Source organism: Gracilinanus agilis, chromosome 1 (assembly GCF_016433145.1).
Source record: "Gracilinanus agilis isolate LMUSP501 chromosome 1, AgileGrace, whole genome shotgun sequence".
NCBI lineage: Eukaryota > Metazoa > Chordata > Mammalia > Didelphimorphia > Didelphidae > Gracilinanus > Gracilinanus agilis.
The window spans coordinates 589,502,225-589,614,938 of record NC_058130.1 but is presented as its reverse complement, the minus strand read 5'-3'; the positions used below and the strand labels follow the sequence as shown (position 1 = coordinate 589,614,938).

At 38.3% G+C, this 112,714-nt stretch overlaps 1 protein-coding gene across 1 annotated transcript; it reads left to right on the top strand.

Annotated features, from left to right (window-relative positions):
* The first annotated feature begins 37,849 nt into the window (after positions 1 to 37,849).
* On the top strand, positions 37,850 to 107,085 carry SCGN (secretagogin, EF-hand calcium binding protein). The gene is made up of 11 exons (XM_044658121.1): positions 37,850 to 37,931; positions 38,954 to 39,024; positions 61,239 to 61,331; positions 72,048 to 72,137; positions 74,838 to 74,894; positions 77,025 to 77,102; positions 93,962 to 94,017; positions 95,180 to 95,225; positions 97,256 to 97,315; positions 100,152 to 100,220; positions 106,957 to 107,085. The coding sequence occupies exons 1-11, from the start codon at positions 37,850 to 37,852 to the stop codon at positions 107,083 to 107,085; spliced, it is 831 nt and encodes a 276-aa protein (XP_044514056.1).
* The last annotated feature ends 5,629 nt before the right edge of the window (positions 107,086 to 112,714 follow it).

Sequence of the window (112,714 nt, the reverse complement as noted above, 5' to 3'; positions counted from 1 at the left end):
GAAGGAAGGAAGGAAGGAAGGAAGGAAGGAAGGAAGGAAGGAAGGAAGGAAGGAAGGAAGGAAGGAAGGAAGGAAGGAAGGAAGGAAGGAAGCTGGAATTGAGTCTCTATCAATCAGTCAACAAGAATTTAATAAATGCTTAGTGTCCTAACAGTGAATTAATCACTGTAGATACAAAGAAAGGCAAAAACAGTTCCTGCCTACAAGGGGTTGGCTTTCTAATGGAGGAGACCATATGTAAATAACTAGGAACATAGAAGGGATAAACAGGATACATGAGGGTAATCTGAAAAGGGAAGGCATTACCAGCTGAGGGAGTCAGGAAAAGCTTCCTATGGAAGGTGAGTAGGGTTTTTAAAAAATAATTAATTTTTTCAGTTACACATAGGAATAATTTTTGACAATTGTTTTCTGACATTTTATGATTCAGATTTTTTTTCTCTTCCCCATCTCTTCCAGGTGACAAATAGTCAGATATAGTTTATACCAGTGCTTCCATGTAATACGTATATCCATATTGCTCATGCCATGACAGAAGACACATATCACACATATGTAGGAGATAGTATGTTTTGATCAACAGATTTCTTTGGCTATAGATAGCATTTTTCATTATGAGTCCCTTGTGGATATCTTGGAAACTTAATTAGTTGAAAATGAAAATAGTTGATCATCATTACCACATCATTACTGTTACTGTATTCATTGTTCTCCTGGTTCCGTTCCTTTCACTTAGCACCAGTTCCCATATGTCCAGGTTTTTCTGAATTCATCATGTTCATCATTTCTTATGGCTTAATAGTATTCCATAACAACCACATACCACAACTGGTTCATCCATTCCTCTCAGTTTCCAATTCTTTGCCACTAAAAAATTTTGGAACAAGTAGGTCCTTTTCCTTTATCTCTGATTTCTTTGGGATGCAAACCCAGTAGTAGTATTGGTGGGTCAAAATGTATGCATAGTTTTATGGTCCTTTGATCATGGTTCCATAATGCAGAATAGTTATATCAGTTGACAATTCTACCATCAGTGTATTAGTGTCCCAATTTTACCACATCCTCTCCAAGATTTATCATTTTCATTTTTGGTCATGTTGCCAAATAGGTGTGATGTGATATCTCAGAATTATTTTAATTTGTATTTCTCTGATTAATAGTGATTTGGAGCATTTTTTCACATAACAATGGAATTTTAATTTTTTCCTCTGAAAACTGACTATTCATATCCTTTCACCATTTTTCAATTAGAAATTGCCTTGTATTCTTATAAATTTGGTTCATTTCTCTATGAATTTGAAAAATGAGGCCTTTGCAGAGATACTTGCTATAAAATTTTTTCCAAGGTTAGTGGGATTTAAACTGAGTCCTAAAGGAAATAAAAAAAAAAAAAACAAGAGGTGGTAATGAGGAGGCAGAGCATTCCAAGCATGGGGGAAACCCAATGCAAAGGTACAGAGATAAAAGATGGATCATTCAGTGATTTTAAGATCTTCTCTGCCCCCAAACCATGGTTGCCATTTTGCTTTCTAAGGTAAATAGCAAATTGCATGAGTATTCAAAAAGGATTAGCATCTCTGATGTGAGAGTTTGGTGAACACTTTTTAGGGCTGCTCATCCACCTGGCACTCAACTCTCACCTGTGGCTCCAAGAAGTTATACCATGTACAGTGGCCACACCCTTGTAAACCATCACTGAAGAAAGACTAAACCAAGTTGAGGTGAGCCCATCTAATGTCTACCCCAGACATAGGAACACTTCCCCTGGCAAAATGGGTGGATGAGAACAATTTGTTCCAGTAGCCATGAAAGTCCCTGAAGAAGATGCTGTGGAGAGCTGAGAGCTTGGTTAGACATCCAAGATGACAAAGTCATCCACTGCAACCTCAGCCATCACCTATCATCCTGATTTTTGTTTTGGCACTGAACTTTGATCATTCTGGTAAAGAGTGTAATGCTGATGACTTTGTGTAACTCTGCCCCACTTAAATCATTTTCAGGCACAAGTCATCTCCTTGTAATACCATTATTCCTTTTCAAAAAATAAAGGACAAACAACAAGAATAAGAAAATAGTAGTTCCAGGAAAACTGAAAAAAAAAAAAGTTTTTGCTGGTTGCCATCGAGTCAGTTTGTGAAAATCATCTGGAGCCTCTCTGAAAGGTGCACAGTGGAGACACATCATTTATGCATTTAATTCAAACAAATTCAACTATTAGGGACTGAGAAAGAATGAATGATTAATTAAATAAGTGAGGAGGAAGGAGGGAAGAAAAAATAAAATCATTTGATGGTGAAAATTTCATCTGTCATGTGAGATGGAAGTGGTCATGAACTGAGAACTATGACTCTACCCTCTCAGGATCCCTAAGTATAATATGCACCTACAGCTAGGGAGAAGTAGTGAGAGGAGGAAAAAGTAACAGCATGATCCTAGGGAAATGGATTACATCTAATCCTAGCTTTTAATGCAGGGGTTCTTAACTTGGAGCTAATCTATTTTTTTTTTTATATTTTCACACCTGTATTTTGATATGATTGACTTCCTTTGTAATCTTATATATTTTGTGCATTACTGACATTATTCTGAAGAGTATATAGGCCAACAGATTGCCAAAGGGGTCCACAACACAAAAAAAGGTTAAGAACCTCTATTTTGTAACCAATTTTTATGCCAAAGTTACAGATCTGGCTTGCCAACTACATTGTTCTAATATTCCAGACACTCTCATTTTTGTCTAGGTCAAAGGATATGAATAAGCAGTTGTCAAATTAAGAGATTAAAACTATCCATAGTCATTAAAATGCTCCATTATTGATTAGAGAAGTGCAAATTAAAACAACTCTGAGATACCACATCACACTTATCAGATTGGCTAACGTGACCAAAAAATAGAAAATGATAAATGTTGAAGGACATATGGGAAAATTGGGACACTAATACACTGTTGGTAGAACTGTGAACTGAAAGCAATGTTGCATATTCTAGAACCTACACTAAACCTCATGTAAGATTTGACACTACTCTATACTAACAACATATGCCAGATATTTCCTATCCCATATAGAGGGATGCATACTTGTGCCTAGAGAGCTTCACTTTATCAGGCAATGTCTATACATGAAAAGGGGAATTTTGTGTCTCTTGAAGTTATGGAATACTTCAAATCAAAGTGTCCACCATCTTCTTGGATTTTTAAAAGTAAGGAGAGTTAGAGTATATGTTTTTGAGCCCCCAGCTGCTACCTAATGAAACTTTGGGAATCTTGGAAGTCCATTTATTCCTCACTTATTAAATCATCTAATACAAAGAAGATTGAAACCAAAAAGTGTCCCACACTCTAGCTACTTTTTCCTTGAAAAGGAAGAGGCATTAGGGGCAGCTAGGTAGCCTAGTAGATAGAGTGCCAGACTTGGGAGGACCTGGGTTCAAATCTGGCCTCAAATACTTCCTAATTTATGTGACCCTACACAAGTTACTTAACCCCAATTGCCTAGCCCTTGCCACTCTTCTGTCTTAGAATGGATACCAAGACAGAAGGTAAAGATTTCAAAAAGAGGCAGCATAGCTTTGGCTTGAAGTAGTGGTGAGGATCCAAGATTCTAGGGTTGCTGTCTTCAGGAACTTGCAAGGGAGTAGTAGGTCTGAAATCAGGATTCAGGAAACAAAGGAAGCTAACAAAATAGGCATTTCCTTTAGAATACATAAAACCAGTTTATGGACTGAAATTGGCCCATACATGATGAACTACATTTGCTCAAGACCAAGCATTCTAAACCTTACTTACCAACATGCACTCATACATCCACTGACACTGGCCTCCTGACTGTTCCACAAACAAGACAGTCCATCTCTTGGCTCCAGGCATTCTCTCTGGCTTGGACTGTTCTCCCTCCTCCACTCTTGACTATCAAATACCCAGCTTCCTTTAAATCCCAACTAAAATCCTACCTTCTACAAGAAGTCTTCCTAAATTCCTCTTAATTCTAGTGCCTTCCTTCTGTTAATTATTTCTTATTTATCCCATATCCAGCTTAAATTGTATTTATTTGTTTGTTATCTCTTCCATTAGATTGTAAGCTCCTTGAGGGCAAGGACTGTCTTTTGCTTCTTCTTGTATCCCTAGCATTGAGTACAGTACCTGGCACATATGTAACAATAAAGAGAGCCAATAACCAATGTTTGATAGAGTGGAAGACAGAGAGAGAGTCTATGAGGTGACTCTCTCCTCCAGTTTTCCCCTGTTGCCAAATATACTCTGGGAGACTTCGAGGGCATGTCACCCCACCCTGAAACTGGGTGACCTGGATGGTCATGCCACCCTACAGAAGTTGGGGGCAAGGCTTCCCTATAAGACGAGGTATGTGGTACCCCAATCCGATCCCAAATAAGGACAGGGTTCACACAAACCTCCCCCAATCAGTTAAATTCACAGCAGGTGGTCCAGCTACATGATGGAGGCAGCCAGACCAAGCTGTAGTTCCCCTCCCCCTTGTAGTCTTTCAGGCACTCTGGAACACCATCTGACTGATGAATGGCTTTAATTATTTGCAATTCGTGGAATCCGGAAAGGAGTGAAAGGCAGAGGGATTTGGGGGTGCCCTCTTCACTATACCTATGGGGTCCATCACTTAGGTGGAAAACCCAATGGTTCCCACTTCTAAGTTTCTCCCCTCACCTCTTCTCCTTCTCCTTCTATTTCTATTTCTATCCTTTCCTATAATTGTAAGTTTTGACTGAAAGGGGATCTCTCAGCAAGGTTGGTTAATGGGTGAAGGAGACTAAGAGATTACTCCCAAAATGGAGTCCAAAAACTTTGCTGTCCCAATGATTGAAGTCTTGATGGTTAAGATGCGATGAATGGCTTTGACCAGGGAATCAGGGTTTCAATTTCCAGAGAAAGATCCTCAGGAAGCCCTCAGGACTGGATCTGAGCTGCAATGTCCTCCTCCTCTCTCCTAGTCCTCCACCCAAAGACCTCTCCTCCTCTCCTCTCCCAGAGAAATACCCAGAATTCTCTCTGGTCTCAACTGTCACCAACTGTCAGCAACTCTCTGCAACTCCTTCTCTGGCTCCTTTAATCTCATCCCCCTTGCACACAAATCCCATCCTTACACATAGTATGCACTTAGTTAATTGATTCATTCTCTTAGGGAAAAAACTTAACCAAAGTTTTATTTACCTTGACACTAGTCTTTCCATTTGAGGCTTCAGATCATGGTCCTTATCCATTGTGTTCCAGCCAGGTCCTGCTACCTTTTGGCCAAGGGACCACAAAGCATATGATTTAATTCCATAGCAAATGGGTTTCATGATAACTCCAAAATAATGAATAATCATAGATTTCAGAGGCCATGAAATCAATAATCCTCCTGCTAACCCATTTCAGAGAAAAGGGGATAACTGCCCCATTGCCAGTCCAGAAATATAGATGATAACACATTCTACCTAAATACCAGTGAAGCAATTGGCACTTTACCTCAAAGAAATGCTATCTGTTACCATCATCTACTATTTCAGAAGGAAAATAATAACACATTTTTTTCTTCCAGGAAATAGGAGTTGATAATGATGACCCAGAAGTACTGGCCCAGAAAGTTTCTGTATCAGAAACCTGGACCCCCTGATAGAAAAAGGAACAAAGGAACAATTGAACAATTGGACTTAACAGACTTCTCTACTAGCAGCAATGCAAGGATCCAGAGCAATGCTGAGGGACTTATGAGAAAGAAAACTAGCCACATTTAGAGGAAGAACTATGAGAGTAGAAACACAGAAGAAAAACAACTGCTGATGGTGATATTATTGGGAATTGTTGTGAGGAAGATTAGGTTCATCTAGCAGGCTGGAGCTGGAGAATTCCATAATGGAATGAAGAAGGAGAAAGAGTGTGTGTGTGCCCTGAGAGAGAGACTCCATTAGTGGTGGGCAAACTGTTGCCAGCCCAGGGAGATCTCAGACCCTGCTTCCTGATTTCCTTGGGATCTTGCGTGGAGGTGGATTTCCAGCAACAACAGAACAGCACCAAGAAGAAGAGAAGTTTGGGATCTGGTGGACAGTTTCTCAAGCACACTCTTTCTTCTTGGATATCTTGGACCACCTAGGATTTTGGCATCCAGTGAGCATCTTTGGAAAATTGTGAGAGCCCTCAAAGCCACCCCTCTGATCCATAGCTGTACTGTTCAAGGCTGGCTGGTACCAGGCTTGAATCAGCTTCCCAGAGACGGCTCTGCTCCTTGGGCCCTGCCTGCTGGATCACTTAGATTAGAGAAGAATAAGTCTTCCCCTTGCCCTGTGGTTTTGCCCTTTAGATTTTAAGTATAGAAATCCCTTTCCCACCTTTTAGTTAAACATAATTAAAGCTGTTAACCCCTTTTACCTTGCCTTCTTGTTTCTAGACTCTGGCCTAGGGAGAGCAGGGTGACAGTTAAGACCAACTTCCATTCCTGTGATAAATCCAGTGAACTCCTTATCCTGGTCCAGTCTCTCCTACAACCCAGTGTGTGTACCCACAACTATTTAGATTATATTTTAACATCCCTGGTGCCCTCCATTACCTATATTTTCTACAGAATGTAGACACTAAACGATAACTCTAGTCCAACTATCAAAAATAATGGAATTAGGTCTTAATCAATGATACATGTAACAACTCAGTGGAATTGTGCATCGACTATGGGGGGTGGGGTGTTTGTGGGAGAGGGAAAGAACATGAAACATGTAACTATGGGAAAATATTTTTAAAAAAAGTACTGCTGTGCAGAATCAGGAGAACATTACATATAGTGACTGAAACATTTTAGGATGATCAAATATAACTGACTGCTACTAATAGTAATGCAATGATCCAGGACACTTCCGAAGGACTTATGAGAAGGAATGCTATCCACATCAAGAGAAAAAACTAGTTGTGGGACTAGAAATCCAGAAGAAAACATGATTTGTCACTTGTTTATATGGGTATATGATTTGGGGTTTTGATTATTAAAAGATTACTCGATTACAAAAATGAATAATATGGAAATAGGTTTGGGGTGATAATACATGTATAACCCAGTGGAATTTCTTGACAGCTCTGGGAAGGGGGAGAGAAAAGGGGACAACAAGAATCATGTAACCATGGAAAATTTTTAAATAAAATGTAAAATTATAATGGAAAGGAAGGAAGGAAGAAGGAAAGAGAAAGAAAGAATGAATGAAAGGAAGGAAAGAAGGAAGGAAGGAAGAAAGGAAGGAAGGAAGGAAGGGAGAGAAAGAAAGAAACTGCTTTTGGTGGGTTTAGAATTTCCTGGTGGGGTGAGGGGTAGGGTGTTGGAGAAGGGTATAGGGATGGGGCAGAGAACTGGAAAAGTAATGCTCTTTTACAGAAGGTGCCATTAATCTTGCTGTCTCTTCTCTCTGCCAGACTATAAATCTTAAAATAAATGTCCTGCAGGTAGAGGGTTGCTGGCAGGACATGAAGGGTAACTGGCTGTTCAACAGAAGGTATTACCCTCAATCCACTGAGCCACCCAGCTGCCCCATTGGCTTTTTTTAATGTATAATCACCCTCATTTAATGCAATCTCCACTGGGTGAAAGACACTGAGAATTCAAAGAAAGATCTTCTTAAGGCAGTATGATAATTTCTACTAAGCTTGTATTTGAGTAGGCCACATCTATTATTTAAAAGCAAATGATCAAAACAATTACTTTTAAATAGATCGCATCTATTATGTTTTTAAATAATCAAAACTTGAACAATAAACTTCGCGACTCCCCTTGAATTGGGCAGCTATGTAGTACATTAGAATTAGGAAGACTCATCTTCATGAATTCAAATCCAGCCTCAGACTCATACCACTTGTGTGACACTGAACAAGTCACTTAATCCTGTTTACCTCTATTTCTTCATCTGTAAAATGAGCTGGAGAAAGAAATGGCGAGCTACTTCAATATCTTTGCCAAGAAAATCTCAAAAGGGGTTACAGAGAATAGGACACAACTGAAAACAGTTGAAAAAAATGCAGAAGAACTCATTTTGAATAGAATGTCAACTTTTTCTTCTTATTATCTTTTCCCTCCAGCATTCTGTAGTACACTTTTAGCTTCTTTTCCCATAGTGTTTTCAACTAAACAGCCTTCCATGGACTGCAAAACAATCCAGTTTTTATCACTTCCTCAGCTTCAGAGAAGTATGCATCCATTTCATTTGCCAATCTGTTTACTTGCAGGCAGCAGACTTGTCCATCCCACCTTTATCCTTGTCTGGTAATCTCTCAGCCCCAGGATTATGTTGGTTCCAACCCCAGGTCCTAGAGTATAGAGGAAATAATGTTGCTATCCCATGGATGTTACGATCACCTTATAGGGCCTCTCTGAGAGTCTTACTACTTGACTTCCAGGTGGGAAAAATTCAATAGAATAACAGCATATCCACTATGGAATAGCCAGTGGTTGATTTAGTCATTGGAGGATGAAACTAAGAGCCTTCTAGAGTCTCAAGTCTCAAATGTCTCTAGCAAGCAAAATAGTATAAGAACTAATAGCAGGACAAGTAGCCTAATAATCTCAGCCTGTATAGCAGTGACCTAAGAGATGAGTCCACGACTTGACTGGTTGCCCCTTGAGTAACCAACACAGTGGGGAGAAAGGGAGTGGCAGGGCACTATCCCACCTGGAGGTGCTACCCAGTAACCTGGAGTTATCTGGGATTTCATTCTCTGCAACATTCAAGGGGTCCCACTAACCTGAACATTCCTACCTATTATTTCAGTGGGGCAATGGGAAGAAGAAAGGGGAAGGCAAGACAGAAGGTAACAGAAAGGGAATGGGTAGAGAGAAAAGGCAAGGGCTTATTTATTGCCCATCCAGAAGCTGGAATACAAAAAGGCATGTGTTGCAAGGGCACAGCTCCATGTTGGCTAAAGATGAGCAGATGCTGATAGGCATTCTAAACCAATTTGGTTTCCAGAATGAAAAGCTAAGGAAAGGGGGCAGCTAGCTGGTTCAATGGATCAAGAGCCAGGTTTAAATATGGGAGGTCCTGGGTTCACATCTGATCTTGGACTCTTCCTAGCTGTGTGACCCAAGGCAAGACACTTAATTGCCTATCCCTTAGTGTTCTTCTGCCTTAGAACCAATACACAGTACTGATTCTAAGACAGAAAGTAAGGGTTTAAAAAAAAAGCTTAGGAAAGAGGGTTTGCTGACTGCCTGACAGTACCCCATCCCCATCCTCTTTCCACATTGTGGATCATTCTAGAAGCAAGCAGGAAGTCAAGTGGGTTGGAGCCAAGGAGCAGCCTGTTCCCTGGCTGATCTCTGGGCTCCCTCCTGCAAAGCATTCAGAGAGGGAGGAAACAGCTGGTGGCTATCCTTCTGCCAGGGATACTAAAAATTGTATTAAGGGAAAAGGTACTATTTGTGCCCTGGAAATGATGAGATTCCAGGCAGAACCAGCTGAAACTTGCTTAGGATTAAAACTTTTGGTTTTCATTCTTAGTAAAAACCACAAATGCAAAATGCCACTATTGTGAGACTTCCAGAAGGGAACTGGAACTGGGCCTGTGGCCAGTACCCTCTCCCAGAAAGTAGATATTATATGTAACTAATGCATTTGGGGACTGCAGGCCTCAGGTGCCCAACCCCAGGAGAGTTTCTGGCTTGCCCTACAGTCTATGTGGCATCCTTCTACTGAGACAACTTTCTCAAATCCATTTGCCTCACCTCTGTCTTAGTCCCAGAAACCTCAAACCAAGCACACTAAGCAACGGTCAATCACGTTTCTGCCTGACCCATCTCTCCTAATTAGCTGTGAGAGTCAAGTCCTGCAGAGCCCGGTGAAAAGAGACAGAGGCAACAGGATGCTTACATTATCTAAATTATATTCCTGAAAAATGAATAGGAAATGACTTATCCCAGGGAATTTGAATCCCCTTCTGTTGTTATGTTTCCTGAGCTGTTTCCTATTCTACTGCAGCTTGGGGGATCCTTGAAGATTTCCTCCTTTATGTTGGGGGTGGGGAACCCAATTCTAAATAGTGTATGTTACGGGGAGGTATCACAGCATAGTGGCCATAGAGTCCTAAAAACCTGGATTCAAATCCAGCTTCTGCTATTTACAGGCTATGTGACTCTGGACAAGTCACTTAAATTCTTAGTGCCCTAGGACACTCAAAGTCTCTTAAGTTTCAGAATAGATGCTGATCTGAGTGGAGTGTAATTCCTTACTGGGAAGTTCTCTATATCTATGAAAACAGAGATTCTGAACAACCACAAAGACAGTCGAATTTTCAAGAATTTATCTTATTCAGGTCATGACTCAAATTAAAGGCCAATATAGATTTTATACAAAATATAAGCTGTAGGGGCAGCTAGTTAGTAGCACAGTGGATAGAGTACCAGGTCTGGAGTCAGGAAGACTTGGGTTCAAATGTGACTTAAGATACTTCCTAGCTGTATGGCCCTGGACAAGTCACTTAATCCCATTTGCCTAGTACTTGCCCTTCTGTCTTACATCTGGTACTAAGACAGAAAGTAAGAGGTTTGGTGTTTTTTTTTTTAATGTATAAATTGTATTCATTGTATTATGGGAGGATCAGTAAGGGATAGGGGACATAGTGTACAGAGGGAATAAGAAACTGTTGATGCACTGGCTACAGTGCTTTCTAACTATATGATCATGGGTAAGTCACTCAAACTGGCCAATTTCTCTCTCTATTAGGTGTCTAATTCGCTCAATAGAGAAATGGTGGTAAACCCATTTAATAACTGTAGAAAAATTTGGTTTCCTCTTGTAGAAGAATTGGCCCAAACTTCACAGATCTCTAGTGTTCAAAGAAAGAACACCCACACCACATTATCACAGGCCTTGGTGAGTAGAGGCCCAGACCAGGGACTTCCCAAACTTCAGTAGTCCCTTGGGGGATTCAAACTTGCAGCTTCCTTAATTCCAATGACTGAGTCCCTAGTCTCCCAACTTGAAAATTCCCTTCCTCTACTACCTCCCAATATTCTCTCTAACAGTCTGAACCCTTGCATCCCTTTCTCTATCATTAACAAGGTTTCTTTCATCACAAATTCCTTTTTATACTTTCTTTTTTCTTTCACAGGAACCACACTGAATCCTAGACCATCCCCATCAGTACTAGTTGCCCCTACTCCCATGTCCCCTGACACATTAGGCTAAGCAGTGGTTCCCAAACTTTTTTGGCCTATTGCCCCCTTTCCAGGAAAAATATTACTTAGCCCCCTGAAAATTAATTTTTTTAATTTTAATAGCAATTATTAAGAAAGATAAATGCACCTGTGGCCATCACCACTCTCTTGGATCACTGCAGCACCCACCAGGGGGCAGTAGCACCCACTTTGGGAATCACTGGGCTAGAGGAAAGAGTTGGCATGCCCCTTCCAGACCTTGTCATCATTACTTTTCAACTTCTTCACTGACATTCACTTTATCCATTTATTTAACCTGGGTCAGAGCCTTGTTCCTAAAATCTCCTCCCCTTTATGGTTCCCTTTCTCCTTTTTTTTTCAAGAAAATCCATTTTTGGCTTGAAGTCTTTCCATTACAGCCCTTGCCCTCAGCCCTTACTTTCTGTCTTACTCCATATTCCCTCAAAAATTCTGACCTCCCCTTTTGTCAACTTCTTTAACTCCCATGACTTAAATCTTCTGGCTCCCATCGGCATTCAGAGGGATTTTCCCCATCACCCATCACTGCTCCACCTCTATGATTCTGAACTCTGAAATCTCTCTTTTTGATCATAATCTCATGTTCTTCCCTTTCTCCTCCCTCATATCTAGTCACTTACATATCTTCTCCATTTATCTTTTCACCTCACCAAAATTTCTATCCTTCCATCTTTTCTTGTTTTTCTCAGTCACTCTGTCCTCTGATCCTGTCTTCTCTTTTAGTCCCTTACAGTCTTTACCTGGTTCACCATTCAAAAAAATATTTTCCTCAGTTCTTGCCTTTTTTGCCCTCTTCTCTCACCATTGTTCATACCTTGTCAATTTTCAGCCTGGATTACACTCACCATCCACCTTGTCTGCTGCTGAATGCCAAAGGATTTAAGAAGCATATCATTGTGATGACTGATGAACTACAGATTCATGTTATCTAATTTCAACTATGCTATCAGAGCTACATGGAAAGCCTTTTATTCATTCTTGATTTGCTGTTTCATCTGAGAGTCTTTCAAATCACTTTTCTCTTCAAGCCCAATGCCACTCTCAACCATTTATCTATTTTACTGACAAAACTGAGCCATATCCATCAAACTTCCCTACTCTACAAACTACATTCTCACCATTCGTATTCTTTTCTCTTGTCCCTGAGGCCTTCTCCTGACCAGGGTCAATCCTTCTATCTCCTACCTTCTTTGGGAGCTCTCCACATTGCTTACTCCCTTTTTCACTCACACCTTTGACCTCTTTTATTTTCTAGATTTAGCCTCAAACATACTTGGATCTATCTGATCCTTTGAAAACCCACCTTCCTTTGATCCTACAATATCTCTATAGAGAATTTCTTATAACTTTCCTTCCTTTCCCTGCCAAAATCCTAGAATCATTTACACTCAATGACTCCCCTCCTTCCCAACCCCTTCCCTCATACCTTATTTCCAATCAAGTACTATTATAAAAAAGTAAGTAATCTGAGTGGATCTTGAACGCAATTTGGGTGTGAGGAAGGATAAAGTGGATATTAGGTGATTATAAGATGATTGGAGGAGGAATGAAGGTACAGGAAGATATATAGGAGATAAGGGAAATGAGGTACATAGGAGAGGGCAGCTCAAACAGGTTTATTCCCAGAGGCTTGAGACAGAGGATACAGGGAGGAAATTAGGGCCAGTAAGAAATGTTTAGGTTTGGTTGGAGGGTTTCTCTTGTTAGTTTCTAAAGTCTCTTGAGGGAGGAGTCAAGAGGGCTCCTCCCTGCCAGTCAAACTGATGGCTGGAGGAAGTCTCTGGTAAGTACTTCCTGCCAAGATGGATGCCCCCAGTTCTCTCAAGAAATAAAAAGAAAATGATTCCTTCCTTCTTTAGCCCTTGCCTCAATCTTTGATACAAAGATTCACCAGAGGCTTTGAGTAGGTAACAAGGGGATTTATTAATCTATTAGGTTAGTCAGAGGGAAAGAGGTTCAGGGTTTCTATCTGCTGCTAGGGAGAGGGGTGATGGTGAGGATGGGTCGCGGAGCGGTTTAGACTGAGAGAGCCTGCTCCCAGTTGGGAGATTTGACTGCCCTTTAAGTAAAGTCCTTATTAAATCACTAAAACTAGGGGTAACTTATATGAGAATACTCTACTTGTCTATAGAAACTAAAACCCACAATGTTCAATCACCAAGCCCTCCCTTCCACCCGGGACCCACAGGAAATTCAGAGGAAGGGGAGGGATATGGATGTTGAGATCAGGGAGAGGTTCAGAGAAATGAGATAGGTTTAAATTTCCCCAAGACAAGATAAGCACAGGCCAAAGCCAAAGTAATTAGGTCAAAGCCAAGCCAAAAGGCCTAAGCCAACAGGCTAAGCAAAAGCAAAAGCCTCCAGCCACAGTGAAAGCCAGAAGACAAAAGCCCCGTCAGTTGGAACTTCACCTCTATTTATAGCTTCAAGTGTTACCTGACTTTCTGAAGATTCTAAGATGTTTAACTGACTTTTTGTGACTTTTAGAAATTATAGAAGCACGGGCAGCTGGGTAGCTCAGTGGATTGAGAGTCAGGCCTAGAGACGGGAGGTCCTAGGTTCAAATCTGGCCTCAGACACTTCCCAGCTGTGTGACTCTGGGCAAGTCACTTGATCCCCATTGCCCACCCTTACCACTCTTCCACCTAGGAGCCAATACACAGAACTTAAGGGTTTAAAAAAAAAAAAAGAAATTACAGAAGCAAAAAGTTTCTGTTAGCCACCTCACATTACAGTGCCCACACTTGTTGATTCTACCCTCACAATCTTTCTCTTATCTGTTTCTTCAGTCCATCCACACAGATGCCACTCTTTCTTTTTCACAGCCTCATCACCTCTCACTTAGAATGCTGTACTAATGAATTAAACTATTAGCCATTGAACTCAGTGCTCTTATTATATCCTGCCTCACTGCAACTCTTCCCCATGTTTTAATGTACTTCTTGTCTCCATGTCTCAGAATTTTTGTCTGTCTTCCTTCAAGGTTCAACTCAGGTGCCCCTTCTCCAAGAATCCTTTCTTTATAGATATATCCTGAAAGGGGATGGGCAAGTTCCCATATCAGAGGTACTAGTTCTTCCTGCATACTCTAAATACTCTTGTCATGTAATAAGAGCTATATAAATGTCAATTACTTTGTAGCAGTAATAATAGTGGTAGTAGTGGTGGTGGAAGTGGTAGTAGTAGTAGTAGTAAAGCATTTAGTATGATGTCTGTCATACAGTATCTTCTTAGACATTTATTAACTATGTAGGCCTTGGAAACTCTTAACCTCTATTTCTTCAAATATAAAATGGGGACAATATTTTATAGGTAATCATAGATTATATTTATGTTATATTTATATACATATCTTTTTCAGTTACATGTAGAAACAATTTTTGATAATTGTTTTCTGACATTTTAGGATTCAGATTTTCTCCCCCCTCCCTTACTTAATCCCTACCCCCAGGCATCAATAGTCAGATATAGGCTATACCAGTGCTTTCCTGCAATATATATTTTCATATTGCTCATGCCATGACAAAAGACACATATCACACAAACAATAAAAAACTCGTACAGGAAATAAAGAGGAAGATGGCATGCTTTGATCTGCAATCAGACTCCAATAGTTCCTTCTTTGGTGCTAGTAATATTTTTCATCATGGATCCTTGGGAATATCTTAGGAACTTGTTTGGCTGATAATAGTTTAAATCTTCACAATTGATCATCATATAATATTTCTCTTGCTGTATACGTTGTTCCCCTGGTTCTGCTCATTTCACTTTTCATCAGTTCATATAAGTCTCTGGAAGTCTTTCTTGATTTTTTTTTTCCTTCCTTCAACTATTACTCATGGAATAGATGCTTTAGACTCACTTTTTCAGTCAGGGAGAACACTTAGCCTGCAATGGAGTCTGTGAATATTCCAGACTCCCATTATACTTTTACTATGCTTATTCAAATGCATATTGAATCCTTCCAGAAAGAATGTGAAGTCTTTGAGAGCAAGAGGAAGCTTGTTTTTGTCTTTGTGTGCCAAGGTCTAGCGAGGTGTCTTGCAAAAACCCAGAATCTACCTCCACAATATCTCATGATTGTCCCCATTCACATGGTCACAACTCTTAATTCAAGCCTCATCATCTGTCACCTGCTCCTTTGCAGTTGTCTCCTAATTACTCTTCCTGCTTTCAATATTTCCCCTATTTTATTCATCCTCCACATTGCTCTGTAACTGCTTAGGAAATTAGGTGGAGCAGTGGATAAAGCACTGAGCAGGGGGACAGGAAGACCTGAGTTTAAATTTAATCTTGGACATTTATTGGCTATGTAGTTCTGGGCAACTCTTAAATTCTATTTTACCTTAATTTCTTCAACTGTTAAATGGGATAATGATGCAATTGTCTCCCCAGGTTGCTATGAGAATTAAATGAGATAATTATGAAGTGTTTGGCACAGTGCCTGGCACGGAATTGTTCATCTTCTGTTTTTGAAAAGAACCAATAACATAAAAGGGCGATGTCTTGACTTATACATGAAATGAGTTTAAGTGAATTAGAGTTGCACAAAATCATTAGCATCACTCTCTCTTCTGCAGTCATGGAAGTCCTATGGCAAGACAAAACCAGGATGATTGTGGATGGCCCAGGAAACAATAGATGACCTTGATATCTTCAATGTCTGGCCAAGCTATAAACTCTCCACAAAGTCTGCTTCAGCCATCTTTATGACCATTGGAACATCTCATTCACTTATTCTACCAGGGATAGATATCTTCCTAATTCATCAGTGGGTTTGAGGGCTGTCAGTTACCCTCAACTTTATCCTAACTGCTGAGATAATTTTACTAGGGTGTGGCTACTGTGGATGCTACAGCTACTTGGAGCCAAAAATGAGAGTTGAGTGAAAGGTAGACACCAAAAGTGGAGGAACAGTCCTGAAAAGGGCTGGACAAGCCCTCATACCAGAGGTGCTAGTCCTTCCTACATACCCTATAGACCCCTGGCATGTGGTAAAAGCTATATAAATATTAGTTACTTAGTAGCAATAATAGTATTAGTAGTAATGGTAATGGTGGTGGTAGTATTAGTAGTAGTAGTAGTAGTAGTAGTAGTAGTAGCAGCAGCAGTAGCAGCAGTAGGAGCAGTAACAGTAGTAACAGCAGCAGCAGTAGTAGTAGTAGCAGTAGTAGTAATAGCAGTAGTAGTAGTAGTAGCAGTAGTAGTAGTAACCTCATGTGGCCAACTGTTCCTTTCTCAAGCCTCCATACCTAACCAGTGCTTACACCATCTTGCACTCTCCTAGCCACATTTCCCAACTCTCTGGGCAACTGCACTACAGATATGCCTCTTCTCACCATGGTTGCAGGGCTAAAAAGAGCCAGCTGCACTGCACACCAGCACACTCTCCTAGCCACCTCCTCTCTCCTTAATTCAGAGCAAAAGAGGCCTCCTGCCTTTCCTGACCCCAAACTTACATCTTCCATGACATCATTTTTTCTGAGTCCCTCTGACTTGGTGGACTTGACCTTAGTCTGTACCAGAGACCAGGAGTCACTGGGGACAAAAGGCAAGTATCTTCCTGGTACCAGGGAGCAGGAGGCTTCTGGCATCCTCCCAAAAAATGCAGGATCCCCCTTGTACACATAGGCCCCAGTCCTTGTTCTTAATTCAATCAAAGGGTGGCATTGAATTACAACCTCAGAGAATGGGGGTTCAGATTGGTGTCAAATTCTCACACTTGGCTTCCTTCAAGTCCAAGCTAAGATCTGACCTTCTATGAAAAGCCTTTCTTGAGCCCCTTAATGCTAGTTCCTTCACTCTATTGATTATTTCTGTATGTCATTTGTACACAGCTGTTTGCATGTTGCTCCCCTTTAGCCTATGAGCCTCTTGAGGGCAAGGAATATCTTTTTACCTTTCTTTGTATCTCTGAGATTTAGCATAGTGCCTGAAAGATAACAGGCAATTAATAAATTATTATTAACTCATTGGTAAACAGATACCTTTCTGGGTCTCACCCAGCTGCTAGTACCTTCTCCTCTAAAGATACCTTCCATCTACTGTGTAAGTATTCTAGATATAAAAATTGTCTTTCCCATTAGTCTGTAAGTCCCTCTGGGCAGGCACTGGTTTTACTTCTGTAAGGATGGGGCACATCTCACCTCATAGACTCTCTCTCTCTCTCCTTCTATCATAACATTTGGGTACTGGCTCTTTATTATTATATACTTCTCCCCAGTTCCTATGAGCACATCAAGATGGAACCCCATGATGTCACTGGTCCTCTTCAAAAACAAAGGATGCACAACAAGGACAGTTTAGTGGCAAAGTGTCTGATATGTAGTAATTGCTTAATAAATTGCTAGTTTATTGATCAGTTTACATTGAGCCCCTTCTCTGTTGCTAATCACCTCCTTTCTCAGTTCTTCCCCAAGGTCCCTCACACTAACACCCTCATTTTCTTCCTCCAGAGAGGGAAAGAGAACTGAGCTGAGCTGATCTGGGCCACTAGCTGCTTCAGCAATAGGAGGCAGAGGCAGGAGGGAGTAGGAGTTGGGAGGAAGGGATGGATTCAAGACAGGAAAATACAATTAATGATGTGACCCATGGCTAACAAGAGTCTCACAAACATGGAAAGCCAGCAGAGCATGGTGGGGGAAATGACTTAATTCAACAAATACTTTTAAAGTAGCTATGCTATGCAAAGACAATATCCTAGGCCAGAAGACATGGGTTCAACCCAGCTCTCCTATATATTTTCCTGTGTCATTTTGGGCAATGTTCCACAAACTCTTCAGACCTTGCATTCCTTATTGATAAAACATAAAGACCAGGGTATATGAGCCCTAAGATCCCTTCTGGCTCTAAATAATATAAAGAAATATTAATAATAACTAATAATATAAAAACATCATTCTATTAATAATAAGTAATGGTATAATTAGTCTATTAATAACTAATAGCTTTATAGTAACAACTAAAATATAAAAACATATTAACAAGAACCAATAATATTGTTATATTAATAACTAATAGTATTATAACATTATTATATTAACAATGATTAATGGTATTGTAATAACATTCTATTAATAATATTGTTATAGTAATAACTAAAATATTATAACAATATTATATTAATAATAAATAATATCATTGTTTCATTGTTATATTAATAACTAGTAGTATTATAATAACACTATAACATTAATGGTATTATAATAACATCATTCTGTTAATAATACCATTATTATAGAAATAACTAGAATATTATAATGCTATCATATTAATAACTAATAATGTTAAATTGTTATATTAATAATAACTAACCATAAGTAATAACAACAATTGCTTGGATTTACACAATGCTTCCCATATGTTATATCATTAGATCCTTACCAAAACCAGTGAATTAAGTTCTATTATTGTAGAGATTTAAGCTGGATACTTTGTGTCAATCAATCCTTCCTCCCAGAGGAGGTTCCATCCTGAGACAACTGTTTTAAACATAGATTTTTCTGAACTAACCTAATCTCTTTATGCCTCAGGGGGGAAAAAAGTATGCCCCTCTCACCCACACACACTTTTTTTTCTCCACACAAACACATTTTAAATTCAGCAGAAATAAGAAAAGAGAGGAGAGCTTGGAAGGATGATCATGTTAAATAGATTGGTTCTGACTGGAAAGGGCAAGAGGAAGAGCCTTCCATCTAGGCAAATTCAATTTCATCTCATCAAAAAGAGGCCTAAAGTTAACTCTCCAGTCACTCCCAAAAGGCAGAGACAAAGCAAGACCCTACAGTGTGAATCTTGCCTCAGCTCATGTAAATGGAAAAGTTCACAGGTTAGGGCAGAAGGAACCAGTAAAGAGAGTGAGTATATAGGAAAAATCATTGAATTGTCTAATTTTAGAACTGAAAAGGACTATAAAGATAAGGTAGTCCAAGAGTTCTTAACCTTTTTTGTGTGTGTCATGAATCCCTTTGCCAGGCTCGTAAATGCTATAGATCCCTTCTCAGAATAATATTTCTAGATGGTGTAAGAGTTAAATTAAAGTTGAATACTTCAAGTATTATTTTTATAAAGTTTATTATCTGACAAAATAGAACCACGTGACTAGGTTTTTTACCTGCTCAAATGCCCACTCCACCAAAGCCACTAATAGAAAGGAAAAAAGAGGGCTAGACATGGAACTCCACCCAATTTATCTCCTGTCTATATCAGCACATAAGGACAGGAAGTAAATGGGGTCCTGGGAATCATAGTTTTTTACTGGGGATCGTACTATCGTAGTATCCCAGGTAACAGATTCCAATGTCACAATGTATAGAATATATGTGTTTACAAAGGAAACTATTTTTAAATCCAGTTATCAAAAGGTTAAAAAAAAATCCCACAACTTCATAGACCTCAGATGAAGAACCCCAGATCTAGTCAAAACCTCTCATTTAACAAAGGAGAAAATTCAGGTTGGAGATGTTTAACATAGCAGAGTCAGGATTCTATTTCCTGACTCCCTAGTGCAGGACACTTTTCACTTGATAATATAATAGTAAACTCAAAAGGCTAATTATTTTTATCAGTTAGATGACATATCATTAGACGAGAACTTATTGAGTACTCACTTAACCCTGTTTACCCCAGTTTCCTCTTCTGTAAAATGAGCTGGAGAAGGAAATGGCAAACTACTCCAGTATTTTTGCCAAGAAAACCCAACTGGGGTCACAAAGAGTCAAACACAACTAAAACATTTGAGAACAATGGTGTAATGGGGTAGGGTAATGGACTTGGAATCAGGAACACCTGTGTTCAAATCCTGCATCAGACATTTACCAGCTACATAACCTCACTTAATCTCTCCGTGCCTTAGTTTCTTTATCTACAAAATGAGAGAATTAGACTGAATGACTGCTAAGGTCGTCTTTCCAGTTTAAAATCTAATAATTTCTCCCCTATCTCTCTGTTCTTTACATGCCTTTTTTATCCATCAATTGTTTTATTACTCTAATCCTTGTGGGGTTTTTTTTTCATTTCTTAAACTAATCTTCTTTGAAAATATCTCATTTGAACTTTATAAAAACTTAATAAGGTAGGTAGAGCAAGTATGATTATCTCCATTTTACCAACAAGGAAACTGAGATAGTGACTTGCCTAAAATCATATAGCTAGTAAGTGAGAAGTCAAGAAACCAAGTCTACTAATGCAGTCCGTCTAGTCAGTGCTGGAGACTTGATTTGGGCATGGGAGGAGATCATAGAAGAAACCGCAGAGACCATCCAGTCTAATCCCTTTATTCTACAGATGAGGAAGGAATAAATGGGTGAGCAGGGAGGTCCTAGGGTATCTCATAGAGACTTTATTCTTAAAAATAGCATGGCCTCCTCTGTCAAGGAAAAGTGTGACAATGGCCTCATTGGGTCACTTGCCCTAATTCCTTTCTTGAGCTAAAAATTTTTAGGTAATCATTTTAGTTGAGATTCTTGTTAAGATATAGTTTGGCAGTTTCCTTCCTACTCTGATTCCTACTTCTGGGATTCTAAGTTCAAACTTTTTCACCATTTGCTTTTCAGTAAGGCTAATGAAACCCTGAGTGTTATGAGAAGGGGGATATTGGGTGAGGACTCTTCCCAGAACCAGAGAAATGACAGTTCCCAGAGCAATCAAGAGCTACAGATTCCCAGAGCATCTAAGCTGGTAAAAGCCCTGAGAGTTACTTTAATATCAGTCACATGCAGTGAAAGAGAGATTGCTGTATTCAACCTCTCTACTCCAGAGGCTATAAATGGAAAAGCTAAAGCAGTGGCAAATACTTTTAACTCCAGCTCTATTTAACTCCAACTGGTGACAATCAAACCCCAACCAGTGGTCCTTCTACCACTTTGCAGTTTCAAACATAATTGTGCTTCCCCCTTGCTGGCCTCCAGACACCAGGAGCTCAACAATACTATAATTCAGTCTAACATGTTCCCTAAAGTTCTTTAATGGAGTTCCACTATAGAGCATCTGTAGAAAGGACCATTAAGGCTCTCTCCCACCCTACTTAAAAAAAAAAAAGCTACATTGTTCCCTCTCACCATTTTGATTGCTTTAACTCATCACACATATGTGGGAAAATTGGTTGTGTGAGTCACATCAGATCCCTAGTCATAAGTGGCCTGATCTTGATGAGTTCCAAAGTCCATTCTAACTCTGAAATGCAAGGGTTCTATAGTTAAAGTTGGCTAGGGAGCAGCCTTGTATTATAACTGGGTAAAGAGCTCAGCTCAGCTCAAATACCACCTCCTAAATGAGATCTCTCCTGATAACCACCTGTACTTTCATGTGATGCATATCACTATATTGCTTATGTCATGATGGAAGACACATATTACACAAACAATATCCTTCTTTGGCTGTGGATAGCATTTTCATGAGTCACTTGTGGTTATTTTGGAGAATTGCTTTACTGATAAAGGTTTAGTCCTTCATATCATATATTTGATCATCATATATTTCTTTTATGGTATATACTGTTCCCCTGGTTCTGCTCATTTCACTTTGTATCCATTCATATAAGTCTTTAGAGGTGTTTTTTAAATTCATCTGGTTCATCATTCCTTATGACACAATAGTATACCATTACAACTATTCAACCATTCCCCAAGTGATGCACAATCCCATAGTTTCTAATTCTTTGCCACTACAAAAGAACTGCTAAAAATATTTTGATATAGATAGCTCCTTTTCCCTTATTTTTATCTCTTTGGTGTACAGACCCAATAATGGCATTGCTGGGTCAAAGGGTATAAATAGTTTGTGGCCCTTTGAGCCTGGATACATATTGCTTTCCAGAATGATTACATCAGTTCACAGTTCCACCAAGAGTGTATTAGTGTCCCAATTTTCCCACATACTCTCCAACATTTATCATTTTCCTATTTGGTCATGTTAACCAATCTGGTACATGTGAGGTGGTATCTTAGGGTTGTTTTAATTTTAATTTCTCTAATCCATAGTGATTTGAAGCATATTTTCATATGACTATGGATACTTTTAATTTCTTCCTCTGAGAACTGCCTGTTCATAACCCTCGACCATTTCTCAATTGGAGAATTCTTTTAATTCTTAATAAATTTAATCCAGTTCTCAGAATATTTGAGAAATGCAGCTTTTGTCAGAGATACTTGCCACAAAAATTTTCCCCAAGTTTGTTTTTTCCCTTTTAACCTTGGTTGCATTGGTTTTATTTGTGCAAAATCTTTTAAATGTAATTAATCAAAATTCTCTCTTTAATCTTGTTTGGTCATAAATTCTTCCCTTATCCATAAGTCTGACAGGTAAATTTTTCCATGTTCCCCTAATTTGTTTATGGCATCACCCTTTATTTCTAGATCAAGTTTATATTTTGACTTTATCCTGGGGTATTGTGTGAAATGTTGGTCCATCTCTGCCATACTGCTTTCCAGTTTTCCCAGCAGCCTTTGTCTAATAGTGAATTCTTTTCCCCAAAGCTTGGATCTTTGGGTTTATCAAAAACTAAGTTGCTATAGAAATTAACTACCATGTATTGATTATTCAATCTATTCCACTGATCCACCATTCTATTTATTAGATAATATTAAGTTGTTTTGATGATTACCACTTTATAGTACAGTTTGATATTTGGTACAGCCAGTCCTCCTTCCTTCATATTTTTTTTAATTAATTCCCTTAGTAGTCTTGGTCTTTTGTTCTTCCAGATGAACTTTGTTATTTTTTTCACTTCTATGAAATAATTTTGGGGTAATTTGATTGGCATGGCACTGAATAGGTAAATTAATTTGGGTCAGATTGTCATATTCACGATATTGATTCAGTCGATCCATGAAGAATTAATGTATTTCCAATTGCTAAGATCTGACTTTATTTGTGTGAAGAGGGTTTTGTAATTGTGTTCACACAGTTAATGAGTTTGTTTTGGTAAGTATATTCCCAGTAATTTTATATTGTTTACAGTTATTTTGAATGGAATTTCTTACTCTTGGATTTTTTTGGTGGTAAATAGAAATGCTCACGATTTATGTGGGCTTATTTTGCATCCTGAAACTTTGCTGAAATTTTCAATTATTTCCATTAGTTTTTTGTTGATTCTTTAGGATTCTCTAGACATGCCATAATTTCACCTATAAAGAGTAATAACATTTTTTCTTCATTGCCTATTCTAATTCCTTCAATTTCTTTATCAGATTTTATTGCTATAGCAAGTACAATATGAAATAAAAGTGATGAAAACGGGCATCCTTGTTTTACACCTGATCTTCCTGGAAATGTAATTAGCCCTGATGTGAGGAAGATTAGTTAGTAATTAAGTATTAAGGTTGACCTAGCAGGAAGGCTGGAGCATTCCAGGATGGAATGAAGGGGCAGGAAGTGTGTGTGCCCTGAGAGAGAGACTCCATTAGGGGTTGGCAAACTTTTACCTTGCCTGTTAGATTCAAAGCCTCTGGCCTAGAGAGAGCTGGGTGACAGTTAAGACCAACTGCCATTCCTGTGTTACTCCAGTGAACTCTGGTCTCACTATCCTGGTCCAGTCTCTCCTACAACCCAGTGTGTGTACCCACAATCATTTAGATTTATTCTGGTGTCTCCATTATCTTTTCCACAGCCCAATACAGATAATACTTGCAGATAGGTTTAGATAGATGCTATTTATCATACTGAGGAAAGTTCCATTTATTCTAAAGTTTTCTAATGTTTTTGTAATGAAGGGTATTGTATTTTGTCAAATCCTTTTTCTGCATTGAAAAAAAATTATGCTTGCTTGTAAGTTTTATTTACAACTATTTGGTACTGACACACAATTTTAATATGGTCAATTATGTCAATGGTTTTCCAGTTGTCAAACCAGCTCTGCATTCCTGGTACAAAAAACACCTGATCATGATGTATGGTTCTTTTGATATGATGTTGTAAACTCCTTGCTATTATTTTATTTAAAATTTTTGCATCAAATGTTCATTAGAGAGATTGGTCTATAGTTGTCTTTATCTGTTTGAACTCTTCCTGGTTTAGGTATCAACACCATATCTGTGTCATAAAAAAGAGTTTGGAAGGCTTCCCTCTTTCATGATTTTTCTAGTTTATGTAGTACTGAAATTAGTTGTTCTTTGAAAATTTGGTAGAAATTACTTGTGACCCCTTTGTCCCTGAGGCCTTTTTCTTAGGAATTTCTTTGATGGTTTGTTAAATTTCTTTTTCTGTGATGGGGTTGTTTAAGTATTCTTTTTCCTCTTTTGTTCATCTGGGGAATTTATATTTTTTCAAGTATTCACCTATTTCACTTAGATTGTCAGATTTATTGGCATATAGTTGGGTAAAATGATTACCAATACTTGCTTTCATTTCTCCTTCATTGATAATGATTTCATCTTTTTCATTTTTGATACTGGTAATTTGGTTTTCTTCATTTTTTTTTAACCCTTACCTTCTGTCTTCGAATCAATACTATATATTGGTTCCAAGGCAGAAGAGTAGTAAGGGTTAGGCAATGGAGGTCAAGTGACTTGCCCAGTGTCACACAGTTAGGAAGTGTCTGAGGCCAGATTTGAACCTAGGACCTCCTATCTCTAGGCCTGGCTCTCAATCCACTGAGCTACCCAGCTGCCCCCTCAGAATAATGTTTTTTAAAGGCATAAAATAAAATGCACAGGATTTTAAAGAGAAACCAATTATATTGAAGTAGTTATCAAAATAAATTAGAAAAATGCATGTGTCCCCTGAAATCTATGCATGGATCCCAGCTTAATAATCCCTCCCCCCACATACACCTCGATGCAGATGGCATTGTAAGATATAACACAAATAGCTATGACAGAAAGTAGAAAGTAATAATACTAAAAGAGAGCTACAAACAAGGGATTTTGGAAGTTCTAGTAAGGCAAAGATTTCTTTAGTCTGAGAAAGTTTTCATGGCCAATGAAGCCTTAGATGGTAAGAATTGGTGCTTAAAGGAGGAGAATTTCAAGAAGCAATGTGAGCAAAGCCATGGAAGGAGGAAAACATCATGTATGGTTGGGGAAGCAGTCCAGCTTTGCTAGAGCATATTGAGTCATATTCTTTTGGGACCTTGCCTCAGATCTGAAAGAGACCTAAGACCTTTCCTGATCCTTTTCCCTTCCACCCATCTGGCAGTGTTTTCCTTCCCCCAAATTACCTTGAATTGATTTTGTATTTGCTTTTTTACACACATATATGTACATGTTGCCCCCTCTCAATAGAATATAAACACCTTGAAAACATCAGGGACTATTTTATTTTTATTTTTGTATTCTTAGCACCTAACATAGTGCCAGGCACATTATGAGTGGAAGTTTGTTTGCACATGAAATGTTTTATTGCTCTTTAAAAGGGTTCAGGGAGGCAGCTGAGTGGCCCAGGGGATTGAGAACCAGGCCTAGAGATGGGAGGTCCTAGGTTCAAATCTGGCCACAGACACTTCCCAGCTATGTGACCCTGGGCAAGTCACTTGACACCCATTGCCTACCCCTTACCACTCTTCTGCCTTGGAAGCAGAAGCACTTACACAATACTCAGTATACAATGAGCATTTAATAAATACTTTTTTCATTCATTTATTTGTTAGGAAATGGGAACAGGAAAAGCGATCGGGAATTGAGGGAGAACAAAGAGAGAATGGATTAAGAAGACCAAGGGAGATGACAGTATCACAGAAGAAGAGCTGTTTAACACTATCAAGTGCTATAGAAAAATCAAGTGTGATAAAGACCAAGAAAAGGCCATTGGATTTGTGAGTGAGAGGCCACTGCTGACCTTTGAACAGTTTTCATAGAGTCATGAGGACAGTGGTCAAATAGGAAGGAATTGAGAAGAGTGGGGAAGTGGGCTCTGGAGGAAAGAGTCAAGGAATTTGAAGGGAAGAGAAAGCCGAGAGACTAGCATTGTGGAGTTTTCTTCCAAGGTCAAGGGATGTTTGCATCAAGAACAACGTAAGCATTTTTGGAAGGAAAATAGAAGAGAGGAATAGATTGATGATGCAAGTAAGAGAAGGCATATTCTCTCTCTTTTTTAAACCCTTACATTCTGTCTTAGAATCAATACTAAATAACAGTTCCAAGGCAGATAAGGTAAGGCCTTGGCAATTAGCATTAAGTGACATACCTAAGGTCAAAGAGCTAGAAAGTGCCTGAAGCCAGATTTGACCCCTGAACCTCTCATCTCCAGGCCTGATACTCTATGCCAGGGGTCGGCAACATATGGCTCTCGAGCCATATCTGGCTCTTTTGAGGGCCAGATATGGCTCTTTCTGCAGGAGCCATAAAGTCAATTTTTTTTCAGGTGCTGTTACAGGAGCGCACACTGTGATCACTGTACAGCTCTCACAAAATTACATTTTATTTTTTTTAATTTATTTATTTTTTTAATTTTAAACCCTTAACTTCTGTGTATTGACTTATAGGTGGAAGATTGGTAAGGGTAGGCAATGGGGGTCAAGTGACTTGCCCAGGGTCACACAGCTGGGAAGTGTCTGAGGCCGGATTTGAACCTAGGACCTCCTGTCTCTAGGCCTGGCTCTCAATCCACTGAGCTACCCAGCTGCCCCCTACAAAATTACATTTTAAAAAATGTGGTGTTTATGGCTCTCATGGCCAAAAAGGTTGCCGACCCCTGCTCTATGCCCTGAGCCACTTAGCTACCTCTGGCATGATCTTTTTAATGAGGAACTCTTCTGAGCACAGGTACCTCCATACGAATATAAGACACACCAGATCATGTCAGTCATTTGCTCTGTGGAGCTCAGATTCTAGCTCCCAGGCAACTTTTATGGTATTTTTCCTTTAATATATCAACAGATTTTGGATTTCTATGATGCAAGTATTCCCTTCAGTGGTATGCTTTGCAATCCATTCCTAACTTCTCATCCTATTCTTTTTTTGTCCTTATCTTCCTATGAATCCTAAGATGAGGGTTGGCCCCACCTTCTAGAGTCCTTCCTCTTGGGCTTTTGACTTATTGTAGATAGTATCAAAGAACTTGGACTACCCATCTGTTCTCCTCCACTCTTGCTATATGACTGATATATGGAAGTAAATAATCATTCATGTTATCATCTTGTGCCACTCTCCAAAGCATTTCCTCCTCTGGAATTTGTCGGGAAAACAAACCACTCCCTTTAAACATCCAGGATGTCTGCTTTTAGGATTGGGTGGATGAGTTTATAGGTTTCATTGGATCATCAGTTTAAAATCCCAAGGAACTTTAAACACCATCTAGCCAGAGTTTCTTAACTTTTCTTTGTGTTATGGATCCCTTTGGCAGTCTGCTAAAGCCCATAGAGCTCTTCTCAGAATAAATAAATTAAAATATCTAGGATCACCAAAGACACCAAATTTATAGAAATAGTCATTGATATTTTAAATAAATTGTGCTCATGAACCCCATGTTAAGAATCCTTGACTAGGCTCCTTTCTTTACTTTATAGATGAGAAAACTGAGTCCCACAAACTGAAGGGACTTGTTTAAGGCCAAAAAGGCATTTAGTACCCGAACGAAGATCCAAATATGTAATCCAGCCTTCTTCCCATTATACCCTGATGCCTTTTAATCATACTGGTTTTTTCTCTCACCTGAAGATGAGTTCTTATCTTTTCAGGTATAAGCTGCTCAGAAGCAAATCCCCATCCTGGGCTCAACAAAGAGAGTTTGTGGAAGTGAGTGACTAAAATGCAACAAAGCATAATAAAGAAAAACATCATTCTGATACATTAATCTTTCTAAAAGCAGAGAAGATCAAAAATAAGGCCACCAACACAGGGCTAAGACATGCTCTCATGAAGAATAATTTAATTAAGCAGCTTCAATCAGCTTATATTCATTTTTAATATCTCTTTATTGCTTTCTATCTTCTGCATCTGCATCTAATCCCATTAAATATTAATTAATTGAATAACAATGTATGAGAACAAGTAATCAAGAATCAAAGTGTGGGCAAAATAAAAAATCCCCAGTTGCACTTTGCCAAAGAGAGTTTACACATGCCTTCAGCATCCTGGAATGTGTCCAGATGTTCCTGAGGATGTGAAATCATATTATCTCATTTGATTTTGAAGCTATATAATAACCTCGGTCATCCTCATTATCGCCCTATGTGGAGCAGGTGCCCGTATAATCTACCCTATAAAAAAGGGATCCCAAAACACCCAACTTTCTTAAAGGAGGGAATTTAGATGCTGATCCTTCTTCAATAGGAATTATAAGTGCCTGACCTTCAGGGTAATAAAGTTAAGGTTGCCCTACTTTTAAGGGGAAAAGAAATGTAGTTGACTTCCCCCACTCCTTTTATTGAGGGGGATTAGCATAATCCGACCCTGTTACATTAAGTATAAATACTGGTCTGCTGATAAATTCAGAGTGTCAGACAATACTGTGGATGTCTGAAGACCACTGACTTATGTGATTTGTACATTCACAATAAAATCAGTTTTGACTAGATTATTCCCAGAATTTTTCTTTTACATTATTTATTTGATCAAAGAAATATTAGATCTGTAAAAGATTTTAGAAATGCTATAGTCTCAGGTATAGCTACAGGTACAGATGATGCTACCAAGACCCAGAAAAGTAATGACTTGCTCAAGGTCACTCATGTAGCTGGTGACAGATCCAGAACTCAAACTCAGGTCTTGTGCTCATAAATCAGTGTTATATAAAGACTGCTCTTTCCAAAATCACCAGAAATCTCTTAACTTCTGGATTTTATGGCCTTTCATCAATCCTCCTAACTACTTGTCATCTCCTTCCTTTATAATCTTTTCTCTCTGATATTGAGTGGAGATTTATGCCTCCCACAGTTTATAATTCCTACTTCCAGGAAACAACTCCAAAATTCTTGAGTGGCTATATTCTTTGATGGTTCCTCAGATTTGTACAATGGATTTTCTACAGTCCCCCATCAAGGAGACCTAACAAATCCTAGATAATCCCCAAGTAGGGGGGTTCCTGGGTTCCATGTCAATTTGAAACTTCTCTAGAATATCCCAAGATATATCTATCAGACTTTCTTCAATTCTGATCCCCTAAAACCTGGCAGATCTTAGTCCCATACCACTCTCCTTCCTTCTGTAGAGTCCCTAGGATCCTCGAAGCTACCTTATAGACCAAGAGCAGAAGCCAGAATTCCCAGCACTTAAAGTGGACCATCTAAGTAATTACTGAAGAAAAGGCCCTTAACAAAGCTATATCTGGCCAACTGCCAACAATAGTACAAGAATGACTTTGTAGCAGTCAGTGTCTCCTGCTGCCAGTCACATTCATGTGGTCAGGATAAAACCATGTGGGGCCGAGGAAGGGCAGCCAGGTGGCATAGTGGATGGAGTGCCAAGCCTAGAAATGAGAGGTCCTGGGCTCAATTCTGGCCACAGACTCTGCCTAGCTGTATGATTCTGAGCAAGTAACTTAACCCCAACTGCCTAGCCCTTACCACCCTTCTGCCTTAGAATTGTTATCAATTCTAAGGCTGAAAGTAAGGATTAAAAAATAAGAAGTTGGGGAGGGGAGAATTATGGGAACTGGGAAATGCAGACAGAGGAGCCTGAGAAGATGAAATGAGTAGCATAAACTGCTTACCTGAAAAAAGCATGGGCACTGGTGCCATGCTGTCTAGTAATTCATTCATTTCATGATTTGTTGCTTTTCCCAAAGAGAATAATCTGTTTCTCTGGTATATTTAGGAGGAAATACATCATAGTTTTCACTGTTGTCATATTGTATGTAGATTAACATGGTAGCACTAGGAGAGGGAATAAGTTCACATGATTTCTATGCAGCTAGGTTAATCATAGGGAACAAGAAAATAACAACTTTATTTCATTCTCAGATTTGGTCAACTCACCTTTCCTTCTGTTTTCTATATATTCTTTGCTTTAATATCTTCACCCATCATTCAATAGTGTTTTCCTTCATCATCAAGGTGGTGCCATTCACATTCAATTCAAGTCAACAAATATTTATTGAGTATTTGCTGTGTGCCAGGCACTGAACATATAAGGTAGCTGAAGTTTTCCTTAATTATAATAACTGAAATTTATATGACATATTAATGTTTTAAAGAACTTTATAGATATTATTTCATTTGATGTTCAGTTGTTCTTCAATCATGTCTGACTATAATCTCATTTGGAATTTTCTTGGCAAAGATACTGGAGTGATTTGCCATTTCCTTCTCCAGCTCATTTTATAGATGAGGAAACTGAGGCAAACAGGAATAAATGATCACATAGCTAGAAAGTGTCTGAGGCCAAATTTGAACTCAAAGATGGGTCTTGCTGTCTTCAGACCTGATGCTCTATCCACAGTACTACCTACCTGCCCCGGGAAAGGATAGTTACTCTCAACTATTTGAAGGGCTATTTTGTTAGAAGAAGAAGCATTTATCTTCTGTTGCCCCACAGATAAAAAGTAGGCTGTAGGAGTAGAGTCAAAACAACCAAGTTCAAATGTGGCTTCAGATAGTTTGTAGTTGTGTGACACTGGCCAAGTCACTTAACCTGTTTGCCTCAGTTCCTCATCTGTTAAATGCGAATAATAATAATACCTACTTCCTAGGGTTGTTATGAGAATCAGATGAGATAATTCTAAAGAATGTAGCATAGTGTCAAGCACAAAGTGCCATATACATGTTATCTATTGTTATTATTATTAATCCTAAAAGAGAGTTAACAAGTAAAGTTATCTAAAAGATAGAGGGCTCTGTAGAGATATAGGGATTCACAAGCAAAAGCTAAGTAACCATTTGCTGAGTTCTAAAAAAGGGATTTTTGCCCTGATTGGGAGGGTAGCTTCCCTTCCAACTATTCACTTAGGACTCTCTCTACAAGGGAAGTCCATCTTAGCCCAAGAGGTTCACTTTCTTTCCTAGGTGGGCCAAGTCTTCAGGTATAACTACAGATACTAAATAAATATGCCTGTGAAGCAGAAAAGGAAATATCATTTCTGGGCCCAGCCATCAGTTCTTTACAGGGACAAGAGGAAAAGCACTTGGCTCCTTTTGCACAGGAAATGTCAGTCCCACTGCTGTCCACAGAACATCTTGAAATCCCTCCCAGTAAATATTGACTAACCTCATCTCCTTCCTCAAAAAGCAAACATCTGAACAGGCACTTAAGCCCATATGAACTCTGCATTCTATTTAACTTGGGGCAGTAGGGGAGAGGGGAATCCAGGTAAGGGACAAAAACTCTGTTTGCTTTATTTCCTGGAAGATGTCTTGGGTAAGGACTCTTCATAAAGGCCTGGTCAGATTCCTATTAGAAGACTGATTTTTTTTCTTGGAAGAACCTTGTCAGCCAGGCCTGATCCATTGAAAATCTATGCTTAAAGAAAAAATACCTCACCCTGATCTTTAAAAGAAATAGAAAACTTAAACTTCTCCTTCAGGAACTACCATATTCTACTCTGCCTTTCCATAAAATCTTCTTCAATTTAATGAATATTTTTGGGGGCAGCTCAGTGGCTCAGTGGATTGAGAGCCAGGCCTAGACAGGAAATCCTGGGTTCAAATATGGTCTCAGACACTTCCCGGCTGTGTGACCCTGGGCAAGTCACTTAACCCCCATTGCCTACCCCTTACCACTCTTCTGTCTTGGAACAAATACATAGTATTGATTCTAAGATGAAAGGTAAGGGTTTAAAAAATTAATGAATATTTTAAAATAAAAAACCATAAATGATAAATAAACTAATTTTAACAACTGCTCATTGAACACCTATTATGTGCCCAACTCTATGCTCTGTGTAGCAGAACACTGTACACGATATATATAAGAACCCACACAGGCAAGTGAGAATAAGCCAAGCCTTGAATCTACTTGCTCTACACAGAGCAGCAGCAAAGAGTTCATGAGACCAGAAAAGTTGGGGAAGTTCAGCTTCCTATAATAAACTAGACATTGTAGGACTAAACTTCTTGGGAATGAGGCATAAAGGACCCTTTTTTGAAAAAACTCCATCAAGGATGAATTTAAATGTAGAAAAGCAATTGGCTCAAATCACAAACTAGGGAAGAGTACCGTTTCCTGCTGGTGGTTTAGTGGATAAAATGCCATCAGGAAAACCTGAGTTCAACTCTGGCTTTGGACATTTACTTAGCTGCGTGGCTCTGGGCTGGTCACTTAATTTTATTTGCCTCAATTTCCTCATTTGTCAAATGAGCTAGAGAAGGAAATGGTAAACCACTCCAGCATCTGCTGAAAAAACCCCAAATGAGGTAGGGAAGAGTAGGACACAACTAAAACACTGCTTCTTGCTTCCTGGGTGACCTTAGTCAAGTCATAACATCCTTGGGTCCCAGTTTCTTCATTTGTAAAATGAAGAGTTTGGAGTAAATCTGTGGTTCCTAACCATTATTGTATCATGATCTGGCGAAACCTATGACCTCCTTTTCAGAATTATATATCTGAATCTGAAGGCAGTTTGAAACATACTATTTTTCACTTTATTTTTTTAAGTGTCTGTATTTTCTTTTACAATGTAACTAATAGAGAAATATGTTTTTCATGACCACACATGTATAATCTATATAAAATTACTTGCCATCTGAGGAAGAAGGAAGGGAAAGGGTGGGAGAGAATTTAAAATTCAAATTTTTTAATGCCCAAAAAGCATTTCTTACATGTAATTAGGGAAAATATTGTCTTTTTAAAAAGAATATTTTTCACCAATGATTGCGCCTTTTTATTTATGTTGACATTTCCCTTTTTGGATGTTTTAAATCATCCTATAATGTCTACAAAAACCTGCACAAAAACATTCTACATAAAACTTTATAGGAATTTTTAGGTACAAAGATCCTGAAAACACACACAAACCACCTCTAAGTTTGGGTATATACCTTTTATCTACAGACAACTATAAGTTCTAAACTTTCTCATTTTTTAAAAAATGGGAAACTCCAACTCTGTAGTAATAATTATTTGTTGAATGCTAGCAGTAGTAATTACAATTATGATTCAACCTCTGCTCACTGGATTTCCAAACTCCCTTTGGCATGTATGCTGTAAACACAGGAAAAAAATAATCAATGTGTATATAATATTTTAATACATTTCTTCTTATGAGTCTCATGGAAATCCTAGAATATAGTTCCTTCAGATCTTATTATCTCCATTTTCTAGGCAAGGAAACCAAGACTGTGAGAGATGAAAGAACTTGCCCACGGTCACACAATTAAATGTCAAAAGTAGAATTTTAATCTAGGCCTTCAAAGATAAGAAGGTCACTTTTAGAGCTATTAATGCAAATCCCTGCAACAATATACAAGATTACAAAGAATGTTATAACTTTTTGTCATTATCCATTCATTCGACCCACATTTATTAATCAGGCCATTCTACACTCCAAACACCCTAGTCTACTTTTTTATCCCCTGAATCATAAGTTCCCATAGTTTTGAGTTTTACTGCCTCTGTTTTATAAATTAAAAATCCTTTAAATCATTTTCTAATTTGATCCTTACAACAATCCAGTAAGGTAGATGCTATTACTTCCCTTGTTTTACAGATAAGGAAACAGATGTCAAGGGATCTCACAGATAATAAAGTACAATTTGAATTTGGGTCTTCCTGATTCCAAGTCTAATGCTCTGGCCACTTTAGCACACTGATCCCTCAAGTTCTATCCACATTATTCCCTTTGTCTAGAATTCCCTCTTTCACTCTCTTACTTGCTGAGCCCTTATTCATTCTTTAATCCTCTCTTAAATGTCACCTTACACATGAAGCCTTCTCTGATTTTACCTGATTATTAACAACCTTCCCATTTAGATATTATATATCAATTTCCCTTACATCTTTCTAATGTACCTGTAAAGCAATGTCTGTGTTCCCATCTTATTCTCCATCCCCATGATGGATTGTGAGCTCCCTGAAGCCAGAGATCATATCTTATCTAAATTTCATATCTTCCCCAGAGCCTAAAACAGTATATTGCACACTATCTGAATTTAATCAATTTTTGTTGAATAACTAGGAGTTTCTAGGAAAAGAAAAAATAAACTTCTGAGTAAATAAACCTCTATCTGAGCTCTTTTTTATGTGTTCCTATGTAACCCAGGAACAATTACAAGCTTACTATGTATAATCTTCAAGGGAGAAGTATATGAATATTTTAGATAATAAGAATTCTTGCCCTAGTCCAAATTTTGCTGCTATTAAGCCATGTGACTCCCTGGACTTGGGTTCAGTTTCCTCATCTAGAAAAATGAGGGTTTAGTACTCTTTGACCTTATGGACCATTCTAACTCTAACAGATTAAAGCTTTTGTAGGATTACCTTGGTTCTAGCTTTTGGTACAGTACCTTGCATATAATAGACATATAATAGTAAACAGTTGTTTAGTTGAATAATGCCTTAAGTTGAACCCATTCATTAAATGTGGAGTTTGTCAGGCCAGCCCTCCCAGGTACAATTTCAGAAGATTTTTGTTTGCTTGAAGAACTACAAGAATAACACTTCATTAGTTGAAGATTGATTGTCATGAACAGAAGTTTTTTCAGCTAATTAAGTAGTCAAGTTCCCCTCTACCAACCCAAGTTATTTATTCCCTCATGCATTTTAACCAGCTGCTTTTATTCAGGCCTTCAAAAAGGCTAGCATGCTGTGTTTAAGCATAAAAACTCCTTAGGATTTCCTCAAATTATGTCAACTATATTGACAGCAATAAGACAGTGTAATGCATAGGTGTGACATCTCTAAGAGCAATTTTCAGGTGTGATAAACAAATTTAAAATATCCTCTTCTCTCCCCTCATCCCTGCAGTGGACACAAGCTTCCAATCAGATGTCTACAATCTCAAAAGGAATGCTGCTGTGCAAAAGAGTTTTACCTATTTTATGGGTGGGGAGGGGTATAAGTTCTTCCTCAGCAAAAAGTGACACATTTTTCAGAGTAGCATTTATACAGAATAAAAAGGGAAATGGAGTATGATCACGGGAGATAAGGAAACCAGAGACTTGATAATGTGAAATTTTATATTATTTCAAATTGTTGTCAGAAGAGTCTATGAGCTAGATGGAAAAAAAATTGTAAGATTTAACTACATTTCAGACTAGAAACAGGTGGATTTAGATCTAAAATGAACTTTATGGATCATCTGGTTTGACCTTGGTCTACACAGAATGAAACTGAAGAATAAAGAAGTGACATGACTCATCCAAAGACAAATAATAAGTAGTAGAGAGTGAATAATAAGCTTCAGGTTTTTTTTCAAATTTTAAATTAGCAGAGATCCTGCCTGCAGCTTTAAAATTAAAGTGAAACAAAAAGTAACACTGGGGCAGCATTTAATTAACCAATATACATTTTCTGAGCTTCTACTATGAATGAAGTTCCACAGAAGATACAGAGATGTGTAAAACATGACCTTTCCCCTCGAGGAGTTCACAACTTAAGGGTGGGAAGAACAAGATGTATATATAGAGCAAAGATAAATCAGAGTAATTTAATTTAACAACTATTTCTTTTTTATTCAAAGGTATTTGGTTTTCCCAGGTACATGCAATAATAATTTTCAACATATGTTTTCCAAAATTATAAAACCCAAATTATCTCCCTCCCTCCCTTTCCTCTCCCCACTCAGAGATGGCAAGCAATTTATCTGGGCCAGATATATATTATCATGCAAAACACACTTCCATATTGGTCTTTGCTTTTAACAACTATTTCTAAAGCTATTGTTATATTCAAAGCATTTTTCCAGGAGAAATGCAAAGGGAGAGATACAAAGAAAAATAAGACATACATATAATTTACAATTTAACAGAAGGAAAAAAGACAAGTGATACAATAGAAGGAGATAGTGAAGTCAAGAAATGCCAGTTCTGACACTAATTAATTATATAGTAATAGGAAAACTCAATTATCCTGTCTATTTTCATATCTATAAAGTGAGCAGATATACTAACAGATATACTATCTGCCCCCATAGTATTGCTATAAGGAGAGTATTTTGTAAAACCGTAAAGCACTAATATCATAAAAGAAGTATGAAGCAGTTACAGGCATTTTATAATCAGTACCAAAAAATTGGTACAAAGATGAATTAACTCTGCTATTAGAAATCCTGATGGAGTGAGTAGCTTACTTTAAGATTCAACCTTTCTTTTCCTAAATTATTCTGCTGGCTTATCTTTAAGTCAGTACCTCCTCAACTAATATAAGAAAGTCTGTAAGGACATCACTTTTTCTAAGTTATGTGTGGTGCCTGCCATGTTTAAATGTTCAATAAATGTTAATGGATACTGACAAAGAACAGTCCTTGCATCTTCAGATGTGCATTCCAGACCTAATATTGCAGAGACTCATACATTCTAGCTGAGAGTTTAAAACTTGCATCATAGTTAATTGGCGAAGCTTACAATTATAGGTTTCTATCGTTTCTATTACACCCAACCTTCAATTATCTATGCTGGGGAGAAGGTAGCAGAAAAGGACAGAAGAAACAAATGAAATCTGGCAAGCTATATAAGGGAGCTACGTTTGAGCCATTTATTTTTTACCTCTTCCAATCACCACATGTTCTCTGAAGTATGTCCAATAAACAGCAATAGTAACTAAATTTCTCCCCTTTTCTGTATCTTCAGGTGTTGATTCTATGAAACAATGAAATGGCCAGAAGATGAGCAGCTGATCCAAAAAAGAATTTCAAAGGCAAAAAAGGATAATTTCAATTTACTTAATTGATAACTGAATAATCTCCAAAAAGCCCTCACTTTTTTCAGATACTATGAATTTCAATTCCCTGGCAATGAATAATTCACACTTCAATCATCTTATGTTGATATTATTTTAAAGAGTTGTAATCAACTTTATAGACTAGCCTTAAAGGGAAGGTATTTTCTATTTTCCATTCTATCCTTAAATAGTTAATACATACTCCTCCTTTCCTCACAAGAATTTGAATTACTTTTTCAACAGCAGATTTTTCTTTAATGGGTTAAAAGTGTCAAGTAGTATATTTAGTTATTAATGTTCTGTATGGAATAGGTAGGTGCCCAATAAATTCTGTTTTTCTTCTAAAAGTTAAGGAAATACAAGCATTATCAGTTCAAAACCTTCAGGTCCAAAAGGAACTCACACTGGCAGACTTTACCAACAGTTTAAACTAAGCAATATTTGCTAAATCCCAGAGGAAATGTATGTTTCATAGGATGAGTCAAATGATGTTGTTTTCTTTGAATTTAAAGAAAAGTTAAAGGGCAGAAGGCAGTGATCCATGAAAGTCAGTGACAGCTACTTTCTCCCACTATCCATCAAAGGTTGGAGTCTTAACTCTCCTTGACCAGCATAGATAGCTGAGGAGAGGGAGGTGTCTCTGGGAGCCAACACGTTAGAGAACTGGGCGGATCTCCGGAGCTGATCCCTTAGAAAGCCTTGTGGTCCCTTGAGCTCTGGCAACAGAACAGCAGTACTGGTGTCAATTGTACCTCTGCTCCTCTGAGCTCTTCTCTTCACTGCCCCAGAGGCTCTGTGTCACTCTTGCTCGCTATAAAGAGGAGAAAAGGGAAAAAAACATTTTCCCTAAAGGAGAAAGATCAGAGAAGAAAGCAGGGTGGGGGAAGAAGAAGGAAGAGGGAGAAAAAAAGGACATAGTTTCTAAGAGTTCTTCAAGTTTTTGGCATCTCCTCTCTTGGTCAAAGGCAGACTCTTGCGTTCAGAACCATGGACAGCGATGCCGGTGCTATTCTGGGACACATTGATGCTGCCGCTTTTTTGCACATCTGGCAGCGCTTTGACACGGATGGTAAGTTATCATTAGGACCGTTTTAGCTGTAGCCTGGAACACTGAGTACAGTTTTCCTGTTTGTGTTTATGAATAGAGTGGTGGAGTTTTTTCATCTCTGAATTTCTCCCCAAGTTTGTTGATTTAAAAGTCGTCTGCCCCAAGTGTCTGAAAGTAAGCCAAAGTAAATAAGGGGTAGGTTAAAAGAATTCATACTAGGTTTCAGTCCAAAATAAAATGAAGATATAGGGAGTTCTTATCATTTTGGAGGGGAAAGAACATTAGACTCTGAGTAAGATGACAAGTTCTGCTACTTATTAACTGTATAACTTGGGACAAGACAATCCCCTCCTCCTCTTTTGGACTATGATTTGTAAAATGAGGGGTTGGGCTAAAATGTTTCTTAGGTCCCTTTCTATACAATCTAGATCCAATCCTAGAGGGTTATGGACAAAATTATGGAGCAACACACTAAGGAGGTTTTTATTTTCAGGATAAACTATATTATCTTGGTTTGAGAGCTAATTATCTAAACAAAATCCATTTTCCCTTCACAGTTCCATTATCTCTTACCTGATAATATTACATCCTGAACAAGACCTTAATTTTAAATTGAGGGGATATAGTAAGAAAAATACTAAAATTGTGAATTAAAATGTGTGCCATAAGGGAAATGTCAGGAAAATAGTGTGCTGAATTTAGCTTGTAGTGTCTATTATAACTACTGGCCAAATTGGGGTTCATTACAGTGAAATATTTCCCTAGTGACTGAGATCCTTGATATAAATTTAATTATGCATTGCTAAAATTTCCTTTTACAGTAGTTTTTAATTTCCAATTGCTTATAAATTTTGGAATAAAGAGCTTCCCTTCATGCTCTTTCCCCCCTAAAATCTATCCCTCAAATGCAAATGGTAGTGTTGAGCTAATCTTCAGTTGCTGACATAACTAAACAATCCAATTAAGATAAATTTACAAATTTCTAAGGACCAGCAATGCTCTATGATTTATTATTAGACAATCATATCTATACTTTCATTTAGATAATGGATACATAGAAGGGAAGGAACTTGATGATTTCTTTCATCACCTGATGAAGAAGATGGGTACAGAGGTAAGTACTTATTCTACCTTTGCATTTTGAGATGAAATTCAGCAAATCCCAGAGGCTAATGTTATTTTATGCTCATTAATCTTGCCTGACCTGTTTCTTTCCTGGATAATGTGTTTTCCCCCTCCTAGCAACAAGGTGGGATTAGGAGGCTTTTATAACAGGTGTAACTGTTGCATTAAATATTGTGGTTCTTGGCTTTCAATAAAAGTTGTCACATGTCTGAAGGTCATAATTGAGACAACAAAAAAGCTCTTTGTTGAAAATCTATTGGGTTATCTCAGTTAATGGGCATAAAGCCAGAGAACAGGCTTCAGACAAGCCTTACTCTAAAGGTGGTAAAGATGTTTCATAGTTTGGGAGTCCTTGTGGATCCTTTCATAGCATATATATAAAGTTATTACTTTTCTTTGTAAAAATCAAAGTACAGCATTTAAGTGTTGGGATTTGGGTGCTGCAGACAAACAATGACACCAAAATTTATGGAAGAGAAATGGACAAACGAGGGATGCCATGCTACAGAATTAAGGAAGAGAATTATGTATCTATTTTGTCTTGTTAATAGATTGTCACTCTTTTAGTTTATGTCCTTATTTTTTAAATAAAAAGTGCTTATCTATTTTTTAGGAATTACAGAGTAGAAAATTATGTGGTATGCTCTGTCCTTGATACACTGTCTAAAGATCTAGCAATGTTTTAAACTTTGGCCAATTTATTCCAAGTGTACAAGTCCTTCCCTAGTAGTAAGGATCATACTTGGGGAAACTAATTAACTTTTGGCCATTAGGGACCTTCTTAACATAATAACTTGAAGCTATGGAAATACACACACACAACACACACACACACACACACACACACACACACACACACACACACCATGGTTGCTGAGGGTGTGGCCAATATAGCTATTTCTATTCCATGTATGCACAATTAGGAAAGAATGAAATTAAGGGCTGTTTTTAGATTTCAAATTGTTCAACAAAAAATATTTTTAAGTGCTTCTAGTCTCTGGGCATGAATGTGAAGTACATAGGGTGGATGACTGCTCAAAGCTGGAGATGAGAAATAAAGTGGCAAGATGGACATAGCAGGAATACAATGGCACCACAGAATAAGGATCATAGGGACATAGTCTGCTTACTTATGTCCACCTTTCACACACTGCAAATAGTAATGGTATGTGTGCTCAGTGTTGGCCTCTGGGTAGCCACCAACTTTATGTCCTGTTACTCTTCATTCTCAAGACTATAGACTACAAATAAAGCACAATCATCTACAAGCACATTGTGACCTTTCAACACTGAGTCTTACATCAGAAATTTGAGAAGACAATAATGACTGTAAGACACAAGCAGCTACTCTGGCAAACCGCCCAGGCATCAGGAGTGCATGGGAGCTAACTCATACTGGCTAGGGAAGGCTAATGGTTCAATTTTCATTGTGAGCATTTACACTCTGGATATTGTCAAATACTATAAATATATACTGTTTTGTTGATTGTCTAGGCTTTAGAAAGTGTTAAAAAAAAGCAATTTAAATGTAAAAGTGTATCACAGGTACATTTCCCCCCAGAAATATGATTATTAAACACTATTTCCTACCACATATATGAAAAGTGCCTATTTTATTTGTAAAATCAGAGTTCAGCATTTTATAGTGTTAGGACATCAGCACCATATGGACAAAAACTGATGTGGGAAGAAAAGAACTTATGGACAAAGGAGGGATGAAACCTCTCCATGACACAATGAAAAGGAAGTTACCACTAAGCTACCACTAAGAAAATCCATATATTCTATTAATCTATTAATCTATTAATAGTTTCTGATTCTGAAGTACCAAAACAAAAACTAGAACTTGAAGCCTATTTCAAATGTTCTTTTTTTTTTAAAGTACCCTTATATTGCGTCTTAGCGTCAATATTAAGAATTAGTTTCAAGGCAGAATAAAAATAAGGGCTAGGGAATTGAGTTAAAGTGACTTGCCCAGGAAACCACATAAAATTTGGTTATTGGTATCATCCTCTGGATCTAATGACAACAATAATTCACATGACTAAAACCTTTTTCATAATAACCTTGTGAGGTGGCAAAAGCAATTATCCTTACTTTCCATGTATAAAAACTTAGAAAGTCTCTCTAGTCGGAAATCACAGGGTATCAGAACTGAGATTCAAACTTGGATCCTCTAACTTTGGGCAGCTAGGTTGTGCAATAGAGAGCACCAGGTTTGGATTCAGGAAGCTCAAATCCAGCCTCATATACTTACTAGGTATGTTACACTAGGCAAGTCACCCCCTATTTGCCTTAGTTCCTCATCTATAAAATTGAGACACACTGGAGAAGGAAATGGCAAACCACTCCAGTTTCTTGGCCAAAAAAAGAGTCAGACAGTACTGAACAATACCAACAACATTTATCCAAGATCAATGCTCATTCTACTGTGTCACAGACCCTCTCACCTAGTGGTAATTTTTTTAAACCCTTACTTTCTGTCCTAGTAACAACTCTGAAACAGAAGGGCAAGGACTAGACAAATGGGGTTAAGTGATTTGCCCAAGGTCACACAGTGATGAAGTGTCTCTGGTCAAATTTGAACCCAGGTCCTCCAATTCCAGGCCTGGTGCTTTATCTACTTGTCCACTTAACTGCCCTCTAGTGATGAATCCTATGAGGTTTCTACAATTGTTCACCTAAAGGGGATTATGAGGCAGCAAGGTGGCACATTGGGTAGAATGACAAGCCTAGAGATCTGAGCTCAAATCTTGGTAATACATTTGCTAGCTCTGTGATCTTGAACACATTATACAACATGTTTGCCTTAGTTTCCTCACCTGTAAAATGGGAACAATAATAGCATCTGCCTCCCAATGTAGTAGTGGGAATATTTGTGGAGAGCACTTAGCACAGTGCCTGGCACATAGTAAGCACTACATAAATGTTAATTGTTATAAATAAATATTGACACAAGTCCAGGCTGACCCAATGGGAGCATCATTGATTTGGCTTCTTGCTTGTTTGCTACATCATCAGCAATCCATGTGTTCTAATTACAGATGGGTCATTTTTGCTCACCTTTTCTTCCCTTGCCAGTTTCCCAACTCTCAGGCTTACTGCATCATTCCAATGAATAGTATTTGGATCCTTTTCAGTGAATTGGCACCAAATGAACACATCAATAGGGCAGGGATGAGAAAGTGAAAGAGCACCTTCAACTATTGCTAATTTTGTTATGCCTGCCTTCTTATCGATTTGTGTTTCCACCTAACAAGCAATGAAGACTATATTTCTATGGTGTTCCTAATGACCCTGATGCTTTTTGGCATTGATATCATCACATGGAAAGGAGCTGAGGAAAAGTGGAGATAATCAAGCTCTTTAAAAAAAGCTTGGTGAAGGGACAGCTAGGTGGTTTAGTGGATTGAGAGCCAGACCTATTGATGGAAGGTTTGGGTTCATACCTGGCCTCAGACACTTCCTAGCTGTGTGACCCCCATTGCCTACCAGTGATGGACAACCTTTTGAGCTTGGTGTGTCAAAATTTGCCAAAAAATGGAGCAGAACTGGGATGGTGTGTCACTTTGAGAAAAACACCATAATTTCATGATATTTATAGTTTAAATAACAAAAATGTATAATTGTAATATATAATTGTATTTAATAAACCAAAATAGGTAAATTAATATAGGTAAAAGTGTCATCTATAGTGTACAGAGTGTCTACACTACACTGCAGCAAATGTTTCATCCTCAGCATGCGGCTCCATACTTCTCTGTATGCGGTTGCATGCGGCTGCATGTCATCAAAAATGGCTACGCGTGTCATAGGTTTGCCATCACCGGCCTAGCCCTTACTGTTCTTCTGCTTTAGAAGCAATGACTAGAGCAGGGGGATGACTGAGGTGTCACAGTTACTGATGAGGAAATGGTTTAAAGAGTATGATTATAAAATGGCTGGCCAGACAATGCCAAAGGAAAAACTGCCTATAATTAAATGCTGCTAACATCTAATAACAACCTATTAGAACCATAAGACTCTCCTACTTTTTGCCTTTGTTTTCTTTACTTAAATGTTGCAGTTCACTTCTTGACTTGACCTGGGTTCCATCCTGCTAATTCTTTTAAACCCTTATCTTCCATTTTAGAACCAATACTATGTATTGGTTCTAAGACAGAAGAGTGCTAATGACTAGGCATCAGGGGTTTAAAGACTTGCCCAGGGTCACATAGCTAAGAAGTGTCTGAGGCCATATTTGAACCCAGGACCAACTGTTCATGGACTTGACTCTCAATCCACTGAACCACCTAGCTCTGCCCCCTACCCATTTTTAAGCATATGTTCTTAAAACCATTGGAGAATCTTATGGGTCAAAGATATATTTTCTCAATATTCTTAACCACCCCAAGTTTATGTGAGAGCTACAGAAGCTAAGTAGGTTTGTTTATGACAAGGTACCAAGTCACAATATAGAGGGGAAAAAGAATGAACTCGAAGGTCAGATCAATGGAGGCAAATGGGAGTGGGGTACAGAGAGAATCATTATGAGGAATGCTAGTCTAAGAAGTATTCCTTTTGTGCATATGTTTAATACAACCTACGACCATACCTCCAGAACCAAATAAATCTGCAAGGGAGCAAAACCCAATGGTGCTGTCCTTTCAACCAGGGTGAAATGAAGAATCAGGAACATGTAATAACATTTTTAATCAGAGATTTGAGATGAAGACATAGATGGAATGTTTACAAAATTTGTAGATGACATAGCATCAGAGGGAAGAGTTAGCTTATTGTATACCAGATCCAAATGATCTTGGGCTAGAAGAATGAGACACAGCTAATGTGACAATTCAATAAGAATTATACTTGGGCACCAAAAAGTAGCAGTATAGATAACAGGTAGAAGTATTCTGACTAGACATTCAGTTCTTTTGAAAGAAAGGTCTGGAAGTTTTAGCAGAATGAAAACTCATATTATCAAGTATATAATACGGTGAAAATGAGGGATTAATCCAGTTTTATTCTGGATTCTATATTTTTATTAACATGTTTAAGGGAGGTGATGGTTGGGGAGCAAGTTTTAGGAAGGACCCAAATAAGCTAAAACATAACCATTGTGAAAGGTGACTAAAAGTCATACTACATGAAAATCATTTGAGGGAATGCATAATAACTATATTTGCATTTGTGAAAGGCTGAAATGTGGAATGGGCATTATTTTATTTTTGTTTGGCCTTAAAGAGGAGACCTAAAAGCAATCAGCAAAAACTGCAAAGAGGAAGATATTGAGTCAATATAAGGAAAAAGCTTCCTAACAACTAGAATTGTCCAATAAGAGAATGGACTGCTTCAAGATTTCTTCATCAATGGAGGTCTTTAAGCAGAGACTGAATGAGAAGTTGTTAAAGATGCTATAGAAGAGTCATTCTTGGATATAAATTGGACTATAAGATCTTTGAAGTCTATTTTAACATGAGATTTTATGACTACAACTGAAATCCAGTTTTACTTTGTTGTTTTTTTCCTTTAGAATGTATTTCTACTGAAACATTCCTTTTGCATGAGGAATTGTAATGAAAAATCTGATTCTTTTGAGGAATTCACAGTCAGTTCCTAGCAACCTAAAATTTCCAAATGAATAGTGGATCCTGATGATATTTTTCTTTCATCTTTTTTTGTGCTATTTCCTCCTTCCCTTTCCCCAAACCTACCTTTATAGACACCTTCTCAGATACCAATCCAGCAATGAAATATAAGAGAGGCTATGGCATCATACATGAGAGATAGAGCTTCAAGATCCTTCTCTGACATGGGATCTCTGGAGCTGATTCTATTATGTATATTTCCATTAGTTATTCACCTTCCATAGAGCTAACTCTAAGCCATATGATGATATAAATAAAGTTTATCTCTCCTACCTTCCTATCTCACCTTTTAGCCAAATTCTGAAGCAGATTTCCTGTCATCAGATCCTACAGTAGATGAACTGATGAGATGTAAGATATTCCCCACAACTGCCACCATCCTAGAGGTATTTGCATTTTGTTGGAAGCATTTTTAAGACTCAAAGAGATGAGTCTCCAGAAACAGAATGTTAGATTAATGGGGAAATATCTGTGGGGCAACGGGCCATCCTAGTGTCCTTAAAGGTCACTTTAAGGTCACATCACCTTCTTACAACACCTATTGGTAAGGGAGATCCTACCACTCCTACTGGACAAATGGCACATTGGAGAAGGAAATGTGATGTTATAGAGACTTTCAAGACTTATAAATGATTGTTCCAAAAAAGTGGAGCATTAGTTGTCATTTTCTATTTCTTGACTGTTATTGAGTTTGTGTTATTTCGAGAACAAAATAACTTTGTTCAATTCAGGAAATATTTGAGTATCCACTATACACAAGAAATATTTTTTAAATTTTAATTAATGAGTATTTGCTCACTAATAGAGTCATTTTAATTAGGTTCTTTGTATGCCTTGTTCTAATTATTAAGTGGATGGATTTGGTGGGTGTATTTAAAGAATCAATCTCTTCAAGCGCCCTTAGTTTAATCAGTTCATGTTTCTAAACAAATGGCCTGAGTCAACAATACAACAGATGGTATTGTGTATGGCTAGAATGCATTTGATTAATGAATTCTATCAATCATAAGTGAAAGTGGTTTGGTTTTGTTCTTTTTATAACAGACAGATGCATGCATCTTATGCTGCAATGATATTTTCAAAAGTCTGAGTGATTTGTACCTGGACAGTTAGATTCTAGTCCTCTAGGATCCACTCCAAATATATTTATGATTACCAACTGCTTTAACATTAATTATTGAGTTTTTAGACTATACAAAATCTCTCTTCTTATCTGTAATTCAGTCTTTCTAAGGAACTTCATAAATTGGAAGGAAAGGAAAAGGAGGCAAGACTGATTTTTGCTATGAGGATCAGAAAAGCCTTGGACAGAAGGAAAGGAAATGTAGGTACGAGGGTTGACTGGATATTATGTACACATGAAAAACCTTGTGCTCTGGTATTATTGACAGCTATAACTTAGCTGGAGAAAATTTTAAATTGTTTGCTTTAAGAAAAGATGTTTTCCACATTATCATAATTAAAGATTTATTGTACATTTCTTGAGGGCATGCAACTCCCTAAACTAAGCTCTAGGATCCTAGAAATGACTCAAGATAACTTTCCTGGAGCAATATTGTTTTTGTTTTAATAATGTTCCCTGATACTTAAAGGATAATATTCTTAACAGATTTTTACAATTTGAAGGTATTTCAGTGATCATTTAGTTTGGTGATGGCAAGCCTTTTATAGGGGCAGGTGATGTCCTTGTGTAAGTGTGGAGAGGAGGAGGGGAGCAACCCAGCCCCATGTCCTTCTGGCTTTCTAGTAATAAACTCTAGCAAACTCTGTGCTGGGACAATGGTGGGCATGCCCACAGAGAGGGCTCTGATTGCCCCCTCTGGCACATGTGCCATAGGTTTACCACCACGGACCTAGTCCAACCCACACCCCTCCAAAAGAATCCTCATAATAACATATCCAAAAAGTGGTTGTTTGATTTCTTCTTGAAGACCTCCAATGAGGGGTATAGGGAAAGAATCTACTACCTCCTGAAGTGGCCCCTTCCACCTTGGACAGTTCTAAGTATCAGGAAGATTTTCTTCACATCAAGCCAATATTTGCCTTTTTATAATTTCCAACAAGTATTTCTCAGTTGACCTAAAACCAAATTCAATAAGTCTTATTCCTTTTTCTCCTTTACTTAAGAACAAGTATCATTCCTCCACTGGTTTTCTCTTTTTCATTTATTCATAACAATAGCATTTATATAATGCTTTAAGGTTTGTAAAACTCTTTACATATCTAACAGTGGTTAGCTATATCATTCAGGCTATAGGGGTTGGTGACCCACACAACCTGCCATCACAGGTTGCCTTGAGTTCATTACTCTGGGGTTGCTTGACTTCTTACTAGAGCAATTAAGATCTCCAATGTTTCGTTTCTAAGGGGAAAAAAATCACCTTTGGATCTTGTCTACAATTATTCCTCACCAAAGAGGAAATTAAAGGAAATATCCAAGAGACAACTTGAATTTGGCATTGAGTAGATCCTTTCTTTCCAACAGAGAAAAGATGATTGCTGTAAAGATCATTGGCAGGGGCAGCTACGTGGCTCAATGGATTGAGAGTCAGCCCTAGACTTATGAGAAGAATGCTACCCACATTGAGAGAAAGAACTGTGGGAAAAGAAACACAGAAGAAAAACATATGACCTCACTTATTTACATGGGGTACATGATTTGGGGTTTTGCCTTCAAAAGATTGCTCTGTTGCAAAAATGAATAATATGGAAATAGGTATCAAATGAAAAAAAAGAGAGAATCAGTACTAGAGACAGGAGGTCCTCAGTTCAAGACACTTCCTAGCTATGTGATCCTTAAGATTAAGAATTATCTTAATTTAATTAAGGATTAAGAAGATCCCCATTGCCTAGATTTTACTGTTGTTCTGCCATGGTACTAATATACAATCCTGATTCTAAGATTGAAGGTAAGGGTTTAAAAAAATCATAAGGTATATTACAGATAATTAGAACCTAATTCAATAACAAAAGCCAGTTCTTAAGCCTTGTTGGAATACAGTGTTTGCAAGAGAGCTAATTTAACCATCTTACATTTCACCTCTGCCTTGGCATTGCCCCATCAAAACATCCAAGTGTGATCATCTTGGGGTCTCTCTCTGGAAGCCTGTCTGTTTCTATTGCTATTGATGCCACGACTGATTCAATAGCAGCCTAGTTATGTGGATGCCTTCTACAGGATGCAAGATAAAAATAGGGAGAGTGCCAGTTCTCTTATTAGACCTCACAAGGCTTTCTACAAAAGGAAGAAGACAAGAGCTGGAGAATGATCCATCCCAGGTAGAACATGGTTCCAAATAGAAAGCAGACAAGCCATTCACTCTCATTTGACTCTCTAGAAAGTCCAATCCTAACCTCATGCTTCAAAGCTGGCAGGAAGAGGAGGCCTGAGGAACAGATTGCCCATTTAGTGTATCCAAAGAGTTCTGACTCAGCAGCCAATTAAGAGACTTTTCATCACGATATGGTACAATGTCCTGATTCATAATGGCTGACAGGAAATAGTGTACATGTATTCTCTGAACTGTGTTCGGGATGGGGGCAAGATTGGAGAAGAGAGAAGAAATTAATGTACTTGATTGGTATGCTGATTGAGCATGCCCTAAGCAGGTAGGGTGTCACTAGGGGACACCACACATTTGTCATCTCATTTTGATCATTGTGATAACTCTTGATTTTACAGATGTGCAAATGTAGCTGACATTGGCACATGAAAATTACAAAAGGAAGCAGAAACATTTAAAAATCACAACTTCTGAGATGATCTAATGTAGGGGCAAATAGTATTAAACACTTCAGTAGCCAAGAGAGCATTACTTTTTTTTTTTTAACAGCATGGTGAAATTGATAATAACACTGATCCTAAGTCTTTAAAAAGAGGCTAAATTATGTTCATTTGCTCTGATAAGAAATCTGGTTTTAGGATAATTTCTATTTTTAATTATCTTCTTTTTTAATTGGTACTTCAAGAGAATAAAATTTGGTTGTCTAGGAAAGCAACTTATGTGGGAAATCATCCTTAAATGTAGTCAGTTAAGCAAGGAATTATTGTATTTTGCAGTTTGAAAAAAACTGTTTAGAGACCATTTCATACTTATAGATCTAAGATCATAAACTGTAAAGTACGTTGGTTCATAAGGACTAGTTAATGCTCCTTTCTTACTCTGAGAAGTGAATTCTTTGTCCTGAGATAAACTTTATGATTGTCTTTTTGGCAGGAAACCAGGTTCTGGACAGTAGGTACTGGAACAAAGAGATATCATCCTCAGTGAGATTCCAGTGGACTCACTGCCCCCATGCAGGAAAATACTTTCTCTTCATTGGATTTCCTTCTACAAATCCTCCATGGCTTTATTTTTTTTTCCTTCACTGCTCCCTTCTCTACCATCTTGTCTTTACCCTCACATTTACCTTTGCCATTCATATTCCTTATTTTTCCACTCCTCATTCAGATACTTCTTTTGAGTGTCTATAGCAGTGATTCCCAAAGTGGGCGCTACTGCCCCATGGTGGGTGCTGCAGCGATCCAGGGGGTGCGGTGATGGCCACAGGTGCATTTATCTTTCCTATTAATTGCTATTAAAATTTTTTAAAAAATTAATTTCCATGGGGCTAAGTAATATTTTTTCTGGCAAGGGGGTAGTAGGCCAAAAAAGTTTGGGAACAACTATTCTATAGGTAAAGAGAGCAAGTAAGAGATGAAGGAGCAAGTAGGTGGAGGCCTGCTCAAATTGGATCTGCCATAGACAGAGGAGGAAAGATAGATTGAGGGTAAGAGTCAAATAGGTAGGTAATTATTAAGCACAAGGGCCTGTTTATAATGATTAACAAGAATGGGGAAAGTGGCAAGGAAAAATCCTCTGCACTCAAAATAACAATTGATATAGGAAGACAAGATATGATATACTTGAAAACTATCAAATTATGTACAAGACACTAATTAATCAAGAAACAATCATTGAGAGCCAAGCCTAGAGACCTGGGTTAAAATCTGGCCTCAGGCACTTCCTAACTATTGACCTTGGGCAAGTCACTTAACTCCCATTGCCTAGCCCTTACCATGCTTCTGCCTTAAAAGCAATACACAGTCTAGATGGAAGGTAAGGGTTGTTTTTTTATTAGCTGGAGAAAGAAATGGCAAAGCATTCCATTATCTTTGCTAAAAAAAACCCTAAAGGAGGTCATGAAGAGTAGGACACAACTGAAAAATGATTGAATCACAAGTTCTGCTCTTCATTTTCCTTACATTTTACCAGTTAGGGGTATGAGGAACAGGTGGGAAAGGGTACCTCCTATCAGGAGAACTACCTATAAGCTGGTATATAATTATAATAAGAATCTAAACCAGGTAAAACAGATTTGTGAACCCTAAAGAAAAGTGAACCCTAAAGAAGTTGTTTATTGATAATGGCAAAGGGAGAGTCTAGAAGTAGCAATGAGGATCAAAAAGCACATCTCATCTTCTTCTGGTTTAATATGTCCAGAGACATGTGGCCAGTACTGGAGATGATGGCTAAGAAAGTAGTTCTTTCTGGAGAAAACAGGTGAGAGTTGAGTAAATCAATCAAATCACCCCACTGCATTTCAAGTAAGGGTCAAGATGCTAACCCCTGATCCCATTTTCAGGTGAGAATATATATATATACACTATTTTGAATCAAAGACATCTTATTTGGGTGAGATGGGGAAAATATTCCCAAAGCCTTTCCTTAGAAGTGTATATCAGAGAAGCTGGTTCAGAGCAGAGGAAGACTTTGAGGGCCCAGCAGTTTAGGGAAAGGAAAGGATAGCTACAAATGAGTCAAAAAGAAATGGCAGCCCAAGGATAATGGAAGAAAAAACTACATTATGAACCAGAATGGAGGAATGGAAAGGGTTAATGACCCAAAAGGCAAAAAAGGCAGGTTGACACTTTCCATTGCTCCTACCTCCTTAAGGTCTAAGAGAAGTTCCAAGAACTATCTGGTTTCCACCCCCCCAACTTCCCTTCCCAGAACCAATCTATTAATAGACATTATAATATAATCTGCTGCTTCTTTACCCAAATGTTTCCAGTAACTTGAGTTTTGCCTTGACCAACAGATAAATATAATTTGATGTATAGAGCCAAATCTCTGCCAAAATGTTAGGAATTTTCCTAACTGGGGGGCTTAGAGTAATTGCAATCCTAATACTAATTTCTATTTTAATAGAAGTTCCCTAAAGCAACATATAAGGAAAACAATGAGACCTGAGGGGCAATTATATAACCTCCAGGCTTAAAATGAGTTAATTATTACAGGAAGGTATTACATGTTTCCATTAGTGCAAAAGAATGGGAAGAGTCATGTTGATTCTATTTCCATCAAATCTCTCACATCTGTCTCTTTCTCTCTACACATATAGCCACTATCCCTAGCTCATGCCACATTCACTTCTTGCAATAGATTCCCAATTTGTCTTCCTCTTTCTAGTCTCTCCTGTCTCCAGTCTTTCTTTTATATAGCTTCCAAAATACTTTTCCAAAAAAAAATACTTTTAATCATGTCACCCTCTTGTCCCAAATATAGGTGGTCCATTTTTCACTCTAAAATAAAATATACTCTTCAGCCTGTCAATTAAAATCTTCTACTATCTGGCTCTCATATTTTCAGACTTATTTTCAGTTTCTCTACATTACAGTCAAAGTAGATAATCAGCTGTTCCCTGAATTGGACATCTCATTTCCCATCTCCATGCTTTTTTTTTTTCAGCAGCTTTCCTGGATTCCTGGAAAGCTCCTAATTCTCTACCTCTTTTTGTAAGAATATGTAGCTTTCCCCCAGGCATAGTTCAGGTGCCATCTATTTCCCATGAAAAACCTTTTCTTATTTCCTCTTCTCTGACTAGCTTCAAGTTTAATACTCAATGTCTCTCAAAAAAGAGAGAGAGAGATCTATACACATATATGTATATATATGTATATATATACACACACACATACACAGACAGACATAGATATATAGCTATAAATATATAGATAGATAATTACTTTCTTATAATATATAGTACTCATGTCAATCATAAGCTTAAAATGAGTTAACTATCACAACAAGGTTTTATACAGGTTTCTCTTAGTGCAAAAGAAGAGGAAGAGTTCTGGTGATTCATTTCCACTACATTTCTCTTATCATCTCTTTCTGTCCACACATATAACCACTATTATATAAGGTGTGTATGTGTGCATATATATGTATGTAAGTATATGTGTGCATCTAGACATACACACACATATACACACACACATACTATATCCAGGAGTGTGCTGGTAAATGTTTAACAGTCAACTTTCTAGGGGAAAAACTTAAAGTTTGAGGCAGTTCCTTCCTCTACCCCTCTGGTGAGCAGTGCCATCTTTAACATTAAGTCCAAAGTTGAGAAATAGACTGGAAAAATGAGCAACACCAACAAAAGTTTGACCATAAACTATGGTGGCAAGAAAAACCAAGATGCAAATTCAGAAGAAAACAACTATGTGGAAACAGCTACAAGTAAAAACACAAAGAAGAATGCTAATTGGGCCCAAGCCCAACAAGAATTTCTGGAAGAGTTAAAAGAAAGAAATTAAAGTGGTAGAGGAAAAATTGAGGAAAGATATGAAAGTGATTTAAGAACATTATATAAATAGAATCAATAGGTTAGTAAAATAAACAAAAAATACTGAGGAAAATAGCATTTTAGAAAATAGAATTGGCTTAATGGCAAAAGAGGCACAAAAATTCACTGAAGAACTTCTTAAAAAGTAGAATTGGCCTAGAGATGGGAGGTCCTAGGTTAAAATCTGGTCTCAGACACTGAAAAAAAATAATTTCTTAAAAATTATAATTGGGCAACAGGAAGCTAATGATTTCATGAGCCATCAAGAAACAATAAAACAAAGTCAAAAGAGTGGAAAAAATAGAAGAAAATGTGGGAAAATTTATTGAAAAAAGTAAATTACCCAGAAAATAGATTGAGGACAGATAATTTAAGAATTGTAAGAATCTATAAAAGCTATGATTTAAAAAAAAAGAGCCTAGGGCCTAGGCAGTATCTTTCAAGAAATTATACAGAAAAGCTGTCCTGATTTCTAAAATCCAGTGGGTAAAAATAGAAACTGAAAGAATCCTTCAATTACTTCTTGAAAAAGATCCCCAAATGAAAATTCCAAGGAATATTATAGCCAAATTCCAGGCTTCCAGCTCAAGGAGAAAATATTGTAAGCATCCAAAAAGAAATAATTCAAATATTGTAGGGCCACAGTCAGGATTGCATAAGATTTAGCAGCATCCATGTTAATGGAATGAGTGTGCTTAGAATATGATATTCCAGAAGGCAGAGGAGCTAAGATTACAACCAAGACTCCCCTTCCCAGCAAAACTGAGTATAATCCTTCAGATGAAAAAGATGCTATTTAATTAAATAGAGGCCTTTCAAGCATTCCCAATGAAAAGCAGAGCTAAATAGAAAATCTGGCATTCAAACACAAGACTCAAGAGTAGCATAAAAAAGTAAACATGAAAGAGCAATCATAAGAGACTCAATAAAGTTAGACCATTTACATTCCTATATGGGAAGATAATATGTACAACTCTTAAGAACTTTTATCATTAAGAGGGCAGTTAGGAGTCTATATAAACAGAGGGCATGAATGTAAGTCTATTATGTCAGGATGATCTCTCAAAAAATTAAATTAAAGAGTGAGGAAGAGGGATGCCCTGGGAGAAAGGGGAAGGAAGAGGTAGAAAAGGAAAATTTTCTCACATAAAAGAGGAACACAAGAAAGAACTTTTATTGTAGAAGGGCAAATGAGAGGAGGAGGGAGAGAGCAAGCAATCCTTGAATCTTACTCTCATTTAGAAGTGGTTCAAAGAGAGGAGTGTCTATGTATATTTATATACTCAGGTGGGTATCAAAATCTGTCTTACTAAATAGAGAAATAGAAGGGGAAAGGGATAAGAGATATGGAGCTGAGACCAGTAATTAAAGGGCAGGAAGATTAAGCGATGTGGTGGTCAAAAGCAAAATAGACTTTTGATGAGGGTAAGGATAAAAAGAGGGAGAGAAGGATAAACAAAAGAAATAGGATGAAGGAAAATACATTGCAATCATAAGTTTACCTGTAAAATGGAATTGAAGAATGGATTAGAAACCAGAACCCAAAAATAAGCTGTTTACAAAAGACACATTTGGAACAGAAACACACAGAGTTAAAGTAAAAGGCTGAAGTAGAATCTATTTTACTTCAGCTAGAGTAAAAAAAAAAATGCAGGGGGAGTAATCATATTAGCCAAAGCCAAAGCCAAAAGAGACCTAATTAAATACCTATTTAAAAACAAATTTAAAGATAATAAATTTTACTAAATGATCCTATACTTGTTTCTTTGATCTCATACTTTTTGTTTCCTCTGAGAGTTTGATCCTTTGATCATCCTCCTTTCTCTCTCCCTAATTTTCAATATCTCTTTGTCTTGAGCTTCTGCCCTGATCTCTACAAACATACTCAGGGTCCATCATCTGTTTAAAAAAACAAAACAAAACAAAACAAAAATTAATGACAAGAAAAAGCAAACCTTCATTTATCCTTCTCAGTCCCTTATGTTATCCTTTCTCATTCTTTTCATAGCCAAACTCCTAGAAAGGGTAATTAATCTATATTGATGGCGTCTACTTCTTCATCTTTTATTGACTACTCATTTCCTGCAAAATGGCTCCTAACCCTATTATTCAGAGGATATTACTGTCTCCCAAGATGCCAATGATCCCTTAATTATTAAATCCAAGAGCACTTTCTTAATGTTGATCTTTCTTGAACTCTCTGCAGTATTTGACCCTGATATATTCTACAGTAATTTCCCACTTCCTCCTGAATATTTCTTTCCTCTCTGAGTTCTTATGATTCTATTCTGTCCTGTCTCTCCGCCTACCTGCTTAAATATTCCTTTTCTATCTCCATCTCTGTTGAAAAATAATTCATATCAATTAATCCACAAGCATTCATTAAGTGCTTACTATGTGCTAGGTACTATGTTAAATACTGAGGATACAAAGGAATGCAAAAACAGCCCCTGCCCTCAAGAACCTAACATTCTAATGGGAGATACAGCTTATCTATAAATTGGTACTGTAGTGCAAAAGTGCAAACAACCCTGTAGAACCTTGCTAACTGCAGAATTTCTGGCAGTTAAGAAGGATTTAGAACCCGGACTAGAAGCAGTTGGTGTTGGAGGCTTGGTCAGAGCAGAAGGGTCAACTGAGCTTGGTCTTGGGGCTGAAACCTGGCCTTGATTCCTTGACTCTGCCTTTTCTCTTGAGATTTTGTGGCTTAGCTAGTTCCTCTGGATCTCCCTGACCTTCCCTATTCCATTCCCCATTTCCCTTCCTGATTTCCTGTGGGGTTTGGGAGAAGGGTGGATTTGGGTAGTAGCAATCAAACTTTGAAGATTTAGTTTTTCCCCACAGTCAAGTAGGGCTTACCCTCGATACAAAATACCTCCTGATTCATTGTATGTAACTTCCCTAACCTTAAAGGCAACAAAACCTCCAGGGACTGAGTGAGGGCAGGCCCTTTCTCAGTCTCCCATTCCTGTGTCCCTTCCCTCACCTGAAGCTTCTCCCTAGGCGGTTGTTAGAGAAACCCTGTATCCCTCTATCCTTTATAATCAACCCCTAAACTCAATTAACCCTGTTGTCATTTAATCAAACCTTTTGCTAAATCATTGATTGAATGATAAAAGAGGGTAAGGAGAGAAAGGAATAGTTTCTCTCTGGGTCCTGAGGGGAGTTGGAGGCGTCCATCTTGGAGGAAGTTGTGATCTCTATACTTCCTCTGAGAAGCCCTTCTATTTCACAGACAGGGAAGAGCCTTGGGACTCTGTCTTTGTGAACCTGAGAAATTGACTAGAAAGCCCTCTAGTTAGTTTCAAACCATTTCTGACTGGCCCTAACCTTTTGTCTGTAGAAGTGCCCTTCCTACCTGAAGGGTTCAGCCTGTTTCCCTTCAGTGTCCTCTGTCTCAAGCCTGTGTACCCAGTCTGTGTCTCCCTGTTGCAGCTGCCTGCCTAACTACCTCAACCTCTCCCCTTGCAGCTCATTCTACATCATCTTATATTTCCCTAAACTCAGTCATTCCCTTACATCTCCTACCACCTCAATTTACTACCGTCCACTATTGCATCCTCCTTTCCTACCTACTGACTTAGGGACCCACACACCCCATCCACTTGCTTTATTCCCTTATTACAGTACACATGAGACACAGGCAGAGTAGGTGGAAGATAACCTTAGAGTGGAAGACTTATGCAGCTGGGGAGAAAGGAGTAGGAAAAGGTTCCTTGCAAAGAGTAGGTTTTGAGCTTTGTCTCAAAGGGCACCAGGGATTCCAAGAGACAAACATGAGAAGGAAGAGCATTCCAAGCATGGGAATTGTTAGGGCATGGAAACAGGAGATGGAGTGCTGGAGAGCAAGAATTGTTTGGAATTTGTTGTCTAGTCATTCGGTCATGTCCAACTCTTATGACTCCATATACCATAGCATGCCACTAACACTCTTTAGTAGATTAAAGCAAAAAGAGTTGCAGTGATTTGCTCAGGGACACAGAGCTGGTAAGTATCTGAGGCCAGATTTGAACTTAGGTCTTCCTGACTCCAGGCCCAGGGCTCTATCCACTGAGTCATCTTGATGCCTCCACATTTTGTAATACCAAAAGTTAAGATTGATATCTCTCTCCCAATGACCTCACCACCTCACCTGCTGAACTGCCATGGCCCTTTTAAGATTAACTCAATTACCATCTCTCCTCTGAGGTCTTCCCTTAACTCCCCTAGTCATCAGTGACCTTTCCCCCTCCTTGGACTTCACATTTCACTTTGTACTTCTTTTAGAAACCATTTATTTTATGTTATAGCTATTTGGATATGTGTAGTATTCCATACCTCTCTAATAGGTCCAGAGACTATATTTTCTCTAAATTTTCTCAGCATGTATAGTGTTCTACACACTGTAGGTACTTATCAAATGTTTCTTGAACACTCTTATTACTAGACACCATAGAGTAGCCAGAGTCCATAGTTAAAGGAATTAGTCTTAGGAGCCAAGATGGTGGGTTAGTAGTAGTGAAAGCTGAAATCACTGTGAGAATTCTTCCAAACTAAACTTCAAAAAGCACTTCAAAACAACAGGAGTAAAGGAGTTAGTCTCTATATATCCAATGCCTTCTTTAAATAGATGCCATGAACTTTGAACATCTTATTTCCTAGATACAGTCTTTCAAAATATGACCAGGTTGGGAGCATTTCTGATATTTCAAGTGTATCCCAAAAGAGATGTCTGTGCCTAAATTATAAAATTGTGTTATCATTCAGGCATTTTCAGACATGTCTGACTCTCCATGACCCTAACGGGGTCTTCTTGGCAAAGATACTGGAATGTTTGCCATTTCCTTCTCTGGCTCATTTTATAGGTAAGGAAAAGGAGGCAAACAAGGTAAAGGGACTTGCCCAGGGTCACACAGCTAGTATCTGAGACCAAATTTGAACTTGGGAAGATGAGTTTTCCTGAATCCAAGCCCAGTGCTATACACACTGGGATATCTAGCTGTCCAGATTATTAGAAAAGTTTGTGTAAATTGTATCATTTAATCACATAATTGACAAGGATTCACTTGCCTGGTGTTGTATAAGGCACAAAGGAGATTACAAGAAAAGACATATATCCCTACTATGCAGTCAGCTAAGAGGCTGGAATAGGAATCTGAAATTTGAGCCCAGGTTTTTAGTTTCAACTGAGCTTTAGGGGCTGACAAGTGAAAGTGAGTGAGAGGAATAAGAATGACAGAGAATTTAAAATAGAGTTAGGGTCAGGGATGGTAAAGTAACCATAAACGTGAATCATCTTGCTTTTCTATTTATTATGCCTCAATAATGAGCTACCTACCTGCATGCAATGGTGTATTCACCAAGGAAAACAATGTCAAACAAGAATTTTATTGATGAAAGTGAAATCCATTGCAAGAAAATAAAGTTCCCCAGCAACCATTTGAGAGGTAGCCTTTGAATACAAATAGTCTCAGAGCCAGTCATTACTTTATTTATTTTTTGCTCAGGAGGATTTCATGGCCGTGCCAAGTGGCATGTGTATGGACAGGGGTAGGACAAATCCTGTGATTTCATTTGTTTGGGGAGCTCCTGGTTAGCAACTTCCTCTCCCAGTGTTGTAGAATAGTAGTAGAATATAATGATTGTTTTTATTATTATTTTTAATCAAATTGTTTGTTGGTTACATTTAGATTCTCAGATTCCCTCCAATTCCTCCCTGCACTAGAGAAGGCATCATTTAACCCTGCCCCCACCCAAATATATATATATGTGAATTGTATCTTTCGTGTGCCTATTTATCAATTCTTTCTCTTGAGGTGGTCATTCACAAGTTATTCTTCAAAGATTAATTCTGTAGCAATAAATAATGTTCTCTTGGACTGCAAGGGTTTTTAACATTGAACCTCTTTCAATAATCTGGTGAAGCACATGAATCTCTTTTCAGAATAATAATTTTTAAATTAACCATTTTTTAGCTATAAAATAGGGAATAATAACGCCTATCTTGTGAGGTTATTGTGAAGTTCAGACGAGATAACATTTGTGAAGTAAGCACTCTATAAAGGTTTTTTTCCCCTTTTTTCCTTCCTTTCCCCATTTAAATGGCATAGGATTACAAAGGAGACTAATGATACCATAATTTAATTAATTTTTTAAAAATTTCATAGACAACAACCTTGTTGAGAATCTCTAAGAGAAGAGCAGCGAGGTGGCTCAGGAGATAGAGTCAGACCTGGAGATGGGAGGTTTGGGGTTCAAATCTCTTCTCAGACACTCCCCTAGGCAAATCACTTAACCCCAACTGCCTAGCCCTTACCACTCTTCTACCTTAGAACTTAGAACCAATACTTAGTATTGATTCTAAAACAGAAGGTAAAGGGTTTAAAAAAAGAATTCATAAAAGAATTGCTTGGATCACTGAGAGGTTATGACTTCCCTAAAGTCATATGGTCATACAGGACTTGAATTCAGTCCTGGTCTTGAGGATAGCTCTCCATCCTCTCCATGCTACATATACATCTCCAGAAAACAAGCAACCCATGTGGACCCTTTTGCCCGCTGTGTCTAGTCTAGACAACATATTCTGAAGTCTTCACCAGTCTGATGCTCATGACTACTCTTGTTATAAATGCAAATCACCCCGACAGTCTTATAAGGATACTTTAGCTGCTCAGCAAACGGGATTTGCTATTTGATGTACTAGACAGAACCTCACACTGACAAAACTCTGAGTGCTGCCCTGCAGGGTGCTCCGCTGAACAGCCCCACTTCCCCGTGGGGAGCCCTGTCTTGTTGTCTGGCCCTACCTCTCTTCACCTATCATGATGGCATTGAAAGATGGCAGGTGAAAATGGGTCTATCCATGTAAGCAAGCAGAAAGCTAAATAATAGATGGAACCAGAGTGCATAATGCATCAAAAGGCTCACTCACAAAATGACATGTTATTGTGAAGTAAATCTTCAAGTACTTTTTTAAAGTATATTTAATGACAACTTCATTCTTTCTCCATGTTTTTTTACAGTTTTGGTGTTGGGTTTGAGGATTGATTTTTTTGTGGGGGTGGGAAAGTTGTACTTTTAATTGTAACCTTAAACTTAGTCATAAGAGAAGAGAAAATTGTAATCATTTGGAGATAATGTGATGTATGTTTTGTGAATTCTATAGAATCAATGCAAAAATTCATTGGAAAAAGTGAATAACTCCAGTAAAAAATGGCAGGATAAAACAAATCTACAAAACTAATAAAATCTAGAAAGAAGACATAGAAAAAAAATTCAGCATTATTCCATGTAACTACAAAAGGTGCAAAAAAATCTGAGAGCTAGCCTACCAAGATTTACTTAAGTGAATATAACTTCAATATATTCTTTGTTCTTTATAGAAATTTAAAAAGACAACTAATTAGAAAAAATATTCATTGTTAATGGTTGGCTTATACAACATTATAAAAATTATAATATATTCACTTACATATTTCATGTCAAACTACCAAGAAGCAATTTTAGAGAATTGGTTAAAATTTCATAAAATTTTCTAGAACTAGATAAAATAATAAGAAAATTCATCTGGAGGGGCCAAAGTTCAAAGACTTCAAAGTCACATCATGAAAGAAAAAAAGAAATGAAGAGGTATTAGTGGATTTGAGTTTATATTACAAATCAGCAATTATCAGAACTATTTGGTTCTTGTTAAAAATAGAAAAATTTATTAGTATAACAGATAATAAAATTAGTCTTTTAAATTTGCAATATAAGATTTGCAATTGTAAGGGCCCACAGCAGGTGCTGAGGTAAAGGGATTTCTGCCCAGTGCTCTGAAAGTCAAAGCTGAGAAATTCAATGAAGCCTGATAAATGGTGGGAATAACTATGACCCTCTTAAAGTAGACAAATGCCTCATTACTTAATGAGTGAGGAGGACAGCTAGGTGGTGAAGTGGATAGAGTGCCAAGCCTGGAGTCAGGAAGACTTGAGTTCAAATATGACCTCAGACACTTACTAGTTGTTTGATCCTGGGCAAGTCACTTAATCCTACTTGTTTCCTCATCTGTAAAATTGGCTGGAGAAGAAAATCACAAACCCCACCAGTATCTTTGTCAAGAAAACCCAAAAAATACAGTCACAAAGAGTCAGACGTGCCTGAACAACAACAAAGGTTTGTAAAATGCTTTCTTTATATTGTTTTATTTGATCTTCACAAAAACCCTATGAGGTAAGTATTAGTATCCTCATAAATAGATGAGGAACCTAAGGCTGATCGATGGAAGTTCAATGACTTTCCCAGGGTCAGAGTGTCTTAAGTAGGCTTTGAACTCATGTCTTCATGAGTCTAACACTATCCAATATATCATCTGGCTGCTTAGACCAGTGAACTAAGACTTTGGAATAATTAAACCTTGCCTCCTATTCAGTATAATCAAGTCATATATTACCTGACTGCCAAGTTCTAAAATACAGAGTAATTTTTTTCAGGGAAGGGGAAATCAGGAAAAGTCTCTATCAGGATGTAACACCTGGAGTTTGAACTTGGAATATTTCAAAAGCTGGAGCCAACAAAGAGAAATTCCAGGCATGGAGGGAAGCACAGAGCTAGGAGATGGACTACTAAGTAGGTGAAGCTGACTGGGATGTAAGGTTATGATCAGGAATAATATACGATCAGCCTGGAAAGATAAGGGTTTTAAATACCAGAGGATTTGGTTTATGTTGTCACACAAACAAAGCAGATTTGTTTTGCTTAAATATATTTCTTTGGTTTTCTATTTAGTTTTTAAACCCTTCTCTTCCATCTTAGAATCTATACTATATATTGGTTCCAAGGAAGAAGAGCAGTAAGGGCTAGGCATTTGGGGTTAAGTGATTTGCCACACAGCTAGGAAGTGTCTGAGGGAAGATTTGAACCCACCAAGTCCCTGGTTCTCTCTCTGCTGAGTCATCTAGCAATGAGATTTTAAAACTTGGTTTTGTTTGACTTGTTTTAGGAAGCTATAACCAAAGAGAGACTTCAAGAGGTGAAAAAACGTTTTGTGGCTGCCTATGGCATCTCTGAAGATGGACGACTACAGATACAGGAGGTAGCTTCCAGACCCTCTTTGTATTTGTGTGTGTGTGTGTGTGTGTGTGTGTGTGTGTGTGTAGATATTGTGTAACTAGAATTTCTGTACCCTAAAACTACTATTCCCAGCACCCCGCTCTCCTCACATTGTATGCTGACATAGGGAGGATATGTTTGGTGTAGCCCCATATCTCTCTCTCTCTCTCTCTCTCTCTCTCTCTCTCTCTATCTCTCCTTCCTGTAATGGCAGCTGCCAGGAGTCTTTTTAAATAGGCAAGAGAATTTAGTCACATGGTTTTATTTTGTTAGATAATTACCCTTTTATTCATTTACTTCTAGTAATTATTAATAAACTTTATAAAATATAACACTGGGAGTATTGGACATTAAATCCTACAATATACACATATATGTATATTTAGGTGCATGTACATACTTGTACGTGTGCATAGATATATGTGAGAGGATGTGTATAATTTTCTCCTAAAAGAAAAAAGAAGCTGGCATGCTATATGTCATGGTGCTAAAAATGCTAAACTTGGAGACCTGATTTTTCATCTTGTCTCTGTTACTTGCTATTGTAAGCAAGCCCTGATCACTGAAATTCTTTAACCAACAACTTCTTTATCTATACAACTAGGATAGGAATAGTTTTATTTTTTTAACTCTTTCCCTTCTGTCTTAGAACTGGTACTAAGTATCAGTTTCAAGACAGAAGAGCAGTAAGGACTGGGCATTGGAGTTAAGTGACTTGCCCAGGGTCACACAGCTAGGAAGTATCTGAGGTCATATTTGAACCTAGGACCTTCTATCCCTAGGCTTTAGGCAACTAAGTAACTCAGGGAATAGAGAGGCAGGCCTGGAGTAGGGGGTGGGAGGCAATGAGATTAAATGGCCCTCACCAACATTCTTTGTGGACTACTAATCTCCCATCACTAGGAATTTTTGGTCTTCTGGGGATGGAGTCAAGATGGTGGATTAAACCAGAGTAGCTCCAAGTCACCACGAAAATCCTCTCCAACCAATATTAAAATATCATCACAAAATGACTATAGAAGTGAAAGAACAAACAAGGAGAAATTATATAACATAAAGAGGCATGAAAAATCATTATAGAGAGGGGAGGATAAGGGTGGTGATGGGCAATGCTTAAACTTTACTGTCATCATAACTGGCTCAGAGAGGGAAAAACAAGTATACTCATTGAGGTACAGAATTCTTTCCTACCCTACAGAGAAGTAAAAAGGGAATAAGGCAAGGGAAGGAGGGGGTAATTAGAGGGAAGGGAAAGTTGGTTGGGTTGACAAAAAGCAAAATACTAGTAAGGAAGATCAGAGTAAAAAGGAATAGAGCAGGATCTAAAGGGGATGATATGATGGAGGACAATACATAGTAATCATAATGCTAAATGTGAATGGGATGAACTGACCCATAAAATGGAAGCAGAGAGCAGAGTGGATTAAAAACCAGAATCCTACTATCTGTTGTTTATAAGAAACACATTTAAGGCAGGGTGACATACACAGATTCAAGGTAAAAAGCTAGAGTAGAATTTATTATGCATCATTTAAAGGAATTTTTGTAACTATGGAGTGAAAAGCTTGTTAATGATATGTAGCTTATAATACATTGAAGAACCAGGTAAGTTACTGGGAATTAACTGATGTAGTTATTAATTTAACAGTTAACACAAATAGTACTTACTGGGTACCCACCATATTTGACAACATGGCCCTCCCTAGAGATTACTCCAGGGACATCTCAGTCTTCTAAAAGGATATGTAATGCAGGATTTATACTATATTTCTTGCATTGGCAATATTACCCTAGGCAATCCTGTCAGTTAGGAGAATGGAACTCTGGCTCGGCAGGTGCCAGTCCCAGGAGCTGACAGTTGAGCTGGGACTATAAAAACCCCCTGCAAAACCAACCTGGGGGTTCTGATTTTCTTGACCTCACCCAGACACTCTGCTACCCTAGACTTCCCTTTGGGGACCCCAGGAGGTTGAAGGGAGGTTTGGGTTGTGGAAAGTAGACAGGATTTAGCTTAGAGTAGCCTAGCAACAGAGACACCCCTAAACCAATCCATCAACTATTCTGTTGAGCTGGTGAATCATTAACATCAGGACAGTGCCAAATTATTTCTGGCTGAGGGCTGGTTCCCTCAGCCTGGCCTTACCTTCTAGGTCCATAGCCAACACTTGCCAGTCGCCCCTATCAACAGCCTCTCAAAAGCCCTAAACCCTCTTACCTCAGTTTCCCTTCTGTGTTAAAATAAAACCCTCAGCCTGAAACTGAGAGTTTCTATAATTATTATTATATCATCTTGGGCTAGGGGGCTGAGGAGAGGGGAGAATATCAACCAGTTGACTTTAAAGGAAGTACTGGGCAAGCCACCATTGTATCCAGGAAGTGTGCAAGCTCCACTTCCTGTTTAGTTCTGCTTCCACCCAACAAGAAGGCAGTTATTCCAGCAGGGAGGGGCTCCTCACTCTCCACCTTAAAGGAGCCTATAGGTAGCAGGGAGACTGACTGGGCATCACAGCTTAGGCTACACATCACTGACAGTCTCAAATCACCTGCTACTGTAGTTATAGGCTCCCAGGCCCAGGTGACACACTTGTACCACCAGCTCCTATTATTAGCCACGTTTATCCACTTATTACAGATAATATATCAACCTATATAGCAAGAAGGGGAAATCTATGTTACCATAACATTTTGTAGAACTTGTTCAAAAATAGAGAGATTAGGGCCTAAATTCATCATTCTGGAATATTGGTCTTTTTGTTTTTTAGAAAATTACCTTCTTAGAAATGACTTTCTCAAGGTCACACAGCTAAGAAGTGTCTGAGGCCAGATTTGAACCTATTTTCCAAGCCTGACTTTCAATTCACTGAATCACCTCGCTAGAAGGAATTTTAGAAATAGTTTTATCCAACTGATTTGTTTTGTAGATGAGGAAAAGGAGAACCCAGAGAAATCAAATCATTCACCTTTGTAAATGTTTTATACCTTGTGTTGTAGCTAAGTAACAAGGTGGATAGAGTCAGGAAGATCTGAGTTCAAATTTCACCTCAGATTAGTTGTGTGATCCTGGTCAAGTCATTTAAATTTTTATCTGTCTCAATTTTCTCAACTGAAAAATGAGGATAAAAATAGCAACTACTTCTTGGTGTTACTATGAAGATCAAATAAGATATTTCTTATAAAGCACTTAGCAAATGTTCAGCCCATAGGAGGTGCTTTATAAATGCTTATCCCTTCCCTTCCTTTACTTATCTGTGTACATATCCCCCCCCCAATATGTAAATTCTTTGAATCTATTTCCCTTCATCACTACATTCCCAGTGTTTCTTGTTGTTCAATTGCTTCAGTCATGCCTGACTCTTCATGACCCCCTTTGGGATTTTCTTGAGAAAGAGTTGGCCATTTCCTTCTCCAGCTCATTTTCTACATGAGGAAACTGAGGCCAAGAGGGTTAAGTGACTTGCCCAGAATCACACAGCTAGGAAATATCTGAGGCCAGATTTGAACTCAGGAAGATGAATCTTCCTCACTCCATATCCAGCACTCTTTCCACTGCACCACCTAGCTGCCCTTTCCAGGGCTTGGCACAGTGTCTGATAAATGCTTAATAGATGCTTGTTGAATTGAATTGCCCAATTTTAAAAATAATATATCTATGTAAATATATGATGCTTCCTAGCTATGTGACCCTGGGCAAGTCACAAGCCCAATTGCCTAGTTCTTCCTGATTCCAAGCCCAGTGCTTTATCCACTGTACCACCTAACCAACAGTGTTCATCACTATAAGCCATTATAATAAGGAATGAAAAAAAGGAAAAACAGTTCAGCAAAACAAGCCAGCACATTGACCAAGTCTGATAATGTATTTAATGTGCTATACCCAGCATCCTCCACCTCTGAAAAGAAGAGAAAGAGATGCATTCTCATATTTCTTCTTCAGAGCCACATTTTTTCATTATAATTTTATAACACTCAGTTTATTTGTTCTTGTTCTTCTTTCCACTTAAACTGGCAGTCAGGTAACCCCTGAAATCAAGAAGACCTTAATTCAAATCTATCCTCAGATACTTACTAGCCATGTGACCCTGGGCAAATCATTTAACCTGCTCATTTTTCTCATCAGAATTAGGGGGATGATAATAATAGTACCTCCCTCTGTTGTTGTGAGGATAAAATGAGATAAATATTTGTAAAGTGCCTTGCAAATCTGAGTGCCATATAATTACCAGCTATTGTTATTATATTATTATAAAATTATGTCTTATAATAACATAATGATGTTTTATCATATAAAAATTATAGTCCACATAGCTATATGTATGTTTTATTATATATAGTAATATATAATTTAATAACATTTATATTACAATACAATAATTATGTGATATTATTATCCTTGGGTATTATTTTCCAGGTTCTAGTTGCTTTGCTTTACATATTTCACATAAATCTTCCCATGTCTCTCTGTATTCATCATACTCATCACTTCTTACAATGGGATAATATTACATTATATTCACATATGCACAATTTGTTTAGTCATTTCCCAATTAATGAGCATCTATTTTGTTTCTAGTTCTTTCCAACATCCTTCATTCAGAGCAATTAAATAGGAATAGTTTCCTGTTTCCCTCAAATACAGATAAAAATGGATCCTCTCTGCTCAGAAAAGATTCTGGTTTTATTTTTTTATTTTTTTTAGAAAAATTTTCCATGGTTACATGATTCATGTTCTTACTTTCCCCTTCACCCCCCTAAATACCTCCCCCTATAGCTGACGTGCATTTCCACTGATTTTAACATATGTCATCAATCAAGACTTATTTCCATATTATTGATAGTTGCATTGGTGTGGTAGTTTCCAGTCTATATCCCCAATCATGTCCGCATCAACCCATGTGTTCAAGCAGTTGTTTTTCTTCTGTGTTTCCACTTCTGTAGTTCTTCCTCTGAATGTGGGTAGCTTTCTTTTCCATAAATCCCTCAGCATTGTACTGGGTCATTTCGTTGCTGCTAGTACAGAAGTCCATTATGTTAGATTTTACCACACTTTATCAGTCTCTATGTACAGTGTTCTTTTGGCTCTGCTCCTTTCACTCTGCATCAATTCCTGGAGGTCTTTCCAGTCCACATGGAATTCCTCCAGTTCATTATTACTTTGAGCACAGTAGTATTCCATCACTAGCATATACCACAATTTGTTTAGCCATTCCCCAATTGAAGGGCATAGCCTCGTTTTCCAGTTTTTTGCTACCACAAAGAGCATGGCTATAAATATTTTTGTACAAGTCTTTTTATCTATGATCTCTTTGGGGTACAAACCCAGCAATGGTATGGCTGGATCAAAGGACAGGCATTCTTTTAGCGCTCTTTGGGCATAATTCCAAATTGCCATCCAGAATGGTTGGATCAGTTCACAACTCCACCAGCAATGCATTAATGTCCCAGTTTTGCCACATCCCCTCCAACATTCATTGCTCTCCTCTGCTATCATTTTAGCCAATCTGCTAGATGTGAGGTGATACCTCAGAGTTGTTTTGTTTTGATTTGTTTTTTTGATTTTGTTTTGATTTGCATTTCTATAATTATTAGAGATTTAGAACACCTTCTCACTTGCTTACTGATAGTTTTGATTTTTTTTATCAGAAAATTGCCTTCTAGAAATAATCAATAACTTTAGCAAAGTTGCAGGATACAAAATAAATGCACATAAATCATCAGCATTTCTATATATTTATAATACATCACAGCAGCAAGAGTTAGAAAGAGAAACACCATTTAAAATCACCCTAGATAATATAAAATACTTAGGAATCTATCTATCGAAACAAACACAGGAATTATACAAACACAACTACAAAACGCTTTCCAAACAATGAAAACTAGATCTAAACAATTGGAAAAACATTGATTGCTCATGGGTAGGATGAGCTAACAGAATAAAAATGACCATTCTACCCAAATTGACTTACTTATTTAGTGCCATACCTATCAAACTACCAAAAAAGTTTTTTACTGAATTAGAAAAAAATATAACAAAGTTCATTTGGAAGAACAAAAGATCAAGAATATCAAGGGAAATAATGAAAAAAAAAGTGAAGGAAATAATGAAAAAAAAAACGTACCAGATATTAAGCTATACTATAAAGCAGAGGTCATCAAAACAATATGGTACTGGCTAAGAGACAGAAGGGAGGATCAGTGGAATAGACTTGGGATAAGTGACATCAGCAAGACAGTGTAAACCCAAAGAGCCCAACTTTTGGGACAAAAATACACTATTTGACAAAAAATGCTGGAAAATTTGGAAAACATTATGGGAGAGATTAGGTTTTGATCAACATCTCACACCCTACACCAAGATAAATTCAGAGTGTGTGAATGACTTGAAGGAAACTATAAGTAAATTAGGTGAACACAGAATAGTGTACTTGTCAGATCTCTGGGAAAGGAAAGATTTTAAAACAAAGCAAGAGTTAGAAAAAATTACAAAATGTAAAATAAATAATTTTGATTGTATTAAATTAAAAAGTTTTTGTACAAACAAAAACAATGCAACCAAAATCAGAAGGGAAACAACAAACTGGGAAAAAAAATCTTTATAACAAAAAATTCTGACAGAGGTCTAATTATTCAAATATACAAGGAACTGAATCAATTGTATAAAAAAATCAAGCCATTCCCCAATTGATAAATGGGCAAGGGACATGAATAGGCAATTTTCAGAAAAGATTCTGAAAAGGAGTTAATCCTGTCAGTAGGACCTAAGCTCCCTCCTGCCTGAGAGCCCTTCCACCTTTGAAAAGAGATTTCAGAGTAGGTTTCAGTCCCATTATAGTAGCTGTAGGAGTTAGTGTAGCTTGACCTTCCTAGGACGTCATTTTCAGCCTCCATTTCTAGTTCTATCAATTCACAAGGAGGATAGATAAAAATAGATGAGAATCCATCATGAAGAGTTCCCATTCATTGTTCCTGTCTTTCCATTGCTGAGAACCCTCCTCTACCAAACTGCTAGGAGGTGGGGATCATATACACAAGTAGGTAGAAAGACACAGTCTTCCAAGATATCTGAATTTATTTGTGCCCAATATTATGGTCCTGGTTATTTTAATAGTTTCATTTAATAGATTAGAGGATGGAAACATGCTACAGCCAACATGAGAAATGGTATGAAAGATATTATTGAGGATGAGTCTAAATGGAAAAGAAGGGAAAACAGTCACAAAAAAGAGAGACAAAAAAAAAAGAGAGAGCTAAGTGACTCAGTAGTGGTACTACTAAGACACTGAAAGAATAGGAGGTTGGTTGAGTGTCAAAGGTAGAACCTAGAAGTTTTGTGAGTAGGGAGTAGGAAGAGGAAGAGGAGCCAAAGAATGAGACAGAGATGGAATGTTTTGAGAGGAAGAAGAACCAGGAGAATATGGCATTGTGGAAGACAAAGGAGAAGAAAGGTTCTCACAAGAGAAAATGGTTTATAACATCTTACACTCCAGAGAGGTCAAGGGAGATAAGAACTAAGCAAAGACCATTGCTAAGTAATCTTCTCTATCTTTTTTAATGAGAAAGCAGAAATCCTTGGTTATAAGCCTGGTCATATTCTCTGTGTTTATTATGCAAAGAGAACAAACAAGAAGGATGACCCATTAATTACAAGTCATAATGGGAATTAGCCTTTGGAAAGATCTAGCAATGAGCTTTGCTCCTCCCTGGTATAATGGAAAGTGTTGAATTTGAAGGTTTAGATTCCTGGTCCTGGTGGCACACATCTATCATTCCAGCTATCTGGGAGGCTGAAGATAGAGGATCTCTTGAGTGCAGGAGTTCTGAGCCACAGCGGGTTATTCCGGTCAGATAGCTACACTAAATTTAGCATTAATAGAGAGAGCCTCCCTAAGTGAGGGGCCACCAGGTTGCCTAAGGATAGAGGTAGAGGAGGGTGAGTGAGAATGGAAGGAGGTTTGAACCAGCTCAGGCCAGAAACAGCAGGTTGAAATTTCCATACTGATCAGCAGTGAGACCAGACTCTAAACTGGCTGCTTTAATACAAGCTTGGACAAGATGGGGAGACCCAATCTTTAATTTAAAAAATAGTAGGAAGACTCAATATGTCATGGCTCTATTCTTTACTACCTCTTATGTAACTTCAGAGAAGATACTTCACTTCTTAGCTGTAAAATTTATCGAATATAAGTATCTGATCTTAACCTGGAGCATATAAACCTTAAAAAAATGAATATTTAAAAAAAAAGAATAGCAAGTTGGGTACCCAGTCATGTTAGGTAGATAAAGCCTTTGTGTGTGTGTGTGTGGGGGGGGTAGTTACAGAAAAACTTAGCTAAGGAAAACAAGGTGAGAGGACATGGGGGAGTTGGTTTGGTGATAAGACTATATCTTCAAAAAAATCACTACTCCAATGAAAACAGAGTAAAAACACAGAGCATCTCCTTGAAGACTCATAGAACCCCAGCATGTCAGAATTAGAGAGGATCTTAGTGTTTATTCTTAAGTCCCTGACTTTACAGCCCAGGAAGGTAAGACCCAAAGATGGGGAACATTTTGCCCAGAGTCACACAGCTGAATTACACAACAGGATCTGAGTCTCAAACTGAGGTCTTGCTGACTTTAAGATCTTCTTAATCACGATGGGCAACTGCCCTGGCAAGTAAGCTCCTCATGAGTAAAGATTATTTCCTTCATTTCACTTATATCCCTGGAGCCTAACAGAGTTTGGAACACAGAAAACACTTAATCAATTTTTTTCACTAATTAACTTATGTGATTTTTCTGTCAAGGTTATTTGTAAAGTAGATGCAAAGCAGCCCTTCCCCATCCCACCCCACCCCCAGCCAAATGGCAGTTCTGGCTCTTTGTGACCTCAGTTACCTTTTTGGTATTTTCCATTAGGAGTCTGCCAGGTAACAAACAGCACTTGCTTCACTCAACAGATGAATTAGTCTTCTCATTTAGCCCCAGGATCCTCTTAGTCTATTTGATTGTCATGGCAGCTGGCTCTGAGGGGCCCAGGGATCCTTTGGTGAGTCACTAAACTCCAGTGCTCCCCAGCTGCAGTGGAGAGATGGTGTTGACTATTGTTAGTGAACATGTTAAACCCCAAGTTATTCACAAATAATCTTTACTACCCTTCCCACCCACCACCATATTGTTTCCTGTTGCATCTGGAATTGATTTTATCCTAAGTGGAGGGGTAGGGAGTGAGGAGAGGCTAGAGGCAGGAGGAAGGGGGAGAGATCAGGGAAGGAACCTAGCTTTGTTCATTAAGATAAGAGGAAGATGGATCACCAGAGTAAAGAGTGTGTGCTCAGGAGAAGCCTGGTAGGTCCCTCTGGAGGGAGACTGAGTTGAAGTCACTTTATGTACCCAGGGTACCCCCTTGGAAATGGCCTTTAAAAGGGAGAGCAGAGACAGAAGGAAGGAACTAAAGAGAGCTGGAAAATGACTATTCACAGGGACTCAGACTGGATTCCTTAGAAATGAAGCCTTTGAACCTGTAAGAGTACCTCTCTACTCCTCCCAAGAAACCATTTTTTGAACTTTCCACCTCCTGGGGACCAGTCTGTCACCTCCTGCCTCCCTAATCCAAGGAGAAGAGAGAATGAATCCTCAGGGGTTTGTGGACCTCAATTTATACCCTGTCCATAACTGTCATCTTGGCACATGCCCTGGGCTGCTTTGCCAGGTTCTGAGTTCCAAAGTGGCAAACTGCTATTTTGTACCTCCACAAAATGGCTGCCCATTTCTATATATAACAGAATGACTTAGCCAGTTAGGAGCAAACCAGAAAGGAGTATCATAGAAGACAAAGGAAGAAGATTGAGATGTAGTCAAAGAGGAAAATTTCAGAGCTAGAGATCCTGAAGGTGGAAGTTATGGGTAATGGTAACATTCAGGTTTTGAATTTAGCAGTGAAAGAAGGAGGATCTGGAATTAACAAGAGCAAACAGGGAGTTTGCAAAAACTTTCTCCTGGTACAGTGAAAGACCAGAGAGAAGGCATAGCTAGTATAGAAGAGGGTGATGAGAAATCACAAGATCATAGAGGTGAAGGTTTCAGTTAGTCTGCTGAAGTAGGACTGTAAGGAAAAAGAATTCAAGGAAGATAATAGATAAAGGGTTCCAGCAGTTTTGGAGAAAGACAGCATTTGGAGAGGCATAGGAATGACATGATATGGATTGGGTAGGGACAGCAGAAAGAGGAAATTTTCGTCAAGATATTTGGACAAAAAGAAGTTGGGAGATGAGCCAGAGGATATAACCAGACACAGGCAGAGGGAGAACAAAATAATTAGAAGTTTATAACTTAAATCCATCTCAGAGTTCTAGATGGCTTCTAATGACTTCATTATCTATTCAAACTCATTGGCTTTCTCCCCAGAGCTATGACTGAACTGATCCTTGGCTTTCATGTGAATTTCACTACCCAATTTCAGAGAGCTAAAAAATATACAGAATTCTAGAAGAATATCCTCCTTTCCATTGGAAATTCACAATCAAAGGGGTAGGAAATATACATTATGCTGCCACAAGGGCACTGAAATTACCTCTTACTTCAGTGTTAGTTGGGTTTTTTTTTCCAATTGAATGGGAAAAAATTATAATGCAAATGAAATAAGTTACTGATTGACAGAGCACCCTAAGTGATACTGACTGCTGTGACTAATGCCAAGTGATTTTGTTTTAATCCTTAGCTTGCCAAGATCATCTTGCCAGAAGATGAAAACTTTCTCCTGCTCTTTCGCCGAGAAACTCCCTTGGAAAATAGTGTTGAGTTTATGCAAGTATGTCATTTTATCTTTCCAGCCCAAACCTTGCCAAAATGTACTCACAAAAGACTTCGGATTGTATAGGCTTGGGGGGCAGGGGAGGGAGTGAAGGAGGCAAATAACCCATTATGAATATCTGTGTGATTGATTTAATTTTGAGAGACAATAAGGTGTCATATAAAGAGTATTGGACTTTGTGCCTTAAATGCTTCTTCTGATGGGGTGGCTAGGTTGCTCAGTGGATAGAGAGCCAGACCTGCTGATAGGAGGTCCTGGGTTCAAATGTGGCCACAGATACTTCCTAGCTGTGTGACTTTAACCCCAATTGTCCAGTCCTTTTCTTTTGCCTTGGAACTAATATTTAGTATCAATTCTAAGACAGAAGGTAAGGGTTTAAAATAAATAAATAAATCCTTCTTCTGATTTACTAGCCATGTATCTCTGAAAATCATTTATTTAACCCCCTAAACCTCACTTACATCATCTGTAAAAAAGGAAGTTAATACCTATAGTAGGGGGCAGTTGGCTCAGTAGATTGAGAGTCAGACCTAAAGACAGAAAGTCCTGGGTTCGCATCTGGTCTAGGACACTTCCTAGGTGGGATATCCTGGGTAAATCATTTAAACCCCCATTGCCTAGCTTGATGATGGCAAACCTAAGATACGCATGTCACGTGTAGCCATTTTCAATGACATGCGGCCGCATGCGGCTGCATACAGAGAAGTATGGGGCTGCGTGCCGAGGATGAAACATTTGCTATAGTGTTGTGTAGACACTCCGTGCACTATAGATGACAATTCTACCTATATTAATTTACATATTTTGGTTTATTAAATGCAGTTATATATTACAATTATACATTTTTGTTATTTAAACTATGACTATCACAAAATTATGGGTTTTTTTTTTTCTTGAAGTGACACACTACTCAAGTTATGCTCAGTTTTTTGGCAAATTTTGACACACCAAGCTCAAAAGACTGCCCATCACAGGCCTAGCCCTTACCACTTCTGCCTTGAAAACAATAAAGAGTATTGATTCTAAGACAGAAGGTAAGAGGTTTTTTAAAAAAATACCTATAGTACCTTCTTGATAGAATTAATGTACGGCTCAAGTGGGATAATGGATGTAAAGCACAAACACAAATTTTAAAGTTCTATACAAAATATCCCAGATGTCTTTGTGCAGCTTTAAGCAAAGCTTAAGATTGCACTAAGATTTGGTGGGGCATGTCCTCTAATCTTCAGCTATCATTATGTTTTTTATCATGGTCCATCTTGGAACTGATGACATTTGAAGAGAGAACAGAATCACATTTAAAGAAATGTTCCTCTTTAAATCAGTCAATCAATACTTATTAAGTGCTGAAATGGGAGAATGGGGGAGACAGGAATACTTGATATGACAGTTATATGCTCAATTTAGCCAGGGAAACTAATTAAATATTTGTGAGTCCTTTGAGGTTATAATGAGACAGTAGGAAGTAACATAAAAGGATTTTAATAATAAAATAAGGTAGGGCAAGTTGGAATGAGACAAACTACTCTTAACCGCTATTAGGAGGGAAGGTACAGGGGTTTAGGTGGTCCAGGAAATCAGGGCAGGGAAGATAAAACTTACACTACACTGTACTAGACTAAATACAAGCTTGACAGAGTTTGGGGATCTCATTACTCGCTCCAACGATATTCTCTGCTATACCAGGGTCCAGGATGTTGGTACGCCACTGGGTCACTTCAATAGGCTGTCACAGACCTAGAGGTCCACCCTCCAAAGCCGCTGATCCAGATCTATTTTGTAGTTCCTCAAGTGGGGTTTCTTCAGTGAGATCAGAGCACAAACTCCTCTACCAGTGGCAAACCTCCCAACTGTCCCAGAGTTCAAAAGCTCTGTGCCCTTTCTGCCACATTCCAAAAGCCCTTAGAACGTTCAACTCAAGCTTGCATTTTCAATGTACTTTTCTAAATTTTGCACTTACCTTATTCCTTATTACAGTGCCTACTATGTGCCAGGCACTTAATCATTCCTAAATCCCATTTTCTAGAGAAGGTAGTTAAAGGTCAATTCTCCCTGCTTTGCTGCCATTTGTTGAGGTGGGAGAGAGAGAGAGAGGGACAGACAGAGAGAGATAGAGAGACAGAGAGAGAGAAAGCATGGTTGGGGAGAACCACGTAAACCATCAAAGGTGCCTCTGACCTATCCAAAAGAAGGAGCCCTTTAAGCTGAGTGTTGTTGGGGGGGTTTGTTTATTTGTTTGTTTGTTTTATAGTTGAATAAATGGCTCCATGGGAACCAAGAAATTTTGCTTTGTTTTGTTTTTTAATTGGGTCTGTTCACAGGTTCACCACTACCCACAGAAAGCTAAAACATTGCTTTTGCCTTTGTTTTTATAGGCTATAGTGGATAGAAAGGCAGACTTAGAGCATGGAAGCCCTGAGTACAAATCTCACCTCTGACACACACTGGCTAGGAGACCCTGAGCAACTGCCTTACTGTCTCATGTTCTGGGCCACTCTGTAAGGCTATAATTTTAAAGAAGATGCTGGTTTGCATTGGTAGAGTGAGTTTCATGTGCCAGTGAAATCAGGGATCCAGTCTCTATCCCATCTATAACTAAATGCCAACGGCAGAGTCTGTGCCCAGAAGATTAGCAGGAGTATATATTGGTGCAGTCATCTGGGGGATGACTCATTGAATGGCACTCTTGTGTTTCAGATTTGGCGCAAATATGATGCTGATAGCAGTGGATTTATCTCGTCTGGGGAGCTGCAGGTAAGTTTCATTGAATGCTTTCTGAAGATATGTTTGGATAATATGTGGATTTGTCTGTTGCTAGAAATTTGAATCTAAATATGTTGGAGACAACTTCCAAGAGAGTAGAGCCAAGAAATTCAAGTTTAATTTTATCATCAGTTATTGCCAGTTCTCCAAGATGCCCATAGTTGAAAAATGCAGGTAGGGGGCAGTTAGGTAGTACAACAGATAATGTCAGATCTAGAGTTGGGTGGACATGAATTTAAATTTGGCCTCAGATACTTCCTAGCTATGTTGACCCTAGATAAGTCACTCAACCCTGATTGCCTCACCCTTAGTGTTCTTTTGTCTTAAAATTGATAAAAGATAAGAGTTTAAAAAAAAAAAGGCAAGAATTCATGTAGTTGGGAAAACTAGGTGACTCTGAATTGGACAGCTGGGCAGAGAGGTAGGAAGTACTGGGGTCAAATCTAGCCTCAGATATTTCCTAGCTGTGTGACCCAGTATGGGTCACTTAACCTCTATTTTTTTACCTTACCATTTTTCTGCCTTGGAATCATTACATAGTATTGATTCTGAGACAAAAGGCAAGGATTTTTTTAAAAATGTAGATGGTGTTACTCAACAACCATGAAGACAAAGAAGGAGAATAACATTTTAATCATTCATTCATTCATTCAATTATTCATTCAACAAGCACTAATAAATACCTGTCAGGTGCATATGTGTGTGGTGGGTGTTAGTAATATAAAGATAAGATAAAATAGTCCCTATTTTCTGTTTCTCACTATATTTCTCTTAGACAAAGACTGCTATGGAAAGAATATTGGGTTCGAAGTGGAAAAACTTGAGTTCAGGGCCTGGCTCTACTACTTCCTAACTATGTGACCTTTGGCAAGTCATTAGACCTCTCTGTGGTTCATATTCCTCACTTGCCAAATAGACAGGATACAAATTACACTCCCTACCTCCTAGGGTGATTGTGGAGAAAGCCCTTTTTAAACCTGTAATCATGAATGAATGACTAAGAAGTATTAGTCATTTACAATGTGCCAAGAACTGTGCTAAGTGCTGGTTTACAAATATGAAAGCTCTCATGGAACTTTTTTTTTTCATTTTTTATTGTCATGTGAAACCCACTTCCATATTAGTCAATGTTGTAAGAGTAGAATCACACATAGCCAAAACCCCCAAACAAAACCAAAGATACACTGATGTGAAAGACGAATCCAGCAGTTCTTTCTCTGGAGGTGAATAGCATTCCCCATCGTAAGTCTTTCAGGATTGTCCCAGATGCTGAGAGTAGCCAAGTTTTCACAGATGATCGTCATCCAATATTGCTGTTATTATGTACAATGTTCTCCCAGTTCTGCTTATTTCACTCTGCATCAGGAACTTAATTTTTAATAAGGGAAAGAATATGCAGAGTAGAGTGGTTGCCAGAGGGGGTGCCTTTTTTTCCTGGAAAATTACAGGAATGATGAGTTGGGCCACTGGGAGATTCTATACAAGAACAATGGCAGGACAAATAGGATCATAATTCCTGGCTCCAGAACTGAAGGAAGAGGAGAGGAAAGGATAAGCAGACTTTGGCTAGGAAATTGTCCAGGAAACTTTGGAGGAGCTGGCTGAAAAGGAAAGAGAGAAATGAAGTGTGTTGGAAGCTTTCCTGAAGTACAAAGTCTTCTCAGAGAAACTATCAACAATCAGGAGAACAGGATAGAAGTTTCTCCAGAGCAGAGTCTTTAGTATGGGCCACAAGAAGTGTGGTGAGGCACCTGTGGAAGAAGTGACCAGACAGGCCTATATTGCCTACCTAAAAATATTGAGATTTCCTTAAAAACAAAAAACCATCATTCTTTAAAAAAAAAAAAAAACAACCCCCCCCCCAAAAAAAAAACTTTACCTTCTGTCTTAGAATCCCAAGCCAGAAGAATGGTAAGGGCTAGGCAATAGGAGTTAAGTGACTTACCCAGGGTCACACAGCTAGGAGGTGTCTGAGTCCAGATCCATTGAGCCACCTAACTGCCTCATACCACTCTTTAAAACAAGGAAGTCATGGATACTTTATTCCTGTTTTAAAGTAATCCATACCTCACATGGTTTATGACTTTTATAAAATAGTCTTTCTTTTCTTGATACCTATAGAACTTTCTTCGAGATCTTTTCCAACATAACAAGAAGACCATTCCTGAGGCCAAACTGGGTGAATATACTGATACAATGGTAAGTAAATTCTCAGATATGCTTCACAATAACAGAAAAAGTGACCTCTCTTGACTTCTTTAGATGACCACTCAAATTTTATGTATTCATAGGTGAGAGCCAATCATTTTTTTAAAGGAAGCCTGAATGTCCTCATTCATATTAGATAAATAAAAATGTTAACCTAAATCTCTTAGAAGTCCGATTCCTCCTTGATACTCTCCCATCCTGTGCCTATGACATGATAATACAAGTTTTCCTCCAATCCCTCTGAACTATCCTTCTCTGTCTCCTTTACCTTTTTCTTCCTCTTGATATCACAATATAGTCATTCCTCAGAACTCTGTTTTTGACCCTGTTCTCTTCTCTTTTGCTACTCTCTTCCTTAGAAATCTCATTCACTCTCATGATTTCAATTATCATTTCTATGAAGGTTACTCTTAAAATTTCTATTTCCATACCCATTCTCCACCCAGATTTCGAACCTTGTATTTCCAACTGTCTGTTTGACATCTCCCCTTCAGTTTCTACTAATATCTCAAACAAAAAAGTGAAAATTTGAAAACTAAATTTAAAAATGAAAAATTTGAAAAAGAAGTATGTTCAAATCTCTGCTCTTCTCTTTGCTGTCTTTATAATTTGGGGCAAGTCACTTGGCACCCTGGAGCCACACTTAACTCATTTATAAAATGAAGGTGCTACATGTAAAAGCCAGTGGCATTGCACGTTGGCNTAGAGTAGACAATCTCTGAGGTCCCTTACAATGTTAAGTATGTGATCCAGTTTTCAGTACCAGACCAATCTTTGCTTTTAAACTCATTCTCTTCCCTGATTCTTATTTCTTCTCTTTATGATAATGACCACCATCATCTTGGCCACCATAAAATTATCTTGATCATTCTCTTTTTGTTGACCACCATCCTTAAATAGTCACCATATTCTGTCCATTCAAGCTTTTCAATGTCTCTTTGCCACCACCTTAATGCAGATCTTTAGAATCTCTCAGTTGGACTAATATATTGCTAACTAGATTGTAAATTTCTTGAATACAAGTATTGCATTAAAACTATGTCATTTAAAAAATCTTTATGTCCCCAGATCCTAGGACAGTGATTTGCTTATAGGAGGTACCAGGAAATGATTATTAGTTGAATTTATTTTTTGCATCTGATGCTATAGTGTAAGAATTGGGATTTGTGCAAGGAGGATGGGACAAAAAGGAGCAAGAAGAAGGCAGTTGGTGAGAATTACTGACAGTTGAGAGGAGCAGAAAATTCTGGGAATTTCTCCGAGGAAGAAGGAGGAGAGAAGTTTTCAGGTGGAGGACTGGGAGGAGAGAAGAGGAGGACATCCCAGCTCAGATCCAATCCTGAGGGCTTCCTGAGGGTCTTTCTTTGGAAACTGAAACCCTGATTCCTTGATCAAAGCAATTCCACTGCATCTCACCCATCAAGATTTCAACCATAGAGTTAGCTAAGTTTTGGGACTCCATTTTGGGAGCAATCTCTTAGTCTCCTTCTCCTATTACCAAACCTTGCTGAGAGACCCTCTTTCAGTCAAAACTTACAATTATAGAAAAGGATAGAAACAGAAGGAGAAGGAGCAGGGAAAGAAGCTTAGGAGTGGGAATCCCAAAAGGTTCCCTCCTAAGTGACGGACCCCTTAGAAATAGCAAAGAGGGCACCCCAAAATCCCTCTGCCCTTCACCCCTTTCGCCAATCCCTGGATTGCAAATAATAAAAGCCATTCATCAGTCAGATAGCATTCCAGGGTGCCTGAGAGACAACAAGGGAGAGGGGAGCCACAGCTTGATCTGGCTGCCTCCAAGTTGAAGCCAGACTCCCTGCTGTGAAATTAACTGATGGGGGGAGGGGAGGTTTGTATGAACCCTGTCCTTATTCAGAATCAGATTGGGGTACCACATACTTCATCTTATAGGGAAACCTTGCCCCCACCTCCTGTGGGGTGGCATGACCATCCAGGTCACCCAGTTTCGGGGTGACACCCCTGTAAAGTCTCCCAGTGTATATTTGGCCCCAAGGGAGAGCTGGAAGAGAGATTCACCACAAAGACTTTCTCAATTTCCCCTCTATCAAACATTGGTAACTGGCTCTCTTTATTATTACAATAGACAAAATGGAGTGCTTGTGGTTTTTCTAACACATCTAGTGTTTTCCTGATTCCATACATTTACATTAAATCAGGATGCCCTACCTACCATCACTACCCATTCTTTTAATTTTTTTATCCAGTCCCTTTCTCCCCTCCCCATACTGTAGAAGGCATCATCTGGCAAAATATATAAATTGTGTCTTTTGTGTTCCCTTTTTCTCAGTTCATTCTTGGAAGGTGAACATTCACAACTTATTCTTCAAATATTAAATCTATAGCTGTATATAATTTCTCTCGATTCTATTCATTTCATTCTTCAGTATCTCATGTAGTTCTTTCCAAGTTTTTTTTTAATGAGTCTGCTCATTGATTCTTAGAGTATAGTAGTATTCCATCACAACCATATTCCACAATTTGTTTATTCATTCCCCGATTGATGGACATCTCCTCAACTTCCAGTTCTTTGCCACCACAAAGAGAGCTTGTATAAATATTTTGGAACATATAGGTTCTTTTCTTTTTTCCTTGATCTTCTTGGGAAACAGTCCCAACAACATTATTGCTGGTCTAAGTTTATATACACAGTTTTATAGCTGTCTGGGTATAATTCCAAACTGCTTTCTAAAATGGTTAGATCAATTTACAGTTCCACCAATAGTGTATTAGTGTCACCACTCTTCTATATTCCCTCCAGCATTTGTCATTTTGCCCTTTTGTCACTATCCATTCTTTAAGGCCTATCCCAACTACTAGTTACTTATGAAATCTTTCCTGATCCTCCCCCTCTTCCCAATCAGCCAGAAATCACTGCAAATAACTTACCTTTTTTTTCAACACTTATATGCATTCATCATATTTTATCTTACATCGTGATTATAATGTATCTCTCTTCTCCTCTGGACAGTAAGCTCTTGGCTTATTTCTGTTGGAATGAGTACTAACTCTGGAATAAGAGGACTAGAAGCTTCCTATGTGATCTTAGATGAGTCACTTATCTTTTCCAGGTCTCAGTTTCCTGATTTTCAAAATGAGGGGCTCGATTGGCTGGCCTCTGAGGACCTTTCTGGCTATATAGGCTCCTCTGATTCTCTTGTGTCTAATACAGTACCTTGATGAATTTCATTATAAATTGGTATGTAATGACCTAATTCTAAATGAAGAAGTTTTTTATAAATACTTTCCTGGTTGGCCTCAGTGGTGGTAGTGGCCAAACAGTGATGCAGTTATTGATTGGTCCTCTTTCCTTTGACCAGAAAATGATTTTGACACCTTCTGAATTTGGTGATTCAGGACAAAGCCCTAGTTGTTCCATTCTAATAATGACTGTATCCCTAGCACCTAGTATAGTGCCATTTTACATATTAGAAGCTTCATAAATGTTCATCTAATTGAATTCAATTATAGAACATACCAAATTTTTCATCTCATTTTATAGATGACAGTAATTAAGGGATGTAGAAGTTGAGTGACTTGTGGTTGCCTAAAAAGCTTAAAACTAAGATTTCCTGACTGTCACATATGTTTACTCTGACATTAGGAAAGTCACTTTTATCTTGCAACTTAGTTTCAGTATCAATAAATAAAAACACTGGGGTTGACTCTAAGTCACCCAAAGATATATTCCACCTCTGGAATTCTGATTGAAATGCTCTAACACTCTCCTAGCTCAGACCCTGGTCAAAAGGAACATGTATGAGCTCAGGCAGGAAATCATCTTAGTAATAATTTGTTAATAGCACAAAGGATAAAAACCAAATCCTAGGACAGATTCTCAATCGTAGAAATCATTGCTGTGTTGATCTTTTTTAATTGCTAGTAAAGCAATGACAGAAATCCTGAGCAAATATATGTTCAGCCATAAAGGACAGAATAGGAAATCTCCCAATAGCAGGAAGCAGTTTCTTAGTTGCAGAGAAATCTCCAGGTCCCTTATTGATTCAAGTTACTCTGAAACCTTTTAATAGAAAAATAATTTGGAAAATGAATTAAAATTGAAACTGACTGAAGGGCATCACCCAAGGTACTAGGGAGTTTGTGAATTGATGAATTGTTGACATTACTTTATGGTGATGTTGGCACTGAATGGCATGATCTCAATTTCATTAATTGATTAAATAAACTGAGCCAAATGAAACATTGGCTCTCAAGATCTCTGGACTGCAGAGAGCATTTCCATTGAAAACAATTGACTTTTAGGTTTTTGTTCATATCAGTGTGTACATCCCACAAAAAATAGTTCATCATCTTTAACAAGATGTCTAGTCAGAGTTGGCCCTAGGGTAAATTATGATGGAGATGAAAATTATCTCTGTGACCTTCTTCCTTCCCATATGCCACTGAGCCTCATATCTGTCTCTTTTTGCCATCCCCCACCCATCCCCTGCCTGAAGACATCTATTGGATTCCCATTGCCTCCCAAGTCATTCCACATAGATCTAATCTCCCCAGAGTTGTGCTCCATGAACAAACATTTCCCTTCCTTAATCCTTGCATCAAAATATCTATTCCCTCAGTGCCCTGAAGTTCGCTAGCTCCAAAATGGGAGAAATGGTTGGATTTTTTAAAACTCACACAAAATATTAATGATATAATTTGCCATGCATATTTCCAACACATTAACACTTTAGAAGAAGATTAAATGAGTGAAGCACCAATGGAGGAATTTAAACATGTTAAGCAGGTGGAGGACATGAGTGTGTGTGTGTGTGTGTGTGTGTGTGTGTGTGTAGGTTTGTTTGGGCTCTGTGAATCATATTATGCACATTGATGCCTACTTTGTTTATATTTAAAGCCAGTGGTAGAAATTTGACCAAGGGAAGGAAGAAGAAGAGAGCACAAGTACCTCTTGGGCCTACCAATATGCAAATAATTTCTATGGTAAACAAACTCGGATGGTAACATTTTTGGTTTTCCAGAATAGTTTTCCTCTCTATCATTGGATATAGTGATCAGTTATTTAGTATTAAATCCTTTAAAATAATCTTCACGCTAGAGGTTTTTACTTTGAGACAAAAAAAAAAAACCTGACATCCTCTGGATTGTGTCAGTTTATTCTATACATGAGTAAAAGAGAATTGAGGAGACCAATCCTAACAAATTTGGAGAGAAGGGAGAAATTTCTGAGACCTGCATGGAGTATATGATGTCGGTTTTTTGCTATGGTCAAGTGATTGTTTCTAAGCTAAAGTAAAATAGTCTCCTTCCTAGAAGAATAGGTAAATTAAGTCAAGGAATTCCTCACCATGCTCCAAGTTATTGGGAAGAATATTTTTTTCTAGGGGTAGAGGGAGGCTTGAATGGGACAATAAAGGAGAAAAAGAACTTGAAAAAGAAGAAGAAAATCTTGATTTGCATTAGGAATTTGGAAGATAAATGAATGTAACATCCATGAGAAGAGAAGTAGTACCACTGAACACTTGGGAGAAAGTAAGAGATACAAAGTTCTTTCCATAACAACAACAACAAAAAAGACCTATTTGTACCCTCTTTGGAAGAAGCAGCTGCGTAAAACACAATAGTCCCCAAAAGGGGTGACCTCAAGAAGCACACATCCATTGGAGTATGTGAAGAAATTTTTAGAACTAAGGAGAACAGCATAGATGTTCAGCTTGCATGCACTGTAGCCACTGTCTACTATAATTTCTCTTTCTCTTGTCTAAACCCCTTCATTGGGCTCAGTCATACACACTCTGCCCCAAGGGAGTAGGCAATCATTCCTCATCTGAGCCTCTGTCCTCTTGGCCTCACCTCCCCTTAGTGCATGCCCCTCATGACCCCTGACTCTAGTAGGTGTTTGGGACAGGAAAACTCTGCTTCCCTTGGAATGGGAATCCTTTTGCATCTTCACCTTGGTGGTAGGGAGGGATAGATTATATAGATAAAACTTTGGGGATAGAGAATGGGCATATAAATACAAAAACAACCAGACAGCTTGAAAGCTAATAAAGTCCATCCACTCTGAGGAAATCAGAGCTCACTTGGGTATCTTGCTATCATCTGCCTTTCCATTACCCCCTTCTCTTGACCTGGAACAGCCATCCTCTGAATCTGGAAGCAAGCCTACTAAGCCCATCCCTGCTCCTGCTTTCCACTACATGGAAATTCTCTAAATGAATTTCAGAAAAAAAAAAACCTTTGCATTATTGTTAGATAGTATTAAAACTTAATATCATGATTTATTAAGCGAGGCAGATGATATAGTCTTTCCATTTGACCTGTTTGTATTTTAAGATATGTTTTCCCACCGTGACAAATATTAAAACCAGATATTTGAATAAACTGAACTCAGTCCAAGGCATTAGACTTCTATATCAAAAATAATTAAATTGTAGGGCAGCTAGGTGGCTCAGTGGATTGAGAGCTGGGCCTAGATATGAAAGATCCTAGGTTCAAATCTGGCCTCAGATGCTTCCTAGATGTGTGATACTGGGAAAGTCACTTAACCCCCATTGCCTAGCCCTTACTGCACTTCTGCCTTGGAACAAATACATAGTATTGATTCTAAGACAGAAGGTAAGGGTTTAAAAAATTAATTAAACCAATATTATTTTTTAAATAGCATATCCAATCATATCACTTTCTAAAGAATATAATTTTTAAAGTGAGATAAAAAAGGTTTTTGTGTCATTAGACAAAATAAAATTGTTTTAATATGTGGTTTATTTCATATTTAACATCTTTTTATTTCATATATAACATATCCTTTTGTATACATTATAAAATTCTGCTATTTTTAGTGCCAGAATATATACATGTAATTATATATTTTGGATATGTGCTCAAAAAGATTTTACTAAAAAGAATATATGATCCAAAAAGTCTAGGTATAATTACTTTAAGGAAAAAAGCTATGTATTTATAGATACCACCAGGGGAAAGATTATCCAGGAATATCAGAGATAAACCAAGCAATAATAATTGGTGATTCTTTGCTCCAGAAATGTGAGACAATTTTTTGTTGGCCTGATGCTAATAAAAGAGAGCTCTACTGTCTTGTCAGGGAGTGCATCCAGGATATGACCAAGAACTTCCCAATATTTGGCAAATCTGATAACTCCTACTCACTTCTGCCGATTGATTTGAGCACAGATGTTACAGCTAGAAGGAATCCAAAAAATAATATTAGGGAAGACTTTATGGTTGTATTTTCATTAGTGCTCTCAAGGCTTTGGGAAAGAGAGGTAAATATAAAGAATGAGCTGATGTTTCTGATTTATCTGCCAAGAAGGATGATCTTTGTATTGCACAGAATAAAGAGAGTGAGAACTCCAAGCTACCCTTGATAAATGTCAGTTACTAGATCCATTGAAACTACACCCAGGGTCCTGAAAGCCTTGTCAATGCAATTGATTAGCTACTTAAGTGATCTTGGAGGCTAAGAAATGTGTGGTGGAATTGAAGTAGGACAAATGGTGACCAGATTTTCAATAAATGGAAGAGAATTGATTCTACAAATGAAATTAGTCTAGCTACAACTCTTGGAATCATTATAGAGTATGTGTAAAAATTCTTGAATTGTGATATTAAACTCAAGTAGAAATGGGAGCCACTAATCCATATATAAGGACCCCTATTGGTCACATATTAATTTGGTTTAAAATGTAATATTATCTTTATTTTGTTGTAGTTTTTATTTATTTTGTTAAATATTTCCCAATTACATTTTAATCTGGCTTTTAAAGTTTAATGGTCTGTGGATCATTTGTTTAACACCTCTGTTCTAGAGTATAGTATTAAAAGGACGGTTTATGAACATTTAGAAAGGAAGCAGTGAACATTAGGAGCTAGATTTATCAAGAGCAAGACATTCCAGACTAACCTTAGTTTGTTTTTCACAAAGTTACTAGACTATGTATATAGTTTTCCTTGATTTTAACAAAGATTTAGGTAAATTCTCTAACACTGTTCTCATGGGGAAGACAGAGGCTGGATGATATTAGAATTAGATGGATTCTGAATCAGATGAGTATTCAGACCTAGACTACATATTTATGAATGGCCCATCATCAACTAGAAAGTTCTCAGTGGAGCTGCCCACAGTCTATCCATGTTATTCAGTCATTGTCTAACTCTTTGTGACCTCATTTGGGATTTTCTTAGGAAAGATACTGGAGTGGTTTGCCATTTTCTTTTCTGGCTCATTTTACAAATGAGGGAACTGTGGCAAATGGGATTAATTGACTTGCCCAGGGTCACACAGCTAATAAGTTTCTGAAGAAGAATTTGAACACAGTTCTTCCTGACTCCAGGCCCAGCACTCTATCCAATGTACCTCCTGACTGCCCAAGTCTGTCCTTAGCCTTGAATTGTTTCAGATTTTTTATAAATGGCATGACTAAAAGGCATAGATGGATGCTTATCAATTTTTCAGATGACACAAATTTAGCAGAAATAATATTGATTGGCAATAACCAAAAATTTTAGACTAAGTTTAATGAGATAAAGTGTAAAAAAAAAAGAATGTGTTAAAAAATACATACACAGTTGTTAGTGATCAGTTAGAAAGGTATGAGAGATGGGGGGAGGTGATATGGGAGAAAGGAAGGAGTGTGTATTCCTGGTAAATCTCCTTTACCTTTATGGGAGATGAGGTATTTAAAATGACCTTTAGGAAATGGATAGGAATTCAACAAGTGAAGGGAAATGAATAAACAGCCTAAAGTACCATGGAAAGAAAGTTCAGCATGGGTTCTAGCAGTACACATTAGAGCAATTCTTATTTTAATGTCTGCATGCCTAATATTCTACAATTTTGTAATTCCTTTGAAAAGGAAGAATAGTGAAAAGGCCAAGAATACTGTCTACCTGATTTTTCAAAGCTCGGTCTGAAGACTGACCCAAAAATCTGGAGAGTGAAACACCCAAGTTAAGGGAAAGACAGCAAAGAGAAAGTCTTACTTTATTCAAGCTTTTAAAAGAAAATACCACAGTAGCACCTTGATCATCAGATATTTCCTCCAAACTCCAATACCAACAGACTGATTAGCCAGAAAAAATTGATTTTCCACCTCATTAAGTTCACAAATAGTCTCAATAATTGACATTCTATTACATACTCAACAGTAACTTGGTGGGAAAAGTCAGTAAGAAAGCAGAAGACTCAGAAAAGTGCTTGTAGGAGGAGAGGGAAGTGCCCTCATGTATAAAGAGAGAGCTACAGGTTGAGGCAAGGCTTTTTAATGGACAGACTAACACTGCAAGTAACTAACACAATAAGAAACAAAAATATGGTGTGCTGCTAAACCCCTACCACTTTGACTAATGATCTTTGTGTATTTGAATTTAGGTGAATTCAAGGTAGCAGACACCTTACAACAGAAGCATGGTGTCATAAAAAACACACTGGGATTTGATCAAAAGACTTGAATTTGAATCCAGGTCATTTACTAGCATCATCTTGGGCAAGTCACTGTGTCTCAGTTTCTTTATCTGTAAAGCTGGAACAAGAATACTTCTTTTAGGCAAATTTATTTTTTTTACCTTCCATCTTAGAATCAATACTGTGTATTGGAAGAAGAGTGGAAAGGGCTAGGCAATGAGGTTGAAGTGACTTGCCCAAGGTCACATAGCTAGCAAGTGTCTGAGGTCAAATTTGAACTCAGGACCTCCCATCTCTGTCCTGACTCTCAATCCACTGAGCCACCTTGCTGACCCCTTGAGGCAAATAATATTATTCTCATTCACAGGGCTATTGTGGAGCTAGATTAAGATAAGATTCATAAGACTTTAATAAATGGTTATTTTTATACTAACTACTTAGAAAGGGCTAGTAAAGGTCAGAGGTGAGATCTGAACAAAAATCTTACTAACTCAAAACTCAACCCTCTATCCTTCATGTTATTACACTTGAATCTATTATATTCTTTCTCTCCCTGCCCCTCTATCTCCCCCTGCCTCACCTTCTTCTTTTCTCTCCATCTCATTTCTTCCCTGTTTTCTTTTACCTCATTTTTTCTGCTATCCTCTGACCCACTTCACGCTTCTTTTATCTCTATCTCCCTCCCTCTCTCCATCTCTTTATCCCTTCATTAATTTCTATTCCTTCTCTCTCCTTTTTTTCTCTCTCTAGCTCTGCTTTTTTCTCTCCTTCTGCCCATTAATCTTTCTTCTTCCTCCTCCTCCCTCTCCCATCTATCTCCTCTTTCATCTATTTCCTCCTCCATTTATTTCCTTCTCCATCTCCCTCTCTTACTCTTTCCATCCATTTATCAATCTCTCTCCTCTATTCATTTCCTTCTCTTCTATCTCCCTCCCTCTCTCCATCTCTCTATCCTTCTCTTCCCTTCAATTGCATAAAGTCCATGTAGGCTAAAGTTTCCTCAAATTCTTGATTGATGTCTGTTGAAAAGAAAGTTTGGTCATGTCTCCATCAGGAGTCTTTGGGAACCTGTCTATGCAGCTGGGTACATTTGATGAGTTATCTTAAACATTCATTCAAATCTTCAAACATTTTTTTGTACCGGAATGAATAACAGTAACTGACCCTGTCCAGTGAGTTTATTTTGAGAGCAGTTTAGATGATGGAAACAGTATATGTCCTGAGGGATCAACTAGGCCTTTGATTGTTCAGAACTGTGGTGCAAGGAGAAGAATCCAATGATGGGAATAGCAGCAGAGGTACCGCAGGATGTGGGACCTACCTCACTCTACTGCTGTTCAGGCAATTTTTTTTTTGGAATCAAATGTCTTACTTAAGAGGTTTTACTTACTAAATTACTTCAAGCTGGCTTGGATGAAGATAGTAACATTTAAAAATGGATATAAATGCTAGATGAGCCTTGGTAATATGCTCTGTTGATCTGGTCTTATTAATGGTCTGGGCAAGGAAGGAAATAGCATGTTAATGAAATCCATGTTTGGCATGTAATAAGAATGTGCCTTCAACAGGAGGCAGGGAGAAAAGGAAAAATTAGTGATCTGGGTAGGGAAAAATATTTAATTTTTTTTTTTACTTTTTGAAAGCAAATTATATAGCCCTGGGAGAAATTAAGTTCATAAGTAAGTGAAACCCAAACTATTCTTTTTAAGTTTTTTTAGTTGAAGCTGAAATACACAAATAAATTTAAAGGAGCAGAGTTCAATTCCAGTCTCTGACACATACTGGCTACGTATCACCTTTCAGCACTATAAGTAATGTTCTAAGACCTAAAAGTTGGAGAGAAGATACCAACTTTCATTTGCAAAGCAAGTTTCTTCTGAAAATTCTTTATATCAGTAAGATCACAGGTCCAGCCCCTCTTCTCATGATATTGTCATTATCAATACTCTTTGGACCACTGCAAAGACCTCCTAGCTACTCTTTTTGCCTCCAGATCTTCCTTCCAATTTCTTTTCCATATGGATCAGATTGTAATTAAAAATCATTTTAAAGATCCTAATATAATAATAAAAATATATGTTGGTCTTCGTTGTTTTAAGTTAAATTGCTTTGGCTCTAATTTCACTTTCTAGATTTCTCACATGATTCTCTGTCAAGTGATAGATGACCTAACCAAACTAAACTGGTTTCTGCCTCCCATTGTCATTTTTTCTCTCATATTATGCCTTTGTTTGTGTCATCTCCTATGCCTAGAATGAATATCATGCCCAACTATCCACCCCTAATCTCTGTCTTTTGAGATCTCTGCCTTCCTTCAAGATTCAGCTTGGATGTCACCTCCTTCACCAATCTTCCTATTTCTATGCTCCATCCTACCCCCACCTCCACAATACATATCTATTACCATTCTAATGTCATCTGGATGTCATTTTCTTCTTCAACAATCCCTTCCCATATCCAAGTAGATTGGGTACTAGACTTGCAGACAGAATGACCTGAGTTTGAATTTGTCCTCAGACATTTTCCTTAGTCACTCTGAGCCTCAGTTTCTGCATCTGTAAAATGAAGAGGTTTGATGTAATCTCAAGCATCACTTTTAGCTCAAAAATCTTTGATCCTATGGTTCCTAGTTCTCTCTCTCTCTCTTAAGATTCCTCATAGTGCCTTGCCCAGACCACTCCACTGTACTCATCTCACTTTCCCTAGTGTCACAGTTATTTATATATATTGCCTCTCCACCCCACCCCCCACTGCTTAGATGTAGACACAAAAACATTGCTGAATTGATCATAGCAATCCATGAAACAATCAGAAAATGCCCTATGTGGTCTCTTTGATTTCTGATAAGTTGACAACAGAATGGTAGGAAAGGGGACAAGGAACAAGTACAACAAGAGTTGTACAAGATTTTTAGGTCATCTATAAGCATTTGCCTCTCTCTTGATACTCTAATTATGAGATCCTTATCCAGTAACTAATGACTGGATGTATTATTAGAGAAATGGAAACATATAAGTCTTGACATTCTTGCTAGAAATGAAACCAAAAGAATTGAATAGCTTTCCCCTATTCAATAATCCCCAGTGATTCTCTATTCCCAAAGTTTCTTCCTCATTTACAAGGCCCAGAGACAACTATAAAGAACTATGAAGCTGTAGGGTCAAGTCAAAAATCTATGTTTATCAAAAATCTATGTTTATCAATGTACTCAGTAAGCATGAACTATATACCAGAGTCTCTTTCAAAGACACATGTATAGACTCTTTCTCCCTGTCCACTCAGATCCTGAACTATGGCATTAAGAATGGTTTTCAGGGGTTCTTAAACTCCATTCCAATATAAATGAATGTAATTTCATTTAAATCAGCTTCCTTTTTTAATCCTTTGTGTTTTATTTTTATGTACCTTAATAGTGAGAGGAGATTTCATCAGATTGCCAGAAAAACCACTGACAAAAAAAGTTAACCCCTGGGTTAGACTTAACTTTCTGTGTTAAGTATGGCCAGTTTTGTTTGGAAGGAGGAAAAACAGCTTTAAATTCAATTGAATAACTACCTAATAATAACCATCTAATTCTAGTGTTTATGCTAGTATTTTTGCAGTGTTAGACCAACCATTCTGAGCAGGGGAGAACTAGCTAACAAAGAAAATGAAAGAATCAGGATGCAAAAAGTTCTCGACAGGTTAGAGTATCAGGCCAAATAGAGTGGAATGAGATTGAATAGGAATGCATGGAACGCTTAAAAGTCAACTTAAATATAAGGTGGTTATGTATAACAAGCTGGAGAGTACTCAGAGGAAAAGAACTGAGATGATGAAGAGCCTCACATTCACAGAGGAAGTGGTCTTTTGGAGGAATTGGAGCCCTATAAGCTAGATAAGAGAATGCTGTCTTAAAGCATTAAAGGACTGTCAAGTGGACAGGAGTTGGAATTGGTCTTTCTGGTCCCAGAGGGAAGAACTAGGTACAATGGGTAGAAAATGAAAAGAAACCAATTTTGATTTGACATGAAGAAAAACTCTCTAACAATGAGGTGTCTGAATGAGTGAAGACTCTTGAAAGGGCATTGGAGGTCCTTAAATTGTGGCTAGTAGCCACTTTTTTGGTATATTATAGGAGGAATGTGCTTTCAGGCATGGGTTGGACATAGATGGGTGCTAGTGTCTTTTCCAGTTCTGACATTCAATTATTCTATTTCTGTGACTCACCTGGTCTACTTTGGAAAACTTCATCACCAGAGGGCTAGCACCTAGGTGATTAATTTTTTTGGCTACAACTCATGAAACCCTCTATCAGTGATATTTTTGTTGTTGTTGTTCAGTTATTTTAGTTGTGTCTAACTCTTTGTGACACGATTTGGGATTTTCTTGGCAAAGACACTGGAGTGGTTTGCCATTTCCTTCTCTTCATATTTTATAGATGAGGAAACTGAGGCAGACAGGGTTAAGTGATTTGCCCAGAGTCACACAGCTAGTATCTGAATCCAGATTTGAACTCAAGTCTTCCCAACTCCAGGCTTGGGACTCTATCCACTGCTCCATATATCTTCCAATCATGCTACAGAGAGGGGCTATAAAAACAAAAATTTCTGCTAACAATCAGAAAATTTGAAAAGATGTGAACTTTTCCAATCATTCTAGAAAATAATTTTTAATTATAGGGAAAATTCACTTAATTATTCCTTTCTCTCTTTTTTTAAAACCCTTACCTTCCATCTTAGAATCAATACTGTGTATTGGTTCCAAGGCAAACAAATGGTAAGGGCTGGGCAATAGGGGTTAAGTTATTTGTCCATGGTCACAAAATTGGAAGTTTCTGAGGCCAGATTTGAACCTAGGACTTCCCATTTCTAGGACTGCTCTCAATCCATTGAGCCACGTAGTTGTCCTGGACTAACATTTTTGTTAATTTTTTTTTAACCCTTACCTTCTGAATTAGTATCAATTCTAATGGTAAGGGAGAGGCAATCAGAGTTGAGTGACTTGCCCAGGGTCACACATGTAGAAATATCTGGAACCAGATTTGAACCCAGGTTTTCCCATCTCTAAACCTGACTCTCAATCCACAGAGCCACCTCATTGCCCCCATTCCTTACTCTTTTAACCTGAAGCAGTGGTACATGAGCTAAGCCTTGAAGGAAGATAAAAATTCTGAGAGGCATGAGAAGGCCATAAATTCCAGGCATAGGGAGTTAAAGTGTGATTTATACAAAGAGGTGGGAAATGGAGGTACCAGATTTTAACACCATGAATTCTAGTACCTGGTCTGATCTGAAATTTGCATCTCTTGAGAGGCCTTGTACAGTGCTCTGGATGAGGTGGGCATAAATGTTTCTTGAATGGAATGCAGTAGACTCTCATATATTTTAACTAAAGGATGCTTGTGAAGTGAGTGATTGGTTGATTGATGACACTTCTACCACTGTCTGGGTTTGAGTTGAGAGTGAAATGAATGGAAAAGTCATTAAGCCACAATTTTTGAGAACCTAAATTTATCCCACCAATGTTTCACAGCCCAACAACTGCCCATTATGGTGCTTTTATCATCATTGAAGCAGTTAACCTCTTGACAAGCCTGGCTGCAGCTGTAGGAGCTCTGGAGTTCCTGGTTTGCTCTGTCAGCAGAACTTGTCTGAAGAATCCCACTTACTGACAAGGAAAGGGAAGGTGCTTAAGTAGTATTTCTCCTTCTTCAGCAAGTCTTCAAATTATCATGGAAAATTGAATCTGGAAGGAACTGTCAGAGCTTGGCTAGTTATAGAATATTTGAGCTCATGGGACCTTACAGTGACTAACAATGGACAGATAAATGGACAAATGACTAACCCCACATCACACAGCTTCTTAATGGTAGAGTCCAAGCTAGAAATTTTGTTTCTCAATCCCGAGTCTAATGACCTTTCCCAGGATTCTTGTGTTCCAGATTATAGTCACAGTAAAACCATCTGCAGTTAGAGAGAGATTGGCTTCGCCACATAATTCTAGATAGAAGTGTGCATGCACAAATACACAAATGAGAAACATACAGATAAATTGGGCAGGGAGTTGTAGATTCCCTTCTGCTTTTAAAGGACTTGTAGTTCAGGCATTCAATCATGTCTTACTCTTTTTTTTTTTTTTTAACCCTTCCCTTCCATCTTAGAATCAACGCTGTGTATTGGTTCCAAGACAGAAATGTGTTAAGGGTCAGGCAATGTGGGGCTAGTGTCTTGCCCAGAGTCACACAGGTAGAAAGTGTCTAAGGTCAGATTTGAAATCAGAACCTCCCATCTCGGAGCCTGGCTCTGGATCCACTGAGCCACCCACCTGTCCCCTGTGTGTATGTTTTTTAAACTTTTTATATCCTGTTCTTTATAGCTATCCATAAGGTTTTCTTGGCAAGGATACTGGAGTTTTCCATTTCTTTCTACAGTGCATCCAGTGGATCCTTTTTACCAGGCTAACAGGATTAAATGATTTGCCCAGGATCACATAGAAAAGAAGTATTTGAACTGAATTTGAACACAAGTCTTTCTGATTCTATTCAGCATTCTATTCACTGAACCATCTACCTCTGTGGAAAGGATGCCACAGCTTATTCAAAGATAAACATCGCTGTCTTCTTTCTAAAGCCTTTTTTGGTTCCTTCTCTTGGCTACAACCTCCTTCTGGGTACTTATAGAACATTTGTTGAATTCCTCTAATGCACTTATGCAATATTATATGTTATAACTCTCTGTGGATGTGACACATTTCCTTACAAGATTATAAGGCATATGAGGACCAGGACAGCCCTAGCTAAAAAATTCACTCACTTAATAAGTGTTTGCTGAATTGAAGTGAATGATAAACCTGACAATTCTCCTGGTACTCACCACATATTCCCTTTCTAGCTATAATTATCTACTACCTAATTATAATTATCCAGATAATTTCTCTCAGATTTCTTAGTGATTTCATTCCCTGACTCATTGACTCCCTTTCTACTCCATTCCCTGAAATCATCCACCAGGACTTCAATATTTGTGATGGCAACTGCTCTAGCAAAATACCCATTTCAAGTCTTCAAACTCCTTAACTTTCTTTAAACTCTTCAAACTTCCCCAACTTCAAATTCCTCAGTGGCTTTTACAGAAAATTCCATCATCTCCAAGACTTCCAAATTCTCCTTTTGTCTAAATGTCCTATCCTTCCTTCCTCATCACTATACCCCAAGTCTACCACCCCAATTCTGGTGTCCCCATTGTTTGGAGAGAATGTTCTCTTTCATGCAAATTATTATATATCTGAAGAGGGGGTGGACAAAGCGAAAGAAATGGAAAGGTCAAAAATGGAAGGTTTGGGGCATGAACTTTTGAGAATATTTTAGAATTTATCTCCTACTTCTTTCTGTAAATTCTGTCCCCATAGACTCACTTAGCCAGGTTTATCACCATCAATCTTTTTCACAAGTATTTTCCCTTCTTTCCAGATGAAGATCTTCGACAAAAACAAAGATGGCCGGTTGGATCTGAATGACTTAGCAAGGTCTGCAACGTTAAGAAAATACAGTGGGTTCAGAAGCAAACTCTGTAAGGGTGTGGGGCTGTTAAACTCCTCTTATCTAATTAAGCAACTGTTTCCTCCAGTTGGAAGGAAGGTGTATATACAAAGTATAAACACTAGCTGGTTTTACTTAGCTCAAGCTTTCACTTCCGCGTCAGGACTCCTAACTGAGTTCAGAGATCCATTTCACCAGGTAATGTATTTTTTGGCTATCATAGCTCACAAAACTGCTAAGGCACTGTGTAGTGCTACCTGTCTTGGGGACAGAAGTGTCTACACAAATGATGTCAGGAAACTTTGATATTAACTTCCAACATGAAGCAACAGTTGCTTAATTGTTTTAGTCATCCTAAACATTAAGGAATTCAGGAAGTATTTAAGCACCAGAGCAATAAAAATAATTAGTAATATTAAAAATAATAATAGCTTGCACTTATATAATGCTTTAAGGCTTGCAAAAAACTTTACAAATACTCTTGTTTTATCCTCACAACAATCCTGAGAAATATATCCTCATTTTACAGATAAGTAAACTAAAAGAGGTAATTTGTGTTAAATAATCTGCCTAGGGGGCAAGTAGGTAGCTCAGTGGATTTAGAGCCTGGCTCAGAGATGGGAGGTGTTGGGTTCAAATCTAGCCTCAGAAACTTCCTAGCTATTTAACACTGGTCAAGTCACTTAACCCTTGTTGCCTAGCCCTTGCCATTCTTCTGCCTTGGAACCAGTACACAGTATTGATTCTAAAACAGAAGGTAAAGGTGATTGATGATGATGATGATGATGATGATGATGATGATGATGATGATGATGNAGGTGATTGATGATGATGATGATGATGATGATGATGATGATGATGATGATGATGATGATGCCCAGGGTCACGCAGCTATTAAACATCTGTGGCAATACTTGAACTCAGGTCTTCCTGACTCTAGGCAGTTTTCTATCCATTGCACCTCAGCTCCCCCTCCAGGCAAAAAGCTCTCTGCTCTGCCTCTGGCACATATTGCCTGTGTAACTGAGCAAATTCTCTTAGAGAAGCACCCATCATATTCTAAGAAAATTCACTCTGTCATGAAATCTGAAGCAGTAGCACCCCCACAATAATAATTCACAGGTGACTGTGGATTTTTTCTCCATTTAGGATTCTGGCTCTCCAGGAAAACTTCCTGCTTCAATTTAAGATGGATGTAAGTAGCAGTATTTCTGTAGAATAATTTATACCATTGTCAAAAGATTTAAAAGGAAGGAGAGGGAGAGATCATTAGAGATTTGGGTTTTCACTTATTAGTTGCGGAAGTGTCTATGAGAGGATTCAGTGGAATTACAGACTGATGTGTACAAAAGGGTTCCCCCACCTCTGAAGGTCTTATGTGGAAGTCACTCAACAAATATTTACTATGTGCCAGCCACTGTGTTAAGTATTTAATAAAGGGGAGGCAGGGGTTGAATGCACAGTCTCTGCTCTCAAGGAGGGTAGATTCTAATAAAGGAAACAAGTAAATATCTAGTTGGATATAAGATGTATATAGATTATATGAATGTAGTCCTTCCCCCTGCCCTCCAATTAGGAGCTAGGTGTCCAGAAAAGGTTTCCTATTGAGGGTGGGATTTGAGCTGAGTATTAAAAGAAGACAGGACTCAGATTCAGGACTCAGAAGACTGAGATTTTTTTAGTTGTGGCTAATCTGGAAATTTGTTTTGCTTGACTATACATGGTTGTGAGGGGATTTTGTTTTTCTTGTTTTCTTAATTGGGATAGGGGAAGGCAAGAAGTGGAGATGGTAAATCTTTATCTGAAAAAATAATTGAAACAAAATAGAGTGAAGGGAAAAAATGAGAAGGAAGGAAGGAAGGAAGGAAGGAAGGAAGGAAGGAAGGAAGGAAGGAAGGAAGGAAGAAGGGAGGGAGGGAGGGAAGAAAAAAGAAAGGAAGAAGTGAAGGTAAGGGAGCAAATGAAAGACAGGTGGTCAGTTCACTGATAGGAAGTGGCATGTCATATTTGAAGAACAGCAAGCAAGCCATTGTAGCTAGCTAAATGTTAGAGTTCTCCTGGGAAAGAAATAGGGTGTAAGGCTAGAAAGGTAGGACAAGACACGGTTTTGGAGAACTTTTTAAATGGTAGAGAGAGGAGTTAATATTTGTTTCTGAATGTAAGATAGCCACAGAGCTCCCTGTAGAGTGTGTATGTTGGGGGGGAGGGAGTAACAGAAAGAGGGAAGGAGAGTAAGATGAATAGAACTATATTTTATCTTATTTTTAATTATCTTCATTATTTTTAAATATTTTTCCATGTTTACATAATTCATTTTCTTTCCTTTCCCTCTTCTAGAGTCAATTAGGCCTTCCCCTGGGTTATACCAATGTTATAAGATACCTATTTCCATATTCATTTTTGCAATAAAGCAATCTTTTAAAACTAAACCCCAAATTAAATACCCATATAAACAAATGATAATTCATATGTTTTTCTTCTGTGTTTCTACTCCCACAGTTCTTTCTCTCGATATGGATAGCATTCTTTCTCATAAGTCCCTCGAGATTGTTTTGTAGTAGCAAAGTCCATTACATTGAAACATTCTGCAATGTTTCACTTTCAGTGTACAATGTTCTCTTGGTTCTGCTCATTTCACTTTGCATCAGTTCATTGAGGTTCTCCCAGTTCCCATGGAATTCCTCAGGCTCATCATTCCTTACAGCACAATAATATACCATCACCATCAGATACCACGGTTTGTTCAGCCATTCCCCAATTGAGGAACACTCCCTCAATTTTTTTGCCACCACAGAAAGCATGGCTATGAATATTTTTTGTGCAAACATTTTCATTATTATCTCTTTAGGGTACAAACCTAGTAGTGGTATTGCTGGATCAAAGGGTATGCATATAGAACTATATTTTAGAAAATCACAGTGAAAAGAGACAAAAAGTGGGGAGGTCAGTTAAAAGTAGTCCAGGTGAGAGTGATGAGGGTCCAACCTAAGGTCATATGAGTGGAGAAAAAGGAACACACACAGGAGATATTGTGAAGATAGAAACAAGATTTATCAGTGGATTCAACATGTCAGGTGACAGTAAGGAGTTATAGATGGCATTCAGATTGCTTAGCCCAAGAGCCTAGGAAAGCTCAGAAGAGGGGATTATTGGCATAGGGGAGAGATAATGAGTTCTGTTTTGAACATCTTGAATTGTCCTTGATGTGATTTCCTTCCCTTCCAGGCCTGTAGTACTGAAGAAAGAAAGAGGGATTTTGAGAAAATCTTTGCTCACTATGATGTTGTAAGTACTTTGTTCTTTTGCTACCCTTTTGAGACTTTTGAGTTAGAGTTTTAATTAGTTTGAGATGTTCAGGTTATACTTTTTGGACTCTTGAGATTAGAAAATTGTATAGCTACTGAAGTGAGCATCATTCTGACTCCTAGTACAGGGACTATACACCCTTTGGGTAGACAGGAAATTCTGGCCACATGAGTTTCAGTGTTTACTAAGGATTACCCACAGCTCATGCCAACTGCCACTGGTAAGAATAAACTATAAATGGCAGCCTATAAACATATTATTTTCTAAAAGTTTGTCCATACTCTAATGCAAAAAAAGAAAAAATCATCAGTTTAGAAATTTTTGAAATAGCTTAATTTTAAATTGTTTCAGGAACTGAGAAAGATGAAAAAATGGATTATTGTGTATAATAGATACCTAGAGAGACAGCTTGGATTGAGAGCTGGCCTCAAGCAGAGAGGCTAGATTCAAGTCTCATCTCTGATATATGCTGGCTGTGAGACTTTGGACAAGTCATTCAACCTTTTGTGCTCCAGAGAACTTTCTAAGACTGGAAGTCACTAAGAAGTTACTGATATTTTTATTAGTGAATTTCTTCAGACATTTCTCTATACCATTTAAATTCCAGGTTGGGTCCAAAAGAAGAAGAAAGCTATGGGATAATGAATTAAATATGCCCCTGAACCTTCATTAATGTACAACAAACAGATTGCTGAACTCAAACTGACTTGTGTCTTCTTCCCACAAAAAGGAATTGAGCAATGGAGATATAGGAGACATTTTGAAATTAGGTCAAGGGAAAACAAATGCATGTAGGAACTTGTTGAAACACATTTCCCTTCACCTCCTGCTGAATTTTAATTCCATGGTTGAAATGTACAATGATCTGCAAATGTGCAGTTGTTTTCCCTATTTGCCAGTACATACCCATTGCTGGTTGGTATGCATACCACCACCTACTGGTTATAAAAAAGTTCAGACACTTAATGGCCAAGTGATTTTGCTATATGAGTTCCAATATAAAAGGAACATCCTCTCTTTGGACCCCCAAGTGTAGCAAGTCAAAAGACTTAGATGTTTACTCTAAATCTAATGAGAGCAAGCTAAGTGGTACAATGGATAGAGCACTGGGCTTGGAATCAGGAAAACTCATCTTCAGGAGTTCAAATCCAGCTCCAGACACTTTCTAGTTGTGTGAACCTGGGCAAGTCACTTACCCCCCAATGCCTAACTCTCACTGTTCCTAGTCTTAGAACCAATACACAGTATTGATTCTAAGATGAAAGACAAGAGCTTTAAAATTAAAAAAAAAAAAAGAGGACAGTGAAGAAGAAGATGAGAAAGGCTCAAAAGAAATAACCCTGACATTTAAAGGCAGTGAGATTGGGGGCAGGTGGGTAGCTCAGAGAATTGAGAGCCGGGCCAAGAGATAGGAGGTCCTAGGTTCAAATCTGGCCTCAGACACTTCCCAGCTGTGTGACCCTGGGCAAGTCACTTGACCGTATTGCCTACCCTTACCACTCTTCTGCCTTGGAGCCAATACACAGTATTGACTCCAAGATGGAAGGTAAGGGTTAAAAAAAATAAAAATAAAAAATAAAGGCAGTGAGGAACCATGTAAGGAATCTTGAATTAGGAACAAGAGAATCTGGGTTTGCATCCCCCATCTATGCTACCTGTTATCTGTGTGACATTGAGTAAGTCACTTTAATTCCCCAGGCCTTGCTTTCTTCATATCTAAAATTAAAAGATCATAAATAGAATCATAAATCTAGAATTGGGCAGGTTTTCAGAGGTCATATTGACCAGCCTCCAAATTTTATAGGTAAGGAAACTGAGGCCCAGGAAGGTTAAGTAACTTGGACCAGGTCACACAGTTAAGTAGATGTCAGAGGTGGGAATGAATTCTGGTCCTTCTTATTCCATAGCCTGGATTCTTTCCTCTATCTCCCTCTGCCATTGTTTCTAGCTCTAAATTTATCACCAACAGATTGGAAAATGGTAAAGGATGGATGTGGATGCAGTTGGAAAATGTCATGCTATTAGGTTTGAAGAGTTTAGAAATCGTGAAGAAGAGAGTTGACAATTTTCCTGATGAGAATTTTGTAGGAGGAACGTTGGGTATATTTGCATTTGGGGTACATTTGGTACACATACATGCATATTTTAGTGAATATGGGACTCACTGATGTGGGTATTCCTGCCAGCAGAGCAGATGGTAGCTCATCTATACTTTCTCATCCCGTGTGACTCTTATTTGTGTCCTTCCATAAATTCTCCTCCCCTAAAATAAAGAAATGTGTTTATATGCTATGAATGTTGGGCAAAAGGAAAGAAGTTGTCTATATTCAGAACATGCTGAAATACTCACATATATCCCTTCTGGTACCATCTCTCTTGATCTCCTGTTTCTAATTATATGCTTTGCTGTTCTCTGAACAAAAACATGATACTGTGGCTCTCGATTGACTTTAGACAACCAGCAGAAATGCGTAGCAAACACTTCCTGTTCTGAGTTCCTGCTATTTAGAAAGGGGAGAAAAAAATAAATCAATGTATTTCATTCATTCATATTTCATGTAAACTCTGCCTGCAGAAGCCAAATGCTCAGGATGAACAATTTCCATTAGTTGGAAGAGATTTATTTGGGATTAGTTCTTTAATCATTTTCATATGGTGTATCAATGTTCTACACAGAAAACTGAAGTCGAAAACTACAGAGCCCTGGAATCTATTGGCATGCTGAAAAGATTATTGCGTTGGCCCATCTGCCACACTTATTCCTGTGTTTTCTGACTCCATTCAATTGTTTGGATTTCTTTTTCTTTTTTCCCAGAGTAAAACTGGAGCCCTGGAAGGCCCAGAAGTGGATGGATTTGTCAAAGATATGATGGAACTTGTCAAGGTGATCGCATAAGGCTAAGTAGATTTTGCTTATCCTGGGCTTTTGGTCAGCTTTTGCCAGACTTACATAGCCTTAGGTATTCATGCAAAAGAGAACATCCAGAAATATTTGTCTATTCACCATTTGACTTTTAGTAAAAAAATCTAAAGAAAGGCAGCAGCTCGGCAGCTCAGTGGACAGAGAGCCAGGCCTATAGACAGGAAGTTCTAGCTTTCAAATCTGACCTCAAATACTTCCTAGCTGAGTGACCTTGGGCAAGTCACTTAACCCGCATTGCCTAGGCTTTACCACCATTCTGCCTTAAAACTGATATATAATATTGATTCAAAGACGGAAGATAAGGGTTTAAATTTTTTTTTTCAATTTAAAAACAAGCTAAAGACATTTCTCCAGATTCTACCTTTACCTCTTTTTAAAACCATCTGCTTCCTAAGTGACAGGGAATCTATGGGTTTCTGGAGCCTTCTTAAAGAATGGCAGGTTTATCCTAGGTGCACTATATTGTTTGAACTATTTCCATATTTAAAGCTGTTTTGCTTTTCGGCATTCAAGAGAATTTGAGTCACATTTCTGAATTTAATTTTATCTGAGAGATATACTCATTTGTATTCCATTAGTAGTCTGAGGGCTTCTCTTACCTCTTTTAAGGAATAGTTATTTATCTTTTGGGAGACTGCAGTGGCCTTGATTATCTTAATTTAGGTTATTCCTACTCAGAAAAAAGAAAAGCTGAGTACCAGCAATTATCCAGTGAATCTAGCTAGACAAATTCAAAAATCTACTTTAGGGCAAAATTATATAAATTATATAAAAAATTATATAAAAAAATACATATATTGGATTCACTAGCTATCCTGATCAAGTTAAAAGGTTCATTTGTAGCTTTTCCCTTTATTTGGCAAAGTATAGAAACAGAAAGTAGAAAATTGTTCAGGATGGATTTGCTAAGCAATTCAGAGTGATTGGCATCCAAGGAGGCACAGAGACCAATGGCAGGCTGATTTTATTCCAGAGTATATCCCAAGTTCCATCTGGGTTAGCTATACTTTAATGGCAAAAGGAACGGGGAGGAAACAGGAGAAGTAGCAGAGCTGGAAAAGCTAAGATCTTTTTTCTTTTTTTAATTCTGTGGAAGATGACTAGGTTTACTAGCAAAACTTCCCTTTTACAAATTCTTTTTATTATAAATAAGAGTCAGTGGGATGGCTCAGTGGATTGAGAGTCAGGCCTAGAGATGGGAGTCCTGGGTTCAAATCTGGCCTCAGACACTTCCTTACTGTGTGACCCTGGGTAAGTCACTTAATCCCCATTGCCTAGCCTGATTCTAAGACAGAAGGTAAGGGTTTTTAAAAAATACTAATAATTTTTAAAAATAAAAAATTTTTTATTATAAATAATGATCAACAATAGATTTTGTTAAATTTCCTGAGTTTCATCATTTACACTAAACCTAGTCTCTTAGTTTTATTTCTCATCCCTCCCTCAAACACACCCACCCCCTTCACTTGGTGCTCTAAATGGGAATTCTGCAGGTACCTTTTCATGCAGGAGGCTTGCTAGCTATTTGGGTAATGGTACCTGGTTGCCGAACAGATTTATTTATTTACTTAATAGGTTTTTAATTCAGTAATCATTGTAATTATCACTTTCTTTTCTAGTTTCTTGGTTTTCAGCTCAAGATGCATTTTATAACTCATACTATGAAGACAAAGGTGTTTTGATATAAAAGCATATAATATATTAAATCTACATAGTCTTAATTTGTAAAAAAAAAAAAAAAAAGAAAAGAAAAGAAAAGAAAAAGTCCGGGGGAGAGGGGAGCAGAGAGCAACTAGGTAGCACAGTGGATAGAGTGCCAGGTGTGAAGTGTGGAGGACTTGGGTTCAAATATGACTTTAAATGCTTCTTAGCTATGAGACAGTGGGCAAGTCACTTACCCTTGGTTGTCTAACCCTTACTGCTCTTCTATTTTAGAATTGATACTAAGACAGAAGTTAAGGGTTAAAAAAAATTTTTTTTTAATATCCAATAGTAGAAAATGGACAGTTCACGAATATACCTTAAGCTTCCACCATAGAAAGCCCTGCCAGACTGGAATCTCTTCCAACAGGACAAACTAGGCAGGCAGATTTGTCTTCTCCATGGGCAATTCTCCGCCATAGCTTAGGAAGAGCTAGATGGTCTATCTGACCTACAAAGCCTGGAGCGCACAAGCCTCTGCATGAGGAACTGATGTCTCCTAAGCATTCTCCTTGTGCCTGAATCAGGCATCACCAGCTAATGCAGACCCAAGAAATAATCAGGAGCCACCAAGGCAGTTATAAGCCCAAGTAATTCAATTGACAGCTTCTCCCTTTCTTCCTTTGGTCTCAACCCAAACTTGAGGAATATAAATTATTACCAGACTTTAGGTCTCAACCAAGCAGAAAAGCTTCTCTAACAGCCAGACTTTTCTCATTTCTTGCCCAGCAGGCTTCAGTAACCATGGCGATGCCTGATCCTGAAGCAACCAGGAGACTCCTGGTTCAGGCCATGCTTTTCTATGAAGCTGCTGCTACTGATTTCTTCCTCCTTCTTCTCTGGTTTTTCCTTGGAATCAGAGAATGTTAGAGGTCACCAAAACCTTGGCAGTTATCTAGAATTCACCTTTGGTTACTCAAAGAAAGAAACTGAAGTCTACTTTTTTTCTTCCTCTTTCTCTTTTCTCTTTTTCCTTTCTCCTTCCTCAAGTCAAACTTTATTGTTTGTTTTTTTGTCTCAGTTTGGCCTTTAAAGTTCTTCCTAACCTAGCCCCTTCCTACCTCAAGAATCATCTTACATTTTGTTCTATTTGCTCTGATCCAGCAGCACTGATCTCCTTGCTATTCCTCAAATATGACACTCCATCTCCTATCTCCAGGCCCTTGCAATCACTTGGGAAGACCTGGAGATAGAAGATGGGGTGTTCCCATGCCTGCAGTCTTCTTCCTCCTCTCCCTTCTCCCCATTAGCTTCCCTGGCTTTCTTGATTTCTCAACTCAAATCCTACCTTTTACAGGAGGCCATTCCTGGTCTCCCCAGTTGCTAGTGCCTTCCCCCTTGAGATTACCTTCTACCTATTCTGCATGTTTCTTGTATGTACCTAGTTATTTACACCTGTCTTATCCATTTGTTCCATGCGTTCCATGAGGACCACCTTTGCTTCTCTTTGCATCTTCAACACTTAGCATATACTAAGCCAGGCACATAGTAAGCATTTTAAAAATCGTTTGTAGAAACTGTGCCCTTTGGTGCCACCCTACCATTGCTGAGCAGAGCAATCTCATAACTGATTAGGAACTATGTAGTTGGAGAAGCTTCTGGCCACAAAGGGGATCAAATGAGATATAGGGGAAGAAGGTCAGAGAAGAAGTAAAAATGAAAACTGGCCCAGATTCCCGTCTACCTGTCCCAGGAACTTACATATATACCAGAGCCATCCCCCTTCCATGTTCTGTGGTGACCCGGCACTACCCTTTGTGCACCAAGGCCCAGTGGATGGAATGGGCCTCTGGGAAGATAGGTGTTGGGGTTTTTTGAGGTTTCTTCTCTCTATGGGGTAGGAAGAGACCCATGAAGATAAACTACCTTCCACCTCTGGGGAAACCCTGGAGTAGGACAACTGTGTTCCCAGGACAGGGATGCTAGGACCCTCACCCATAGGAAAAGAGAAGTATCTTGGCCCCCTTGAAGTTCTCTCCCATCTCTGGGCCTCTTCAGATCTGATACTTCAGCTTTCTTATCCAGAGAGGACTTCAACATAAAGCCCTTAGACTGGGCTCTAGGAAAAAACTTCTCTGGTAGTGGGCTGAGGACAACTATAGGAAAGGAAAGGAAGGAAACAATTCACTTACTACTGAGGATTTTTTTTTTCTTTCTAGGGAAAGGGAAATAATACATGGTAGTGGGCAAGAGTTCACTCAGAGTGCTTGGAAAAGGAGGGGGATAGGTCACAGGACAGACCACCTCTGGATGGGTTCATCAAGACCCTTTCTCAGGGCCACCAGAGCAGTGGCTTCATGTATTAGTACTGGGCATCTACCCAGCCTCAGGGCTAGGCAAGAGCGTAGCTCTGGGTATGGGTAAGAGGATATTCTATCCTTCTGTCATATTAAGTGTTGCATTTGAAATCTTTAGCTGTATATGTAGTTTCTAGTAGAGAAATCAAGACTCTGATGATTTTGTTTCTAATATAAAAGAAATGTGATTTTTTTTCTATTTGTAAATCATAATACAGACATTTTGGCAAGAGGAGAAGGGGGTAGTTCCAATGGCTAAAAGTAAAATGCCAAAGATCACTGTCAATGAAATGATGGCTACCTCCCCCTCCCAAAAAAATAATTCCTTGTTGAATGATTTGACAACTTTTGATCAAAGTCAATTGCAAAGCCTATAGAGCAAAGGAGCAAGGGATTGCCAAGGTGTGCTCTTCATAGCTATTTATGAAATTAGAGCTGAAAGGAACCAAAAAGATCATCCAGACTTCACTTTCATCGTAAATGAGGGAATAGGCTGATATGTAAGTCACATGTCCAAAATCACATAAGATAACAGATAATAAAATATAATATGATATATACAAAATATAATAAAGAGCTGATCCTAGAAACCCAGGTCTTCATTTTTCCAATTTAATATTCCTTCAATTATTCCTTGCATGGCATAGCCTTGAATCCCTAAATATCACAATGCCTTTCCCAATTTTTTTTTAAAACCCTTACCTTCCATCTTAGAATCAATACTATGTATTGGTTCCAGGGCAGAAGAGTGGTAAGGTCTAGGCAGTGGGGGTCAAGTGACTTGACCAGGGTCACACAGCTGGGAAGTGTCTGTGGCCAGATTTGAACCTAGGACCTCCCGTCTTTAGGCCTGACTCTCAATCCACTGAGCCACCCAAGCTGCCCCCTTTCCTAATTTTCATGATTGTCATTGTTCAATGATGCCTTACTCTTTGTGACTCCATTATGGGCTTTTCTTGGCAAAGAAACTAAAGTGGTTAGCCATGTCCATCTTTGGTTCATTTTACTAATGAAGAATTGAGGCAAGTGGAATTAAGTAACTTGTCCAGAGTGACACAGGGGGTTTGAGGAGAGGGAAAAAACATAAATCATGTAACCATGGGAAAATATTCTAAATAAAATAAATTAATTTAGAAAAGTAAAAAACAGGAATAACTGCAAGGAAGGGGTATAAGCTGGATCAAGGAAGGGTCTCCTCAAGTGCCTGCTCCCACCAGAGTCTGGGCACTATGGCCAATTATGGAACACAACTCTTGGTTTCTTCTTCGTGGGCAATGAAGTCAGTAGGAAGGTTTAGCTGTTGAAATCTCCAGATTGCCCCTGAATTTGGGGTTCAGAAGAGCTAAATTCCTGTCCAGATCCTCCTGGCCACCCACAACTACCAACCCCAACCACCCCCCCAAGAGCTTGAATGTCTTCTCGGGAGTTTTTGGCAGTTGGCTTCTCCTCAAAATCTTCACCAGAAAAACCCCTCCTTCACTCACCCCTCCCAAACGGAACCCCCTCAGGATTCCATGGGGCCAGCTTCAGTCCATTTCCCAGATGTGTGCTTAGTGATCCTTGATTTACACCCAATTCCACACTTACACATTCTACTGCCCTCCTCCTCTCCCTTTCAGGTAACTAACATATATCCCATTCCCATAAGGCTTTGTTTTTTCCTTTGTCTCTATAAGCTGGACCCTTCTCTTAACATCCAAATCCTAAACCAGTCATGGTGAATCTTTTAGAGACCACATGCCATGCTCCCCCCAAGACTGAGAACCACTTTCCCCTTTACCCTGGACAGGGATGGAGGAAGCACTGTCATTGGATTGCTGGGTAGAGGGGCAGGTGATGTGAAAAAAATGCACAGGTGCAGTGGAGAGGGGGAAGGGAGCAGCTCCTCTTGAGTCCCTCTGGCTTTCTAGTAATGAGCTCTAGTGGGAGATAGTGTGTGTGCCCACAGAGAGAATTCTCCTTGTCTTTTTGGCACACATGCCATAGGTTCAATATCACAGCCCTAAACAATGCTTCTCTAAGTTTAAAACATTTCTCTAGCTACAAAAACATCAAAATTGCATTTTAGTCCCTAAAATATCCCTTGGGATCATTTCTGCTCTTTTTCCCAGAACAACTTAATGTTTGAGCTAGACTTTCATTCAGAGGATCATTATAACCTTTTTTTGGTTTTGCTGCCAGAAGCACAAAACCTCCCACAGGGAAGTAATCAACCAGGTCTTCTCCCAGCTGTCACAATGCAGAATTCATAATCACCACCAGCCTGGCTGGTTCCCCCTAGTTTGAAGACAAAGTCATCATGTGGCTTTAAAGTAGATGTCTTGGGAAAGTAAGGGAAATGACATGGAATGAAAGAATGCACATGGGAATGAACTGGTCTGCATCAGAAGCAGAGCTGTCCCTTCCAAATATATAGTTTTCTTCCCTAAAGCTTCTGCCATATCCTAGCTCTTTACAGAATGCTGCAAAACCCAGCTAATTCCCAGCTTGCATCCTTGCTGCTACCATGAATCTAATGTGTGTGTGTGTGTGTGTGTGTGTGTGTGTGTGTGTGTGTGTGTGTGTGTGTATTGGATCCAAGGTAGAAGAAAGGTAAGGGCTAGGCAATGGGGGTTAAGTGACTTGCTCAGGGTTACACAGGTAGTAAGAGGCCAAGATCCTATTGGTTTTTCTGATCATTTTGTTTTCTTGTTCTCTAGCCCAGCATCAGTGGAGTAGACCTGGATAAGTTTCGAGAGATCTTGCTCCGGCACTGCGATGTAAACAAGGATGGGAAAATTCAGAAGTCTGAGTTGGCTTTGTGTCTTGGTTTAAAAGTCAGCCCCTAATTGTCAGTGACCTTGATCCTGTGCTCTGAGTGTATTTGTGTGTCAGCACCCACTGGTAGAATTGTGTCTAATCTCTGCTAATGGTGTTTAAGTGGATCTCATATAACTCTTCCCACAAAAGTTCAGGGGCAGTAATGAGCTAGAGCAGGGAAAAGTGTCAAAAGGGCCTTCTTGGCAAGGATGAGACAATGGTTCAGGACTTGGAGGGAAGTCATCCAAAGAATTGCTATCACTTTTATAAATCAATATCAGCAAGACAAAACTTTCCTGCCTGTCACAGATTCATCTGGCCCACAATGCCTGCCTTCCTGGCCAACTTACGATCACTCGCTCAGTCCTGGGGGGAGGTATTTCCTGAGCATTGACTGCTTGTCCCCTTTTGCTAAGCTTTGTCAGACATCCCCAGTTTCCTGTGAAGATTAAATTGATGTGCTGTGTGAATGTGTGTTCTGTCATTTGTGCAAATAAATTTGGAAGTGAAAATAAACCCTGAGCTAGATTAAAAAAGAAAAGTCATCATCCCTGATGTTTGTGTCTCATGATGTGTTTTATATCCTAGACAGAGAGCCCTTCTGACCCCAAGGACAATGAGAGAAAATCTGAATAGATAAACTTGAATCAAAGTCTAGCCACAAAGTTCTCCTCATTGGGCCTGAAGCTGGAATAAACTGAGGGAAATGAATATTGTACTATTTAGTAACCATTATTACTCTATAAGTCATCCTGTTTCCCACTTTGTCAACACTCAGTACTCAGTCTAACTCAGCAGGAGCAGACACTAAAAGTTTGGTTAAGGAAGGTGACAACTCCTAGCCCCCAGGAGACATCAGCTAGCTAACCTCTTAAAAGTGGGACCTGGCTTTGTTTATAGGTAAATAAGAATCTGCTTGGGTTGGGCTCCTAGAAGATGTTTCCTTTCTTTGGTGTTCCTCTCAAAGTTAGGAGTGACTTGCTCTCCTCCAAGAGGAAGGCTAAGGGGTGGGAATTTTGATTGGGGTGGTTTTGTTTCTAGTCAAGATTACTAGAAGAAGTTGATACCCATCAAGCATTTAGCATTCCCTAATTGCCAGAGAGGGATATATAATTATCTGTACCAGAAAATCAACTCACCTACCAATAGGGATTGACTTCCCTTTGCCAGAGGAGATCCAGATGATGTACTGTTAGGCCAATCAGAAGGAAGATACATCTAGGTTTAAAAGACAGGGTCTCTGGTCATCAGGAGAAGCCACTGGCCCAATCTCTCAGGTCTCTTGAATTTTGCTGAGGTGCTCATTTGACCCATTTTACTAACAATATATGTGTTATATGTGTTAACTGCCTGTGTCATTTTTACTCACAACAAAACTGACATAAAAATCATACACTGTCAGGTAATTATCGCATGAACAAGATTTCTCATATATTGCTTAATTCTGTGCTAAGAAGAATATATGCACCCCCTCCACAATTGTGCCTGCAGGATTAGTCTTCTAAACTGGTGGATCTTTCAGTTTAGACTTTGCCCTGTCTTTTGTCTTGTCTCTCTCCTCTGCCTCACTTCCTCCTTTTCTTTCTCTTTTCTTTCCTTCTCTTTTCCTCTTCTTGCTCTCTTTTTGTCTCTTATTCTTATTCTCATTATCTTTCTTTTACTTTTTCTCTCTTTCTCTCCCTCTCTCACTTTCTTTCTCAGTCTCTATCTCTATTTCTTTCTCTAATACATTCACACATACACATGTAATTTCTCCTTAAAATGTTATTTCCAAATTTTTCTCCAGATCAATTATGGGGGAAAGATGATGTGAATTTCTGGGTCAATGCAATTAAGTTACCAAACACATAAGATTAAAATAAACATTTATCACTTTAAGGAAATTTTAACCAACTTAGCAAATAAATTACTTGGATCATGAATTTAATTCTATTATAAATCTAAGTAGCTTGTTATAGGGCTCATGTATAAAAATAATGGTGGTCCTTAGAATAATAACAATACATAATCCCAATTTTTTCTCATTAGGAAATGATTGTTTATTACACTTTTTATTTTCTGTGGGGATTCAAGTTCTCATTGCCTCACTTCATCTTCCTCTAGATTTTGTTATAAACAAAAAGGGCCTAGGGAGATATAGATATACAGTGATGGGAATGTATCTATGTATTCTCCCTAGTTGCAGATGATGGAGGAACACCCAATCACCCTCCATAGTTGTTATAATCCCCCCTTTCCTATAACATTTGCCCAGGGAGGACCCCAAAAGGTTAGGTGGATGAGTAACCTTTTCAGATGCAACCTGGGGTTGGATAAATTATTATAGGGCTTTGATTTGCCTTGGATCACGTTTGATATCTGACTGTGTTGACTCCCTCCCCAAGGGTTGTGATATAAAGACCACTCAGGAAGGTACTTGTTAAACTCTCTTTATCTATAATCTATAATCAGGGAAAGGATAAACAAGACAAGAATGGGGATTGGAGACCCTGTCAATCTAATATCTATAACTAATTGACAATCAGGACTGGAGGCTATTGATTTAGTAGAAGCTGGAGCTTTATTCTCCACTACCCCTCTGGCCCAGCCTGGCCACAGCCAAGTCAGAAAATAGGGACTGCTGTTGATGCAGCTGTGCTGGTAATCTTATTCTCTCAGCTTTCTCACTATCAGTGTTTGGTGATGCACTATCTCTCATGGTCTTCAGGAAATAGTCAGATTTGTCCTATCCTCTTTTTCATAAAACTCTCAGCCTCCCTTTACCACCCAGAGACCTAGAGACCTAAAGAGCTAGAAAGATCCAGAGACCTAAAGAGCCCAAAGACCCAAGCCCCAAAGACCCAAAGACTAAAGACCCTTCCAAGTGGCTGTCAGGGTTATTTATACTGCCAGGCCAACTGATGTTTGCCCCTGGCTCATGGCACCCGGGAACATTCCACTGTCTTCCAACTGCCTTCCCTGTCATTCAAGGTGGCATCCATCATTTTCCAGGATATGAATATAAAAATTTCCATGGACCATCACTTTATTTTTTTATTTTTAGAAAAAATTTCCATGGTTACATGACTCATATTTGTACTTTCCCCTTCACCCCCTCAAACTCCCCCCCCCATAGCTAACACGCTTTTCCACTGGTTTTAACATGTGTCATCAATCAAGACTTATTTACATATTATTGATAGTTGCATTGGTGTGGTCCTTTCGAGTCTACATCTCCAATCATGTCCTCATCAACCCAAGTGTTCAAGCAGTTGTTTTTCTTTTGTGTTTCCTCTCCTGTAGTTCTTCCTCTGAATGTGGGTATCATTCTTTTCCATAAATCCCTCAGAATTGTCTTGGGTCATTGCATTGCTGCTTGTACAGAAGTCCATTACATTTGATTGTGCCATAGTGTATCTGTCTCTGTGTATAAAGTTCTTCTGGCTCTGCTCCTTTCACTCTGCATCAATTCCTGGAAGTCTTTCCAGTTCACATGGAATTCCTCCAGTTTATTATTCCTTTGAGCAGATGGACCATCACTTTAAAAGTAAAATCTGCCCCCAATCCTCTTCCCAGTTCACTTTCAACCATGCCAGAAAATAAACACATTAGCCAGTGAGAATTGGTGGCTATTAATTTTTACTATATATCAATAGAAATAACTTTATAATCAAGGAAAGATCAGTAAGCAGTTGAGGAATAATACATTTGGAAAGGTAGTGACCTACCCGGCTGTAATAGGGAATAAGATGACCTTCTCCCCTTAATTCCTGCCCTCTTTGGGAGGGAGAGGAAAATATAAAGTGAATAATTTAAAGAGTTAACAGAAAGTGCCTGCCAAGATCAGAGAAAAAGAATATTAAAATGTCATGGACTTGGTATGTCTGTGGCTCACCAGCCTATTCCAGTGGTACTTCCTATAGCTTCTCCACCCCCATCACAATCACCAGTAACAACAACCAATAAGATTGGGAAGTGGAAAGGACCCCCCAGGCAGGAAACATCACTCTGACTCTGTTCCACTTCTCCATGTGGCTGGTCAAGATGCATTCTCTTTATCCTTCTTACCAGTAGCCTCTTCCAATGTTAAGTTTAAATGTCATAGGTCTTTGTGAAGTCTGAATGAAAGTCTGCATGACTGCTCATAATCACTCCCTGAATCTTGTAACTCCTTGAGTTGCTCATGAAACTAGTAGGCTAGGAAAGGTTACACAAAATTCTAAAAAACCTGGACACAAATAGGCAAACAAAAGATGAAATTGGATCGTGTTTTATCTCACTAGAGCTTTGATGGATTATTTGGATGCCAAACTCAGAAGTCAAGAAGTTTTTCTACTTAGAATATCAACAAGAGGGAGTGATTGAAGTGGAAGGGCTAGGCTTTAAAACAAATAAAAAATGTGTTATTCAAAACTTGACAAATACCAACAAACATGAAAGTTCTTGTTTACAAAGAACAGAAAAAGAAGATTGCATAGGGAACTGTATTTCCATTATATCCAACCTGAATGGTTAGGAGTTGAATATATAATACAATTAACATATCAGTTTCAAAGCTGTTCTGCTTATATATGCCTATTTTTGAACTGTCTTCTGTTTGCTTCTGAGCATTCTTTTAAATGTTTTGATGACTTTTTTCTTTCTTTCCTTTTTTCCTTCTCTTTTCTTCTCTTTCTCTCTTTTCTCTTTCTTTGCTTTTTCTTTGTCTCTTTCTTGCTTTCTTTCCTTCCTTCCTTCCTTATTTTCTTTCTTTCTTTCCTTCTTTCTTTCTTTCTCTTCCCTATCATTAATGCTTCTTCTTCATTCTGCTCTTTCACTTATCTGAAATAAAACCCCCTCTTGTAAGCATAATCAAGCAAAACAAAACAATACACTGACCAGATCTAAAAAATATATTTCTCCTTCTTTCAGTAGATGGGAATCATCCTTCATCACCAGTTCCTTAGAGTCATACCTATTCATTACACCAATCATAATTCTTAAGCCTTTCAAACTTGTTGCTCTTTACTATCATGTGATCCTACTATGTAAAATCTTCTCCTGGTTCTGCTTACTTCACCCTCCATCATTTCCTGCAAGTTTTCCCAAATAGAAGGGTTGTATTAGCCAAAGAATGAAGGAGCTTGCTTTATCAGGGCTCTGGAAGGTCCCAGATCCCAAATTAGCCAGACGACTTCTACTTCCTACAGAAGATAAGAGTAGCAACTAAGACTAGCTGGCCCCCAGTGGCTGGTTTGAGATTAAAGAGGGGACAAGGACTCACCTGTTCTACAGTTATAGTTTTCCTTCTAATTTCTGGTCTAACCAGTGGTCACTCCTATTGTTTATCAAAGCCTACATTTTCCCCTAACAACTTTCCAGCTCAACACTTCTGATACAAAGGTCCTAGCTCCTTCCATTAAATATGTCACCACAGGGCAAGAAGAAACAGAGAAGGGGCAGCTGGGTGGCTCAGTAGATTGACAGCCAGGTCTAGAGATGGGAGGTCCTAGGGTCAAATCTTCCCAGCTGTGTGACCCTGGGTAAGTCACTTAACCCCCATTGCATAGCACTTACCACTATTCTGCCTTGGGACCAATATACAGCATTGATTCCAAAAGGGAAGGGAAGAAGGAAGAAGAAGAAGAAGAAGAAGAAGAAGAAGAAGAAGAAGAAGAAGAAGAAGAAGAAGAAGAAGAA

What these genes read in the sequence shown, in the direction of transcription:
- SCGN (XM_044658121.1), top strand. Translation starts at nt 37,850, where the DNA reads ATGGACAGCGATGCCGGTGCTATTCTGGGACACATTGATGCTGCCGCT. An exon ending in TGAAGAAGATGGGTACAGAG is followed by an intron (nt 39,025 to 61,238) that starts GTAAGTACTTAT and finishes GACTTGTTTTAG; the next exon opens with GAAGCTATAACCAAAGAGAG. An exon ending in GATCTGAATGACTTAGCAAG is followed by an intron (nt 94,018 to 95,179) that starts GTCTGCAACGTT and finishes TTCTCCATTTAG; the next exon opens with GATTCTGGCTCTCCAGGAAA.